Source organism: Nymphaea colorata, chromosome 1, assembly GCF_008831285.2.
Source record: "Nymphaea colorata isolate Beijing-Zhang1983 chromosome 1, ASM883128v2, whole genome shotgun sequence".
Lineage (NCBI taxonomy): Eukaryota > Viridiplantae > Streptophyta > Magnoliopsida > Nymphaeales > Nymphaeaceae > Nymphaea > Nymphaea colorata.
Window position 1 is genome coordinate 29,393,584 of NC_045138.2, and position 144,179 is coordinate 29,537,762.

A 144,179-nucleotide genomic window follows, 5' to 3' on the forward strand; every position below is an offset into this window, starting at 1 on the left:
AAGATCATAAAATAAAGTGGCTCGCAGATATGGTGTTTCAAATAGGTAATATAGTCATAAATCCTCAATTAAGTCTCAAGTGGTAAGAGTAGAAGGAACAAGAAGCAACGAATAAAAGCGAGACCAATTACCATGACCATCTGCATCTCTAGAAAAAATGACAATTAAGTGATGAAACTTACGCAAATGCAGGCAGCAGAAAATTAGGGCATTTATCTGAGCCATTTTATATAAATGATGCCTTTGGATAATGCTATGAATATTAAAATGCCAAAGCTTCTGTTATATCTACGGTTCTACAGACAAGGGCAAGAATAACCTGGGAAGAACTTTTCTTTCAGTTCTTTTTGTGTGGTAACACTTTTTGCCAGATTTCGAGGCTGATCAACATTTAGTCCTCCCAGAACCGTCAGATAGAGTAGGCCAGTAACTGTCAATAAGATCAAAGCCAAAAAAATGGACCACATGAGTATTTGACCTGCAGGCCAGCCAAAAGTACGATGTACAGCAACAGTAATTCAGCCGCCTTCTCCCATTATTAAACTACTGCCTGGCTAGTTAAGCCATCTCTTTTCTTTTATTATTCCCAAATACCTGGTGCCCTATCTCTCGGCTAAACTGTAACAATAAGAAGCACAGCCTGGAAAAGCAGACCTGCTGCACCTCCCTGATATGCTCAAAGTGACGTACATTTCATAATTGCCACATAAGTCTATTCATTGAGAGCAAGCAAATATAAAAACAGAAGCCAAGATCTATGGCTGTAGTAGCCTGTAGAAGGTGGTTTACTCAGACCTTTACAATGCCAGGGCACTTGACCAGTCCTACAGATAAAAGGGTTGCAGTAAGGCCCACAAATGAACACAGTCCACTGAATCCACCTATTACATATGGGTTCAAACCTGTGGAAAATCATGTAAGATTCAAATAAATAAAACATGAATGAACACATGACGTCCTTATTATGTCTGTCAGGAACTACAGACAAAACCAAGATATCAAAAAGTCAAGAAGGTAAACACTAAGTATTTATTTAAAAGGAAAAAGGGTAAAAAAAAAAGGAACAAAAAAAAAGCTATGGGAAGTGCAGGCTTTATTGCAGCATCTATTTAGTTCCTTGAAATTGAAAATAAAAGACCGATTCAGGAAAAAATGGGTCACTTATTTGAGCTATAATTTACAACTTAATTTACATATGACAAGGACACCTTTATCACAACATATTAAATATGAGCATCTTTTGTTTCAGTTAACATCCAAGCTTTGCTTTTTGCGCTTGTTTAGCACTTTAAGTAATTTTCACATCGTGTTGATTATATAGCAATTTTTCTGTTGTTTTATGCACTTTAACTAATCTTCACATTGTGTTGATTATATGGTAAGGGCACCTGATAAATAAAATAATTATTAAATGTGAACATGTTTTACTTTGCTTAACTGTTAACACAAATACTATGTTCTTTGTGTTCTTTTATGCACTTCAAAGCAATCATCAAATTGTACTATGGTAAGGGCAGTTACCTAGATAATCAAAATGTTTTACTAAGAACTCCTTTTAAGCACCTCTCCCCTCATTTAGTGCACAAGCAGGCATAGCAATTGTCTTAATAGTATACTAAACATGGCACATTGGCACAGACAACATCGTGAGAATGCAAGAAAATAGTTATTAACTTGTTATTTCCTTGCCCTAGAAATGTCAAGCTTATAACCTATCTTTTCTTCAAAAATGTGTAGAGACCGTGTTTGCATGTACCTTCTCAAACAGATATACACAATCTTCATTATCTTCAAACCAACCCTCATCCAGTCAATGCCATCTTGAGTATTGTCCTGCAACAACATAAAATGTTAAACAACTGACCAAAAAGCCCAAACATTTGCAAAAATTATTCAAAGTTGAAAAGTATAAGATCACCACTATCTATTGAATATGTACCTGTCACTGAGACCTGCAGAAATGTACCATCGATGACCATGGAGACAGGATATTTGAGATTTCTCCACACGAACTCAACTGAAGACTTGCACCCACAGGTTACTAGTAAAGGTAAAAATAGTTTATCTATAGTTAAAGGTGCTATTCCCAAACAACTCCTAGCAGAAACTAAGACATTTCCTTGATGTAAGCAATAGATTGCCACAATTTGCAGCAGATATGCCTACCCCTACTATGCTTTTCCTAGTGAAATCATAAGGCAATTCCACTACTCTCTTCACCACTTTCTTTTTTTTCTTGGTACACGCCTGATTGCTACAAGGAGGTAGCCATTGGTTGATGATCAGGGATCTGATCGCTGCTGATTGTTATGGAGCAGTGAGCAGACTTCTCTAGTTCGTGTTGTTGTTGTCAATGGTCATGGATCACAAATGGATAGCTGCAAAAAGATTTCTAAGCCATGGAAGATCTGAGGTCTTTCAAACACACTCCAAATTGGGTGGGTTGTTCCATAAGTCGTCTAGTGCAGCCCTCACATGTTGTTGACGATGTTAGTTCAGTTTTTTTCAGATCTGAAATTTTCTTCATGAAATAGACGTCAGGTCTAGAGGATTTCTGTTAGTTGTTGCAGTTGACGTCTAATCTGAGTTCTTGTTTGCTGATTGTGGTGATCCTATCATTGGATTTATGATACTGCTAGTTGTGTCACTTGGATATAATATTTAGATCATGGTGTTTATCTGCGTTAAAGACAGAGAACCAGATTTGATTTTATTTGGCCAGATCCTATTTGATCAATGATTGGATCTTCACAACTGATTATTGCTTAAAGTTTGTATGGATGTTAATTGTTGGAGTTACCTGATGGTTGTTGATTGTTGGAATTTCTTGGTCATGCATCCCTAGCTGCAGGATATTGTTTTGGCGACTAAAAATTTTTTTTAACTGCCATGGCTGAGGAAAAGGGTCAGAAGAGTCAGTCCACATTTGATCATGTGGCTGAGTATAAGGCATTTGCTAATCCTTTCTCTTAGGGGTCGTCTATCAAACTTGACAACAACAACAACAATGAAAGGTGGTCAAGAAGTCTTATGATGTCATTGATAGGGCATCGGAGAGAATATTTTTTCAAAATCTAAACCCAAGGAGAAGATTGAAAAGTATGCCACATGGCGAGATAATAAAAGTATTGTCATGTATTGGACTATGAACAGTATTCAAACAAATCACAGTTACCCTAGTTTACCAAACTATAGCAAAACAAACGTGCGATTCATTGTGGGACACATACTCTTAGGGGGCGTTTGATGCGCCGGAAAAGAACTGTTCATCGAGAAAAATAATTCAAAAATTTGAAAATTTTCCGTCGTATCAAACATGGAAATATATTTTCGACCGTTGAAGTCGAATTCCGGAAATTTTTTTCCAGAAAAAATTTCCGTCTGGAGAGACGGAAATTTTTTTCTGGAATTTTATTTTTGCCCGTTAGGGCACGCGAGCGCGTCTTCGCGTCTTCTTCTTTTCCTTCTTGCCGCAGCAGCTCCCTCTTCCTTCTCGTCGACGCACCCGCAGAAAACTCCCTCGCGTGCCTCCTCTCTACGAAACAAAACCCCATCTTCCCTCTTCTCAAAACCCCATCTTCCCTCTTCTCTTGGCCTGAACCTTTCCTTTCGATCTCCCTCTCGCAGTTTTAGGGCTCCAAGGACTCGAGGTAAGGCAGTCTTCTTCTTCCTTCCTCTCTCTTTCTTTTTCTCTTGCTGTGCTCGTCTTTTCCTTCGTTGGTTTGCTTGTTGGTTGGTTCTTCCTGCTGGTTCTGTAGGTATCTATTCTGTCATGTGTCTGTGTGTATGTTTTTTCTCCGCTTTTTGTTTGGGAATTTGGGGGTTGTGCACTAATAGCTTTTTGCTGTTGAAGAGATCTTAGCATCGATTTCTCCGTTTCCGTTTGTTATTATTGTAGAGATACGAACAAGAAGAAGAGGAAGAGAAGCAATGATCACGATGTAACGTGGAAAACCCTCAACACGAGGGAGAAAAAACCACGAATGAGGAGTAGTTGGTGCCCACTAGCAGCCAGACTCTCTCTCTCTTAAGATTATCATTAACACATAAGGATTAGGGTTACATGACTTAAGTAGAGCCCAAAAACGGGCTACAAGGCGGGTCGGGTATGGATCCGGACCCGAACCACACAATCTGTCAACACTCCCCCTCAAGTTGAGCATACATATCAAACATGCCCAACTTGGATACATTCCTCTCAAATGAAGCTGAAGGAAGAGCCTTCGTCAAAACATCAGCAGTTTGGTCTTCAGACTTCATGTAAGGTAAGATAAACTCTTTCGCATCAATTCTTTCCCGAATGAAGTGACGATCAATTTCAACATGTTTTGTTCTGTCGTGAAGAACAGGATTGTTGGCTAAGTTGATTGCAGACTTGTTATCACAGTACATCTTCATAGGTCCTTCAATCTCTATTCCAATGTCAGTCAACAATATCAACTCTGACACTCCCATAGCAATTGCCCTATACTCTGCCTCTGCACTGGATCTAGAGCAAACATCCTGTCTCTTGCTCCTCCATACAACAAGGTTTCCTCCCAAGTAGACACAATACCCTGTAGTGGATCGTCTGGTATCACCACAACCTGCCCAATCCGCATCAGAGTAGCCCTCGATTTCCACAGTCTCTTGTTTCACATACAGGAGTCCCTTGCCAGGATTTTTCTTCAGGTAGCATAACACTCTGTCCACAGCCTTCAGATGTGCATCGGTTGGCGCATGCATGAATTGGCTCAAAACATTCACCGCAAATGTGATATCAGGTCTCGTGAGGGTAAGATAAATTAGCTTCCCAACCAAACGTTGATATCTTCCCTTGTCTTCTTCACAGAGAGGCTCTCCATCTCTAAGACTCAACTTGTGCCCAGTGTCAAAAGGGGTAGGTGTAGGTCTACATCCCAATTTACCAGTTTCTTCCAGCAGATCTAAAGTATATTTCCTTTGGTTTAGTACAAGACCAGTACTAGACCTAGCAACCTCCATACCAAGAAAATACCTTAGCTTGCCAAGATCTTTGAGGTCGAATTCTGTAGCCAGTAACCCTTTTAGCTTGATAATCTCCTCCTCATCATCTCCAGTAACAATCATGTCATCTACGTAGACGAGCAGGATAGTAACCCTGCTCTCCTTCTTCGTCACAAACAGAGTGTGATCTCCATTTCCTTGTTTGTATCCATGACGTAGCATTACTCTTCTCAGTCGTTCAAACCATGCTCTGGGCGATTGCTTAAGGCCATACAAGGCTTTTTTCAGCTTACAACATTTTTCTGGTTCTTCATATCCTGGAGGCATATGCATATATACTTCTTCTTCGAGGTCACCATTTAGGAATGCATTTTTAACATCCAATTGATACATCTTCCATTCCTTCATCACAGCAAGGGATATAACCACCCTCACAGTCTTCATTTTTGCAACAGGAGCAAATGTTTCCAAGTAATCAATTCCATATTTCTGGCTAAACCCCTTGGCCACAAGTCGAGCTTTATATCTTTCAACACTCCCATCTGGTTTGTACTTGATGGTATACACCCATTTGGATCCAACTAAGTGAGCGGCTTCAGGAATCTTCACCACTTCCCATGTCAAGTTTCTTCTTAGGGCATCTATTTCTTCTTTCATTGCATCAGCCCACTTGGAGTCACTTTGAGCTTCAGCGACAGTCCTGGGAATCACAGCCAAAGAAATAGTAGAAACAAAACACTTGTAATCTTTCCCAAGTCTGGAATAAGAAACAAAATTACCAATGGGGTGTTGAGTACATGACCTGACACCCTTTCTCAGGGCAATGGGAAGATCGTCATTCTTCTTTTCAACCTCATCATGAGTCTCCACGGTAGGACTTGGTTCATCCAGGGAAGGAGTGGCATTGGGATTGGAAGTAGATCTAGCATCACAAGTCATCATCTCTGTCCGAGTACCTCGTCTAGAGTAGAACTGTCCAAACAACTGAGGGCCTTCCTTCTCAAGGCTATTGTCACACCTTTCCTCCTTCTCAGGCACATCAACATTATTAAGTGATTCTGCTTTCTTGTAGTCCAAAAAATCTATAAACTGAAGTTCCTGTCTCTGAGAATACTCTTCCCTGCCCACAGACTGCTCCCCCTGAAGAGGATTCGCACCAAAGTAAGAGGCATGTTCCAAGAAGGTAACATCTCTCGTAACATAGGCTCGACCAGTAATAGGATCAATACATTTGTATCCTTTTTGCGTAGGGGAGTATCCAACAAAGACACCTTTGATAGACCTAGGATCAAGTTTCTTGACATTTGGACTGTGATCATGGATAAAACATACACAACCAAAAACACGAGGAGGAAGAGGAAATGGTGGACGACTGCCAGGAAGCAACGAGTGGGGAGGCTTACCATTCAAAACACGACTTGGCATGCGGTTAATAAGATAGGCACTAGTAAGAACGGCATCACCCCAATAGTGTTTAGGAAGATTCCTTTGAAACAAAAGAGCCCTGGTGACATTAAGAAGTTGACGATTTTTCCTTTCAGCTACCCCATTTTGAGGGGGGGTATAACTACAGGATGTCTCGTGAACAATCCCCCGTTGTCTAAGAAACTCCTCAACAGGCTGACACATGTACTCACAGGCATTATCGGACCTGAAAGTTTTAACATTCGCACCATACTGGGTATGCACAAGAAGAATAAAGGTTTCGATGATGCGAGGAACCTCGCTGCGGTCTTTTAACAAGTATATAAATGTAGCACGAGAGAAATCATCAATGAAAGTGATAAAATACTGGAAACCTTGACGGGTATGAATGCCCGAAGGTCCCCATACATCAGAGTGAATCAGGGAAAAAGCTTCATTAGCACAACTAGAAGAAAGAGGGTACGACGCCCTCACATGTTTGGCAAACTGACACACATCACAAGAAATGGAAGACACATCAAAGGAGGAACACAAGTCTGGAAACAAATGTTTCAAAATCCCAAAAGGTAAATGCCCAAAACGTTCATGCCAGTACATAAAAGACTGAAGACAATCTTCTCTTCTCTTATCTGTCTTGCGGATCGCTGTCAACAGAGCAGTAGCCACACGTATGGGAAGACGATATAATCCATCAGAAGCTAAACCAATCCCAATCCTCTTCCCTGTCACCAAGTCCTGCAAAACACAACGATCGGCAGAGAATATAAGTTCACAATTCAATTCTTTAGTAAGTCTACTGACTGATAAAAGATTTAAAGGAAACTGAGGAACATGTAAAGCGCCCTGCACATGAAATTTGTCCAACAAGGACAGAGTGCCTTCGCCTGCCACACAGGTAGAGGAACCATCTGCAAGAGAAACACGTTCCCTTCCCGAGGACAACTTATACTCATGAAACAATTTTGGATTACCTGTCATGTGATGAGTAGCACCACTATCGACAATCCATTCCCCCACAGAAGAGTTACCTTGATTGCCAATAACTGCAAGAGCATGATTAGCTGTAGTTCCCTCCGAGGTCTCAGTCTTGTTGACATCGATCCTGCCCAAATAAGCCCTTAGTTCACGAAGCTGGTCAGCAGAAATGGAGACTTTTTCTCCACTAGAGGCTTGCACCTCAGACACAGGCGTTCTCCCAGTCAAAGGTCTCCCTCTGTTTCCTTTCTTTTCTGGATGAAGATCCCAGCAATAATCCACAGTGTGACCTGTCTTCTTGCAGTGAGTGCACCGGCAAAGAGATCTAGATGGGCCGCCAGGACCACGACTTACGAGAGCAGATCTCTCGTTATAGGGTACAAGTTCCCTCTTCCCTTCTTTTGTAACAAGCCTTCTCTGTTCTTTCGCTTCAACACAGGAATACACATCCTCAATACTGGACACCTCCCCTGAATTCAGAATCTGGCTTCGAACACCTTCAAACTCATCATTTAAACCTGCTAAAAATAGGAACAACCTATTTTCCCATTCATGAGCAACATAGAGCGCCTGATCATGGGGACAATGCCAAGGAATATCAGAATGATAGTCAAGCTCTTCCCACTTGGCTTTCAAAGCCCCATAGTACTCTGCAACAGTCGAGTTCCCTTGTCGAATGCCATAGACTGTCTTCATAACTTGGTAAGTACGAATTGCCGTTTTCTTTTGGCCATACATTTGCTCGAGGACCACCCACATGTCTCTAGCAGTCTTCTTCCGAAGGATAAGGGGCTGAATATCGGCAGAAACGGAGTTGACAATCCAAGTTTTCACTTGATTATCCTCAAGAAACCAAGTATGCCACACATCACTTGTTCTTGCTGGTTCGGGGTTGCTCCCATCAATATAGGCCATGCGACCACGGCCAGCAATCCCCATAGTCATAGCAGGTGACCACGAGAAATAGTTTTCCTTGGTGAGGCGAAGAGTGATGACCTGCATGGGAACATTCTCAGTTCTAGAAGCCCCTATTTCAGTCGGATTGGTGTTGACGGTGGACGAGGAAGAGGCTGCCATAATCACAGACCAGTAGGCAGCAAGGGCAGCAGGAAGCAATCACACGATACAACACCAAAAAACGGACAGAGAGCAGGAAACGGAACCAGGCAAAGCGGCGCGGCGCTGGGCGGAAACAGACCAGGCAGAGCGGCACGGCGCCGGAAAAGGACACGGCGTTGGGCGGAAAAAGACCGCCGCTGGACAGGTCGTCGTTTGGGTAGGCCGACGCTGGGCGGAAGCGGCTGAACGGGAACGCCGCTGGGCAGGGCGTCGCTGGGCGGAAGTAGCGGATTCCTGAGCGGAAGTAGCGGATTCCTGAGCGGCGCTAATCAGGGCGTCGCTGGGCCGGTTGTCGCTAGGCGGAGACGGCGGAATCCTGAGCGGTGCTGATCAGGGCGGCGCTGGGCGGAGACGGCGGCGGGACGACAGACGACGCTCGGGCACGAGCGTCGGGCACGGGCGAGACGATGAACAGTGCCGGGCGATTCTCCTCTAACACGGGCAAAAGACAACCAGAAACGCCGGAACTTCACGGCTCTGATACCATGTAGAGATACGAACAAGAAGAAGAGGAAGAGAAGCAATGATCACGATGTAACGTGGAAAACCCTCAACACGAGGGAGAAAAAACCACGAATGAGGAGTAGTTGGTGCCCACTAGCAGCCAGACTCTCTCTCTCTTAAGATTATCATTAACACATAAGGATTAGGGTTACATGACTTAAGTAGAGCCCAAAAACGGGCTACAAGGCGGGTCGGGTATGGATCCGGACCCGAACCACACAATCTGTCAACAATTATTAATTTTTTTTAACGGCTAGGCCTTTCTGAGCATCTGGGTTGTGGTAGTTTTGGGGCTTGCTTTTGGTGTTCTGTCAATGGTTGATGTGCTCAATTGGGTGGTCTTCTTTCGGTGCTCTTTGTTTTGGTTTCTGGATGCTGCTTTAGTGGACAATGCAGAGGTGCTTCTTGTGTTTCATTTGTTTTCAGTCGCGTGCTGTTTATTGATTATTTTGTGTGTCTGAAACTTCTGAGCCTGCAGTCTTATTTTTACTGTCATTGCTCATTGGAGTGTTCATTCTACCGTGGAAGAAGCATTCATTATTTCCATGACTTTTTGGGCATGATTGCGTGAACTATCAAGGTCTTCGATCATGATAGTTTTTCAGCATTCCAACTGGTTGGTGTTTTGTGGGTTCTTTCTTGTTTGAAAAGCTCTGATGTCTGCACGCATGTTTTACTTTGCCTTGCTTCCCCGTCTTTCAGCATTCCAACTAAGTCTACCTTTGTAAATTATAACTTGGGAATTCATAACTTCATGGGACTAGTAGTAATAAGTTCTCAGAAGTAATGGTAGGGAAATATACAAGTTAAATATGCGTGTGTGAGTGAAATAACTTTTTCAAATGCAGCTTATGCTGTAGGGTTCTATGATCTATCAAACAGCAGGCGTACTGTTTCATGTATCTTCTCTAAGATTGCTGCAGATATATGAAACATTGTAACAACCCAATAAAAGCATTGTTCCTTTATGAACCAAGCATTTTCTCCTTTTGCTTACTATGTCTTCTCATCAATTTTTTTTTTTTTTTGAACAGAAAAAGTAAAAGAGACTTGAACCTCCCCAGTTGTCACATTGAAAGTCTAAAACTTAGTTTCATATGAACTTCCTCAAAAACATTTCATATTCACTCCTTTTCATCGTCAAGCTTTTGCAATGAGATCTAGGGATTTTAACCCCCTCCTTTGGCCTCAAACACACTTCTCTTAAACTGCACTTTTGAAACTGCCTTTGTTCTATCTTTTGTATTCATAATTATCTATTATCTTTTGTATTCATAATTATCTATATACTTTATTTGAGGGGAGTTGAGCTTCTTGATTATAAAACTATCTTTGGATCTGATTCTCAATTGATTAAACAACAATTTAATTCATCTCCTGCTATGGTGGTCATCTCGTCTAATTTCTTTTTCGCATTTTTCTGACTGGTCATACCAAACGTTCTAATTCGTGAGTTTAGCTTCCAATTTCTATTGTGGGACTGGTATTTGAGGCGCATGTTGTGTTTCTCTCTAACATGGAAATATTCATTCATTTCATTGCTCTTGTTTTAAGATGGAAGGGAATGAACAATTGTTTCATTAAGTTGACTTCGTATTTGCTATGGTATACATTTTCTTATGCAGGTTCTTCATTTGTCTTCGTGTCCTTATTTTCTTATGCTTGTTCTTCATTTGTTTTGGTGCTTCAACTTAAATAATTATTGCTTCACAAGAAGCTGATCAGCTCTTTGAGTTGCTCTACTATTTCTGCTGCTAGCTATTGTTTTTTGTTCCTATCTTGGGGTTTACATTTACTTGATGTTTTTTCCTAAACTGTAGTACCTATGGAAGGTTCAAGCTCAAGAAATGATAGTCTTGTCTGGAGTGACGCTCAACTAGATCATCTTATAGAACTTCTAGTTGAGCAATCAAGACTCCCTGGCATGAAGTCAGGTGCTAATTTAAAGCCAAAAGCGTTTAAGGTCATTGAACGACAAATGATAGAAATGTTTGGCCCACAATTCAAAGTCGAAAAAATTAAAAACAAATTGAAGAGTACGAAAGCAGACTACAATGTGTGCAGACAAATTTTGGCAACAAGTGGGTTTGGTTGGGACCCGATAAACCAGTGCGTAGATGTTGAAAATGAAGTTTGGGCGGAGTACATTCAGGTAAGGCAGGGACCATTTAGTGGAAATTAACCATCATGTCTATTACATTATACAACATATGTGACTGTAATTGTGTTTGCAGAAATTCCCTGATCGGCGCAAGTTTAAAGGGGGGCAAAAATGGAAACATTATCAACAACTAGACGAAGTGTTTGGCCAGTCCATTGCAAATGGTATTTGTAGTTTTACTTGTTCTTCATTGAATAGATCTAATGACTTACAAACTGATCAACCATCCGAGACCCCTACAACACATAACCCTGATTTGGGTTACAATGTTCATGAAAATGTATCCTTTACACAAATGTTGAACGAGGATTCTCCTGTGCCATCACCGACGCAGGTTGAACAAGATTCACAACAAACTGGATTTGAAAGTAGGACAACAAACTCATCAAATAAAAGAGCAAGAGTAAGTGCGAATCACGAGGGATATGAAACAATATTGCAGGAAATAGCTGATACTTTTCGTACAATGATAGACACATCCTCATATAGCTGCTTGAACAAATGTTTAGAGCTATTGCAAGAAATGCTCGAGTTGGGAGAGATAGATGCTGGCATGCACTTAAAAGCCACGATGCTAATGGAGAAGCCAAACAAGCCAGTCGTCTTCCTCAAACTTCTGCCGACCCAACGTGTGCCTTGGTTGTTGGCTAATGTAAATCATCCATAGTAAGTAGTGTGTGTTCTGTTACATCTTTATAATTCAATGATGTGCTTCTTTTAATTTATATGCAATTGAATGGATGCTATTGATATTGCTTTATACTTGATTGCGTAACATGTTTGTTTTTATGGCGGTTAACTCCTTTCCCCTTTCCATATTAGAATGTTTTATTTGTACATTCACATGTCAAACATGAAACAAGTTGTTTTTCTCCTTCTGCTACCTAGTGCTGCAGTCATGTTGTCAGATGAAGAAGAAAGAAATCTTGTGATAGGAAGACTCATGTTTGCCGTGGCAATCATAATTTCTAGACTTCTTACTCAACCTAGACGAATCGTTCACCCTTTTAGAAATGCTGGTTCGAGATTTGTTGATAATATCATCAATGGTCATCCAAGGAATTGCTTGGACTTAATGCGCATGGATCGCCTCTCGTTTATTACATTATGTAATATCTTGAAAGAGAAAAATTTAGTAGAAGATGGTCGGGAAATCAGTGTAGAAGAGCAAGTTGCTATCTTTCTACTTACTGTTGGTCATAACGAGCGCAACCGTGCGTGTCAGAACACGTTTCAACACTCAGGTCAAACAATTAGTAAGTACGTCAACATCATCTTACGAGCCCTATGTCAATTGGGTGAACAATACATCAGTCGACCAAACGATGACACTCCATCAAAAATCCGATTCAATCCTCGTTTCAATGCATATTTTCAGGTAAGGTAGTTCAACAAACTCACACAGTACATTGTACCAAATAATGTTTCACTAACATTTTTCATTGTACATAGGATTGTCTAGGAGCTATAGATGGCACTCACATACCAGTATGGGTACATACATCAGAACAATCGAGGTTTCGAAATAGAAAAGGAACTCTCTCACAAAATGTACTGGCTGTAGTTGGTTTCGACATGCGATTCCACTATGTTTTGGCGGGCTGGGAAGGTAGTGCGACAGATTCAAGAGTATTGTACAGTGCACTAGACAACGATGTCGATCCTCTTCTCATACCTACAGGTTAGGTTGTGAATCTACTATATTGGTACTTTTTAGGTTACAGTTGCATTTAATGTCGAACTCATAATAACTGTATTGTGTAGGGAAATACTACCTTGGTGATGGAGGATATCCAAACATACGTGGTTTACTAACTCCACATCGAGGTCATCGATACCATCTCTCTGAATTTAATACACCTGGGGCACGACGTGTTACATGTGCAGAGGAACTATTTAATCATCGTCATTCATCGTTAAGAACAACTGTGGAACGAACTTTTGGTTTATTAAAAGGACGGTTCCCTATACTAAAAACACAAGTGTCGTACCCTTACCATACACAAGTTGCGATTGTCTTAGCCACGTGTGTTCTACACAATTTCATTTTAGACCATAATCTTGAAGCAGAGCAGTTTGATGTTGATGAAAGTGCATTTGACGATGCAAATGAGAGCACATCGTTTGTAAACGAGGATGAAAGTAGGACACAAAGTGTTCGTCGAGGATCGAATAATGATCTGCGCAGTACAATAACATCTCAAATGTTTACAGATTTTCAAATTCGTAGGTGCGGATTAACTTATCACACACATAAACAATTCTGTCGCAGTACAATAACAATTTCATTTCATCGCTTTTTATCTTCATAATCTCTTCGGAAATGTGATGTCTTTGTTTATGTTTTCAGGACTGATGGAAGATGAAGGACTGACATAATTGTGACGAATGTTCGAAGGTCGTGGAAGGGGAAAATTTGATTCTGTTTGTGTTTTTTGTTTTTTTATGGTGCAGAGACACTGCATATGTATTTGCTTTTATGGATGCTCGACACATGCACTTGGCTTTCTATTGAACGTTGAAGCTCTTCTGAATAGTGAACACTGATGGGAATATGTAAATATTTTATCACTGAAGGGACAATGTATGTGGTTTGATGCGCATTTTATCATTGATGGGACTATGTATGTTGTGTTGACGTTGCGCCTTGTTGTTGAATTGTATGGTATGTTTGATAGTCTATTGACGTGTTGTTGAATTTTGGAAATTTTATGGCTTTCATGTTTGTTATATGTTCCTTATCATTGAGTTGTTGCATCCACGTAATGGAGCGTGAAATGCATTTGGGCAACAATTCAGTACTTCGTAATGAATATCTCAATTTAGAATGTTGAAATTGTGATTTTGTTTTCATGCAATCGATTGGTATACCAAAAGGAAAAATATTTATTATAAAGCCCAAGGTTAGATCCCTGATTTGCCAGCTGCTAATATGTTTCTATTTTTGTTTAATTCTAAATGATCTTCTCATGTTGAATTTGAGCAGGGTGAAGTGGCCATTGATAATTGCGTTGATTGAAGGTCATATTGTTCTTTGCATACGCTAGTGAATGATATATTCCCCCCAACGTCTCCAGAGCAGGTTTGTTTCTCTCCACTTTTCCTTTTCTTTGCCCTGTTTTGGGTTATGTGCTTGCTTTTTGGCTGCCTATAAACAGTGGAATCGATGGTCAGATTAGTGTTGATAAAGTTGTTAATGATAATGATTCGTTGTTGGATTAATGTTGAATGATCTTATCCATTATATCATGTTGAACTTGGTTTTTCTTGTATATTTCTTAATGAGCGTGCTCTGTATATTTCTTAGCGGAAACAACTTTCATGTATATTTCTTAATTAGCGTGCTTGTATAGTTTTTCTTGTTAGATCATGTTGAACTTGGTACCCCTTCCTTGTGTACGTGGTTTTACTGTTCCTCTCTTGTAAATCTAGAAAAATATTTCCTTATTATCAAACCAAGAATTAATTTTTTGAAAATCTGGAAATATATTTCTTTTTCATCAAACATAGAAATATATTTCTGAAAACATATTTCCAAATCATCACACACACATCAAAATTGGAATCGGAAAACTTTTTCCCATTCCATTTTTCCATTTCCTATATTTCCGGAAATATATTTCCAGAAATATATTTCTGGGCCATCAAACGGCCCCTTAAGGATAAAATTGTTAGCTAGATTCTATAGGTTCAACACGAGATCTGTCAACTTCAACGGGATGATTACACCTCATTTATTTCTCATCCCCATCCTTTTGTACCAATAATGAGACGATTACACCACATCTAACTTTTATCTCTTGAATGCCTTTGAAGTTACATGTCATACTTTCTTGCCAAGATGATGAGACATAAAAAATAGTCCCAAATAAAGTATAATTTTTTTTTTATCGCTTTTCATTATGAATATGATCCCACATGCAGCATCCACTACTTGTGTATGACAACCAATCAGCCTATTATTTTAATACCACTTAATTACCATTTTTAATGGTGGGGATGTTGCTTCATCAAGATCCATAAATAGTTCTCAGGTGTCAAGAGACTGCTTCGGCTGTTGTTGAACGGGATCCATCATAGCCATTCTATCCTATTTCAATTTACCTACATAGAAATCCTTTTTCCAAAAACTCTTTTTGCATCTCCACTCATTTACTTATTTTACAAACGCCCAACAATTTCAACCCGTGTTTTCTCTTATCTTTTGTTGAAAAGGAACAAACATATCTTAAGGGCATCGTCACCATAATTGTTGATATGCACTTTATATCATATTTCAAGAAAAAATTCATCATGAAGATGATAAAGGTCTTCATGACTTTTTTCATAAAAAGAGAGTAGCATTTTTTGCCACTAAAAATTGAGCAGCTCCCCCACTTGGTCTCAAATGTAGGAAGCTGCATGATATTTCTGTAGGAAAAAATAGACCTTAACTAGTCGAATATGTAGTTAACCATTCTCACCATGTACTCAGCTACTCCCACTTTTCTAGTATTGTCTACTTTTCATTGTCATCCATTTTGTCTCACACATAACCACATAAAACTGAACATTATAACGATGCATCTAGTTGGTCATGCATTAGTTGTGTTTATGAGAAACTATGCCGTTATAATTCTCTAACGTTTCTAGCAAAGGAACAAAAACAACATGAACATCGGCCACTGATTTCAACCAATATTTTGTCTTATCTTTCATTGTAAAGGAAACAAACATATGTCAAGGACATCATATCCTAAATTCTTGACATGCACCTTATATCATATTTCGAGAAGAAATTCATTAAGATGACGACAAGGCCGTCATGACCCTTTTCATAAAAAGATTGTAGTACTTTTCATCAGTCAAAATAGAGCAGCTGCCCCATCTGATCTCAAAATGCAGGAGGCGGCATGATGTTTGTATTGTGAAAAAATACACCTTAAGTACTCTAATATTTAGTTAACTATCCTCATCATGCCCTCGCTCTTTTATAGTATTGCATGCTTTTCATAGTCAATACTTTTGTCTCACACGTAACCTCTTAACTGACCATTATGATGATGCATCTAGTTGGCCATGCATTGGTTGAGTCTTAAGTCAGCCATGTACTTCAATTGAATTTGATTGACATTCTAAACTTGATGGTGGAGATGTTGCTTCATCAAGATCGTTTAGCAATTCCCAGGTCTTACGGGACTGCTTCTTCTCTGGTTGTATGGGCTTCATCGTAACTTTTCCGCCCATAATGCGACGATCACACATCATTCACGTCTCATCCCTTGAGTGCTCCATAAGTTATAAATGTCGCTCTCTCAGGCCAAGACGATGAGGCAAGATGCACAAGATTGTCAATAATAATCCCAAACAAAGTCTATGTCGGTTCATCTCTATTCGTCAAGAATATGCTCCCACATGCAACATTCGATAGTTTACCACGACAAACACTTGGCCATTTATTCTAATTCCAATAACTGACATTTTGAACTTGATGGTAGGAACGTTGCCTCATTAAGATCCTTGTGCGGTTCTCAACTCTCACAGGACTGCTTCTGCTCATGTATTACGAGGTTCATCGTATCTTTTCAACTCTACTTTTTTCATATTCAATACTTTTGTTTCACACATAACCTCCCAAAACAGGATATTTTGCCGATGAATCTAGTTGGCCATGCATTGGTCGTGTCATCAGCCGACCATTTATTTCAGTTGCAATTGATTGACATTTCTAACTCGATGGTGGGGACGTTGCTTAATCAAAATAATGAGATGATCACACATCATTCACATCTCATCCCATGAGTGCTCCATAAGTTATATAAGTGCGCACTCTCTTGCCAAGACGATGAGGCGAGATGCATGAGATTATCAATAATATCCGAAACAAAATCTATGTTCATTCATCGCTATTTGTCAAAAATGTGCTCCCACATGCAACATCTGCTACATTACCATGGTAACCTGTCAGCCATTTATTTTAATTGCACATAACTGACATTTTGAATTTGATGGTGGGGACGTTGCCTGATCAAGATTCTTATGTGGTTCCCAGGTCTCACGGAACTGCTTTCCCCTCTTGTTGTACGGGGTTCATAGTATCTTTTCTACACTAGTTCGATGTAATCAAATGGAAATATTATTGTTTTCAATAGCCTTTTTGCATCTCCTCTCATTTACTAATTTGGACATCGGCCACTGATTTCAACCAATATTTTGTCTTATCTTTCATTGTCAAGGAAACAAACATATGTCAAGGACATCATAACCTAAATTCATGACATGCACCTTATATCATATTTCGAGATGAAATTCATCAAGATGACGACAAGGATCGTTATGACCCTTTTCATAAAAACATTGTAGTACTTTTCATCAGTCAAAATAGAGCAGCTGCCCCATCTGATCTGAAAATGCAGGAGGCGGCATGATGTTCATATTGTGAAAAAATACACCATAAGTAATCTAACATTTAGTTAACTATCCTCATCATGCCCTCGCACTTTTATAGTATTGCATGCTTTTCATAGTCAATACTTTTGTCTCACACGCAACCTCCTAAAACTGACCATTATGATGATGCATCTAGTTGGCCATTAAGATTGTAGTACATTTCATCAGTCAAAATAGAGCAGCTGCACCATTTGATCTCAAAATGCAGGAGGCGACATGATGTTCATATTGTAAAAAAAATACACCCTAAGTAATCTAACATTTAGTTAACTATCCTCATCATGCCCTCACACTTTTATAGTATTGCATGCTTTTCATAGTCAATACTTTTGTCTCACACGTAACCTACTAAAACAGACCAGTAACCGGATGCATCTAGTTGGCCATGCATTGGTTGTGTCTTTAGTCAGCCATGTATTTCAATTGAATTTGATTGACATTTTGAGCTTGACGGTAGGGACACAGCCATGTATTTCAATTGAGTTATAACTGTCGCTCTCTCTCGCCAAGACGATGAGGCGAGATGCACAAGATTGTCAATAATAATCTCAAACAAAGTCTATGTTTGTTCATCTCAATTCGTCAACAATGTGCTCGTAGATGCAACCTCCGCTTACTTTACCATGGCAATCATACAACCATTTATTTTAATTTCACATAATAGACATTTTGAACTCGATGGTAGGGACGTTGCCTCATCAAGTTCCATATGCAGTTCCCATGTCTCACGGGACTGCTTCCCCTCTTGTTGCACGAAGTTCATCGTATCTTTCCTACCCACTTTTTTTTCATAGTCAACAGTTTTGACTCACACATAACCTCCAAAAACTGACCATTATCCGGATGAATCTAGTGGGACATGCATCGGCTGTCTTCAGTCAACCATTCATTTCAAGTGAATTTGATTGACATTTTGAGCTTGATGGTAGGGATGTTGCCTCATCAAAATCCATATGAAGTTCCCATGTCTCAAGGGACTGTTTTCCATCTCGTTGTACGGGGTTCATCGTATCTTTCCTACCCTAGTCCTTTCATAGTCAATACTTTTGTCTCACACATAACCTCCTAAAACTGACCATTATGCCAATGCATCTAGTTGGCCATGCATCGACTGTCTTCAGTCAGCCATTTATTACAAAAGTGCATTTGATTGACATTTTGAACTTGATGGTAAGGATGTTGCCTCATCATGATCCATATGCAATTCCCATGTCTCACGGGACTACTTCCCCTCTTATTGTCCGGGGTTTATCGTATCTTTCCTACCCTAGTTTTTTCATAGTTAATACCTTTGTCTCACACATAACCTCCTAAAACTGACCATTATGCCCATGCATGGCCATGTCTTCAGTCAGCCATCTATTTCAAATGCATTTGATTGACATTTTGAATTTGATGGTAGGAACGTTGCCGCATCAAGATACATATGCAGTTCTCATGTCTCACGAGACTGTTTCCCCTCTTGCTATACGGGGTTCATCGTATTTTCTTTATCCTTGTTTTCTCATAGTTAATACTTTTGTATCACACATGACCTGCTAAAACTGACCCTTATGCCAATGCATCTAATTGGCCATGCATCGACTATGCCTTCTGTTAGCCATGTATTTCAAGTGCATTTGATTGATATTTTGAAATTGATGGTAGGGACGTTGCCTCATCAAGATCCAGATTCAGATGCCATGTCTCATGGGACTACTTTCCTTTTTATTGTATGGGGTTTATTGCATATTTCCTACCCTAGTTTGTTTCGTAGTAAATACTTTTGTCTCACATATAACCTCCTAAAACTAACCATTATGCTGATGCATCTAGTTGGCCATGCATCGGTTATGTCTTCATTCCGCCATTTATTTCAAGTGCATGTGATTGACATTTTTAACTTGATGGTAGATACGTTGCCTCATCAACATTCATATGAAATTCGCATGTCTCATGGGACTGCATCCCCACTTGTTGTATAGGGTGCATCGTATGTTTCCAACCCTAGTTTTTTCATAGTCAATACTTTTGTCTCAAACATAACCTCCTAAAACTGACCATTATGCCGATGCATTTAGTTGGCCATGCATCGACTATGTCTTCAGTCTGCCATTTATTTCGGGCACATATGATTGACATTTTTAACTTGATGGTAAGGACGTTGTCTCATCAATATCCATATCCAGATCAATGTCTCACGGGACTGCTTCCCCTCTTGTTATACGGGGTTCATCGTATCTTTCCTACCCTAGTTTTTTTATAGTCAATACCTTTGTCTCACACATAACCTCCTAAAACTGACCATTGTGCCGATGCATCTAGTTGGCCATGCATCGGCCATGTCTGCAATCAGCCATTCATTTTAAGTGCATTTGATTGACATTTTAAACTCGATGATAGGGACGTTGCCTCATCAAGATACATATGCAGGTCCCATGACTCACGAGACTGCTTCACATCTTGTTGTACGGGGTTCATCGTATCTTTCCTATCCTTGTTTTTTTATAGTCAATACTTTTGTATGACACATGACCTCCTAAAACTCACCTTTATGCCGATGCATCTAGTTGGTCATCCATCGGCTATGTCTTCAGTCAGCCATTTATTTTAAGTGCATTTGATTGACATTTTGAACTTGATGGTAGAGACGTTTCCTCATCAAGATCCAGATGCAGTTCATATGTCTCACGGGACTGCTTCCCCTTCTGTTGTACTGGGTCCATCGCATCTTTCCTACCCTAGTTTTTTTCATAGTGAATACTTTTGTCTCACACATGACCTCCTAAAGCTGACCATTATGCCGATGCATCTAGTTGGCCATGCATCGGCCATGTCTTCAGTCGTCCATTTATTTCAAGTGTATTTGATGGACATTTTGAACTTGATGGTAGGGACGTTGCCTCATCAAGAACCATATGCATTTCTATTGTCTCACGAGATTGCTTCCCCTCTTGTTGCACGGGGTTCATCGTATCCTTCATATCCTAGCTTTTTCATAGTAAATACTTTTGTCTCACACACGACCTCCATAAACTGACCATTATGCCGATGCATCTAGTAGGCCATGCATCGGCTATGTCGTTAGTCAGTCATTTATTTCAAGTGCATTTGATTGACATTTTGAACAAGACGGTAGGGACGTTGCCACATCAAGATCCATATGTTGTTCCCATGCCTCGTGAGACTGCTTCCCCTCTTGTTGTACGGGGTTCATCATGTCTTTCCTACCCATGTTTTTTCATAGTCAACACTTTTGTCTCATCCAAAAACTGACCATTATGCTGATGCATCTAGTTGGCCGTACACCGGCTATGCTGATCCATATGTCGTTCATCTCTATTCGTCAAGAATGTGCTCGCAGATTCAACATTCACTTACTTTACCACGACACTCAGCCAGCCATTTATTTTAATTTCACATAACGGATATTGTGAACTAGATGGTAGGGACGTTGCCTCATCAAGATCTATATGCAGTTCCCATGTCTCACGGCATTGCTTCCCCTTCTGTTGCACGGGGTTCATTGCGTCTTTCCTACCCTTGTTTTCTCATAGTAAATACTTTTGTCTCACACACAATCTCCATAAACTGACCATTATGCCGATGCATCTAGTTGGCCATGCATCAGATATGTATTCAGTCAGTATTTATTTCAAGAGCATTTAATTGACAATTTCAACTTGATGGTAGGACGCTGCCACATCAAGATCCATACGCAGTTCCGATGTCTCACGGGACTGCTTCCCTTTTTGTTGCACGGGGTTCATCGCAACATTTCTACCCCAATTTTTTCATAGTCAACACCTTTGTCCAACACATAACATCCTAAAACTGATCATTATGCCGATGTATCTAGTTGGCCATATATCGGCTATGTCTTCAGTCAGCCATGTATTTCAAAAGTGCATTTGATTGACATTTTGAACTTAACCGTAAGGATGTTGCCTCATCAAGATCCATACGCAGTTCCCACGTCTCACAGGACTGCTTTCCCTCTTGTTGTACGGGGTTCATCGTATCTTTTCTTACGCTAGTCTTTGCATAGTTAATATTTTGTCTCACACATAACCTCCTAAAACTGGCCATTATGCCGATGCATCTAGTTGGCCATGCATCGGCCATGTCTTCAGTCGTCCATTTATTTCAAGTGTATTTGATGGACATTTTGAACTTGATGGTAGGGACGTTGCCTCATCAAGAACCATATGCATTTCTATTGTCTCACGAGATTGCTTCCCCTCTTGTTGCACGGGGTTCATCGTATCCTTCATATCCTAGCTTTTTCATAGTAAATACTTTTGTCTCACACACGACCTCCATAAACTGACCATTATGCCGATGCATCTAGTAGGCCATGCATCGGCTATGTCGTTAGTCAGTCATTTATTTCAAGTGCATTTGATTGACATTTTGAACAAGACGGTAGGGACGTTGCCACATCAAGATCCATATGTTGTTCCCATGTCTCGTGAGACTGCTTCCCCTCTTGTTGTACGGGGTTCATCATGTCTTTCCTACCCATATTTTTTCATAGTCAATACTTTTGTCTCATCCAAAAACTGACCATTATACTGATGCATCTAGTTGGCCGTACACCGGCTATGTCTTCAGTCAGCCATTTATTTCTAGTGCATTTGATTGACTTTTTAAACTTGATGGTAGGGACGTTGCCTCATCAAGATCCATATGCTGTTCACAGATCTCACGGGAATGCTTCTCCTCTGGTTGTACGAGTTTCATCGCATCAATTGCACCCATAATGAGACAACCACACATCATTAAGAACTCATCTCTTGAGAGCTCCTTAAGTTACAATCGTGGCTCTCTCTTGCCAAGATGATGAGGCGAGATGCACAAGATTGTCAATAATAATACCAAACAAAGAATATGTTTGTTCATCTCTATTCATCAAGAATGTGCTCGCAGATTCAACATTCACTTACTTTACCACGACACTCAGCCAGCCATTTATTTTAATTTCACATAACGGATATTTTGAACTAGATGGTAGGGACGATGCCTCATCAAGATCCGTATGCAGTTCCCATGTCTCACGGCACTGCTTCCCCTTCTGTTGCACGAGATTCATCGCATCTTTCCTACCCTTGTTTTCTCATAGTAAATACTTTTGTCTCACACACAACCTCCATAAACTGACCATTATGCCGATGCATTTAGTTGGCCATGCATCGGATATGTCTTCAGTCAGTATTCATTTCAAGTGCATTTAATTGACAATTTCAACTTGATGGAAGGGACGCTGCCACATCAAGATCCATACGCAGTTCCGATGTCTCACGGGACTGCTTCCCTTTTTGTTGCATGGGGTTCATCGCAACATTTCTACCCTAATTTTTTCATAGTCAACACCTTTGTCCAACACATAACATCCTAAAACTGACCATTATGGCGATGTATCTTGTTGGCCATATATCGGCTATGTCTTCAGTCGGCCATATATCGGCTATGTGTTCAGTCAGCCATGTATTTCAAAAGTGCATTTGATTGACATTTTGAACTTAACCGTAAGGACGTTGCCTCATAAAGATCCATATACAGTTCCCATGTCTCACAAAACTGCTTCCCCTCTTGTTGTACGGGGTTCATCGTATCTTTTCATACCCTAGTCTTTGCATAGTTAATACTTTGTCTCACACATAACCTCCTAAAATTGGCAATTATGCCGATGCATCTAGTTGGCCATGCATCGGTCATGTCTTCAGTCGTCCATTTATTTAAAGTGTATTTGATGGACATTTTGAACTTGATTGTAGGGACGTTAACTCATTAAGATCCATATGCATTTCTATTGTCTCACGAGATTGCTTCCCCTCTTGTTGCACAGGGTTCATCGTATCCTTCATATCCCAGCTTTTTCATAGTAAATACTTTTGTCTCACACATGACCTCCATAAACTGACCATTATGCCGATGCATCTAGTTGGCCATGCATCGGCTATGTCGTTAGTCAGCATTTATTTCAAGTGCATTTGATTGACATTTTGAACAAGACGGTAGGGACGTTGCCACATCAAGATCCATATGTTGTTCCCATGTCTCACGAGACTGCTTCCCCTCTTGTTGTACGGGGTTCATCATGTCTTTCCTACCCATGTTTTTTCATAGTCAATACTTTTGTCTCATCCAAAAACTGACCATTATGCTGATGCATCTAGTTGGCCGTGCACCGGCCATGTCTTCAGCCAGCCATTTATTTCTAGTGCATTTGATTGACTTTTTAAACTTCATGGTAGGGACGTTGCCTCATCAAGATGCATATGCACTTCCCATGTCTCACGGGAATGCTTCTCCTCTGGTTGTACGAGTTTCATCGCATTAATTGCACCCATAATGAGACAACCACACATCATTAAGAACTCATCTCTTGAGAGCTCCTTAAGTTACAATCGTTGCTCTCTTGCCAAGATGATGAGGCGAGATGCACAAGATTGTCAATAATAATACCAAAAAAAGAATATGTTCGTTCATCTCTATTCGTCAAGAATGTGCTCGCAGGTTCAACATTCACTTACTTTACCACGACACTCAGCCAGCCATTTATTTTAATTTCACATAACGGATATTTTGAACTAGATGGTAGGGACGTTGCCTCATCAAGATCCGTATGCAGTTACCATGTCTCACGACACTGCTTCCCCTTCTGTTGCACAGGATTCATCTCCTCTTTCCTACCCTGGTTTTCTCATAGTAAATACTTTTGTCTCACACACAACCTCCATAAACTGACCATTATGCCGATGCATCTAGTTGGCCATGCATCGGATATGTCTTCAGTCAGTATTTATTTCAAGTGCATTTAATTGACAAATTCAACTTGATGGTAGGGACGCTGCCACATCAAGATCCATACGCAGTTCCGATGTCTCACGGGACTGCTTCCCTTTTTGTTGCACGGGGTTCATCGCAACATTTCTACCCTAATTTTTTCATAGTCAACACCTTTGTCCAACACATAATATCCTAAAACTGACCATTATGCCGATGTATCAAGTTGGCCATATATCGGCTATGTCTTCAGTCAGCCATGTGTTTCAAAAGTGCATTTGATTGACATTTTGAACTTAACCGTAAGGATGTTGCCTCATCAAGATCCATATGAAGTTCCCATCTCTCACAGGACTGCTTCCCCTCTTGTCGTCATCGTATCTTTCTTACCCTAATCTTTGCATAGTTAATACTTTGTCTCACACATAACCTCCAAAAACTGACCATTATGCCGATGCATCTAGTTGGCCATGCATCGGCCATGTCTTCAGTCGTCTATTTATTTCAAGTGTATTTCATGGACATTTTGAACTTGATGGTAGGGACGTTGCCTCATCAAGATCCATATGCATTTCTATTGTCTCACGAGATTGCTTCCCCTCATGTTGCACGGGGTTCATCGTATCCTTCATATCCTAGTTTTTTCATAGTAAATACTTTTGTCTCACACACGACCTCCATAAACTGACCATTATGCCGATGCATGTAGTTGGCCATGCATCAGCTATGTCGTTAGTCAGTCATTTATTTCAAGTGCATTTGATTGACATTTTTAACAAGACGGTAGGGACGTTGCCACATCAAGATCCATATGTTGTTCCCATGTCTCACGAGACTGCTACCCCTCTTGTTGTACGGGGTTCATCGTGCCTTTCCTACCCATGTTTTTTCATAGTCAATACTTTTGTCTCATCCAAAAACTGACCATTATGTTGATGCATCTAGTTGGCCGTGCACCGGCTACGTCTTCAATCAGCCACTTATTTCTAGTGCATTTGATTGACTTTTTAAACTTGATGGTAGGGACGTTGCTTCATCAAGATCCATATGCAGTTCCCAGATCTCACGGGAATGCTTCTCCTCTGGTTGTACGAGTTTCATCGGATCAATTGCACCCATAATGAGACAACCACACATCATTAAGAACTCATCTCTTGAGAGCTCCTTAAGTTACAATTATTCCTCTCTCTTACCAAGATGATGAGGCGAGATGCACAAGATTGTCAATAATACTACCAAACAAAGAATATGTTCGTTCATCTCTATTCGTCAAGAATGTGCTCGCAGATTCAACATTCACCTACTTTACCATGACACTCAGCCAGCCATTTATTTTACTTTCACATAACGAATATTTTGAACTAGATGGTGGGGACGTTGCCTCATCAAGATCCATACGCAGTTCCGATGTCTCACGGGACTGCTTCCCTTTTTGTTGCACGGGGTTCATCGCAACATTTCTACCCTAATTTTTTCATAGTCAACACCTTTGTCCAACACATAATATCCTAAAACTGACCATTATGCCGATGTATCAAGTTGGCCATATATCGGCTATGTCTTCAGTCAGCCATGTATTTCAAAAGTGCATTTGATTGACATTTTGAACTTAACCGTAAGGATGTTGCCTCATCAAGATCCATATGAAGTTCCCATCTCTCACAGGACTGCTTCCCCTCTTGTCGTCATCGTATCTTTCTTACCCTAATCTTTGCATAGTTAATACTTTGTCTCACACATAACCTCCAGAAACTGACCATTATGCCGATGCATCTAGTTGGCCATGCATCGGCCATGTCTTCAGTCGTCTATTTATTTCAAGTGTATTTCATGGACATTTTGAACTTGATGGTAGGGACGTTGCCTCATCAAGATCCATATGCATTTCTATTGTCTCACGAGATTGCTTCCCCTCATGTTGCACGGGGTTCATCGTATCCTTCATATCCTAGTTTTTTCATAGTAAATACTTTTGTCTCACACACGACCTCCATAAACTGACCATTATGCCGATGCATGTAGTTGGCCATGCATCAGCTATGTCGTTAGTCAGTCATTTATTTCAAGTGCATTTGATTGACATTTTTAACAAGACGGTAGGGACGTTGCCACATCAAGATCCATATGTTGTTCCCATGTCTCACGAGACTGCTACCCCTCTTGTTGTACGGGGTTCATCGTGCCTTTCCTACCCATGTTTTTTCATAGTCAATACTTTTGTCTCATCCAAAAACTGACAATTATGTTGATGCATCTAGTTGGCCGTGCACCGGCTACGTCTTCAATCAGCCACTTATTTCTAGTGCATTTGATTGACTTTTTAAACTTGATGGTAGGGACGTTGCTTCATCAAGATCCATATGCAGTTCCCAGATCTCACGGGAATGCTTCTCCTCTGGTTGTACGAGTTTCATCGGATCAATTGCACCCATAATGAGACAACCACACATCATTAAGAACTCATCTCTTGAGAGCTCCTTAAGTTACAATTATTCCTCTCTCTTACCAAGATGATGAGGCGAGATGCACAAGATTGTCAATAATACTACCAAACAAAGAATATGTTCGTTCATCTCTATTCGTCAAGAATGTGCTCGCAGATTCAACATTCACCTACTTTACCATGACACTCAGCCAGCCATTTATTTTACTTTCACATAACAAATATTTTGAACTAGATGGTGGGGACGTTGCCTCATCAAGATCCGTATGCAGTTCCCATGTCTCACGGCACTGCTTCCCCTTCTGTTGCACGGGGTTCACCGCATCTTTCCTACCCTTGTTTTCCCATAGTAAATACTTTTGTCTCACACACAATCTCCATAAACTGACCATTATGCCGATGCATCTAGTTGGCAATGCATCGAATATGTCTTCAGTCAGTATTTATTTCAAGTGCATTTAATTGACAAGTTCAACTTGATGGTAGGGACGCTGCCAAATCAAGATCCATACGCAGTTCCGCTGTCTCACAGGACTGCTTCCTTTTTTGTTGCACGGGGTTCATCACAACATTTCTACCCTAGTATTTTCATAGTCAACACCTTTGTCCAACACATAACATCCTAAAACTGACCATTATGTCGATGTATCTAGTTGGCCATATATCGGCTATGTCTTCAGTCAGCCATGTATTTCAAAAGTGCATTTGATTGACATTTTGAACTTCACCGTAAGGACGTTGCATCATCAAGATCCATACGCAGTTCCCATGACTCACAGGACTGCTTCCCCTCTTGTTGTACGGGGTTCATCGTATCTTTCTTACCATAGTTTTTGCATAGTTAATACTTTTTGTCTCACACATAACCTCCTAAAACTGGCAATTATGCCGATGCATCTAGTTGGCCATGCATCGGCCATGTCTTCAGTCATCCATTTATTTCAAGTGTATTTGATGGACGTTTTGAACTTGATGGTAGGGACGTTGCCTCATCAAGATCCATACGCATTTCTCTTGTCTCACGAGATTGCTTCCCCTCTTGTGGCACGGGGTTCATCGTATCCTTCATATCCTAGTTTTTTCATAGTAAAAGCTTTTGTCTCACACACAACCTCCATAAACTGACCAGTATGCCGATGCATCTGGTTGGCCATGCATCGGCTATGTCGTCAGTCAGTCATTTATTTCAAGTAAATTTGATTGACATTTAAAACTAGACGGTAGGGACGTTGCTACATCAAGATCCATATGTTGTTCCCATGTCTCACGAGACTGCTTCCCCTCTTGTTGTACGGGGTTCATCGTGTCTTTCCTACCCATGTTTTTTCATAGTCAATACTTTTGTCTCATCCAAAAACTGACCATTATGTTGATGCATCTAGTTGGGCGTGCACCGCCTATGTCTTCAGTCAGCCATTTATTTCTAGTGCATTTGATTGACTTTTTAAACTTGATGGTAGGGACGTTTCCACATCAAGATCCATATGCAGTTCCCCGATCTCACAGGAATGCTTCTCCTCTGGTTGTACGAGTTTCATCGCATCAACTGCACCCACAATGAGACAACCACACATCATTAAGAACTCATCTCTTGAGAGCTCCTTAAGTTACAATTGTTGCTCTCTCTTGCCAAGATGATGAGGCGAGATGCACAAGATTGTCAATAATAATACCAAACAAAGAATATGTTTGTTCATCTCTATTCGTCAAGAATGTGCTCGCAGATTCAACATTCACTTACTTTACCACGACACTCAGCCAGCCATTTATTTTAATTTAACATAACGGATTTTGTGAACTAGATGGTAGGGACGTTGCTTCATCAAGATCCATATGCAGTTCCCATGTCTCACGGCACTGCTTCCCTTCTGTTGCACGGGGTTCATCGCATCTTTCCTACCCTTGTTTTCTCATAGTAAATACTTTTGTCTCACACACAACCTCCATAAACTGACCATTATGCCGATGCATCTAGTTGGCCATGCATCGGATACGTATTGAGTGAGTATTTATTTCAAGAGCATTTAATTGACAATTTCAACTTGATGGTAGGACGCTGCCACATCAAGATCCATACGCAGTTCCGATGTCTCACGTGACTGCTTCCCTTTTTGTTGCATGGGGTTCATCGCAACATTTCTACCCTAATTTTTTCATAGTCAACACCTTTGTCCAACACATAACATCCTAAAACAGATCATTATGTCGATGTATCTAGTTGGCCACATATCGGCTATGTCTTCAGTCAGCCATGTATTTCAAAAGGGCATTTTATTGACATTTTGAACTTAACCGTAAGGACGTTGCCTCATCAAGATCCATACGCAGTTCCCACGTCTCACAGGACTGCTTCCCCTCTTGTTGTACGGGATTCATCGTATCTTTCTTACCCTAGTTTTTGCATAGTTAATACTTTTTGTCTCACACATAACCTCCTAAAACTGGCAATTATGCCGATGCATCTAGTTGGCCATGCATCGGCCATGTCTTCAGTCATCCATTTATTTCAAGTGTATTTGATGGACGTTTTGAACTTGATGGTAGGGACGTTGCCTCATCAAGATCCATATGCATTTCTCTTGTCTCACGAGATTGCTTCCCCTCTTGTTGCACGGGGTTCATCGTATCCTTCATATCCTAGCTTTTTTATAGTAAATACTTTTGTCTCACACACAACCTACATAAACTGACCATTATGCCGATGCATCTGGTTGGCCATGCATCGGCTATGTCGTCAGTCAATCATTTATTTCAAGTGCATTTGATTGACATTTTGAAATAGACGGTAGGGACGTTGCCACATCAAGATCCATATGTTGTTCCCATGTCTCACGTGACTGCTTCCCATCTTGTTGTACGGGGTTCATCGTGTCTTTCTTACCCATGTTTTTTCATAGTCAATACCTTTGTCTCATCCAAAAACAGACCATTATGCTGATGCATCTAATTGGCCGTGCACCGGCTACGTCCTCAGTCAGCCATTTATTTCCAGTGCATTTGATTGACTTTTTAAACTTGATGATAGGGACGTTGCCTCATCAAGATCCATATGCAGTTCCCAGATCTCACGGGAATGCTTCTCTCTCTGGTCGTACGAGTTTCATCGCATCAATTGCACCCACAATGAGACAACCACACATCATTAAGAACTCATCTCTTGAGAGCTCCTTAAGTTACAATTGTTGCTCAATCTTGCCAAGATGATGAGGCGAAATGCACAAGATTGTCAACAATAATACCAAACAAAGAATATGTTCGTTCATCTCTATTCGTCAAGAATGTGCACGCAGATTCAACATTCACTTACATTACCACGACACTCAGCCAGCCATTTATTTTAATTTAACATAACGGATATTGTGAAGTAGATGGTAGGGACGTTGCTTCATCAAGATCCATATCTAGTTACCATGTCTCACGGCACTGCTTCCCCTTCTGTTGCACGGGGTCATCGCATCTTTCCTACCCTTGTTTTCCCATAGTAAATACTTTTGTCTCACACCCAACCTCCATAAACTGACCATTATGCCGATGCATCTAGTTAGCCATGCATCGGATATGTATTCAGTTAGTATTTATTTCAAGAGCATTTAATTCACAATTTCAACTTGATGGTAGGACGCTGCCACATCAAGATCCATACGCAGTTCCGATGTCTCACGGGACTGCTTCCCTTTTTGTTGCACGGGGTTCATCGCAACATTTCTACCCTAATTTTTTCATAGTCAACACCTTTGTCCAACACATAACATCCTAAAACTGATCATTATGCTGATGTATCTAGTTGGCCATATATCGGCTATGTCTTCAGTCAGCCATGTATTTCAAAAGTGCATTTGATTGACATTTTGAACTTAACCGTAAGGACGTTGCCTCATCAAGATCCATACGCAGTTCCCACGTCTCACGGGACTGCTTCCCCTCTTGTTGTACGGGGTTCGTCGTATCTTTCTTACCCAAGTTTTTGTATAGTTAATACTTTTTGTCTCACACATAACCTCCTAAAACTTGCAATTATGCCGATGCATCTAGTGTATTTGATGGACGTTTTGAACTTGATGGTAGGGACGTTGCCTCATCAAGATCCATATGCATTTCTCTTGTATCACGAGATTGCTTCCCCTCTTGTTGCACGGGGTTCATCGTATCCTTCATATCCTAGTTTTTTCATAGTAAATACTTTAGTCTCACACACAACCTCCATAAACTGACCAGTATGCCGATGCATCTGGTTGGCCATGTATCGGCTATGTCGTCAGTCAATCATTTATTTCAAGTGCATTTGATTGACATTTAAAACTAGACGGTAGGGACGTTGCCACATCAAGATCCATATGTTGTTCCCATGTCTCACGAGACTGCTTCCCCTCTTGTTGTACGGGGTTCATCGTGTCTTTCCTACCCATGTTTTTTCATAGTCAATACCTTTGTCTCATCCAAAAACGGACCATTATGTTGATGCATCTAATCGGCCGTGCCCCGGCTACGTCTTCAGTCAGCCATTTATTTCCAGTGCATTTGATTGACTTTTTAAACTTGATGGTAGGGACGTTGCCTCATCAAGATCCATATGCAGTTCCCAGATCTCATGGGAATGCTTCTCCTCTGGTTGTACGAGTTTCATCACATCAACCGCACCCACAATGAGACAACCACACATCATTAAGAACTCAACTCTTGAGAACTCCTTAAGTTACAATCGTTGCTCTCTTGCCAAGATGAAGAGGCGAGAAGCACAAGATTGTCAATAATAATACAAAACAAAGAATATGTTCGTTCATCTCTATTCGTCAAGAATGTGCTCGCAGATTCAACATTCACTTACTTTACCACGACACTCAGCCAGCCATTTATTTTAATTTCACATAACGGACATTGTGAACTAGATGGTAGGGACGTTGCCTCATCGAGATCTATATGCAGTTCCCATGTCTCACGGCACTGCTTCCCCTTCTGTTGCATGGGGTTGATCGCGTCCTTCCTACCCTTGTTTTCTCATAGTAAATACTTTTGTCTCACACACAACCTCCATAAACTGACCATGATGCCGATGCATCTAGTTGGCCATGCATCGGATATGTCTTCAGTCAGTATTTATTTCAAGTGCATTAAATTGACAATTTCAACTTGATGGTAAGGACGCTGCCACATCAAGATCCATACGCAGTTCCGATGTCTCACGGGACTGCTTCCCTTTTGTTGCACGGGGTTCATCACAAAATTTCTACCCTAGTTTTTTCATAGTCAACAACTTTGTCCAACACATAACATCCTAAAACTGACCATTATGCCGATGTATCTAGTTGACCATATATCGGCTATGTCTTCAGTCAGCCATGTATTTCCAAAGTGCATTTGATTGGCATTTTGAACTTAACCGTAAGGACGTTGCCTCATCAAGATCCATACGCAGTTCCCATGTCTCACAGGATTGCTTCCCCTCTTGTTGTATGGGGTTCATCGTATCTTTGTTACCATAGTTTTTGCATAGTTAATACTTTTTGTCTCACACATAACCTCCTAAAACTGGCAATTGTGCCGATGCATCTAGTTGGCCATGCATCGGCCATGTCTTCAGTCATCCATTTATTGCAAATGTATTTGATGGACGTCTTGATCTTGAAGGTAGGGACGTTGCCTCATCAATATCCATATGCATTTCTCCTGTCCCACGAGATTGCTTCCCCTCTTGTTGCACGGGGTTCATCGTATCATTCATATCCTAGTTTTTTCATAGTAAATACTTTTGTCTCACACACAACCTCCATAAACTGACCATTATGCCGATGCATGACTGTGATCATGCATCGGCTATGTCGTCAGTCAGTCATTTACTTCAAGTGCATTTGATTGATATTTTGAACTAGACGGTAGGGACGTTGCCACATCAAGATCCATATGTTGTTCCGATGTCTCACGAGACTGCTTCCCCTCTTGTTATACGGGGTTCATCGTGTCTTTCCTACCCATGTTTTTTCATAGTCAATACTTTTGTCTCATCCAAAAACTGACCATTATGCTGATGCATCTAGTTGGCCGTGCACCGGCTACGTCTTCAGTCAGCCATTTATTTCTAGTGCATTTGATTGACTTTTTAAACTTGCTGGTAGGGACGTTGCCTCATCAAGATCCATATGCAGTTCACAGATCTCACGGGAATGCCTCTACTCTGGTTGTACGAGTTTCATCGCATCAACTGCACTCATAATGAGACAACCACACATCATTAAGAACTCATCTCTTCAGAGCTCCCTAAGTTACAATTGTTGGTCTCTCTTGTCAAGATGATGAGGCGAGATGCACAAGATTGTCAATAATAATACCAAACAAAGAATATGTTCGTTCATCTCTGTTCGTCAAGAATGTGCTCGCAGATTCAACATTCACTTACTTTACCACGACACTCAGCCAACCATTTATTTTAATTTCTCATAACGGATATTGTGAACTAGATGGTAGGGACGTTGCCTCATCAAGATCTATATGCAGTTCCCATGTCTCACGGCATTGCTTCCCCTTCTGTTGCACGGGGTTCATTGCGTCTTTCCTACCCTTGTTTTCTCATAGTAAATACTTTTGTCTCACACACAACCTCCATAAACTGACCATGATGCCGATGCATCTAGTTGGCCATGCATCGGATATGTCTTCAATCAGTATTTATTTCAAGGGCATTTAATTGACAATTTCAACTTGATGGTAGGGACGCTGCCACATCAAGATCCATACGCAGTTCCAATGTCTCACGGGACTGCTTCCCTTCTTGTTGCACGGGGTTCATCGCAACATTTCTACCCTAGTTTTTTCATACTCAACACCTTTGCCCAGCACATAACATCCTAAAACTAACCATTATGCCGATGTATCTAGTTGGCCATATATCGGCTATGTCTTCAGTCAGTCATGTATTTCAAAAGTTCATTTGATTGACATTTTGAACTTAACCGTAAGGACGTTGCCTCATCAAGATCCATACGCAGTTCCCAAGTCTCACAGGACTGCTTCCCCTCTTGTTGTACGGGGTTCATCGTATCTTTCATACCCTAGTTTTTGCAAAGATAACACTTTTTGTCTCACACATAACCTCCGAAAACTGGCAATTGCGCCGATGCATCTAGTTGGCCATGCATCGGCCATGTCTTCAGTCATCCATTTATTGCAAGTGTATTTGATGGACGTCTTGATCTTGAAGGTAGGGATGTTGCCTCATCAATATCCATATGCATTTCTCCTGTCCCACGAGATTGCTTCCCCTCTTGTTGCAAGGGGTTCATCGTATCCTTCATATCCTAGTTTTTTCATAGTAAATACTTTTGTCTCACACACAACCTCCATAAACTGACCATTATGCCGATGCATCTTGTTAGCAATGCATCGGCTATGTCGTCAGTCAGTCATTTACTTCAAGTGCATTTGATTGACATTTTGAACTAGACGGTAGGGACGTTGCCACATCAAGTTGCATATGTTGTTCCCATGTCTCACGAGACTCCTTCCACTCTTGTTGTACGGGGTTCATCGTGTCTTTCCTACCCATGTTTTTTCATAGTCAATACTTTTGCCTTATCCAAAAACTGAACATTATGCTGATGCATCTAGTTGGCCGTGCACCGGCTACGTCTTCAGTCAGCCATTTATTTCTAGTGCATTAGATTGACTTTTTAAACTTGATGGTAGGGACGTTGCCTCATCAAGATCCATATGCAGTTCCCAGATCTCACGGGAATGATTCTCCTCTGGTTGTACGAGTTTCATTGCATCAACTGCACCCATAATGAGACAACAACACATCATTAAGAACTCATCTCTTCAGAGCTCCTTAAGTTACAATTGTTGATCTATCTTGCCAAGATGATGCGGCGAGATGCACAAGATTGTCAATAATAATACCAAACAAAGAATATGTTCGTTCATCTCTATTTGTCAAGAATGTGCTCGCAGATTCAACATTCACTTACTTTACCACGACACTCAGCCAGCCATTTATTTTAATTTCACATAACGGATATTGTGAACTAGATGGTAGGGACGTTGCCTCATCAAGATCCATATGCAGTTCCCATGTCTCACGGCACTGCTTCCCTTCTGTTGCACGGGGTTCATCGCATCTTTCCTACCCTTGTTTTCTCATAGTAAATACTTTTGTCTCACACACAACCTCCATAAACTGACCATTATGCTGATGCATCTAGTTGGCCATGCATCGGATATGTCTTCAGTGAGTACTTATTTCAAGTGCATTTAATTGACAATTTCAACTTGATGGTAGGGACGCTGCCACATCAAGATCCATACGCAGTTCCGATGTCTCACGGGACTGCTTCCCTTTTTGTTGCACGGGGTTCATCGCAACATTTCTACCCAAGTTTTTTCATAGTCAATACCTTTGTCCAGCACATAACATCCTAAAACTGACCATTATGCCGATGTATCTAGTTGCCCATATATCGGCTATGTCTTCAGTCAGCCATGTATTTCAAAAGTGCATTTGATTGACATTTGGAACTTAACCGTAAGGACGTTGCATAATCAAGATACATACGCAGTTCCCATGTCTCACAGGACTGCTTCCCCTCTTGTTGTATGGGGTTCATCGTATCTTTCTTATCCTAGTTTTTGCATAGTTAATACTTTTTGTCTCACAAATAACCTCCTAAAACTGGCAATTATGGCGATGCATCTCGTTGGCCATGCATCGGCCATGTCTTCAGTCATCCATCTATTTCAAGTGTATTTCATGGACGTTTTGAACTTGATGGTAGGGACGTTGCTTCATCAAGATCCATATGCATTTCTCTTGTCTCACGAGATTGCTTCCCCTCTTGTTGCACGGGGTTCATCGTATCCTTCATATCCTAGTTTTTTCATCGTCAATACTTTTGTCTCACACACAACCTCCATAAACTGACCAGTATGCCGATGCATCTGGTTGGCCATGCATCGGCTATGTCGTCAGTCAGTCATTTATTTCAAGTGCATTTGATTGACATTTAGAACTAGACGGTAGGGACGTTGCCACATCAAGATGCATATGTTGTTCGCATGTCTCACGAGACTGCTTCCCCTCTTGTTGTACGGGGTTCATCGTGTCTTTCCTACCCATGTTTTTTCATAGTCAATACCTATCTCATGCAAAAACGGACCATTATGTTGATGCATCTAATTGGCCATGCACCGGCTACGTCTTCAGTCAGCCATTTATTTCCAGTGCATTTGATTGACTTTTTAAACTTGATGGTAGGGACGTTGCCTCATCAAGATCCATATGCAGTTCCCAGATCTCACGGGAATGATTCTCCTCTGGTTGTACGAGTTTCATTGCATCAACTGCACCCATAATGAGACAACAACACATCATTAAGAACTCATCTCTTCAGAGCTCCTTAAGTTACAATTGTTGATCTATCTTGCCAAGATGATGCGGCGAGATGCACAAGATTGTCAATAATAATACCAAACAAAGAATATGTTCGTTCATCTCTATTTGTCAAGAATGTGCTCGCAGATTCAACATTCACTTACTTTACCACGACACTCAGCCAGCCATTTATTTTAATTTCACATAACGGATATTGTGAACTAGATGGTAGGGACGTTGCCTCATCAAGATCCATATGCAGTTCCCATGTCTCACGGCACTGCTTTCCCTTCTGTTGCACGGGGTTCATCGCATCTTTCCTACCCTTGTTTTCTCATAGTAAATACTTTTGTCTCACACACAACCTCCATAAACTGACCATTATGCTGATGCATCTAGTTGGCCATGCATCGGATATGTCTTCAGTGAGTACTTATTTCAAGTGCATTTAATTGACAATTTCAACTTGATGGTAGGGACGCTGCCACATCAAGATCCATACGCAGTTCCGATGTCTCACGGGACTGCTTCCCTTTTTGTTGCACGGGGTTCATCGCAACATTTCTACCCAAGTTTTTTCATAGTCAATACCTTTGTCCAGCACATAACATCCTAAAACTGACCATTATGCCGATGTATCTAGTTGCCCATATATCGGCTATGTCTTCAGTCAGCCATGTATTTCAAAAGTGCATTTGATTGACATTTGGAACTTAACCGTAAGGACGTTGCATAATCAAGATACATACGCAGTTCCCATGTCTCACAGGACTGCTTCCCCTCTTGTTGTATGGGGTTCATCGTATCTTTCTTATCCTAGTTTTTGCATAGTTAATACTTTTTGTCTCACAAATAACCTCCTAAAACTGGCAATTATGGCGATGCATCTCGTTGGCCATGCATCGGCCATGTCTTCAGTCATCCATCTATTTCAAGTGTATTTCATGGACGTTTTGAACTTGATGGTAGGGACGTTGCTTCATCAAGATCCATATGCATTTCTCTTGTCTCACGAGATTGCTTCCCCTCTTGTTGCACGGGGTTCATCGTATCCTTCATATCCTAGTTTTTTCATCGTCAATACTTTTGTCTCACACACAACCTCCATAAACTGACCAGTATGCCGATGCATCTGGTTGGCCATGCATCGGCTATGTCGTCAGTCAGTCATTTATTTCAAGTGCATTTGATTGACATTTAGAACTAGACGGTAGGGACGTTGCCACATCAAGATGCATATGTTGTTCGCATGTCTCACGAGACTGCTTCCCCTCTTGTTGTACGGGGTTCATCGTGTCTTTCCTACCCATGTTTTTTCATAGTCAATACCTATCTCATGCAAAAACGGACCATTATGTTGATGCATCTAATTGGCCATGCACCGGCTACGTCTTCAGTCAGCCATTTATTTCCAGTGCATTTGATTGACTTTTTAAACTTGATGGTAGGGACGTTGCCTCATCAAGATCCATATGCAGTTCCCAGATCTCACGGGAATGATTCTCCTCTGGTTGTACGAGTTTCATTGCATCAACTGCACCCATAATGAGACAACAACACATCATTAAGAACTCATCTCTTCAGAGCTCCTTAAGTTACAATTGTTGATCTATCTTGCCAAGATGATGCGGCGAGATGCACAAGATTGTCAATAATAATACCAAACAAAGAATATGTTCGTTCATCTCTATTTGTCAAGAATGTGCTCGCAGATTCAACATTCACTTACTTTACCACGACACTCAGCCAGCCATTTATTTTAATTTCACATAACGGATATTGTGAACTAGATGGTAGGGACGTTGCCTCATCAAGATCCATATGCAGTTCCCATGTCTCACGGCACTGCTTTCCCTTCTGTTGCACGGGGTTCATCGCATCTTTCCTACCCTTGTTTTCTCATAGTAAATACTTTTGTCTCACACACAACCTCCATAAACTGACCATTATGCTGATGCATCTAGTTGGCCATGCATCGGATATGTCTTCAGTGAGTACTTATTTCAAGTGCATTTAATTGACAATTTCAACTTGATGGTAGGGACGCTGCCACATCAAGATCCATACGCAGTTCCGATGTCTCACGGGACTGCTTCCCTTTTTGTTGCACGGGGTTCATCGCAACATTTCTACCCAAGTTTTTTCATAGTCAATACCTTTGTCCAGCACATAACATCCTAAAACTGACCATTATGCCGATGTATCTAGTTGCCCATATATCGGCTATGTCTTCAGTCAGCCATGTATTTCAAAAGTGCATTTGATTGACATTTGGAACTTAACCGTAAGGACGTTGCATAATCAAGATACATACGCAGTTCCCATGTCTCACAGGACTGCTTCCCCTCTTGTTGTATGGGGTTCATCGTATCTTTCTTATCCTAGTTTTTGCATAGTTAATACTTTTTGTCTCACAAATAACCTCCTAAAACTGGCAATTATGGCGATGCATCTCGTTGGCCATGCATCGGCCATGTCTTCAGTCATCCATCTATTTCAAGTGTATTTCATGGACGTTTTGAACTTGATGGTAGGGACGTTGCTTCATCAAGATCCATATGCATTTCTCTTGTCTCACGAGATTGCTTCCCCTCTTGTTGCACGGGGTTCATCGTATCCTTCATATCCTAGTTTTTTCATCGTCAATACTTTTGTCTCACACACAACCTCCATAAACTGACCAGTATGCCGATGCATCTGGTTGGCCATGCATCGGCTATGTCGTCAGTCAGTCATTTATTTCAAGTGCATTTGATTGACATTTAGAACTAGACGGTAGGGACGTTGCCACATCAAGATGCATATGTTGTTCGCATGTCTCACGAGACTGCTTCCCCTCTTGTTGTACGGGGTTCATCGTGTCTTTCCTACCCATGTTTTTTCATAGTCAATACCTATCTCATGCAAAAACGGACCATTATGTTGATGCATCTAATTGGCCATGCACCGGCTACGTCTTCAGTCAGCCATTTATTTCCAGTGCATTTGATTGACTTTTTAAACTTGATGGTAGGGACGTTGCCTCATCAAGATCCATATGCAGTTCCCAGATCTCACGGGAATGATTCTCCTCTGGTTGTACGAGTTTCATTGCATCAACTGCACCCATAATGAGACAACAACACATCATTAAGAACTCATCTCTTCAGAGCTCCTTAAGTTACAATTGTTGATCTATCTTGCCAAGATGATGCGGCGAGATGCACAAGATTGTCAATAATAATACCAAACAAAGAATATGTTCGTTCATCTCTATTTGTCAAGAATGTGCTCGCAGATTCAACATTCACTTACTTTACCACGACACTCAGCCAGCCATTTATTTTAATTTCACATAACGGATATTGTGAACTAGATGGTAGGGACGTTGCCTCATCAAGATCCATATGCAGTTCCCATGTCTCACGGCACTGCTTTCCCTTCTGTTGCACGGGGTTCATCGCATCTTTCCTACCCTTGTTTTCTCATAGTAAATACTTTTGTCTCACACACAACCTCCATAAACTGACCATTATGCTGATGCATCTAGTTGGCCATGCATCGGATATGTCTTCAGTGAGTACTTATTTCAAGTGCATTTAATTGACAATTTCAACTTGATGGTAGGGACGCTGCCACATCAAGATCCATACGCAGTTCCGATGTCTCACGGGACTGCTTCCCTTTTTGTTGCACGGGGTTCATCGCAACATTTCTACCCAAGTTTTTTCATAGTCAATACCTTTGTCCAGCACATAACATCCTAAAACTGACCATTATGCCGATGTATCTAGTTGCCCATATATCGGCTATGTCTTCAGTCAGCCATGTATTTCAAAAGTGCATTTGATTGACATTTGGAACTTAACCGTAAGGACGTTGCATAATCAAGATACATACGCAGTTCCCATGTCTCACAGGACTGCTTCCCCTCTTGTTGTATGGGGTTCATCGTATCTTTCTTATCCTAGTTTTTGCATAGTTAATACTTTTTGTCTCACAAATAACCTCCTAAAACTGGCAATTATGGCGATGCATCTCGTTGGCCATGCATCGGCCATGTCTTCAGTCATCCATCTATTTCAAGTGTATTTCATGGACGTTTTGAACTTGATGGTAGGGACGTTGCTTCATCAAGATCCATATGCATTTCTCTTGTCTCACGAGATTGCTTCCCCTCTTGTTGCACGGGGTTCATCGTATCCTTCATATCCTAGTTTTTTCATCGTCAATACTTTTGTCTCACACACAACCTCCATAAACTGACCAGTATGCCGATGCATCTGGTTGGCCATGCATCGGCTATGTCGTCAGTCAGTCATTTATTTCAAGTGCATTTGATTGACATTTAGAACTAGACGGTAGGGACGTTGCCACATCAAGATGCATATGTTGTTCGCATGTCTCACGAGACTGCTTCCCCTCTTGTTGTACGGGGTTCATCGTGTCTTTCCTACCCATGTTTTTTCATAGTCAATACCTATCTCATGCAAAAACGGACCATTATGTTGATGCATCTAATTGGCCATGCACCGGCTACGTCTTCAGTCAGCCATTTATTTCCAGTGCATTTGATTGACTTTTTAAACTTGATGGTAGGGACGTTGCCTCATCAAGATCCATATGCAGTTCCCAGATCTCACGGGAATGATTCTCCTCTGGTTGTACGAGTTTCATTGCATCAACTGCACCCATAATGAGACAACAACACATCATTAAGAACTCATCTCTTCAGAGCTCCTTAAGTTACAATTGTTGATCTATCTTGCCAAGATGATGCGGCGAGATGCACAAGATTGTCAATAATAATACCAAACAAAGAATATGTTCGTTCATCTCTATTTGTCAAGAATGTGCTCGCAGATTCAACATTCACTTACTTTACCACGACACTCAGCCAGCCATTTATTTTAATTTCACATAACGGATATTGTGAACTAGATGGTAGGGACGTTGCCTCATCAAGATCCATATGCAGTTCCCATGTCTCACGGCACTGCTTTCCCTTCTGTTGCACGGGGTTCATCGCATCTTTCCTACCCTTGTTTTCTCATAGTAAATACTTTTGTCTCACACACAACCTCCATAAACTGACCATTATGCTGATGCATCTAGTTGGCCATGCATCGGATATGTCTTCAGTGAGTACTTATTTCAAGTGCATTTAATTGACAATTTCAACTTGATGGTAGGGACGCTGCCACATCAAGATCCATACGCAGTTCCGATGTCTCACGGGACTGCTTCCCTTTTTGTTGCACGGGGTTCATCGCAACATTTCTACCCAAGTTTTTTCATAGTCAATACCTTTGTCCAGCACATAACATCCTAAAACTGACCATTATGCCGATGTATCTAGTTGCCCATATATCGGCTATGTCTTCAGTCAGCCATGTATTTCAAAAGTGCATTTGATTGACATTTGGAACTTAACCGTAAGGACGTTGCATAATCAAGATACATACGCAGTTCCCATGTCTCACAGGACTGCTTCCCCTCTTGTTGTATGGGGTTCATCGTATCTTTCTTATCCTAGTTTTTGCATAGTTAATACTTTTTGTCTCACAAATAACCTCCTAAAACTGGCAATTATGGCGATGCATCTCGTTGGCCATGCATCGGCCATGTCTTCAGTCATCCATCTATTTCAAGTGTATTTCATGGACGTTTTGAACTTGATGGTAGGGACGTTGCTTCATCAAGATCCATATGCATTTCTCTTGTCTCACGAGATTGCTTCCCCTCTTGTTGCACGGGGTTCATCGTATCCTTCATATCCTAGTTTTTTCATCGTCAATACTTTTGTCTCACACACAACCTCCATAAACTGACCAGTATGCCGATGCATCTGGTTGGCCATGCATCGGCTATGTCGTCAGTCAGTCATTTATTTCAAGTGCATTTGATTGACATTTAGAACTAGACGGTAGGGACGTTGCCACATCAAGATGCATATGTTGTTCGCATGTCTCACGAGACTGCTTCCCCTCTTGTTGTACGGGGTTCATCGTGTCTTTCCTACCCATGTTTTTTCATAGTCAATACCTATCTCATGCAAAAACGGACCATTATGTTGATGCATCTAATTGGCCATGCACCGGCTACGTCTTCAGTCAGCCATTTATTTCCAGTGCATTTGATTGACTTTTTAAACTTGATGGTAGGGACGTTGCCTCATCAAGATCCATATGCAGTTCCCAGATCTCACGGGAATGATTCTCCTCTGGTTGTACGAGTTTCATTGCATCAACTGCACCCATAATGAGACAACAACACATCATTAAGAACTCATCTCTTCAGAGCTCCTTAAGTTACAATTGTTGATCTATCTTGCCAAGATGATGCGGCGAGATGCACAAGATTGTCAATAATAATACCAAACAAAGAATATGTTCGTTCATCTCTATTTGTCAAGAATGTGCTCGCAGATTCAACATTCACTTACTTTACCACGACACTCAGCCAGCCATTTATTTTAATTTCACATAACGGATATTGTGAACTAGATGGTAGGGACGTTGCCTCATCAAGATCCATATGCAGTTCCCATGTCTCACGGCACTGCTTTCCCTTCTGTTGCACGGGGTTCATCGCATCTTTCCTACCCTTGTTTTCTCATAGTAAATACTTTTGTCTCACACACAACCTCCATAAACTGACCATTATGCTGATGCATCTAGTTGGCCATGCATCGGATATGTCTTCAGTGAGTACTTATTTCAAGTGCATTTAATTGACAATTTCAACTTGATGGTAGGGACGCTGCCACATCAAGATCCATACGCAGTTCCGATGTCTCACGGGACTGCTTCCCTTTTTGTTGCACGGGGTTCATCGCAACATTTCTACCCAAGTTTTTTCATAGTCAATACCTTTGTCCAGCACATAACATCCTAAAACTGACCATTATGCCGATGTATCTAGTTGCCCATATATCGGCTATGTCTTCAGTCAGCCATGTATTTCAAAAGTGCATTTGATTGACATTTGGAACTTAACCGTAAGGACGTTGCATAATCAAGATACATACGCAGTTCCCATGTCTCACAGGACTGCTTCCCCTCTTGTTGTATGGGGTTCATCGTATCTTTCTTATCCTAGTTTTTGCATAGTTAATACTTTTTGTCTCACAAATAACCTCCTAAAACTGGCAATTATGGCGATGCATCTCGTTGGCCATGCATCGGCCATGTCTTCAGTCATCCATCTATTTCAAGTGTATTTCATGGACGTTTTGAACTTGATGGTAGGGACGTTGCTTCATCAAGATCCATATGCATTTCTCTTGTCTCACGAGATTGCTTCCCCTCTTGTTGCACGGGGTTCATCGTATCCTTCATATCCTAGTTTTTTCATCGTCAATACTTTTGTCTCACACACAACCTCCATAAACTGACCAGTATGCCGATGCATCTGGTTGGCCATGCATCGGCTATGTCGTCAGTCAGTCATTTATTTCAAGTGCATTTGATTGACAATTTGAACTAGACTGTAGGGACGTTGCCACATCAAGATCCATATGTTGTTCCCATGTCTCACGAGACTGCTTCCCCTCTTGTTGTACGGGGTTCATCGTGTCTTTCCTACCCATGTTTTTTCATAGTCAATACTTTTGTCTCATCCAAAAACTGACCATTATGCTGATGCATCTAGTTGGCCGTGCACCGGCTAGGTCTTCAGTCAGCCATTTATTTCTAGTGCATTTGATTGACTTTTTAAACTTGATGGTAGGGACGTTGCCTCATCAAGATCCATATGCAGTTCCCAGATCTCACGGGAATGCTTCAACTCTAGTAGTACGAGTTTCATCGCATCAACTGCACCCATAATGAGACAACCACACATCATTAAGAACTCATCTCTTTAGAGCTCCGTAAGTTACAATTGTTGCTCTCTCTTGCCAAGATGATGAGGCGAAAAGCACAAGATTGTCAATAATAATACCCAACAAAGAATATGTTCGTTCATCTCTATTTGTCAAGAATGTGCTCGCAGATTCAACATTCACTTACTTTACCACGACACTCAGCCAGCCATTTATTTTAATTTCACATAACGGATATTGTGAACTAGATGGTAGGGACGTTGCCTCATCAAGATCTATATGCAGTTCTCATGTCTCACGGCACTGCTTCCCCTTCTGTTGCACGGGGTTTATCGCGCCTTTCCTACCCTTGTTTTCTCATAGTAAAAACTTTTGTCTCACACACAACCTCCATACACTGACCATGATGCCGATGCATCTAGTTGGCCATGCATCGTATATGTCTTCAGTCAGTATTTATTTCAAGTGCATTTAATTGACAATTTCAACTTGATGGTAGGGACGCTGCCACATCAAGATCCATACGCAGTTGCAATGTCTCACGGGACTGCTTCCATTTTTGTTGCACGGGGTTCATCGTAACATTTCTACCCTAGTTTTTTCATAGTCAACACCTTTGTCCAGCACATAACATCCTAAAACTGACCATTATGCCGATGTATCTAGTTGGCCATATATCGGCTATGTCTTCAGTCGGCCATGTATTTCAAAAGTGCATTTGATTGACATTTGGAACTTAACCGTAAGGACGTTGCATCATCAAGATACATACGCAGTTCCCATGTCTCACAGGACTGCTTCCCCTCTTGTTGTACGGGGTTCATCGTATCTTTCTCACCCTTCTTTTTGCATAGTTAATACTTTTTGTCTCACACATAACCTCCTAAAACTGGTAATTATGGCGATGCATCTAGTTGGCTATGCATCGGCCATGTCTTAAGTCAACCATCTATTTCAAGTGTATTTCATGAACGTTTTGAACTTGATGGTAGGGACGTTGCCTCATCAAGATCCATCTGCATTTCTCTTGTCTCACAAGATTGCTTCCCCTATTGTTGCACGGGGTTCATCGTATCCTTCATATCTTAGTTTTTTCATAGTAAATACTTTTGTCTCACACACAACCTCCATAAACTGACCAGTATGCCGATGCATCTGGTTGGCCATGCATCGGCTATGTCGTCAGTCAGTCATTTATTTCAAGTGCATTTGATTGACATTTTGAACTAGACGATAGGAGCTTTGCCACATCAAGATCCATATGTTGTTCCCATGTCTCACGAGACTGCTTCCCCTCTTGTTGTACGGGGTTCATCATGTCTTTCCTACTCATGTTTTTTCATAGTCAATACTTTTGTCTCATCCAAAAACTGACCATTATGCTGATGCATCTAGTTGGCCGTGCACCGGCTACGTCTTCAATCAGCCACTTATTTCTAGTCCTTTTGATTGACTTTTTAAACTTGATGGTAGGGACGTTGCCTCATCAAGATCCATATGCAGTTCCCAGATCTCACGGGAATGCTTCTACTCTTGTTGTACGAGTTTCATCGCATCAATTGCACCCATAATGAGACAACCACACATCATTAAGAACTCATCTCTTGAGAGCTCCGTAAGGTACAATTGTTGCTCTCTCTTGCCAAGATGATGAGGCGTGATGCACAAGATTGTCAATAATAATACCAAACAAAGAATATGTTCGTTCATCTCTATTCGTCAAGAATGTGCTCGCAGATTCAACATTCACTTACTTTACCACGACACTCAGCCAGCCATCTATTTTAATTTCACATAACGGATATTTTGAACTAGACGGTAGGGACGTTGCCTCATCAAGATCCATATGCAGTTCCCATGTCTCACGACACTGCTTCCCCTTCTGCTGCACGGGGTTCATCGCATCTTTCCTACCCTTGTTTTCTGATAGTAAATACTTTTGTCTCACACACAACCTCCATAAACTGACCATTATGCCGATGCATCTAGTTGGCCATGCATCGAATATGTCTTCAGTCAGTATTTATTTCAAGTGCCTTTAATTGACAATTTCAACTTGATGGTAGGGACGCTGCCACATCAAGATCCATACGCAGTTCCGATGTCTCACGGGACTGCTTCCCTTTTTGTTGCACGGGATTCATTGCAACATTTCTACCCTAGTTTTTTCATAGTCAACACCTTTGTCAAGCACATAACATCCTAAAACTGACCATTATGCCGATGTATCTAGTTGGCCATATATCGGCTATGTCTTCAGTCAGCCATGTATTTCAAAAGTGCATTTGATTGACATTTTGAATTTAACCGTAAGGACGTTGCCTCATCAAGATCCATATGCAGTTCCCATGTCTCACAGGACTTCTTCCCCAATTGTTGTACAGGGTTCATCGTATCATTCTTACCATACTTTTTGCATAGTTAATACTTTTTGTCTCACACATAACCTCCTAAAACTGGCAATTATGCCGATGCATCTATTTGGCCATGCATCGACCATGTCTTCAATCATCCATTTATTTCAAGTGTATTTGATGGACGTTTTGAACTTGATGGTAGGGACGTTGCATCATAAAGATCCATATGCATTTCTCTTGTCTCACGAGATTGCTTCCCCTCTTGTTGCACGGGGTTCATCGTATCCTTCATACCCTAGTTTTTTCATAGTAAATACTATTGTCCCACACACAACCTCCATAAACTGACCATTAGGCCGATGCATCTAGTTGGCCATCCATCGACTATGTCGTTAGTCAGTCATTTACTTCAAGTGTATTTGATTGACATTTTGAACTAGACGGTAGGGACGTTGCCACATCAATATCCATATGTTGTTCCCATGTCTCACGAGACTGCTTCCCCTCTTGTTGTACGGGGTTCATCGTTTCTTTCCTACCCATGTTTTTTCATAGTCAATACTTTTGTCTCATCCAAAAACTGACCATTATGCTGATGCATCTAGTTGGTCGTGCACCGGCTACATCTTCAGTCAGCCATTTATTTCTAGTGCATTTGATTGACTTTTTAAACTTGATGGTAGGGACGTTGCCTCATCAAGATCGATATGAAGTTCCCAGATCTCACGGGAATGCTTCTACTCTGGTTGTACGAGTTTCATCGCATCAACTGCACCCATAATGAGACAACAACACATCATTAAGAACTCATCTCTTCAGAGCTCCTTAAGTTACAATTGTTGGTCTATTTTGCCAAGATGATGAGGTGAGATGCGCAAGATTGTCAATAATAATACCAAACAAAGAATATGTTCGTTCATCTCTACTCGTGAAAAATGTGCTCGCAGATTCAACATTCACTTACTTTACCACGTCACTCAGCCAGCCATCTTTTTTAATATCACATAACGGATATTTTGAACTAGATGGTAGGGACGTTGCCTGATCAAGATCCATATGCAGTTACCATGTCTCACGGCACTGCATCCCCTTCTGTTGCACGGGGTTCATCGCATCTTTCCTACCCTTGTTTTCTCATAGTAAATACTTTTGTCTCACACACAACCTCCATAAACTGACCATTATGCCGATGCATCTAGTTGGCCATGCATCGGATATGTCTTCAGTCAGTATTTATTTCAAGTGCATTTAATTGACAATTTCAACTTGATGGTAGGGACGCTGCAACATCAAGATCCATACGCAGTTCCGATGTCTGATAGGACTGCTTCCCTTTTTGTTGCACGGGGTTCATCGCAACATTTCTACCCTAGTTTTTTCATAGTCAACAACTTTGTCCAACACATAACATCCCAAAACTGACCATTATGCCGATGTATCTAGTTGGCCATATATCGGCTATGTCTTCAGTCAGCCATGTATTTCAAAAGTGCATTTGATTGACATTTTGAACTTAACCATAAGGACGTTGCATCATCAAGATCCATACGCAGTTCCCATGTCTCACAGGACTGCTTCCCCTCTCGTTATACGGGGTTCATCGTATCTTTCTTACCCTAGTTTTTGCATAGTTAATACTTTTTGTCTCACACATAACCTCCTAAAACTGGCAATTATGCCGATGCATCTAGTTGGCCATGCATCGGTCATGTCTTCAATCATCCATTTATTTCAAGTGTATTTGATGGACGTTTTGAACTTGATGGTAGGGACGTTGCATCATCAAGATCCATATGCATTTCTCTTGTCTCACGAGATTGCTTCCCCTCTTGTTGCACGGGGTTCATCGTATCCTTCATATCCTAGTATTTTCATAGTAAATACTTTTGTCTCACACACAACCTCCATAAACTGACCATTATGCTGATGCATCTAGTTGGCCATGCATCGGCTATGTCGTCAGTCAGTCATTTACTTCAAGTGCATTTGATTGACATTTTGAACTAGACGGTAGGGACGTTGCCACATCAAGATCCATATGTTGTTCTCATGTCTCACGAGACTGCTTCCCCTCTTGTTGTACAGGGTTCATCGTGTCTTTCCTACCCATGTTTTTTCATAGTCAATACTTTTGTCTGATCCAAAAACTGACCATTATGCTGATGCATCTAGTTGGTCGTGCACTGGCTACGTCTTCAGTCAGCCATTTATTTCTAGTGCATTTGATTGACTTTTTAAACTTGATGGTAGCGACGTTGCCTCATCAAGATCCATATGCAGTTCCCAGATCTCACGGGAATGCTTCTACTCTGGTTGTACGAGTTTCATCGCATCAATTGCACCCATAATGAGACAACCACACATCATTAAGAACTCATCTCTTGAGAGCTCCGTAAGTTACAATTGTTGCTCTCTCTTGCCAAGATTATGAGGCGAGATGCACAAGATTGTCAATAATAATACCAAACAAAGAATATGTTTGATCATCTCTATTCGTCAAGAATGTAATCGCAGATTCAACATTCACTTACTTTACCACGACACTTAGCCAGCCCTCTATTTCAATATCACATAACGGATATTTTGAACTAGATGGTAGGGACGTTGCCTCATCAAGATCTATATGCAGTTCTCATGTCTCACGGCACTGCTTCCCCTTCTGTTGCACGGCGTTCATCGCATCTTTCCTACCCTTGTTTTCTCATAGTAAATACTTTTGTCTCACACACAACTTCCATAAACTGACCATTATGCCGATGCATCTAGTTGGCCATGCATCGGATATGTCTTCAGTCAGTATTTATTTCAAGTGCATTTAATTGACAATTTCAACTTCATGGTAGGCACGCTGCCACATCAAGATCCATACGCAGTTCCGATGTCTCACGGGACTGCTTCCCTTTTTGTTGCACGGGGTTCATCGCAACATTTCTACCCTAGTTTTTTCATAGTCAACACCTTTGTCCAGCACATAACATCCTAAAACTGACCATTATGCCGATGTATCTAGTTGGCCATATATCGGCTATGTCTTCAGTCAGCCATGTATTTCAAAAGTGCATTTGATTGACATTTGGAACTTAACCGTAAGGACGTTGCATAATCAAGATACATACGCAGTTCCCATGTCTCACAGGACTGCTTCCCCTCTTGTTGTATGGGGTTCATCGTATCTTTCTTATCCTAGTTTTTGCATAGTTAATACTTTTTGTCTCACAAATAACCTCCTAAAACTGGCAATTATGGCGATGCATCTCGTTGGCCATGCATCGGCCATGTCTTCAGTCATCCATCTATTTCAAGTGTATTTCATGGACGTTTTGAACTTGATGGTAGGGACGTTGCCTCATCAAGATCGATATGCATTTCTCTTGTCTCACGAGATTGCTTCCCCTCTTGTTGCACGGGGTTCATCGTATCCTTCATATCCTAGTTTTTTCATCGACAATACTTTTGTCTCACACACAACCTCCATAAACTGACCAGTATGCCGATGCATCTGGTTGGCCATGCATCGGCTATGTCGTCAGTCAGTCATTTATTTCAAGTGCATTTGATTGACATTTAGAACTAGACGGTAGGGACGTTGCCACATCAAGATGCATATGTTGTTCCCATGTCTCACGAGACTGCTTCCCCTCTTGTTGTACGGGGTTCATCGTGTCTTTCCTACCCATGTTTTTTCATAGTCAATACTTTTGTCTCATCCAAAAACTGACCATTATGCTGATGCATCTAGTTGGTCGTGCACCGGCTACGTATTCAGTCAGCCATTTATTTCTAGTGCATTTGATTGTCTTTTCAAACTTGATGGTAGGGACGTTGCCTCATCAAGATCTATATGCAGTTCTCATGTCTCACGGCACTGCTTCCCCTTCTGTTGCACGGCGTTCATCGCATCTTTCCTACCCTGGTTTTCTCATAGTAAATACTTTTGTCTCACACACAACCTCCATAAACTGACCATTATGCCGATGCATCTAGTTGGCCATGCATCGGATATGGCTTCAGTCAGTATTTATTTCAAGTGCATTTAATTGACAATTTCAACTTCATGGTAGGCACGCTGCCACATCAAGATCCATACGCAGTTCCGATGTCTCACGGGACTGCTTCCCTTTTTGTTGCACGGGGTTCATTGCAACATTTCTACCCTAGTTTTTTCATAGTCAACAACTTTGTCCAGCACATAACATCCTAAAACTGACCATTATGCCGATGTATCTAGTTGGCCATATATCGGCTATGTCTTCAGTCAGCCATGTATTCAAAAGTGCATTTGATTGACATTTTGAACTTAACCATAAGGACGTTGCCTCATCAAGATCCATACGCAGTTCTCATTCTCACAGGACTGCTTCCCCTCTTGTTGTACGGGGTTCATCGTATCTTTCTTACCCTAGTTTTTGCATAGTTAATACTTTTTGTCTCATACGTAACCTCATAAAACTGGCAATTATGCCGATGCATCTAGTTGGCCATGCATTGGTCATGTCTTCAGTCATCCATTTATTTCAAGTGTATTTAATGGACGTTTTGAACTTGATGGTAGGGACGTTGCATCATCAAGATCCATATGCATTTCTCTTGTCTCACGAGATTGCTTTCCCTCTTGTTGCACGGGGTTCATCGTATCCTTCATATCCTAGTTTTTTCATAGTAAATACTTTTGTATCATACATGACCTCTTAAAACTGACCATTATGCCGATGCATCTAGTTGGCCATGCATCGGCTATGTCATCAGTCAGTCATTTATTTCAAGTTCATTTGATTGACATTTTGAACTAGACGGTAGGGACGTTGCCACATCAAGATCCATATGTAGTTGTCATGTCTCACGGGACTGCTTCCATTGTTGTTGTACGAGTTTTATCGCATCTTTCCTACCCTAGTTTGTTTCACAGTAAATACTTTTGTCTCACACATAACCTTTTAAAACTGATCATTATGCCGATGCATCTAGTTGGCCATGCATCCGTTATGTCTTCACTACGCCATTTATTTCAAGTGCATGTGATTGACATTTTTAACTTGATGGTAGGGATGTTGCCAAATCAATATCCATATGCAATTTGCATGTCTCAAGGGACTGCTTCCCCACTTGTTGTACGGGGTTCATCGTATATTTTCTACCCCAGTTTTTTCATTGTCAATACTTTTGTCTCACACATAACCTCCCAAAACTAACCATTATGCCCATGCATCTAGTTGGCCATGCATCGGCTATGTCTTGAGTCCGCCATTTAATTCGAGTGCAGGTCATTGACATTTTGAATTTGATGGTAGGAACGTTGCCTCATCAATATCCATATCCAGTTCCCATATCTCACGGGACTGCTTCCCCTCTTGTTGTACGAGATTCATCGCATCTTTCCTACCTTAGTTTTTTTATAGTCAATACTTTTGTCTCATACATAGCCTCTTAAAACTGATCAATATGTCGATGCATCTAGTTGGCTATGCATCGGCTATGTCCTCAGTCAGCCATTTATTTCAAAAGCATTTCATTAACATTGTCAATTTCATGGTAAGGACGTTGCCTCATCAAGATCTATATGCAGTTCCCATGTCTCACGGGACTGCTTCCCCTCTTGCTGTACGAGGTTCATCGTATCTTTCCTACCCAAATTTTTTCATAGTCAATACTTTTGTTTCACAAATAACCTCCTAAAACTAACCATCATGCCGATGCATTTAGTTGGCCATGCATCGGCCATGTCTTCAATCAGCCATGTTTTTCAAGTGCATTCGATTGACATTTTGAAATTGATGGTACGGACGTTGCCTCATCAAGATCCATATGGAGTTCCCATGTCTCAAGGGACTGCTTCCCCCTTTGTTGCACGGGGTTCATCGCAACCTTCCTACCCTAATTTTTTCATGGTCAGGGGGTTCATCGCAACCTTCCTACCCTAATTTTTTCATAGTCAACACTTTTGTCTTGCACATAACCTCCTAAAATAGACCATTATGCCGCTAGTTGGCCATGTATCGACTATGTCTTCAGTCAGCCATCTATTTCAAAAGTGCATTTGATTGACATTTTGAACTTGATGGTAGGAACGTTGCCTTATCAAGATCCACATGCAGTTCCAATGTCTCACGCCACTGCTTCCCCACTTGTTGTACGGGGTTCATCGTATCTTTCCTACCCTAGTTTTTCCATAGTCAATACCTTTGTCTCACACATAACCTCCTAAAACTGACCATTAAGCCGATGCATCTAGTTGGCCATGCATCGACCATGTCTTCAGTCATCCATTCATTTCAAGTGTATTTGATTGACATTTTGAACTTGATGGTAGGGACGTTGCGTGATCAAGATACATAAGTAGTTCCCATGTCATACGAGACTGCTTCCCCTCTTGTTGTACGGGGTTCTTCGTTATCTTACCTATCCTTGTTTTTTCATAGTCAATACTTTTGTTTCACACATGACCTCCTAAAACTCACATTTATGTCGATGCATCTAGTTGGCCGAAGTCTTCAGTCAGCCATTTATTTTAAGTGCATTTGATTGACAATTTGAACTTGATGGTAGGGACGTTTCCTCATCAAGATTCAGATGCAGTTCATATGTCTCACAGGACGGCTTCCCCTTTTGTTGTACGGGGTTCATCGCATCTTTCCTACCCTAGTTTTTTTCACAGTGAATACTTTTGTCTCACACATAACCTCCTAAAAGTGACCATTATGTTGATGCATCTAGTTGGTCATCCATCGGCTATGTCTTGAGTCTGCCATTTATTTCATTCAATCTGTCATTTATTTCAAGTGCATGTGACTGACATTTTTAACATGATGGTAGGGACATTGACTCATTAATATCCATATGTAGTTCACATGTCTCACGAGACTACTTCCCCACTTGTTGTACGGGGTTCATCGTATCATTTGTGCCAATAATAAGACGATCACACATCATTAACAACTCATCTCTTGAGTGCTTCTTAAGTTATAAGTGTCGCTCTTTCTGGCCAAGACGATGAGGCGAGATGCACAAGATTGTCAACAATAATCCCAAACAAAGTCTATGTTCGTTTATCTCTATTCATCAAGAATGCTCTCGTAGAGGCAACATTCCCTTACTTTACCACGACAATCAACCACCCATTTATTTTAATTTCACATATCTGACGTTTTGAACTTGATGGTAGGGACGTTGCCTCATGAAGATCCATATGCAGTTCTCATGTCTCACGAGACTGGTTCCCCTTTTGTTGTACGGGGTTCATCGCATCTTTCCTACCCTAGTTTTTTCATAGTCAATACTTGTCTTATACATAACCTCCTAAAACTGACCATTATGCCGATGCATCTAGTTGGCTATGCATTGGCTATGTCTTCAGTCTGCCATTTTTTTCAAGTGTATGTGATTGACATTTTTAATTTGATGGTAGGGACGTTGCCTCATCAATATTCATATGCAATTCGCATGTCTCATGGGACTGCATTCCCTCTTGTTGTACGGGATCCATCGTATCTTTCCTACCCTAGTTGTTTCATAGTCAATACTATTATCTCACACATAATCTCCTAAAACTGACCATTTTGCCGATGTATCCAGTTGGCCATGCATTGGTTGTGTCTTCAGTCTGCCATTTATTTTAATTGCATTTGATTGACATTTTTAACTTGATGGTGGAGATGTTGCTTCATCAACATCGTTTAGCAGTTCCCAGGTCTCACGCAATAGCTTTTCCTCTGGTTGTAGAGGTTTCATCGTATCTTTTGCGCCCATAATGAGACGTTCACACATCATTCACATCTCATCCCTTGAGTAATCCTTCAATTATAAGTGTCGCTCTCTCTTGCCAAGACGATGAGGAGAGATGTTAATCCCAAACAAAGTTTATGTTCATTCGTCTCTATTTGTCAAGATTGTGCTCCCACATGCAATATCTGCTACTTTACCTCGACAACTAACCAGCCATTTATTTTAATTGCACATAACTGACACTTTGAACTTGATGGTAGGGACTTTGCCTCATCAGGATCCATATGCCAATAGTATTGCATGTCCTCGCACTTATATAATATTGCATGTTTTTCATAGTCAATACTTTTGTCTCACGCATGACCTCCTAAAACTAACCATTATGCTGATGCATCTAGTTGGCCACGCATTGGTTGTGTCATCAGTTAGTCATTTATTTCAATTGCATTTGATTGACATTTTTGACTTGATGGTGGGGACGTCGCTTCATCAACATCCTTAGCAGTTCCCAGGTCTCATGGGACTGCTTCTCTTCTTGTTGTACGGGGTTCAGCGTATCTTTGCGTCATAATGAGACAACACATCTCATCTCTTGAGTGCTCCTTATGTTATATATGTCGCTCTCTCTTGGCAAGACGATGAGGCGAGATGCGAAAAAATTGTCAATAATAGCCCCAAACAAAGCATATGTTTGTTCATCACTATTCGCCAAGAATGTCCCCCATCTGGTCTCAAAATGCAGGAGGCGGCATGATGTTTCGACAATGAAAAATACGCCTTAAGTAGAAGAACATTTAGTTAACTGTTTTTATTATGCCCTCGGACTTTTCTAGTATTGCGTGTTTTTCATTGTCATTACTTTTGTTTCACACATAACTTCCTAAAACTGACCATTATGCTGATACATCTAGTTGGCCATGCATTGGCTGAGTCATTAGTCAACCATTTATTTGCATCTAATTGACATTTTTAACTTTATGATAGGGACGTTGCTTCATCAACATCCTTGAGCAGTTCACAGGTCTCATGGGACTGCTTCCCCTCTTGTTGTATGGGGTTCATCGTATCATTTGCACTCATAATGAGGCAAATCACACACCATTCACATCTCATACCTTGAGTGCACCTTAATTTATAAGTGACGTTGTCTCTTGCCAAGACGATGAAGCAAGATGCACAAGATTGTCAATAATAATCGCAAACAAAGTCTATGTTTATTCATCACTGTTCGTGAATATATTACTAAGGTTTGTATCATATATGTGTATGCATTGTTATGCACATCGTGTAATATATCAATCTTATAATGAACGAAAATTATTATTTTATACACAGGAACATATGATTTATCCGAGAAACAAAGTTGTCAAAACCAGGCTGAATGACTGAGTCAACCCAACAAGTCACAGACTCACAAATCAATTCACCACGAGTCGAATCCCGAGTCACTGGGTTTTAAAACCTTGTGTTTGACATCATATTCCTTTCGACTCCTCGAGCCTGTTACTGCTTTATCACGCATTTAATTTACATCTACCATGTGCAAACCACCTCTAACAGTATCTCCACATCTAGGATTGACTTGGGAGCCTTCCCTCTTTCCTCCTTGCTAATACGTCTGACCTACATCCTTAATATCGAGAGAAACTAGGTGTGAAAATTAACTATTCTCATCATGTTTTTACACTTTCCCAGCCTTGCGCAGTTTCCATTGTCATTTTTGGAGTCTCATGTCTAAGCTCCTGAATGGCTTTTGTACTGATGCTTGTAGTTGGCCATGTGAGAAACTCGGCATTGGAACCCTCCAACCTACTATTGTTGGTAATGAAGAGGTGCAACAATTTCTAGATTTCACCACAAAAGGTTAGAGTGATTATGCTATCTGGGGTTGTAGGTGTTGCATTAGGAATCATAGCCCGCCTACCAAACCCTTTTCTATGCTTGTACTGGTTTCTCACAATACTTTTAGAACTGCAATGCATAAGACACTGAGTTTCCACATGAGTATGTCCCATTCACTGTTTGAATGAGTGTCAATATTTGCTCCAACTAATCTCCAATTTTATCCATCCTTTTGCACCAATAACGGAATGATAATACCTCACATATTCCTCATCTCTTGAGTGCTCCCAAAGACATCTATGGCACTCTCTCTTGCATAGATGATGAGGCAGGATGCGTAGAATTGTCATTAAGTCTCAAAGAAAGCTGATGCTTCTTCATTGCTTTTCATCATGAATGTAACCCCAAATGCTGCATCTGCCATTTGTCTATGCTTACGAGTTAACTTATCATAAAAATATTGCACCAACTGCTATTTTGGATTTTGATTGTGGGGACATTGCCACATAAGATCCTTGAGTAGTTCCCACATCTCAGGGGATTACGCCCCAGTCCCCCTCTTCTTGTACATAATTGGTTATAGTTTTTCCATATTGGTTCATTTTACCAATGGAAAAATTTTGTTTCAAAAACTGTTTATGCATCTAGTAATTCAAACATTACCCAAGGATTTCTTACTCGTGTGCTGCTTTAAACAAGAACATAAATATGAATGCTGATGATAGAGGGATATTCATAAAGGCAACAAATGTTACAGCTGAGTAATATATCTGAAAATTAAAAAAGCCATTTATAGGATGTAAAAATATTGTCATATGGATGGCAGTACAGAATTTTACAACAATCAACAGTACTTTCAAGCATGGAATAGAGATAACTGCTAGAGCAGTAACAAACAAGCCACAACTACACAAAACATTTGCAAATGAAAGGAGGCAGTCTAAGATGATCATCAATCAGATGAATGACAACATGGTTCTCCAAACAAAGCACAGAAAAAACACAGGATAAATGTGAAGGACCTTCAGCAGCCTATTATAGAATATTACTTCACTTTGGAAAAGAAAACCTCATGTAGCACGTGTACCTTTTCAAACCTCTCAGGAATGATAGATATATCCCCCTTTTCCAGTGCACTAAGGCCCCATGACTACAAACCACTGCTTACCGACGAGTGGCTCTATGACCTATTATATACAGGTGCTCCATTTAATTTGACTAGACTGTTTTGCAAAAAACCAATTATGTTATGATATATATAGAGAGAAAATTCCTAACCTCCCCACCACACTGTGATCTTGGTAGTCTTGATGTAGAAGATTCCTTCTTCACAGCAAGACCAGCCTCTTCGAGATCTGCCCACAATTTGTTGAAAGCTTCAAACAGATCAAGTCCACTGAAATAACAAAGTAGGAGACTCAGGCATCCGTAAGATCAATTCCATCCTTTTTAATGACATTAAGTATTGGGATGCCCAGTTTTCTTACAAGAACATAATCATTATGATCATGTACAGGGTTTATCTTTAGCAGTCCAGTTCCAAATTATTTGTCAACATACTGCCTCAGAGGATTTCAGCAAATTAATTTTTCATGTATATTAACCAATTTAAAGGCAAACTATCCTGCAAAAGTAGGATGTAGATGCACAGGTAACAAACAGCTATATGATATGCAATAAGAGCAATAAATGCATATATCTACCTCAGAATCGTCCAATCCTTACTAAAAGAACAAAAACTAATTTGAAGGGGTACCATTGAATCCCTTGACTGCCGCTTGGATGACATCCTTCGTGTGACGCTCATAAACGCTCAAGTTCGTGCAAGTCTCGTCGAACACGTGATCTGCACAGTCAGACCAAGAGCCCCGTTCAGCGTTTTTGCACTGTAAGAGGGAACCGCACAGAAGAGAAGAACCTGCAGGACGGGAGGGCAAAAGGAGTTTACCCAAAGCGAAGGAGACGGACCGATCGATCGATCACTAAATAGTGAAATCGCGAATCGATGGATCGACGAGCGAGGGACGAGGTCGAACGAACTCTTCTCCACTTCGCTACTCTGTCTCTCGACCTTTTAGATGCCCCCCCTTCCCTTCTAAGCAATGATCATAGCGATCGACCTGCATTGGTCTTGTGGGTCAAGATTTTTCTCAAGCCCTAATGAGAGAGCAGAAAAGCTGAAAGAGCGAGGGAGACGGAAGGAAACTTACCAGCGGAAGGATAAGGGATAGGAGCTCCTGCTCGTAATTTGGAAGGATGAACTGCGGCAACCCACCGACGAAATCTGCATCCTCCTCCATCGTCGCGCCATCGAGGATCCAGCCTCCTCCCATCGAGAGAGAAGGAGAGGGTGCTTTCCTTCCCGGGAACTCGGCGGGAAAAAGAAAGCCCTCCTAACAGAATAGCCGTTGAGAGGTGTTTCTTGAACTTCTTGATTTATTGTGACCCCTTTTCATTCTAACTCTGAAAAAATTACAAATAGGCGCCACAGCCGCTCAACTTTTCAAACATCACAATGATAACCCCAACTTTTGCACGAAGTCTCAAACAACCGCTTACTCATAAAAACAATTAAAATAGCAGAGAACATGATAAAAATGCCACTTATCATTTAAAAAAAAAAATTAACATAAAAAATGAGAAGGTGATATTTTTTTTTTAATTTAATTTTTCATTTCGAATGTTGTATGATATTTCATGTCCATCAAACGTGCCCTCAAGTTATTGCTAGTAATCCTTGTTGGTTGAATCAGTGTGTATCAACTGATTCCCTCCATTTTTTATTTTTAAATCAGTTTGAAATATTCTAAACTATTTTTTAATTCAAATAAATAGTTAGTTCCTATTGTATTTTATAACTTAAATAAGAAATTATATTTGATTTTGTGTATGATTTATAAACTTTGTTATATTAAATGAATTATTATATTCATTTAAATTTTAAAAAAATAAATTTTAGAATATTTGGCAATTAGAGTCAGAAAAGCGAAGCCACCTACCCATCTTGTATATTGTTGAGACTTTATTGATTTGTAAATATATTTTAAATTTTTATTTAACTATTTTTATTTTTTAATATTTTTAATCAATTCACAGCCAATCAATGGACCGGCGGCCTGGCCGGCCAATTTGGTGTACAAGGCGGCAGGAAGGAATAATAAGAGCTGTGTGACTCATCATTCATAAAACAAATTAAAGACGGTTGCACAAGGAATTTAATGAAAACAAATTACAATAGTAAATAGTAAATGAATTGTGTTGAAGCTTTTACTTCGAAGCAAGGGGTTCAATATGACCACTGTTTGCATAGCAACTTTAGGTGAATGTCATTTTGTGAAAAGATCACATTCTCGTTGTGAATTATTTCGTCTAATCTCGACATTCAACTCTAGAGATGGATGTATGTCGGTTCATGGAAAAAATGCATACACTCTTGAAGAGAAGAGAAGTTTATCATGAGCATTTTTTACATCAATTGAGACATTATAAAAGTTTTTTTTTTTTTTCTATTTCAAGTGTTACTGGAGCAAATCCGAATCCAAGTCCAGATCTACTTAGCTGGTCCGCACCTAAACCACTCTTAGCGTTAACTTTAGGAGCGTCTGATGCTCCAACCTTAATCCGATAACAATCAACACAAACGAAATCCAATTACGGCTCCGACTACTTGAATTTGGGTTCAAGCTCAATCTGGATTACATATGAACCATTGATATCTCTAGACAAACGCTGAATAGCAATCAAAGTGACCAGATAATCGTTATCTTCGTTCGTATCCATGTCGTTTTACATTGTCCAGTATTAATGTCTACCAAAAAGAAAGTAAGAAAGGAAAGGCAAGTTTATTCTAGTGTTTCGGTTATTGTCTAGAGATATCAATGTACCAAGACAGGACATAATCGGTTCGTGTCATGCAGAGTTCTTTTCTGCAAATGTACTAACCAAATTTGTCTTAATTAAGAGACTATTTAATAAGAATGCTACGCTTTTGTTGCGTGATTATGGATATTATTTTGTAACCCAACAATCAAAGCTTAGCTATAATCGTTATATATTTTCTGAAACAATAAGCCGTGTTCTTTTTTGACTCCGTGGGTCCGAGATGCAGACTCCGTTGAAGCACGCATGGAGACTGAGAATTTTTTGACCGGATCGAATATGGGTCCGGCTGACCAGGTCAGGCTCGGGCAAAACTTCTTTGTCCCCTCTTCGGTCAAACTTGCTGCTCAACAGAGGACCCTAAAATTTTGACCACGTTCATGGCTAAGAGAGGAAAGAAGCCTCTGGTGAGAGTCAACCTCACCGAGTTCGAAGAATTCCAAGGCTATCCAATCTGAATTCCAAGGCTATCCAATCTGCCTTTTTTAAAATTTAAATTTACATGTAAATTTTAAAATTTTTTACTTATTTTATATCAAAATTTTGAAAAAATAATATTTCGATCTTAATCAAAATTTAAAAGCTTTAATTCGGCCCTCATAAACAATTTCTGGAACTGTCGATTCTCATTTCTGAAAAAATAAATATTTCGATCTTATAACATGGCTTCTCTTTTCCTTGGAACTGTCGATTCTCATTTTGATAATTATTTGGACCTCTTCCTCAATAATCTTGTTGCTGCCCATAATTGTTCTTCGGAACAAAGTTTGCAATGAGGGCTATAGAATCTACGGCTTCTTCATTTTCCTCAAGGTTAGACTTTTGCATAAAAGAAAAGACCCTGCAATACATTTAAAGTGATAGTTCCTTCCTAGTCTCAATACTGATTTTGGATGCAAGTACTCAGGCGGTAGCCATTTGAATATGTGATGGACCAAATCATCTTCGTCCACTGGTTTAAACGTAATACGTAATGGCTAGCTGGTGTGCTAAACTCTTGGCTTTATGAATATTAGCATCCATGTTCATTGACCGCCTTTGGAGGTCTTGAAGCGGAGACTTTAATTTCATGATCCTCGATCTACAATGGGGGCTGCATACAAGTTCTTTAAATATTTTCAAATTTCAGCAGCTGTATTTAATCCTACAAGTTGGGTATGGATGTTCTCTGAGACTGATGATTTAATCTAGCCCATTAAGAGCTGATCTTGATGCAGCCAATGCAAATAGTCTTGGTTTATAGCTTTGGTTTGAGGATCAAACTTCAGGCTTAGTGCCATCAATGAAGCTAAGGTCATAGGAGATTGATAGATGGGTAAAATGAGATTCACAAATCATGTAGTTTTCATTCTTAAGTTTGATACACAAAAGATGCTGCTGATTGTCTGGATGCATGAACCGTACCAGTATTTCGATTGCCTGCAGGAACTGAGCTGCCGAAGGGATTGGAGGATGAAGCCATGATCTTTGAAACAAAGGATGAAGATTTCTAAAAGATTGCCACGATTTAGGAACTAGAATGTTGAAGACGTCTGCTGACAATCTCCCTTGATCTCGAATGCCATAATAAAATTGAAGAGACACAGACTTTGCTAAAGTTCAGTCAGTGTGTTCTACATCTAAGAAGTTTTTCACTTTCATTATTTTTCTCTCGTCATCAAATCACACGCTATTACATAGGAAGTTTTAACACACTTTGCTAAAGAGCCTTTGCCATTAGATCCTCCATTTCTTTCTTTCCTTGAGCAGAATGTATGTTGAATCTTCTTGCATTTTCTTCTTCAATGTTATTTCCTTCAAATGCTTTGTTTCTCCTCTGAGTTGACGTGCTTTTTCTTCAATGGTATTATTTCTTTTGTCAGCCAGAGCATCCTTTTTACCAAGTGGTGACTGCTGTCATAATTTATTTCAAGTGGTGGTTGCTGCTCAGCATCATTTTTGCCAAATGGTGGCTGTTGAACATGATTTATGCCAAGTGGTGTCTGCTGCTTGTTAACAGGCCTATCATACCCAATAGAGTCAGAGGAGTAGAAGGGAAGAACAGAGCCATATTGCTGGCTATCTAAAATAATCAGTCGTTCAACAACTGGCCTCTCCCCCCTTGAAGTTTCTCATAACGAAGAAAAGAACCAGTTGATCTTAATATATATATATATATATATTATTTCATCGGAATCTTATAAGCACATTGTCCACCTTATTCGATGACGACCAATGCTTTATGAAATCCGCAGGCCTCATCATTCATCATGGATAACCTCCACATCTGTACAGAATTCAAATGGCACTCGCAGGTGCAAGAAATTTTCTTCTTTCACTGTGAGCAAATTACCCCAACGAGTCTGTAGAAAAGAGACAAACAGAAAGATAGGGATAAAAGCAGCTACCATTATGGCTTCTTGCGAGATACAGATCGGTTCGATCTGCTATGAAGGATTTGGGGGTTGGAGGGATCACTACTGGCTGTGACGAGAAGAATTTTTTAAATCCAAGCATCTAGCGTTATGTTTGCTGCAAATAGGAATCAGTGGAGACTCCAACTCCTTAACCTTTGCCCCCCTTTGTAATCGAAAACGGATTCCTCAGCAAATTTTAATCCTCTACCCTTCTCTCTGGTTGCCCCAATGACCCCTTAGCCTCCTTCACCTGCATCTGTGAACCCGTTATACTCATCGACTTAGCCATCTTCTTAATCTTCGGCGACTGGATGCTTTTAACACTGTTCTCCTGTTTGCCCCTCTTGGCTTCTAAAGTCATTTCTCCTCCAGTATGTCAACTTGATTGGCCTGAGAAATAGAAATATCCTCCATATTTGTTTGTTGAACTTTCTGTTTCACGCTCTCACTGGCCTTAGCGTCTCCACTCCCCTCCGTCTATTTGGGAACCTTAAGCAACGGGCATTTTTCTGGAGAGTGAAAGTTCACCTCACAGCATCTACAAAACCTCAGATGGTTATAAACCACCTGTGCTTGAACAAAACATCAAACCCCAATATCAACTTCCACTTCAGGCTTCAATTTAGCCTTCTATATATCAAGCCTATGTCTTATTCACTTTCATTTTTGAAATTTTTATTAATTTGTACAAACTCATCAACGAGACTTCAGTTACCGTACAAGATTAAATTGTCTTTACATTGAGTTTTTAATTTATCGCACTTAGAAGATACGTGCATGGCGTCGATCCTCATCGCTCCACCTGATCGACTGACCCCTTTTTTGCGTAAAATTTGTCGATATCAATACCGAATTCAAGCAATTCTCTAGTACTTATTTTTTTAATATGTGTCATCCACATCGAATAATACATAGGCCGTACTTGCAGCTTTGCCGCTTGCCATGCGTCCCAAGACCTGCCAGATTGAAATATATAATGTGTGCAGCAACTAACTACCTAACTCTAGAATTTCTTTTTTCTTTTTTCTCTTGATAGTTGACACCAGCATTATTAATGTTGACTGTAGACTTCACGTACCCAATTCTGGCAGGGGATGATATGTTCTTGGGCGTATAAAGTAAGAAAGGGTAATAGAATTGGTGAGGCCTCGATATCGATAGACTTTATGAGCGAAACGGCACAAGAAATTCAGTAAAATTTGACGTGGAGAGATGGAAAGAGAGCCGGCCATACTGGCTAGCTTGGAACTGCCAACGTTCTAATTCATGGATAGAGAAGGCATCAACAGGAACGACAGCAGCCACACCATCTGGGAGTAGCTGACATCAACCGGCAAGAATTCGGAAGTAACTCTCTCCTCTTTTTCTGGCAGATGGTTTCGTTGAAGAATAGTTCATTACGGATTGAATAGTAACATCGAAGAGTATTCCATAACCGATTTTTCTTGCGGTGTGACTTTCTCTATCGTCCGCTGCCACAAGCATACACAAACCACAGACACGAACACCGGCATCGATAAAGGGGGTTTTCTCTCTTCCATCACGACAGCACATGCTTTGCTTCTACTCTTTCACGAGGACGAGTTCGATAGAACCCGATACCTTCCACTTGGGTCACGCCCCACCACTTTCCTCTGCCTCCAGCCCGCTTTCACTAAATTAATCTCTCTGTTTCGGCGCAGCTCTTCGCTTCCGTCTCCTCTGCCTTTGCTGCTCCTGCCTCCTGCTACGCTTCTTTGTTTCTTTTCTTAACTATTTGTAGAAACTTAAGAGCAAACGGTGAATCTGATAGCACTTAACGTATATGATTTTTCCAGTAATGAATCTCAGTTTTCAAATTTGTCTAATTTATGAAGGATTTTTGTTTGGCGATTTGAATCGCGCTTGACGAATGAGGAGATCAAAGCTTCACCAAACATCCCTCAATGTTTGTTTATTTTTACATTAGTATCTGCAAATATTTGCTTTGTCTTATATGTGAGTGCCCCTTCATATGTGAAAATCTATGAATGGCTGCCCCCTCCAGAAAACTTTTCTAGCTCCGCCACTGCTTCCATGTAGCTGCATCGAACAAGGGACAGGCAGCCACACTAACAATGCATCGTCCAGACACAAATGGCGCGAAAGCAACTGGACCCATTAAGAAAAAATGGTGGTGTGGACTACTAAGACTTGGAGACGGAAAAAGATGAAAGTGAAGCAATTGGGGAAACATAGAGATGATGATGGGCTGGGCGAGAAGCGAGGCGCCATGATGGTTGTGAGTGTGCTGATAGCAACGCTTACTTTACCAGGCCGCCCTCAACCCTCCCGGTGGCTTCTGGCAGGATGACAAATTTGAATCACCAGGCAACAGCACCGCTGCAGCACCCATCGTACCGTCGGCCATTCTTTACGCACCCGCAGGCACTGCAATCAATAGCAAATCTGTTCTCTTTCAATGGTTTCTGATAGCTAACACGGTGGCGTTATTTGCATCTTTGGTCATCATTTTGCTCTTGACCAGCGCCATAACAGTTAGGCGGCGGCGTATGATGTGGGTGTTGATGGCTACTATGTGGATCTCTCTCTTCTCCGTAGCGTTTAGTTTCTTCTGTGGATAATGGTCATGCTGCGGGGAAATTTGACATGCCCAGCAGTCACATATATGGTTGCATTTTTGTTAGGCTTCTTTGCCCTGCTGGTGCTGTTGCACGCTTTGATTGGCTTGAAGGAGCTCTACCGCTGGTTGAAGCAGAAACTAAGATCGCACCGTCGAAACGTTGACTCTGTTCTTCCTCTCTCTCCCTCTCTAATACAACAACTTCATTCCGATGGTGGCTTGGGCTATCTTATCGGCCAAGGCAAGTTGTTGAAGTCGACCGTGGAGCATTATCTCCGAATCTATTGACCCTTGTCAAGATGAGGGAGATACCTCGACAAATCATCCTGCTGGAATTTGGAGTCCTGCAGCATGCTCTCTAGGTTTATTGGAAATATTTTGGAAACCTTCCTCTCTTACGTTATATTGTATTTTACGAAAGATTTCCGTTAGTCTGTATTGTCGTACAAGTATGAACTTGTGATCTGAGTGCCAAATATCATAATTGTGCATATGCTGTCTGTCGCAATTTGTGGTGACAACGGAAAAACCCTTAGCTAGCTATCAAATGGAGAGAGGTTAGAATACTGAACCAAAAGCAGCATTCTAATTTGATCCTACCCAAGCCAGACATTTGAGAAAACAAGAACTGTTCTGTCCTTGTAGGTCTCATACCCTCATTTATTGGAATTCATACAGCTGAAGAAAACCTAATAAGTAACTCTTGTAAATCATTTTTATAATCTATTTACAGTAATCTTTAAACTGTAATTGAAATGAAAACGTCAGATTCTAGTTTTCCTTTGAATTTGACAGTTTGGAATTTGGATTCTAGAATTGAAAATAACGTGTTTGTAAAATAAGAATTAAAATTATAGAATTGATAAATTAAAACCAATCATGACATGTGCCGTAGGTTTAAGAGAATTCCAAAATTTTAGAATCATAATTCATAATTCCCAGCCCCTCGATAGAATCACAATTCTGAATTTTGATTTAGGAATGAGCATTTGATTCTGGAATCAAAATCATTTGTTTGATAAATACAATTTTCATTTCAACAAAAATGATAATTTTACTTTTAGAATTCCACAATTCTGACCTCTACAAACACCCCCTTAGTGTAGAGGGTATTTTCATATCTTTCTTGAAAGGAAAATCTTTTCGTTCTTGTCCTTGAAGGGGTTGTTTCTTTTTCTATCATGAAGAGCATCTTCAATAATTTTATCATCAAACACCCTTCTTATACTATGGGCTCTTTCTCTCTCTCTCTCTCTTTCTCTTTCTTTGTACATAGGGGACCTTTTGTCTCCAAATTTTGTTATATATTCTCATTTTATCGGCTCTTTCTTCCTCTCTTTCTTTCTCTCTCTCTCTCTCTCTCTCTCTCTCTCTCTCTATATATATATATATATATATATATATATATATATATAATATAATATATATATATATATATATATATATATAATATATAATATATATATATATATATATATATATATATATATATATATTATATATATATATATATATATATATATATATATATATAATATATATATATATATATATATATATATAATATTCTCTCCTTTCACCAGTTGCGTGAAAGCGTCCGATCCTTTAATTGAATTTTTAAAAACACGAAAAAAGGCCGTCGGGAATATATGGACCAGATACATGGTTTTTAAATGAAAGAATTGTAAGGCTCCTGAACCTGATGGCTTTTGAATAGGGAAAACTTGTAAAACAAGATAACAAGCCTCACGTTGTCTTTATCCCAAAATTTTTTGGAATGAATGTCAATGATTATAGGCTAATCACACTTTGAAACCGCGTGTATAAATTTATTACCAAAGTCATCATCTTTGACAGGATGAAGACCATGCTAGCAAGGGTGATTGAGAGAGAACCGGCAAGAGGTTTTCTACCAGGCAGGTTGATCCAAGATTAACAACAGCTGGCATAGACACCAAGGATAGTCGGTTCTTTCTCAAGCATGGCATTGAGAAAGGCTGTGACAGAATTCATTGGATCTTTTTGAAGAAGGCACTTTGATATATTGATTTCCATCATCAATGAGTGGAAGGGCAATATTTTGATAGCTAAAGCAGCGTACATCAGGGTGACCGATGCCACCATTATTGTTTCTCGTGGCTATGGAAGTTTTATTCCAGGAGGCTGAAGTGGAATTAGTCAATAAGAGAATTAAAACCCCTAGAACTGTTGGTATTTGAAGCCCCTAGTCCTGTTATATGTTTTGCAGATCATGTAGTAATGCTTCGTGCAGCCAATATTTATTCTATCAGAAATATCAAGCGATCCTTGAATGGTTATGGAAGTAGAATGATTATGGAAGTAAAGCAGAAGTCGACAGTTGATTATAATTATAGACTTGTTTAGTTATAAATGAACATGCATGTTATTATTGGGACTGAAAGCAAGAACAACAGACTCTACGTGGGCTGCTGTAGAAGGAAATACTTGAGGGGAAGAAATTTATTGACTTGCAAAAGGAATGAAAAACATTTATGGGCATGGAACGACATGCTGTGCGATTGGGAGGAGACGAGTCACGAAGTGTTATCGAATATTGGCGTCGTGAAGATTTGTAAACTTTGGAATGAGGATCCTCCACCAGCTCATTATCATAATTGAGGATATGGAGAGACCTTGTTTCAGCCAGGACATCACGGTAGTGTATGATTGGTCCTGTGGCTGGAGACGACAAATTGATATGGGGTGATGGGGAGGTTCTGAAGCCGAAATCAAGGACATCTATGCCATAATCAGAGTGAAGGAGATAATTAAGCAAATTGGATATAAATGGGCATGGAGGAATTGCTTTTAAGAGCACTTATGTATATAAACAACTAAATACATAAAATTGTTAATGTGAAAACAAATAAACTTTGAAAGGCAGGTGTGAACAATACCATGTGGCTCTGCCATTGACATTAAATATCCTTCAACCCAATACTAATAATTTCTCTCAATGCCATCATCATAGTAGTATTCTTGAGAAGCAAATGGCCATTGCACGCCACTCTGACCGGCCAGTCAAATACATTCTTGACTACCTGCAACAGTAGGTTGGAATTGCTGGTATTCTTCATGGTTGGAGAAAGTATCAGGGACGATAAGCGGTGAAACCGTTCAACGACTTGGATTTAGCGTCAACTGGCAAGATTTCGTAGGTAACTCTCTCACTTTTAGTTTAATTGATACTGGGCAGTATGTTCAAGCCTCAAACTCAAATTAATGAATTTGCTTTCGTTTTGTTGGTAATCTTCCTCTATTAACAAAAAACAAATTATATATTAAATATATTATCTTTAGTCATGTGTAATTAGAAAACAGTTAATTCAATGGTTAGTAATTGTCAGCATTTAATATTTTAAAGATAATCATTAAAAAATCATATAAACTAAAACAAGAAACATTTACCCTCGGAAATGCGAGGAAATATGTGGCGGGAGGGCATCTGATGGGATTCGAGGGTTTTGTTTCCCTCTTATGCTTTTAATTTTTTTATGATATTGGGGCCGTCCATTTGAACAGGATCGATCGGCACTTAAATTGAAGGACTAATATATATATATAGTTTCAGTCACAGACAAGATTAAATTGTCTTTACATTGATTTTGTAATTATCTCACTAAGTTCGAACATGGATCGTAGTCAAGCTTGGACTGCCATATGAATCGAACAAGTGATGAGACAAAAACTTCAATTGACGTGCCGCCGCATTTTTACATTATTTTTAGGGGTGGGGGCAGGGCCGATCCAGTCCGGCAAGGGCTGGTCCAATCCTGCCCGTTGGGCCGAGTGGGCAGGCCTGGCCCAGCCCAGCCCAGCCCGCCCTCTGACTGCAGCAACGGTGACGGGGGAGAAGGGAGATGGGAGCAGAGAGGGAGAGGGGGAGCGGAGAGGGAGAGGGAAGCAGAAGGGGACGGAGGTAGAGTGGGAAAGAGGGAGTGGAGAGGGGAAGCGGGACAGGGGAGAGGAAGGGGGGCGGGAGTCGGGCCGGGCCGGGCCGGGGGTGGGCCCGACGCCAAGACCTAATTATTTTGCCCAGTAGCGGTGGCCCAGCTTCAATATTTGCTTTTTTTTTTAAGTATGTGTGCCTCTTACGGTACAAAAGTTATCGGAAAAGTGCCTTTCATCAATTTATTTTTTCTGGCTCCGCCGCAAACGGGCGGCTTTCTTCAGTTAAAAAAGATAAAGGACACAAGATGTCGGACGTTTTTGCCGTAGAAAGCTCGCCATCTGATTTTCGAGGTTGAGTTGTGCAGGTATAAATCAAAGGGAAAAAAAGGTTGGAGTATTTTAGATTTTTTTATAAAATAATTATTCATTTTAAACTTTTAATTTTTTTCATAGCTTTTTTATTCATATAAAATGTTTTCTTTTACTTTAATCAAGGGTATTTCGGTTATTATACACACGTGAACAACACAACCCGTTTTCCTGAATTTCTCCTTTCTTGCAATCTGTCACCGAATGCACTAATTATTCATATTATTATTTAAAATGGGAGCAATTTTTTTTTTAATATCCTTCTCTTTTTCATTTCTTTTTTGTTTATTGAGCACCTGAACAATTTAGTTGAATACCCAGAACATTAAATTTCTCTTGCTTTTCATGAAAAAAATTAAAAAAAAATCACATACAACTCCTAATTAAAATAAAATCACGTATGCGGCACCGTTTGAGGAGATTGCAATATGGCCGCTATCTTTGGCCGATAATGCCAAGCGACTGAGTCTTAGTAACTTTTCCAGGAGGGATCTCTTTGCTGAAGTTGGTAATGATATTAGGAAACTTTCCTGTTACTTTCTATTGGCTAGATCTATAGTTCTTTCTTAGTGCCCAGAGGTATCACTGAATCGAGTTCACAGAGTCGTCTATCACTTTTTGCTAGAGCAAGCATACTGGTCCTAGAAATAATTCTGCTGAGATCTTCTTTTGCAAAAGCTGGATACTTTTATTAATTACATTTGAAGTTGGATCGTGAAAAGCAGTGTTGGAAATCTGTGTGAACGTGCAAGTGGGTTGTCAATTACGAACTAAAGTGGTACGTTATATATGTTTATGAGGACACAGCTGTACTGCTTGAGCTTGTAAGGGAAGATGGAGCTCATCTTAGAAAGAGTTCTAGTGGACTGTGAGGACACCCCTCTCCACATAGCAGCCATGCGGGGACATGTTGAATTTGCAAAGTTGGTTCTGCAGTTAATGCCGCGGTTTGCTACCTACAATCATCGATCGGAACGGGCTCTCCCCATTGCACTTGGTCATGCAAGAGGGAAAGCAGAGATAGCTAGAGTATCCTCAGAGTGGAGACCGGCCTTTGCTTTCTCAAAGACAAAGATTGCAAAAATCCTTTACGCGTAGCGGCCATCAAGGGCTTCATACAAGTGGTAGAACAGATCCTAGCGGCCAACCCCAAGTGCCTGCCTGAGGTGACTCCCCAAGAAGGCACGGTCCTGCACTTGACTATCCGCAATAATAGGGTGGAACTACTGAGGTTCTTCTTGGGTAGGGAAGACAGCGGGAAACTTGTGAGCAAAAGGGACTATCATGGCAATACAATCTCGGATTTGGATTCAAAAATCAAAAGGCAACAACTCTGAGGTAGCTGCAGCCTCCCATAGTACATGGTGAGTTTGGTTGGTGTGAACGAGAGACTAGGGGCTTTGAGCTAAGTTAGACATAGCTGGTCTCTGATTTCTCTGGACTTGGATATTTCTTTTTTACAAGATCTGATCTTCATTCAACTTATCTTTGTCATCAAGCAATTCAGTACACAACCCTTCAACACTTTCAACATGTTCCTTATCTTTATCTTCACACTACACTATAAGCCAATTTCCCTGAGATTGAACTTGATTTTGCGAAACTCAATTGTTGGCCCGGAGAGAGCTTTTGTGAGTATCAGTTCGATTCACTGATTTTATGAACGGACTCTCTACTTTTCTGTTTGACAGCCATTTCTTTGACGAAAGCATGCATGAAACACCAGATCACTTTCAGCAAGATATTTACCTCTGTGTAGGATGGAGGATAGAAGATCATCAATTTCAAGATTAGGTATAAGATGAGATCAATAATTCTGTCAGTAATTTGGCCAAGATAAGAAACTTATCAGTTTCTGTCAATTGGTTTTTGCAACATACTAATATTCAGACATGTTGACAAAACAAGCGTCAACAAGTTTTTGCCTTGGGAATCAATTTTTTTGTGTTTGTATTTTCAAATATTTTAGTGGTAGTATATATGAACTATAACTATTGAGAGTCAATTTCAGCTTGATATAATTTAATTAAAACTATTCAAATTTACATGCACGGTTTGCTTGGTTAAATGTTCTGAAATCAGGAAATACAAGCGACTTTTTTTTTTTTTTGAGGAATTGGGTAAAATCCTGGGCCTGTTAATTTTTAACACCATGACAAAAGGTGCTAGGGTCGTAAAGAAAAAAAAGAAAAAAGTATTGAAACAATGGCATTGTGAACTGCGTGTTTTGCTGCTTCTCAGTGTGCCAAAACTGTCTAAGATAATGTCCATGCATGTGTAAATGGAAAAAGTAAAAGAAAACAAAATGAAGAAATGTAACAGTTGAATTGCTTCAAACGGCATGTTTAAGATGATAAGGAGAATTGGAAAGAGGTAAAATAAAGAAGAAAACTTGAGAATAAAAAAAAAAAAAAAAAAAAGCCGACATCGCCCATTCTTTGATGCAGCCATCGACCAAACAACATCAAAGCCACGTACTTCTGAGACCATTCAGATGGGGGTAGGCTCCAAATATTATTGGCACATTAACAAATGACAGAGAATGAGAATAGATCATGAGGTGAAGGACAGAGTCACTCCCTCCCCTTTCAAACCGAAGAGGCTAAGAATAACAATGACGACTCACAGGGCACCGCCTGCAAATAAACGTTGCTTACAAGTCGAAAGCGAACTTGTATACCCCTTTTTCTAACAAAGCCTAATTCTCATCAATCGCTTTCCGCAAGCTTCTGATCCTTTTCCCCACATCACCTAAAAAGCTTTTACGCTAATGAGCAACGGCTCATCTCACACGCTCCAACTTCAAAGAAAGAAACCTGAATCCGGGGACAACCATCACCCGTGTTTCTCTAGGCATCTATAATCGCCACAATACAACATTCCTTCTGACCGGCCGCAATGACTAAAATATCGGAAACAATGAGAAAATTTAGCCTTCCTATTTTGAGCAAAGTGAGCATGGATTAGAAGAGGGCAATGGTCAGACGTAGGTCCTGCTGCATGATCTCCTTAGGTGGGCACTTCAGCTACTTAATGGTCATGCTTTCTTTTTAAAAGCAATGATCTCTCTACACATTAGGGAGGACATTTTAACCCTAACTTTGACGGGTGAGCTGCACCCCACCTTCTCAATGTCTTTCACTAGAATCTTAAATACACGTACGCCCCACCTTCTTATCCGGTGACGACCCAAGGTATCGGACATATGCGCGGTAGAAATCTTGCTTGGCCGCTTTATGAGCCGTCAGAGAAATTCGATAGGGCACCGGCTGGCTTGGAGCTGCCGACTTTCTAATTCATGGAGCTCACGAAGAATAATCGAGTTTAAACTCTAGATTAAACCGAACATCTCAGGTGGCTACGTTATTTTGATATACAGTGATGAGCTGTCTCACTAAGCAAATTCAAAGTCTTCTTCAAATATAATGACATCATGCCAATATAGGAAAGGGCAGAAAGAGGGAGCAGCTTTACACGAGAGAGAAGCAAGCTGCGTCTAGGGCAGCGTGAGAGAGAGTCAAGGACGGCAGGAAAGAGAGTGTGTAAAGATCGAGAGAGGGAGGGAGAGAAAGATGGAAACTTTCTTCTTCTCTTTTGGCGTTAACTTCTCAACATATCATTTTAGTAAAAGAAGGCTAACATTTAAAGAGAATAAAAAAAACTGAAAAACTTAACGAGTAAGTTTAGCAACTCGTAAATCGTGCTTTCTCACTATCCCTCCCCTTCAACTTTTTCAGGTTCTGTCATTTTCACACACTTTCTCTTGTTTCCACTTTTCACTCCTTCACGCACTCACGTTTTTTTTTTTTTTCTCTTTTTTTTCCACGAGCTCCACACGTTCTCACGAGCTCCTCCACTTCAGGAGTTAGAGCAACAATCTCCCCCCTAATCCTGATGTGGCCCGAGCTCTCGAACACCAAGTACGTGTCGCATTGTTGCCAACTTTGTCGCTGGTAATGCCTTTGTCATAAGATCCGCTCGTTGTTCATCTGTGCGTACAAAATCCACAATAATATGTCCTCTTTCGACACATTCTCGAATGAAATGGAACTTTGTATCAATGTGTTTACTACGTCCATGAAAAACTGGGTTCTTCATCAGTGCGATTGCGGACTTGTTGTCCACATACAACTTCACCACTTGCGGCTCTCTCCCAATCAGTTCGGCCAAGAGTCCTCTAAGCCAAAGTGCTTGACATGCTGCCGCAGTTGCTGCCATGAACTCAGCCTCGCATGAAGACAGAGCAACAGTCTTCTGCTTTTGCGAGTTCCATGAGACTAGGCTTTCATTTACATAGAATGCCATGCCTCCGGTGCTTTTCCGATCATCAACGTCGCCCGCCAGGTCACTATCCGTGAACCCGACAATGACTTCTTCTCCTTTTCCTCTGGTGTATACAAGACCGAAGTAGATTGTGCCTTTTAAATAACGCAAAATCTGCTTCACTGCTTTGTGGTGCATCACTGTCGGTCTCTCCATGAATCTACTAGCTACACCGACAGCATACGAAAGATCTGGTCTTGTGTGGAGAAGATACCTTAGACATCCGATGACTCGTCGATACTTAGTTGCATCCATCGGTTGTCCTTCGGGATCCTTGTTCAATTGTGACCTTGGTTCCATAGGAATTTTAGTAGGATTGCAATCAAACATACCAAATTGAATTAGTACCTTTTTGGCATAGGCTGCTTGTTTGATCCAGATACCGTCTTCACCTTGTTCCACCTCAATCCCAAGGTAATAGGTGAGCAGGCCGAGGTTGCTCATCTCGAACTCAACCATCATCTGCTGCTTGAATGATGCGATTGCATCCGAATCCTCCCCTGTTACAATTAGATCATCAACATAAACTCCGACGATGATACCGGTGCGGTCTTTTCCCCTCGTATACATGGCTTGTTCAAGCGCGCACTTTGAGAACCCAAGGTGCTTCAGGCTTCGATCCAGCCGCGTGTTCCAAGCACGAGGTGCTTGTCGGAGGCCGTACAATGCCTTGCTTAGTTTGAGCACCATATGCTCCTTGTTCTTCACCGTGAAACCTTCTGGCTGAGTTACATAAACCTCCTCCTCAAGTTCGCCATTGAGGAATGCTGATTTGACGTCGAGGTGATGAATTTGCCACCCACGGTTGGCTGCGACGGCAAGGATGACTCGCACGGTGTCGAGCCTGGCGACTGGCGCAAACACCTCATCGAAGTCGATCCCTTGCCGTTGAACATAGCCTTTTGCGACTAATCTGGCCTTGTGCTTGATCACCTCTCCGTCTGAGTTTTTCTTTAATTTGAACACCCATTTGAGTCCGATTGCTTTGGTTCCAACCGGTAGGGTTGTCAGCGTCCAGGTTGAATTTTTTTCAATGGATTCAATCTCCTTGGCCATCGCATCCACCCATGCCGGTTGGCCCATTGCCTCTTGGTAACACGATGGCTCCTCTATTGCCGCAAGCATGGCCTCTTCTTCGACGTCTTCATCATCGAGCTCGACATGCCGAGCGTCTCGCATGATATCGTCGATATGTCTATACCGAACGGGTCCGTCATTACTGTCTTCCATCTCCGAGGTTGCGGCAGTTTCATCCGCCAGCAATCTCTGAGCCGGCGTCACCACCGGCGTTGCTTCGCCACCCATCGGTGTCGATGAAGAAGTAGGGTAGCCTAGATCCATGGATAGCGACCTTCCTGCTTGTTCGCTTGCAACTGAGTTGTCCACTGTTGATTCATCCTCAACAGTGAAATTCGACGAATCACTGCCTCCTGCATCCATGTTCCAATTCCACTTTAATTTTTCTTCAAATTTAACATCACGACTTACATGGATTCTCCCGCGCCGCGGATCGAATAATCGGTGTGCCTTGCAGCCATCCTCGACGCCGAGATACACCATTGGCTGGCTGCGATCATCAAGCTTCTTGAGGTGTGGTGTTGTCACCATGGCATGCGCCGTGCAGCCGAATAATCGAAGATGTGCAAGATTCGGCTTCCTATGACTCCAAGCTTCATACGGGGTGCACTCGCCCATGGCCTTCGTAGGCAAGCGGTTCAACAGGTAGACTGCGTGTCGTACCGCCTCTCCCCAAAATCTTCCCGGCATGCTCATGCTCTTGAGGAGAGATCTTGCCATCGCCATCACTGTCCTGTTCCTCCTCTCCACCACACCGTTTTGTTGTGGTGAGTATGGCGCAGTGAGGTGTCGCGCAATGCCCGCCTGTTCACACACATTGGCGAACTCAAGAGAGAGGAACTCGCCTCCACGATCGGTCCTGAGCGTCTTGACGCGATGCCCGCACGCGTTCTCGGCCAGCGCCTTGATCTTCATAAACGCTGAGCATGCCTGGTCTTTTGTTCTGATCACGCACAACCACATCCAACGAGTGAAGTCATCAACTATTAGTAAGAAATAGCTATTACCGGCAGGGGTGGGTGGCGTGATCGGGCCGCAAAGATCAGCGTGCAAGAGTTCGAGTGGCTCCTTCGCTCGATAGATGGCTGCCGACGGGAACGACTGTCTCGTCTGCTTCACCACCAAACACTCCCGACATAACTGAGCGGGATGAGAGATAGGCGGTACCCCGGTTGCCATCTTCTTGTTTACAAGCATCTTGACGTGGCCAAGACGAGCATGCCACAACCATGCCGGATCTTCGAGGTTTGCCAAGAGACACACTGGCCTTGCAATCTGCAGCTCGATGCGATAGAGACGATTTGGCGTGCGTCTCACCTTCATGATCAACTGCCCTGGATTTTTGACAAATACCTCTAGTTTGTCTTCATCCATAACCACCTTGTGGCCCACCTCAGTGAGTTGCCCGAGACTCACAATGTTGCTGCGAAGCTTTGGAATATAATATACTTCCTGGAGCAGCCATTGATCATCATTTTTGCATTTAAAAAGAATTGAACCCTTACCCATGATCTGCACCGATGAGCCGTCGCCGAACTTCACCTTGCCGGTGATTGCCTCGTTCAACTCCCGAAACTTGACCTTGTCTCCGGTCATGTGGTTGCTGGCACCGTTATCCAAGTATCAGGTGTCGGTAGTTTCTTTACCGTGCTCGGTCCCGTGCAGTTCGGGCCATACTTGCTCTTCATTCAGCAGGACGGCTTCCTGTCGTTTCTGCCATTCTTGTCTCTCAGGTGCCGCGGGCACTGCTTCTTCTAACTCTGCAAGCAACAGAGTTGGTTCGGTGTCGTCAGTTTGTGTGAGATGCGCCTCTTCCTTCTTTTTGGGAGCCTTGCACCGGTTCGCATAATTCCCCAATTCGTTGCAATTGAAGCAACGGATGTGACTCTTGTCACGACCATCGCCTCCAGAGCCACCTACTCTGTCTTTCAGTGGGAAGTCGCCTCGTCCGCCTCTCCCGCGCCCTCTACCGCGCCCGCGACCACCCCGGCTGCGAACTCCTCCTTCCCTGTGACTCGTCTCCCTTCGGGTCAACGACGGGTCGCTGCCGCTTCTCTTCTGCCGTGCCTCCCACTCAGCTTGAGTGAGAAGCAGTTGTGCATCGCCGTTGCCACCGGTACCGAATGCTCGGGGACGAGAGCGTTCTTCGTACGTCTTGAGTCGTCCCATAACCTCTTCAAACAACATTGTGTCGAGGTCGCAAAATTGCTCTATGCCCGCGATTACGCTAAGAAACCTATTTGGAACGGTGTCAAATAGCTTCTTGACTAAGGCGGCATCGCTTAGGGTGCCCTCTAAGTTGGCATACCTGACGGACATTCCGGTGAGCCTGCCCGCATATTGATCCAACGACTCTCCTTCTTGCATCCTCATGGCGTCAAAGTCACTCTTCAACGTCTGCAGGCGTGCATTCCTCACGCGATCTGCCCCGACAAATCTCGTCTTGAGGCAATCCCAAACCTCCTTCGCCGTCGCCTTCTTCGCCACTTGCATTAGGAGATCATCTGGGAGGGCTTGGAGAAGATGCGACCTCGCCTTCTTGTCCTTCCTCGTGTCAACAGCCACACCGGCCATCGGCTCGACTGCCTCCCAGACGCCTTGATCTTCCATCATGGCCTGGACCCTAATCACCCAACTGGTATAGTTGGTCACCGTAAGCAGCGGATATTGGAACGTCCCGCTGGCAATCTCCCGTGCTGCCTCGTTTGTGATGATCGACATCGGCTTGAATCGAGGGAACTTTGGCATACAACCTGGCTCTGATACCAAATGTTGGCGTTCTCCCGCTATTTACACTCAATTCCTCTCTTTTGGCAAAATGAAGAGAGGGGACCGTAGGCTGCAACACACCAACGAGGGAAAGGGCAGAGAGAGGGAGCAGCTTTAGATAGAAGCAAGCTGCGTCTAGGGCAGCGTGAGAGAGAGAAGCAAGCTGCGTCTAGGGCAGCGTGAGAGAGAGTCAAGGACGGCAGGAGAGAGAGTGTGTAAAGAGCGAGAGAGGGAGGGAGAGAAAGATGGAAACTTTCTTCTCCTCTTTTGGCGTTAACTTCTCAACATATCATTTTAGTAAAAGAAGGCTAACATTTAAAGAGAATAAAAAAAAACTGAAAAACTTAACGAGTAAGTTTAGCAACGTTTAGCAACTCGTAAATCGCGCTTTCTCACGATCCCTCCCCTTCAACTTTTTCAGCTTCCGTCATTTTCACACACTTTCTTTTGTTTCCACTTTTCACTCCTTCACGCACTCACGTTTTTTTTTTTTTTTTTTTTTCTCTTTTTTTTTCTCACGACCTCCACACGTTCTCACGAGCTCCTCCACTTCAGGAGTTAGAGCAACATATATTACTACTTTCAATCACAAATTGGTTGGCTTCTTTGGACTTTAATACTCCTCAGTGCCAATATCTCAAAGGACAACCGCATGGTCTTGTCCAGTAAGGGAAAGACAGGTAAGACCCAAGATATCGGATGTTTGCACAGCAGAAATCTTGCATCCCAGCTTTATGAGAGCCGCCCACACTGGCCAGCTTGAAACTGCATCCCGACGTTCTAATTCATGGGCTCCACCATGAATAATTTAGTTCAAAACCTAGATTAGGCCGAATAATTGGATGAAAGAATGTGAATCTTAATACATGCTGAAAGAATATGAACTTAATGTAGACCTAAAAGAGACTCAGGTGTGCCAATGCTCAGTCTTTATATTAGCATTGTCAGAGAAGTCTCATAATCTCATTTACTATTTTTCTACATCCCTCATCAAAAAATTCCAAAAAAACTGGTGATTTCATTGTTGACCGCGTGCTTCTCTATCAATAGCAGCGGTGGACTCCGACAGCGGCTTTCCGGTGGACCCCGACAGCGGCTTAAAGGAAAAGTGGGACGGGATGATGGGACACATGGTTCCACTCCAATAATAATTTCGAGGATCAAAGGTAAACTTGGGTTGTCCTCGCCTCTTTGGACTGAAGCGACTTATATATGCCACTAATGTGCGCCAAATTTTCTTTCGAAAGATGTTCTTGGTTAACAGAAAAAAGACAACCTAGCTGAAGTCATCTTGCGGCAAATGCTGCTCACTCAAAGTGAAGGTGGAAAAAAAAAGAAGGAGCTGCCACGGAAAAAGGAAAAAAGAAAGTGTGGGGAATGGTATGTCAAGTGGTGGAAACCAAATGAGGAAGGAAAGACCATTCCACAAAAATGTGGTGTCGTGATTCTGTATAAAGAGGCAAAGAGGATACTGGTCTTACGGTACTAGTATAAAGAGGCAAAGAGGATTCTGTATAAAGAGCTAATGTGATCATCAAAAAATGAGTTAGCAGGTGGATCTCAAGGTACTAGAGCTGATTCAAGGAGCTTATGTGATCATCAAAGAATGAGCCAAGTAAAAACATGACACAATGAAAAGGATCAGAGAACCAAAGGAAATGACGGAATAGCCATATAAATATCTATGTTTCTGAGATTTATGGTTAGATCCGTATCTCTAGAGATCCTACGATATGGATAGCTATGCCCCACCGTCGGCCGTCTGGTTCCTCTGATGAAGCTGGGAAACGAATGTCTTGAGAAAGGAGCTTTATGCACGTCTCTTTTGGAACGGATATATTTGTAATGACGTGTTTCATTTTCCAGTTTTTTATTTTATGTTGGCAGTTATGTTGGACGAGAAAATCATGTGCTGTTTTGTGTGTGGAGTCTGAACAGGCCGAACCACGTTAATCCCTTATTTCAACAGACTCCTTGCGGATGACAGAGTCAAAAGTTTTGGTTGGCCCCTTGCTAGTCGATGCCATTTGTGCCAGAAAGAAACTGAAGACGCCAATCATATCATATGTTCCTAACCTGTATTTTTGCTAAGAGGGTATGGAGATTTTGGGAGGAGAAGGTCGACAGAAAGTTCCCTGATGCCAATGAAATCGAGGATTTCACTAAGAAATAGGTGACCTATTCGTTTAAGAGAGGTTGGCTATCTAAGATCTAGATTACGGGGCTCTCTCTAATCATTAGTTTCTCGTGGAAGAGTAGAAACGGAGCTTTCCACGAATGCCTCAAGCCAAAGCCATACGACATCTGTACAAAGATCTGGGAAGGCACTCAGTTAATCCATGTGTCTAGAAGTCAATTCCAAAAACACGCAGCGGAAACCAAGATGTGGCTGATTACATCTATGAACCCCGACCTGTGGCCTCCTCCCACTACGACGAAGCACGACCTCCATCTTCCAGTGTGTAAATTCCACACCGGTTTCAAGGTGGCTTTTGGTCTCGGTAGCACAATCGTGGGTTTCATCTGTACATGATGACACAAATCAATTTTGTCTGCTCGTCGGCAAGACTTTTGGCCAATTTTGGACAGTATTGCCTCTGTGGTGCCTATGCTATCAGACTCTTGGTTGGTAACATGTCTTGGAGGAGAAGAATTAGACAATGGAACTACTTTATGGCTTCGTCTGAAATGCACAGGCTGAAGAATTTTCTTTCCATTAGTAACTGTTTCCTATATCTCATGTGTCGTGGATTATCCTAACTCATGATCTCCTTTTTTGTCTCTCTTTTTGTCTTTTTGTACATCTGTAATTACTTTAATTTGTGGGCAATAAAAGTAGGGGGCTTTTCCCGAGCAGGTTTGCAGCGGAATGAAATAGGAGTGATCTAAGTACGGACATGGTAGAGGGCAAGGATGACTATAGTGGCTAGATGTAGGGATGACTATAGTACAAACATAGACTACTCGAGGTTGAAACACCCCAAGAAAAGAGAGGAAAAACTACCGGAGGTTGAAACACCTCAAGAAAGAGAGAGAAGAAAAAAAAAACATTTCTAGACAATAAGTCATTTAACTATAAAAAAATAGAAAAATCAAATATATAATTTAACACCACAATAATACAAACAAGAAGAGTGGAAAGAAAGTGGGCAAATGGAGTAATAGTAAAAGAAAGACGACATCATAGCTGACGATGAGAATGTGCTCCTCAAGGTATTACCCTCTTCTCAAATGCAGAAAAAAAAAGAAAGAGGTGACCATATTTTATTTTCTTTTCTATGTTATTCATTGTCAATCAGAAACTAGAAACTGAGAGAATCATAGATGGAGCAGACCTAAGGAGTTTTCAAAAATTGAAAGTGTCAATACAAATACTAAACGATAACTGAACTAGAAATAATGAAAATCTAAAAAGTAGAGAAACAAAAGTAAATAGAAAGACAGAGTGCAAAGATTTCTTTCTCATGGTTATGGAGAGAAAGAGATTGAGAGATATCGGGGCTTTTAGGAAAAAAAAAGTAGGACCAGCATTAAAGCGGACTAAAAATGGTCCTCAAGAAAAAGGGGAAATGATGGTTTTGAGCAGTGCACGATCCAGTTGCGTTACCACATAATTGCTCACATTAAACCTCATAAAATTAGTTTAATATATATATTAATGTTATGATATATTTGATTGTTGTATATAAAAATGCTCCATCAAAAAAAATTTCTGAACCCGTGTGCCCCTCATGCTTTTCTTATTCCGATTTTGTTTTTTATTTTTATTTTTATTTTTATTTCTTTGTTAACTTTTTTATGTGATTGTTATTTTTCTTTTGCTCAAATAAATTGGTTACCATTGTCGCAACAAATGCGAATGAGTATTATATGACCAGAAGTTTCTCCGGTATAATACAACAAAGTTTGTATATTTCGACGATAAAACAAAAAAATCTTAAATAAATTTAAAAAAAAATTAAAACATTTAAAAAGTCTTAAAAATTAAAAAAAATCATTATAAATATAAAAAAAATGTAAAAGAATATGTATAATACGAACTTTTTTACGTTTTTTATTTTCTAATATTTTTTTAAAAAATATGTTTTGTACAAATATTAATCGGCAAACTATGTTTTGACGTAACCGTTTTTTTTGTGTTGGTTACGCATCGTCACCAACTTTTGTTTTTATTTTTAACGAACTTTCAATTTATTCTCTCCCCATTATTTTTTATGTTGTCCTCTCTCTCTCTCTCTCTCTTAAAATGTACGGGGGTCTTTCATGTGCCCACTCAAACCCAGTAAAATTTCAAAGAAAGCATGAAAGCTTCTCAACCCTCACGTTCCCTATTTAAGAAAGGACGATGAAACGACGGAACCATCCGGCTGGAAATCCGAGTTATCAGAACGAGGGAACCATCTGGGAGTTGGCATCAGCCGGCAGCAAATCGATTTGGAGGTAACTCTCCCATCTATCGGTTGGTTTGGCCAAATATGGCTTGCGGAATCCTCCTTCTCTGGCAACCACCCGTTGCCTCTTTTCTTCTCTTCTCTCATATTGCAGGCACTGTATCTTCCTTCCCTGCGGTTTAGCAAGAGAAAAATGAGGGCCGTTTAGGAGTGGACTTACAACTAAGTCAGTAAAATACTTGCATACGGCCACCACGGGAACACCGGCACCGGAAAAGGTGATTTTTCCCCGCCCAGCAAGCGGGGTTACTCTCGCTTTTCGTTCTGCCATCCGTCAGATCTGATTAGTGTACGTTCACCATATCTTATAACATCTGTATGTCCGCCGAATCTGACAGCGTCGTCGGCGTCGATTGCTTGCGAGTGTCGCCATTATTTATAGTTATAATACTTTTTTTTTTTTGAGGCGCTTATGTGTTAATTTGGGGTTGAGTTTTAATAACTTTAAATCCAAGACCGTATAAAAAAGTGTGTTTTAGTAGATGTTCAAATTAAACAAATTGAAGATCTTAATAACATGGGTTTTAAATACATGTTGCATGTTAAAAACGAGAGATTTAAAGTTATGAAAGGTGATTGGATCATAAATCCATGAATTTAAAGATCTTAGAATCTTAAATCATTGCAGATCAACACAGCCTTAAGGTTATTTTTGGTATATGGTCATGCATCAATTCTCACAAGGGCTTCTCAACAGTGGCGGCATAGTCACATGTGGACTGGTGTGGGTAGGTGCCGGTTCTTTAAAACTCCTTTATTTTTATAGTGAGAAATTTAATATTTACTTTCATACATATACAAGTGTCCTTTTAAATATAAATGTTTATAAATAGGTCACTCTCCCTAAGCCAGCTCTTTAAAACTACTTTATTTTCACATTGAGAAATTCAATATTTACTTCTATACATATACAAGTGCCCTTCTAGATATAAATGTTTATAAATAAGTGTCGCTCCAATTAATTTTTTTTGACTCCCCACCACTTCTCAATCTTGTTACCTGTGATTTCACTCTGCTCTATCTCTTATATACTGTTGCACTATAAGATCGTGAATAGCCTATTCGGTACCATACGGTCGACACACTAAAAACACAGTTGGTTTTAAACTAACTTTTAAAAAAATTAATTTTTTTGATCATTTTTAAACGATTGGTTTATGTGTTTGAATAAGAAGATGAAAATATACTTTTTTATAAATAACCTAGGAGTTGTAGGTCATTCACTTCCTTTTAAAAAACAATTTTATCTAAATGACTTCGACAAAACTCCCTTTTTATCATCTGAACGTGTTTGATGTGTAAAGCAAATTCACTTTTTACCTCGGCTGCTTCCCATCTTGCAATCCGTATTGAACTCATTCGTGAAAAAAGCTTGTCTGGAATGCTCACGGGTGGAAAGCTTGACAAAACCCGACCATTCATCATTATTATTAAATTTTTTTCATCATTATTATTAAATTATTTTCATGATGAAGGTATTCTTTTTTCTAAATGTGTCAGACTATTTCACAATTTGCTTGCCAGCTTTAAAGTCATTTTGGTGATGAGCAGGAAAACTAAAAATTTTATTTGTGAGGGTCAAATTATAGTTTCAAAATTATAATATGTCAAAATAATATTTTTTTTTAAATTTTAATGGAAAACAACAATCTTTTTGAATTTAACATGTAAAATAAAAAAGTTAAAGGAGTGGGAGGAGGGTAAAGGTAGGGCCACTGCCGGCTCCTTCCGTGGTCCAATCGCTGGTGATGAGTGAATTAAGCACATTAACTTTTAGTTTAATACCTTAAAACAATAAGATTGAGTTTTGATTCTTTGTGGATTTGAGATATGCCTTATTTTGATATCCACTATTCGATTTTAAACGTATATTAACATGTAGCATGAATTTCAAATCAGTGTATTGAGATCTTAAGGTTGTTAAAACACATCTTTTTTGCGTAGTCCGAGGCTATTAAACGCAATCTAATTCATGGTGAATCTCTTTCCCAAAAACAAATGGTTTTGTTGATTGGTGACGCCTTGTCACAATTTGTTTTCAATGGATTTTCATTTTGTCAGCGTTCTTTAACAAAAAGAAAAGCGTGAAATAGCGTATGAAAAATGCTTGGAGCAAAACAGAAAACTTAAAAAATCAATTTCGATCCAGGTGGATGACCGTGTGCGGCACCCTCAAGAGAGAAAGGTTTGATCATGCAATATGGCTTTTAAGTTGGCAGATTATGGGAAGCACCACTGTTTGCTTGATAGTTAATCTCGAGGTAGAAGTGAATCAAGTTGACATGGACTCTTCTACCACTTTTTGCGTGAGGAAGCACCACCATTAAAAAAAAAAATGCAGACACAGCGGCACAAGCCCAAGATGCATTTCCACAATAGTTGATCTTTATAAACATGAGCTGCTCTTGGAAATAATTCTGATCGAGATCCTTTTTTTGTCAAAGCAGGGAAGTTAAAGAGAGAGAGAGAGAGATTTGCACCCATGGATAGTTTGAAACAATGTACTCTTAAGGGTGACATAAAAACTCTGCAAGACCTAGTAAACGAAGATGGACAAATTTTAGACAGAGTTCTGGAGGACTGGGAGGAAACCCCTCTCCACATAGCAGCCAGGATGGGACATGTTGAATTTGCAAGGTTGGTGCTGCAGCTAAAGCCGGAATTTTCTGCAGTCAAAGACCAGAACGGGCTCTACCCGCTGCACGTGGCCTCTGCACACGGCGATGCAGAGATTGCTAGAGAGATCCTCCGGAAAGTTGGAGAGAACCGCATGACAATGGATGTCAACAGCCTATGCCTTCTCAAAGACAAAGATGGCAAAAATCCTCTACATATAGCAGCTCTCAGGGGCTCGAGAGAAGTGGCGGAGGTGATCCTAGCCGCCAACCCCAGCTGCCTGCAGGATGTGACTACCCAAGAAGAGACGGTCTTGCACTTGACTGTCTGCAATAATAGGGTGGAACTGCTGAAGTACTTCTTGGGTAAGAAAGATATAAGAAGCCTTGTTAACCGAAAGGACTGTCACGCAAATTGGAGGAGATCAAGGGAGGAGATCAAGAACCGTTGAGGAGAACGTTGGAATTGAGGAGAACGTTGAAATTATATAAGGAAATAATATTTTAAGAAAGACCCAAATCTGCCTTCATCTTCTTTGTACCGTTGCCTCAACGAGTGACTATGGAACGCTTCCTATTATATTGTAATCTCATATAAAGAGCAAGTGTACCTTGAACAAAAACGATATAATGAAAAACAGAGCTCCTCCTTCTTCTACGGTGGATGTAGGCATCTAAGCCGAACCACGTAAATTCTGTTGTGATCTTTTTCTCTTTGGCTCAACTTATTATGGTATCAGAGCATTATTCGTGATCTTGGCATCCAGTCGTCTCCACCATGGCCGAATCACAAATCAATAGGGATCAAGGCAGCAATTCAAGTGATGGTATAAGGAAGTCTACGGCTGATCAAAATAACACCTTGAAGATCACAACAATGCTTCTAAATGGATCAAATTATCTAGGATGGGCGAAAGCAGCAATACTCTTTCTTAGTGGGCGATCAAAATTTGGCTACGTTACTGGTTGATCCAAAATTTGATGAATGGCAATCTGAAAATGATTTAGTCATGTCTTGGTTAATAAATTTCATGGAGCCTAGTGTTTCAAATATGCTTGTTTATCATGAAACGGCTAAGGATATATGAGATACTTTAAAGGAAGTATATGGGGAACAAAACAGTTTGGCTAGAGTTTATCAAATTCAATTAGAACTTGCTCATCTCTCAATGGGAGACAAGTCGATACAATCTTATCTCAGCCAATACCGTAGTCTATGGGAGGAACTAATGCAATATCGCCCTGCTACAACTGACCCAAATGTTTATAGACAACATTTGGAAGAAGATAAAATTTTTCGTTTCCTTGGTGGACTCGGAATAGAGTTTGAGAGTGTTAGAAGTCAAATACTCATGACAAATCCATTGCCAAATTTTAATCAAGTTTGTCAAAGCATACAAAGAGAGGTTGCTCGCCGGAAAGTTATGAATCCGGAAAAGAAAAGTGAGGCTGCTGAAGATACTAGTGAAAAACTAGCGTATCAAACTCGTTCAGAACCACGGCCCAACAATTTCAGATCTGATATCAAAGGCGGTGAAAATGTGACCATCATGCATAAAGGAAGAAATCGGTTAAAATGTTCATACTGCAAAAAGACTGGACACATTAGAGAAATGTGTTGGGAGCTAAATGGAAAGCCATCTTCAAAAGAGAAGTCACTTTCATCCAACAGCCCCAACACAGCCAACTTCATCACCCGTGAAGAGTTAGAAAAATTTTTCCAGCATTTTTCTAAGACAAATCTGGTTTCTACTCAGCCTATTGGAAATTCGTCTGAAGGTACGCACCATGCCTTCATTACTCATTCAAAAAATCTTGGATGGATCATTGATTCCGGGGCCACCGATCACATGACCGGTGACCCCTCTAAAATAGTTAATTTAACTCTTGAAAAAAATCGGCATGTATTCACGGCCGATGGCACACCCATTCCTATAGAAGGCATTGGGGAATCTTGTTTCTTAAAATCAAATAAAAGTTCTTGTGTGCTTTATATTCCTAAACTTTCTGCCAATCTTATATCTATAAGTAAGATAACTAAAGATTATGACTGCTTAGCTATTTTCTCTCCAAAGAATGTGATTTTTCAGGACAAGAAGTCGAGGAAGGAGATTGGTAGAGGGTATGAGCACAACGGTCTATATGTCTTAGACAACATTGAGGTTGGTCTTCTTGCTCGTGCGGAAAAGATATCTGATTACAAATTGTGGCACTCTTGGCTTGGTCATATTTCAGATAGGTCGCTGAAAATTCTTGTTCCTAACGTCAAACCTGATGGGCATTCTTGTGATGCATGTGAATTCTCAAAATCGACTAGATTACCTTTTCAAAACCCTGGAAAAAGGTTTGTAGAAAACTTTGATTTAATTCATTCTGATGTTTGGGGCCCAGCCCCAGTTGAGTCTCATTCTAGATATAGATACTATGTTTCTTTTATTGATGATAAAACTCGCATGACTTGGCTTTATTTTCTAAAAAATAAGAGTGATGTTGCTAAAACTTTTGAGGAATATTATGAGCTTGTATACACGCAATATGAGACCAAAATAAAAAAATTACGGTCGGACAATGGAGGTGAATATGTCAATAAAATTCTTGATGATTTCATGAAAAAGAAAGGCATATGTCCCCAACTCACTTGTGCCGGTACTCCCCAACAAAATGGGGTTGCCGAACGCAAGAACCGACAATTGCTTAGTATTGCTAGGTCCCTTATGATGAACATGAATGTTCCCATCCGTTTTTGGTCTGAAGCAATAGGAACTGCTTGCTATATAGCAAATAGAATACCTAATTCGAGCATTAACGGTCAAATTCCAATTCAATTACTTCTAAACAAATCAGTTTCTATTAATCATTTTAAAGTTTTTGGATGCAAATGTTTTGTTCATATTCAAGAAAAATTTAAGAATAAATTAGAAAAAAGAGCTATGAAATGCATTTTTCTTGGATATGCAAGTAAAAAGAAAGGGTTCAAATGTTATGAACCTCATTTAAAAAAATTCTTTGTGACTCGTGACGTAAAGTTTTTTGAGCAAGAACTGTTTTATGAGAATGACGTTCAGGGGGAGACAAAAACATAAACAACTTGTTGACATTAGTCTCCCACAACCTTTGGTAAGCATAAGTAAGTATTCCAATGCAAATCAACTTCTTGGGAACCAAAATCAAAGTGACGACAATCAACATCCTCAGTCTAATGAAGCTGATCGTACTATTGTTCCTCAAGACAATGAAATATCTCCAAGGCCAACCCAAAAAGCCGTGACTGAGCAACTATTACGGAGATCGTCTAGATCCACCAAACCACCAACCAGGCTAAGTGATTTCTATACATACTTATCTTTTGACAAAATTCATTCCATTGATGATTATCTGACTTTTGAAAATTTGTCAAAATCATATCGAGATTATGTATTGAATACTTACCACCATGAAGAGCCTAAGAATTTCTTGCAGGCAAACAAGGACCCAAGATGAAGAGACGCCATGAAAGAAGAACTAAAAGCACTATAAAGAAACCACACTTGGGAAATGGTGCCTCTACTAGAAGGAAAAAAGGTTGTTGGGTGCAAGTGGGTGTACAAAATAAAATATAGGAGTGATGGATCTGTCGAGAGGTTCAAGGCAAGGTTGGTTGCAAAAGGATATACTCAAACCGAAGGGATCGATTATAATGAAACATTTGCTCCAGTTGCAAAAATGAGCTCTCTCAGAATACTACTATCAGTAGCTTCAAACAAAAGGTGGGAACTTATGCAGTTGGATGTAAAAAATGCATTCTTGCATGGTGACTTAAATGAAGAAGTCTTCATGGAAACTCCAGAAGGCATCAAAAGTGAAAAGGGATATGTGTGTAAACTGAAGAAGGCCCTATATGGTTTAAAACAATCTCCCCGGACATGGTTCTCTTGACTCAGGCTCTTGTGAAAATTGGTTTTTCCAAAAGCACGTCTGACTATACCATGTTTATCTACAATCGTGCTTCTAAGGTCACCATATTGCTGGTTTATGTAGATGATATTATAATAACAGGAGACGACATTCAAAACATGACACGAGTAAAAGAGTATCTCAATAAAGAATTTGAGATAAAAGACCTAGGAAGATGGAGATACTTTCTTGGCATTGAAGTGGCACAATCGGATAAAGGAGTGTTTATTTGTCAAAGAAAATACACTCTAGATCTCTTCAAAGAAACTGGTTACTTGGGGACTAAGTGTGCTGATACTCCCATGAAAATCAATTGCAAGCTAAGAAATGAAGAAGGGGAACCAGTTGAAAATGTTCAAAGTTTTCAAAGACTTATTGGAAAGCTTATCTATCTTACTGTGACTAGATCAGACATCACATACGCAGCCAATCTTGTGAGTCAGTTCATGCATAAGCCTATGTCAACTCATGTAGAAGCTGCACATCGAATTCTAAAATGTTTGAAGGGGACTCTGGGGAGAGGAATCTTAATGAGAAGAAACGATTGTCTCAATGTCATTGGATATACAGATGCTGATTGGGTAGGAAATCCAAACGATAGAAGATCAACTTCAGGATATTGTACTTTTGTGGGTGGAAATCTAGTATCATGGAAAAGCAAAAAAAAATCTGTAGTAGCTCGATCAAGTGCAGAAGCAGAATATAGAGCCATGGCTACCTGCACATGCGAGTTGATATGGACTAGAGCCTTATTAAAGGACATGAACATTGAACATAAAGAACCGATGAAATTAATGTGTGACAATATGGCGGCAATTCATATCAGTGCTAATCCCGTCTTTCATGAAAGGACAAAACACATAGAAGTGGATTGCCACTTTGTTAGAGAAAAAATCCATAGTGGAATTATTGAAACACCTCATGTCAGAAGCGAACATCAGTTGGCTGATATTTTCACAAAAGCTCTCAGCAAAGAAAGACATCACACTATTGCAAACAAGTTGGGACATATTGATATATGTGCACCAACTTGAGGGGGATACTGTCACGCAAATTGGAGGAGATCAAGAACCGTTGAGGAGAACGTTGGAATTGAGGAGAACGTTGGAATTATATAAGGAAATAATATTTTAAGAAAGACCCAAATCTGCCTTCCTCTTCTTTGTACCGTTGCCTCAACGAGTGACTATGGAACGCTTCCTATTATATTGTAATCTCATATAAAGAGCAAGTGTACCTTGAACAAAAACGATATAATGAAAAACAGAGCTCCTCCTTCTTCTACCGTGGATGTAGGCATCTAAGCCGAACCACGTAAATTCTGTTGTGATCTTTTTCTCTTTGGCTCAACTTATTAAGGACCTCAATGATAAGAGTGTCTTTAATTTGGCATCAGACTCCAACAACTTCGAGGTAACAACTCCCACCCACTTAATTTAGTTCAGGCTGAGTTTGGTTGGTTTGATTGAGGGGCCAAGGGCTTTGAGCTAGGTTTGACACAGTTGGACTGGCTCTAAGTCAAGTCCAGATAATTCTCTAAGATCCCGTGGCCTCTCCACTGAAATTCATGATTTTCATAAGTCTAACTATGGAACATGACTTGAATATCTAGAAGATATCGACTGAAAAATACAAAATCAAAAATTTTCGGATGTGAATAGAAGGGACGACCATGGTGACACCATTTTTGGGTTTGCCATCAATCGGTAACAATTCTGAGGCAACAAGTTGAGTAACTCTAACTTAAGAGTTGGGCTCGATCGAGCTCATACTTTGAGCGTGGAATATGAAATGATCATTCAAGCTCAAGCTGCTAACTGGCGCTCCGTCGTCTGTTTTTGTCTATGCTGATAAAAAAACCTCACAGAAGGCAGAAGCAAATAATCCAACAGGTGCACTCTATCCACTTGACTCTGCGATTGGACTTAAAAAGATTCAAACTTGGGGAACTCGACTACAGTCACTTAAAAGAGGGGGTCTGAACTAGGCAGACCACCAAATATTTGATAAGTTGAGCACTGATCAGTCCAATTTGGTACTAACTGGTCGGGTTGGCCATGATCAATTTGCTAGCTAGCTCAGATATTTAGGGTTAGTTTCTCCCCGAAGGGGTCTTAAAATGAGCAGAACCAAGCACTTTCCAGTTGCATTTAGGCCTGTGTGGTGGCATACAATAACCGTCGGAGTCGGTTCTGATAAGGACTAAAATTAAGGATTCATACTGGTTCTTGGGTTTAATATATGTGGATGAATGGCCTAATTTGGACTAGATCTACCACAATTTTTTTTTATCAAATTTCACTTAAGCAGTTCTCAAATTGTACATATGAGACTCTATGTTGAATGCTTAGTAAAAGGTCATGTACATGTTTATACAGGTAAAGGAAGCTGTTCGTTCGATTGAACATCTGCGGCAGGCTGGAAGCGCTGTGGATACGGAGGCCCAAAATCCTCCAGCTGTGCCATCTAGTGAAGGAGTAACCGATCGTTCCGCAGGGAACCATTCGAAGAAGCCTTTTTGGAGAAGAGCAAAACATTGTTGTTGGGGAACAAAATGAAATTAGGATGAGTGAGACGAGAGGCGCCATGATGGTCGTTAGTGTACCGATAGCTACTCCGCCCTTTAATATTTACTCGTATGTGGACGAAGATGCATATTACTAGAGCGCAGGCACTGCAGTTGTGTTTGTGATAGCTTACGCAGTGGGATTGTTTGCATCGTTGATCATCATAACCATTAGAAGGCAATTCATGATTTGGGTGTTGATGGTCATTATGTGGGTCTCCGTCTCCTACGTTGCGATTAGTTTCTCATTCGGATTGCATATCATAATGAGAGAGACAAACTTAAAATATGTAAGTGTGTCTTTGTTTTCCTGCATGGGGTTGTTTGCTTTGTTGCTCATATTGCACAAAGTGATTTGCTTGAGAATAACATGTGTGTATGCTGTCTAAATATGAGTGTAGCTAGGTTGTTCAACTGAGCGCTTAGCAAGATATATGTACTGCTCGTTCTTGTGCTCAAAATACAATATTATTGATGTGTTACCTATAAATCGGAAATGTTTGTACATAAAGAGTACACATGCCTAAAATAGAGAATATGTTAGATGCTTGCTCAAGGCGGACCATGGAGTACTTTCGAGACATTAAATGGTTGGCACCTTCACAAGCCTCTGAGAAGCCACCACATAGGCATCTGAATAGCAATTTTGTCTTTTTCCTAAAAAGATGACAGTTTTTTTTTTAAAAGGGTATTTTCTCGCTTTACCTATAGGAGGTTGCTAATTTTTGTTATCAAAGGCATTCTCATCATTTTAGCAAGAGGTTATTTTGTCATTAGTTCAGTTACCATGCTATAAATGATTAGGATTGATCATGTAATTCCTTCGAGGCTTTTGGTAATAGGAATGCAGCATTACTTGAACCACGTGCAGTATGGTATAAATACTGAAGTTCGTTTTGTAAAAGCGGACAAACAGAACAGAACAGAACATAAGGCACATTCGACCTTCTGCACCTTCTCCATCTCTCTCTGTTTTCTGCTTAGTTTTCTTCGTTCTCTGCTAATTCTTGTGCTCCGTTCGACATATTTGGCTCTTTAATTCATAGTATCATGCTTCAAATTAGGCTAGGAAGAAAGAAGTGAGATATGTTTATATATATATATATATATATATATATATATATATATATATATATGGAAAACAGAATTGTTGTTCTTAAGAACTTGTGCATGCAGAAAGGTTATGGACTCTAAGCCTATAAAAGGCACAGGTCTGCAACAAAACTATCCTAATTACGGCCATCCTCTGATCCTCAGGTTCGGGGGCACTTATTGGAAAATAACTATACATACCAACCCACCACAAGTACTACTCTTTGGGGAACAACTATATATGAACTATATTTCAGATTTATAGTAGTAGAAAAAAACCATGGAAACCAAAAGTGTGAATTAGAGTCCGTAACTACATATGTGATTGTGCATTCAACAATGACATATAATAAGCGGTCACAATAAATATATTTCAAAAGGAGTATTCGATAATTGTTTGTAGGTTGATTGTTTTTGTGAATGTCGAAAATCTCATGGAAGAACTACAACATTTGGAATTGCTCATTGTGCATTTTATGAGAGAAAAAAATAAAATTAAATTAATTTTACCACCTAAAGTGCATCATTCTGCCTAAATAACCAAAATTTAATGGTTCAATGTTTATCTTTAGACACCTATCTGTAGTTTAATGCCTCAAGCTTTTCGGAAGAAGAGAGAGATGAAATCCTAAGCTGGAAGGATCCAAGGGGATATGAATCTGGATCTTGGTGGAAGAGGGGTTTGGTTGAGGGGATCCGCATAGGATATGGATTTGAGGTCAACTCTTCAACTTCCTCAATATTGATCTGGTCAATTGAAAGCCTTTTGTGATGCTTGTTTCACTGACCTGGTCAAGATCCATATTTAATTAATTAGTTCTGAGCAGTCAGCAATGCATTTAATGAAGTGTACATCATGTGATCAATTGGCATACTTATGCATATATTTTTCTAATGACGGGGGCGCGCCAGCGACTGGGGACATCGATTATAAAAATTAAGTGCGTCATGTGTTTTCATTTTGAATATTCTTACCACCTTTATTTAATCATCCAAAATCAACTCTATCATATTGGGCCGTGTATATATATATATAGTTAACAGGAGTTTGAGCTCGATCAACCCCTCCCCACATCCTCCTCATTCACTTTAACATTCATTGGACTTTTTTAATGCTCGCTTTTAATATTTCAAAGGACAAGGGCATTAGTTTTGTGCTGTTCATTTTTAAGGAAAAGATGGGCTCATGATAGCTGGCCTTCATTGTAATGGGATGATGAGACACATGGTTCCACTCCAACAATTCTGTTGATCAAAGCAAATTTGGCTTGCAGTCACGACTTGTATATGCCATTAATTTATCCGGAATTTTCTTGCGTCAATATAGTCATCACTAAAAGATATTCTTAATAAAGAGAAAGAAACAATTTTTCTGTAGGGACAAAAAAAAATGGCCAATATGGTCATCACTAAAGATATTCTTAGTTATGAGAAAAAGACATTTTTTTGTAAGGAAAAAAATTGAAAAAAATAAAGTTTTAAGATTCAATAAATCTCAAATGAAATGATTGTGTCATTTCCTATATGTAGATTGTTATAACCAGTGTATTTCTCTGAGTTGGCATTTTTGTTTTTTTTTTTGTCATGTTCATATTGTTATTTCATACTCATGTCACCATTTCATCTCCATTATTTTATATCTCTGTCATTATATCATATTTATTATTTTATATATTTATTATTATCTCATGTCATGTCATTATCTCATATCTTTCTTATTATCTTATGCTACTTTTTGTCATTATGAAAATGAGATAATGACAAAAATATTAGTATATATTCGTTGTGTATGTGCAATGTTAAAACATTGAAGTAAACGTAATAAGATGTGCGCTGGTTGTGTACAGTGGCGTAGCGTACATAAGTTGATCTACCTTTGAATTATAAATACTCTTCAATGCCAATATCTCAAAAGAGAAACACATGGTTTTGTTTAAGTTGGGAGAGATTAGAGATAAGACCCAAGAAATGGAAGGAGGAGTCTGAGCTCGATCGTTTCCCATCCCCACCCCCGAATCCTCATCATTCAGCTTAACATTCATTGGACTTTTCTAATCACCTCGTTTAATATTCCAAAGGACGATCGCATTACTTTTGTGTTGCTCATCTTAAAGGAAAAGATGGAAATATGATAGCTGGATTTGATTGGGATGGGACACATGGTTCCACTCTCATGATCAAAGTTCAACTTAGGCGTGTGGTCCCCTTCTTTGACTGAGTCTAAAGAGGTCGGAAGACTCTCCCTTGTTCTTGTTTATGGAGTTGAGTTATGTGGGTATCAACCAGTGCCTTGCTCTATGTTCCTTGAATTGTCTCCTTTTGTTCATAAATGCTTTACTTTCAACCGTAACGCTAACGACGGGTGACATGTGCAGCGAATTTTCTTTTGCGTAGTCATCACTAAAGATGTTCTTGGTTAAGAGGTCTTCCTTCCAGTCGTAACGTTGACGTCGGTTGACTGAAATTTTTTCAGCGTCATACGAAATATGTTCTTGGTTAAGAGAAAAACGTGTCGTCCTGTTTCTTGTTTCTTGAGTCATGATGTTATTGGTTAGGAGAAAAACGTGTAGCCTTGTTCAACGCGTGGTTGTGTTCAGTGGTGGAAATCTTGCGTTTCCTGTTTTATAAGAGCTGGAACGGGTTATGTGCACCGAGAGAGAAAGAGCTGAGCCGGTCAGACTGGCTTGCTTGGAACTGCCGACGGCAGCCACACTATCTGGGAGCAGTTGACACAAATTCGGAGGTAACTCTCTCCTCTTTAGTTGGCAGCTGGTTTGGTTGAAGAATAGTTGATTACGGTTGAATGGTAACGTCAAAGAGTATTCCATACTCAACTGCTTTGATCTATATCCACATTGCTGGGGCAACTCTAAGTCAAGACTGTAAGCGGGTACTGTTTCCAAGTTTTTTAGTCGGTTTTGAAAATGTGGTCTCTTTGTTTAGGACCTTAGGTGGCACATATAAAACCTCGTTTTTCATAAATAACCAAAAGAGAGGTAAAGTTTATCACTCCCTTTTATAAAACCAGGATTTCTCAAACTCAAAATTTCCTCAAATGTCCTATTTTGGTGGCACTCAACCTCCCTGACAGTCTGGTATCAAATCCAGGTTTTGGGTTTTGCCTCCAACCGTCCATTTTATCGATTATGATAAAGGATGAAAATTATGGATCGATAAGGATTCTTTCGTTTAGTGTATATATATGTATGACATAAATGGCCTAACTTGGGTTGAATCCACTGGCGCAGCCAAGTGTAGGCAGTCGGACCTAAACCTGCTGGAAGCCGGCCGTAGTTCCTCCAGTGGTGTTGCACCTGTTGACAGTCGAAGAAGGTCAATGGATGTGGAGGCCCAACATCCTGCTGTGCCAGTGCCACCACGTGAAGGACTAGAAGCTCAAATGAGGCTGAGCGAGAAGAGAGGAGCGATGATGATTGTGAGCGTGCTGATAGCAACGCTGACTTACCAGGCCACCCTCAACCCTCCTGGTGGCTTCTGGCAGGATGACAAGCTGCGGAACGCATCCAATACCACCTTATCAGTACAACCCTTTGCAGATGACCACTTCGCAGGCATAGCAATCAATGCTCGATACGAAGGCTCCTACAACAACTTTGTGAAATGTAATGCGGTGGGATTATTTGCATCGCTGGCCACCATCTTGCTGTTGACAAGCGCCACAACCATTGAGCGGCCGATCATGATCTGGGGGTTGATGCTTGTAATGTGGGTCTCCGTCTTCTCCGTTGCATTTAGCTTCGTCTTCGGAGTACGCTTGATCGCGGCTGGAACGATGACAAAAACTCTAGCAGTGCTTTTGTTATCCTTTATCTCGCTCCTTGGCATACTGCTTGTAGTGCACACATCGATAGGCGTGAGGGAGCTTCGAAGCTGGCTAAAGAATAAAATGTCATGCCGTGGAGCTGCTTAATTGATTTGTGTGCTGTCTCAGTTGTTCGGACTAAGGTGCGGATGTGGTCATATTTGATATTATTCAGATATGTGACTCATAATATAGAGATGCATATATGTCTAAATAAGTATACGAGTTGTTCCAACAAGCGTTTAGGATAGGCGCTACCTAATAAATGAGCTAAAACAAATCATCGCTTTTTCCAAGGTTTACATATTAATATATTTATATAAATAAAAAAAGGCAAACATTTTTGAATCCGAAATCTGATTTCATAATCAGATTCTAATCTTTGAATTCACATCTGAACCTGAATCCCCATTTCAAACTGAATCTGGCTGACTTTCAAAATATATAAACATTGAATATATGATATTTATTTAAAACTAAATCTGATCTAAAACTGAAAGCGAATTTCACCACATATTTATGTATATCTTATCTGAATCCAAATCGGATCCGATATCATGTCTGAAATGCAAGTTCGATTTGATTTGTTAATTGGATTTTTTTTTGAAACAATTCATCGTCTATTAGATCTAAAACAGATATTTAACATCCCTACCAAAAAACGTAAAACTAGACGTGCTATTTGCTCGTTTAACAAGTAGCTCTTGTGATTTGTTTATTTGGTACTATATACGTGGTCATATTTCATAAACTCTTCTTGTCCTTTAAGACATAACTTTAGTCATGATGTGGAGTTAGAGATCTCTTCCTCTCTCAGTTCTTCATTCAAAACACTGTTGCATTATGTATATATATAGTCACCCAGCTCATTCATTCATGAAAGTCATCCGATCCATCACAATAGATATTAAAACAAAAAGAAAAAAGTGAATAAATACTCTATAATGAAAATATCCGTATCTTTTTTTTCATACGATATGGACCGGACAACCCTCATCAGTAGTTGGGCCCAGAATTATTATTATTATTATTAGTATTATTATATATATATATATATATATATGTATATATATTATATATGTCTCTCTGTGTGTGTATTCCCACTTCAAGCTAAAAAAAAATGATCTGTATAGCTCATCACAAATCCATGTTTCTGCCTTTTCTGTTTAGTTATACGATCGCTTTCTAAGCGTTCATTAGTTGCATTCAATAAATTTCTGAACTAGATGTTCCAATTCTTAAGGGAACTCAAAAAAATTGAACTAATAACACCGAGTTCCTATTCTTCAGTTTCCTTTAATCACAAACCAAACCTACACATGAACGAGTCTTACTATCATAATGCATACCGTTACTCAGACATTCTCGTACTGAGCAGGGGGCTTCAAAATTCCCAGATGTATAACCATCAGGAAGATAGGGGGTGATTCTCATGTCTTTCATTTGGGATAGTGGTTCTGATAGTAAGCTTCATTCTCCCATTGGAGTAATATTTTCATGCCTTACCAAGAGGGTGGTATCAATGTTAATGACTTCACATACTAGAACAGGGTATGCGCTTAGGAATGCAAAGTACAGCGATGGTTTAGCTGGAAAAGGCTCTATATTTTCATTATTCGAGTGGTGGCCTTATGTGTACAATCCGGTTACAAATCTACGTTATAGATGATAAATTTAGAGAAATACTTATATACATATTTTTACACTTTTGTACATACTAACAGGCCATCTCTCAAACTACCCTGTCCAATAGTCATCCTGGAATTCAAGTCCTGCAATGAGCAACCATTGGAATAAAAAATAACTTGACAATTAGTAATTGATTCAATATCGAACTGAAATTTTCAAATGTAATAAACATTTTTTACTAATACCATGTTTGATGGGGCATGGTGACTTTAAGAGCTTCATCTTTAGACAAAAAATTGAGAGACAATGACATGTGGTCTAAGACACCACTGTCAATCATCCAAGCACCCTGTTTGTGAACATATCATACCCGCACAATTTGACTGAGCGTTGGGCAGTAGTGTGTGCATTGTATTCATCCATAGTAGGGACAGGGGCTCCATCCTTACTTGGAATAGGTGAAACGTCAGACTATTAAAGCATTGAAATGCATTTTGTCTTCATATGTGGCATTTGCATTATCAGCTTTTTGTTTTCCTGCTTTGAAATTTGGAGGGTATCCATTTTGCTTGAAGTATCCAGCTATTTGGCAGGAACAAAAAAAGTGAGATATGTTTATATATAAGTTACTGTCTCTTTCATATATATTTTCGAAAACAGAATTCTTGTTTTCAAGAACTTGTGAGTGCCGAAAGGTTATGGGCTCTAAGCCTATAAAAGACACAGTCTGCAATAAAACGATCCTAATTACGGCCATCCTCAGGTCCAGAGAAACTTATTGGAAAATAACAATACATATAAGAGCCATATTTTAGATTCTCTATACCAACCCAACGCAGGTAGTACTATTTGGGGAATAACTTTGTATGAACTATATTTCAGATTTATAATAGCGAAAAAAAAAACCATGAAAATCAAAAGTATGAATCAGAGTCTATATGTGATTGTCCATTCGACAATCACATGTAACCAAAGAGGGATCCCCTTTCAAAACTCAGATTTGGCCAACCAGAAAGCATTGATGCACATACATGATCATGAATGTGGGCTGTAGAAGCAGATAAAAACAGACAAGACTAAACAGTCTCAACCTGACTGTCTTTGAGTGATAGTCATATAAACGTGAAAGCGGACAGACTTTAGTTTTTTCTATTCGTGAATGTGTTAAATATGATAAGAAAGCTCTTCTCTGGACTTGGTTATTTCTGTACAAGATCTGATCTTCATTGAACTTATCCTCATCATCAAGAGATTGAGTACACAACCCTTGAACTCTTTCAGCATGTATCTCATTTTTTATGTTCAAGAATCCACTACATGCCAACTTCTTTGAGATTGAACTCGATTTTGAGAAACCCAATTTTTGGCCCAGAGAGAGCTTCTTGTGAGTATGCAGTTCGATTCACTGATTTTATGAAGGGAACCTCTATTTTTCTGTTTGACGGCCATTTCTTTGACGGAAGCATGAAACACCAGATTTTCGGCAAGATATGTATCTCTAAGGAGGATGTTGGGGTGAACATCAAGATAATGTAAAAGCATATTTAACCACGTCAATTCTGAAACAGCACTTGCTAAAGGTTCTTATTCTGCCTCTACAGAAGATCTGGAAAGAGGGCGTCGTTTATTTGATGTAGCAGTTGACCAAACTCTGTTCAAAAACTCCACGTATATGTGATGTGTTCGTAGAAATACCTCCAATAAGTTCGAAAGCAAGAAAGCTAAATGCTATTGGCCCTTGATCCGGACTGGCACGACGGTAGGAGTAGGAAGTTTTCATTTGTTACCAAGAAAACGTTTCCTCAAGTGCATAAGACGGAATCATTCTGTCGCAAATTTGGAAAGCTAGATGATGAGAACGTTGGATTCTGTCAATTGGTTTTTGTAACATGCTAGTATTCATACATGTTGATATGAGCGGGAACCATAATCCTATGTTTGTACTTGTACATTTTAGTGGTAGTATATGTGAACTGCAACTATCGACAATCGACTTCAGCATGAGATGAGTTAGTTGAAACCATTCAAATTTACATGCACGGTTAGTTTGCATGGTTAAGTGTTCTGAAATCGGGAATTAAAAGTAACTTTTTTTTATTAGAAATTGGGAAATAATCACTTAATTCATTGACTAAAATCTTGGGCGCTGACTCTATTGTATAACTTTTAATTCACTTTTAGCAGCATGATAAAAAGTGATAGGTCCTAAAGTAGCAAGTGACAGAACCAGTGGTAGAGACTATCCCATCTGGTAGATCAGGAAAGTTCATCTAAATAAAGGAACTATTGTAAGTATAAACGTTTACGTTTATTAACACTGTGGGACAATGAGTTAATATATAACTTTAGCGGGTGAGAACAAGAGGTACGCTTTAAATAGGTTTGACATGGCCAGGGGTTAGTGGGGCAAAGAATACTGCAAAATCTCTATTAAAATAAGGATGCAACATTCGTCACATATTACGCAAGCAAAAATGTTACCATCATATGAAGATTGAACGAATTACGAATTGAAAACCAATCACTCACAACTTGCAGAGTCAAATGTTACTTTATAGACTCATTAACAACAATTCACCAAGGTTTCCACGATTAAGTTGGGTGACATGGCTATGCAATTATCGAATCCCACTGAGACACTCTAGAAGTCATGATAGACTCCAATAAATTGTGTTCCGTATCAAATGACTCAGGCTCTCCTTAGATGAAGGATTGCCAAGATTGAGCTGTAATAAAAATAACAGCGGGAGTCTGAACAAGGCTGCCTTTATTCACTGTTTGATCTCGATTCCCGTCCCCCCACCCCCATCATCTCCATCAACTTTTAAACATTCATCGGACTTTTCCAATCCTCGCTTTTAATATTTCCAAGGACAAACGCATTAATTTTTAACTTGGGTTGAATCCGCCTTGTGGGTTTTGTGGGAGTCTAGAGAATGACATACAAAATAAAGTTAATCACTTGAACAGGTTTGTCTGAGCAAAGTAGTTCACGCTTTTGCTAGGAGAGGCCACGGAATCACAATACTTTTCATTTCTAAGTTGCACAGGCAGAAATATTTACACGGCCAAAGATTAGTAGTTACAAAAGGAAGTGTAACATTTGTCGCAGCACACAAGAAAAAAAGTTGTGGGGATCCGCTGGTGAAGATTAAATGAACTATGAACCGAAAAACAATCCCTAACAACTTGCAGGATCAAAGCTTATATTATGCTAAGCATAAATCTCATTCGTCAGTATGAGAATACATTTCCAGCTGATTTGGATCTTTCTCCGGACTATTATAACAGTTGGAGAGCGACATTTCATGTGTTATGTAGGGGGGAAAACATTTCCCCAGTTATATAAAACGGGATCGCTCTCATTCATTTTGGAAACATTTATACAATTCATACGGCGTGTAGTGAGAACCAAGTGTTGTCTTGGCATCGAATTTAATGTTTGTAGCAAACATTTGACTGCGTCTGTAGATCCGTTCTTTCGACTATTATCGATCAGGAACGACTATAGACTTGGTCCAAATAAAAATTTTGGTAAATAAAAATCGTGGTTGATGAGCTCGCAACGTTATCAAAAAGATAGGTGACTTGGTCCCTGATCACTCGTGCAAGGTCTGGACAAATTCTTCAACTTGACCTTAGAAATAAGAAAAGGCAGACAGACTTTTCTCTCGCAAGTTCCAAATATTCAACGTTATTGTCATAGCATTCAAATGCTTGTTTATTATTATATGGTACACAATTTTGTTTGTTTGGATCGATAGATTTTTAGTTGTTCTATACGTTTCCAGGGATATATTGCCCATCGATCCATCCCAATGAGCCGCCTGTCGAATCAGGAGCCATCATGCTTCCAAGCAAGTAAAATTCTGCATGACAGGGGTATATTGTATTGCTCTCCTTTCTCTTCAGCACTCCCGGGATCCATCTTACCGGATCTAGGAACCAGCCTTTATTGAAGAAGCAAAAGAGTCCATTACCAAAAGTCAAGAGCAAGCCAACCGGCTCCTTCCGACAACGCGCCTCTGATCCTTCCTCTCCTTTCAAGCCAATACATCTTTACATTGGAAGAGCAAGTCCATTACTACGTTTGTCTCAACTTATCGCATATCTTAAACATTGGGCGGAGTCTAGGCACAGCTTCATTTATTATTTGTCAGACTGATCTCAATCGTTTCCCGTCCCCATCCCCATGATCCTCATCATTCAGCTTAAACATTCATTGGACTTTTCTAATCCTCACTTTAAATATTTTCAATTCATTGGACTTTTCTAATCCTCTCTCTTAATATTTTCAAGGAGCAAGTCACAAATTTTGAGTTGTCCGGAAAAGATGGGGCCATGATTGTTGGACTTGATTGGGATGGGGTGACGGGACACATCTTCCTCATCCGTCAAGTAAATGGACTTGATTGAGATGGGATGATAGGACACAGAACCCCTGTCTAAAATGCAGTGACCAGACCAGTCGAGTCAACGATATCCGCCTTCTGGGTGCGAGAGTTAGGAATTTTGCAGTAGAACTAAACTACAGTATCTAGATTCTAACCAAAGCTTAAACATAATTTTTTGAAATTTTTATATAGGTTTTTTTTTTCTAAGTTACATGTACTTCTTTTTTAAATTTGAAAGGGAGGAGGAGGGGGGGTTTGCCGTTTGCTTTTCCCACAAAACTATAAGATGGACGGCAGCCTATAGTTGGTACGGCGGGGCGGGTGGCCCACGCGAGTCCCTTGGCTTTTGGGTTTTGGTGGCACTCGACCTTCTAAAAAGACTTGTTTAAATCTTGGGTTCTTGCAAAATTAAGTCATCGAAATGTCTACATCGCCTGCTTATAGATCTAGCGTTTAGGATTTCCAGTCTACAAGCATTCTCTGTGATTTTTGTATGTAACATGTATTGATTTGCGGGAATAACGGGAATGGCTTTTGCCGTTGTAAAATCCGTGACAAATATGATGGTTTTTTTTTTTTTTATTTCTAAATGTACCTGTCTGAATATTCAAGTGATTCATTTAGGCAGCTTTTCTTTGCTAAAAAGTTGAAAAAAAAAATGCTAGATAGTACCAAACAGATGTTAGTAAGTGGAGAGAGAGAGCCTCAGATAGGTGTATTACTAATGAGCGGTCCATTGTATTGATACTAGAGGTATCGGAACCTGATATAAAGAAGGTAGAAGCCTGTACAACAAATGCTCTACCCACTTGACTCTGTCATTGGATCACTTTGGTGAGGGTGGTAATGATGTTGGGGGACTTATTACTTTTCAGTCAATTCTCAACTTGATTTGGGGCTTACGAGTTACTCCAGATAAAGATATATTCTCGAATTAATTAAGTCAGAGTACGTTACGTAAAAGAATAATCCTCATCATTCAGCCTTAACATTCATTGGACTTTTCTAAATAATCCTCATTATTGAATTGCTTCAAACGTCATGTTGGCGATGATAAAAAGAAAGGAAAGGGGTCCGTTCCATAAAACTCGTGGGGTCCGGGCGCACACCTAGCCTTAAGTGAGGAAACAACAACGCGGACCTCTTTAATGGTCACATGCTGCAATAAACGAGCATTCTCAGTATCACTAACTCTTGGGCCTACCTTAAGGGCTCCTGGTAACTCGCCTGAGCCCTCTTCTATTTTCAAAACATCTTTATAGAAGTTTTCACATATTTGTCTAATAGTACCTGCATCTTCAGTTTCCTGGTCATTATGAAGTAACGCATGAATATAATCCTTAGACCTTCTCCCTCTAACCTGAGCCTGTTAATATGCAGTATTAGGGTCATTCTCAACCATCCATGTTTTCCATGACTTCAGCCTCCATGAGCTCTCCTTCTTTGCAAAAGAGGCTACCAGCTCGTCCTTTAGGACCCTATCATGCGCATTCGCTTCATGCACCCCTTTTACTAACAAAGCCTGGTTCTCATCGATCGCTTTCCTCAAGCTTCAGTGCCTTTCCCCTGCATCACCAAAAAGATGTCATGCTAATGACCATGGGCTCATCTCGTGCTCTACAATTTCAAAGATACCTGAACCCAGGGACTTCCATCATCTGTATCTCTCCAGGCATCTATAATCACCACAACACAACCTTCCTTCTGATCCCAATGACTAAAATATCGGAAAGAATGAGAGAATTTAGCCTCCCTGTTTTGATGAAAGTGAACATGCCGTGAAAGGGGCAATGGTCGGACATAGATCGGGAAAGGAATCGCAGTTTGCTGTCCATTCCACATTTCCCGTTCCATCCTTGATTTATAATACACCAATTGGGCCTGCACCGCAACAGAGCCATTCTTTTCTCCCTGGTTTGCCGAAGTGAAACGCCTACCTGGATCAGAAAGACATTTAAGCTTGCAGTTTAAAATGAATTTACAACAGACATGACAAGAAATAATCAGCCGTTCAACAACTGACCGCTCCCCACTTGAAGTTTCTCATAATGAAGAAAAGAACCAGCTGAATAATTAAAAAAAGAAAGTAACTTTCACTGGATTCTTAAATGCACATATCCACCTCCTTATCGGTGACAACCATTGCTTTATGACGTCAGAAGGCCTCAATCATTCACCAACCTTCACAGCTGTACAGAATTCCAACGGACACTCGCAGGCGCTTGAAATTTTCTTCTTTTCACTGTGAGCAAACCACAAACAGTCTGTTGAAAAGAGGAAAAAAAAAAAAAAAGGATAAAGATAGAAGCAGCTACCATCATGGCTTCTCGCGAGACAAAGATCGGCTCCATCTGCCGTGAAGGTTTTGAGGGTTGAAGGCATCTTTACCGGTTATGATGAGCAGAACTAGAACTCTTTTCATCCAAATATCTTGAGAATTCCCGTTATACTTGTCAACTTGGTCATGTCACCTGATTATTTAGAGTTATCCAATTATTTAACTAAGGTCATCCATAAATAACTGGGTGACTCTAAAAAAATTAGAGCCACTAGTATTCAATATATATATATATATAGTCAAACGGAAAAACGTGCATTCTGTTCAGTGAAACCCAAGAGTGGTTTTGGTTCAGTGGGACCCACGATCGGGGTGGAAATCTTGCGTTTCCTGATTTATAAGAGCTGGAACGGGTTAACTACCTACACATGGCACAAGGTCACGACAATGCAAGCACATAAAACAAAGAATAATCAACGCAAATGAAAACAGTCATAAGAAAAGATGTAGGGAGAAAAGGCCACCCATTCGTCAGGCCACAGAACACAAAACGCAGAATATAGTCATTTATTCATCAAACAAACGACCGAGAAACACATAAAACAGAACCTACCTAATAATAATAATAATAATAAAAACAACTAACAGCACACAAATAACAGCAAGGTAGGGTGTACATACCAGTAAGAGAGACGTCCTATAGGCGGGCCCTCCAGCAATGCTGCAATCTCACGGCGTGCAGTGTAATGACCGTTGAACTTCAGAGGTATTTGGGATTGAGAATTGGGGGTTTAGGGAGAGAACCGTGGTTAATTAGGACTACTTGACTCTTGAGCTTTTTTTTTTTTCATTTTTATTTAATTTTAATTTGTTTTAATTAAAACAATTAATCTGTCCTTGAGGCGTACGCCTCAAGCACTGAACGTGCCACATATGGAGGCGTACGCCTCAAGCACTTGAGGCGCATGCTTTAGGGATGCGTGCGCCTCACACCATGCCTCAAGACGTTTTTTTAAAAAAATGCCTTGAATCGTTCATGAATTGTAAGCTTCTTACAACATTGCTGCCAACGTTCTAATTTATGGATAGAGAAGGTATCAACAGGAACGGCGGCAGCCAAAAAGCCTCTCGTAGTACTAGTTGACATCAACCGGCAAGAATTCGAAGGTAACTCTCTCTTCTTTAGCTGGGAGATGGTTTCGTTGAAGAATATAGTTCATCACGGAAACATGAAACAGTACTCCATACTCAACTGCTTTTTCTCGCAGCGTGTCTCTCTATATCGTCCGCGACTCCGCTGCCATACGCATGCACCAACACGCCGGTTTTCTCTCTCGCGTTTCAAAAAAGGGTTTGTTTTTTTTTTGGTCGCCCGATAAATTTAAATTTTTCTATGGCTTATGAAAAGGGGTATCTCGGCCATCCGTCAGACCTCATGGGCGTGTGGTCATCGTCTACCAAATCAGACAGGATCGTCCGCCAGATCTGGAATCTCGTCATTATGGTCGCCGTCCGGCGGAATCTGACCACGTCGTCAACATTCATTGCTTGCGGTTGCTGCCGTTGCTTGTTCTTTTTTGCCCACCACGGCTTCTCGCTCATCTTCTGCCGTCGGGCCATCTAAATTTCTACTTTCTTGGAGTTTTGTCATGGAAAAGCATTATTGTTACTATGTTTCAAAATGGGGGCACTTTTCCTTTTTTTTTTTTTTTTTTTTTTCAAAGATGTTTTTCACTTTTTCAATTTTTTTTCAAACGGTTGTTCTTTTTGTAATATGAAAAACACTTTCGTCGCTTGAGTGAAGGCCTTTGTTTAGGTTGTGTTTGATTGTTTCGGATTTTAAATCTAGAGTATAGTTTGGATATGATGTTTTAAAATGTTAGGTTTTAAAAATCTTGGATTGATGCACTTCCTCAGCCTCTTTTTTTTCTTCCCTTCTCCACCTTCATGGGTAGATCTGAAACCCACATCTGAAGCCAAATCCCCCCTTCGATTTGAGATCCATGGATTTTAGCATTCTCACGGTTTTAAGGTCTACAGTTTGATCAACCTCAAATTTGCTCAGCAATTCCGATGCTATCGAACACAACTTTATTGAGCACCTGAACATTCAACGTTTAGTTGAATACCCAAAACATTAAATTTCTCTTGCCTTTTACGACAAGAATAAAGACAAAAACGCATGCATCTCTTAATTAAACTAAAATATAAGCGTTTGATTAAGCAATATGGCCGTTAACTTTGGCGGGTTATGCCAGGCGACTGAACCTTAGTACCTTTTCTTGGAGGGATCTCCTTGGTGAAGGTGGTAATGATATTGGGATACTTTCTTCTTACTTTTTGTTGGCCAGGTCTATAGGTCTTTCCTTAGTAAACTGAATTGAGTTCACGCAGTCTCGTCTAACATTTTTTGCTTGAGCAAGCATACTGGTCTTAGAAATAATTCTGATGGAGATTTTTTTTTGCAAAAGCAGGTACTTTTATTTATTATATTTGAAGTTGGAAAGTGAAAAGGGATGTTGAAAATCTGTGTGAACGTGTAAGTGGGGTTGTCAATTACGAACTGAAATAGTACGTTGTATATATATATATATATATATATATATATATATATATCTAGAGAGAGAGAGAGAGAGAGAGAGAGAGAGATCTGTATCCATGGATAGAAGGGTGTACAGGTGTGCTGTTGATGGGGACACAGCTGCACTGGTTGAGCTTGTAAGGGAATACGAACTCATCTTAGAAAGAGTTCTAGTGGACTGTGAGGATCCTAGCGGCCGAACCCAGGTGTCTGCAGGAGGTGACTGCCCAAGGAGAGACGGCCCTGCACTTGACTGTCCGGAATAACAGGGTGGAACTACTGAGGTACTTCTTGGATAGGGAAGACATCGGGGGCCTTGTGAGCAAAAGGGACTGTCATGGCAATACCATCTCGGATTTGTCTTCAAAAGGCAACAACTATGAGGTAACTGCCTCCCACTTAATTTTGTTCAGGATGAGTTTGCTTGGTTTGAATGAGATACTAGGGGATTTGAGCTACGTTCGACATAGCTGGGGCGGCTTAAGTCAAATCAAATGAAAGCTTGAAGGGGGCTTTTTGATGGCACTTCATCTATTCAGGTTTTCTGAAAGACATCTTTTATCATTTTTGAAAACATGGTCTGTTTGTATAGGTGATACACCAAAAAAACCTGGTTTTTTGGATGGATAGATTTTTTCACTCCCTTGTCCTATTAAAAGTCACTTTTTCTCAATTGTCCAATTTTTGTGGCACCCGATCTCCTCAAAAACCAAGTTTTTGCAGCACCCAATCTCTTCAAAAATCTGGTTTAAAAACTTGGTTTTGAGCTTCACCACCAAAACTTAGTTTTGGGATGTCATCCAAATGGCCCACTAAGACATGGCCTGCCTGATCAGATGTGGCGTCTAGGTAAACCAAGGCTATTCCATTAACTGCATAAAAATTGGAATGGTAGCATGGATCGTAAGCGAATTTTCGGCTTAATGTGCATATATATATATATATATATATATATATATATATATATATATATATATATATATATATATATATATATATAGAGGCCTAATTTGAGTTGAATCCATTGACGCATCCAAGCGTAGGCACTGACCGGGACTGTTTGCGTATTAGTGCCATTCAGCCATTTTATTATATATTTATTTTCTCAACCGGAAGTTTTTTAATTTACTTAATACGTATAATTAGTACTCTTCAGTACAAAATTTTCCGCTGGGCCTCTGGTTGGATCTAGCATTTTTTTGGCCAAATTTCACTTGAGCGAATCTCAGATTGTATATATTAGACGCTTGATTGCTGATCACGAGGCCAAAGGGTTCTCTTATTTACTCTCTCTTTCTCATTATATATTATATTATGCATGCAGATAATGGACGCTCTTGAATCGAACCCAAACCTGCTGGAAGGCGGCTGGAGTTTCAGTGGTGTTGCACCTTTTCACAGTTCAAGGTCGCTGGATGTGGAGAGCCGACATTGTTGTGCTGTTTCGCCTGGTGAAGGAGTGCAAATCGAAGCTAGGCTGAGCGAGAAGAGAGGGGCGATGATGATTGTGAGCGTGCTGATAGCAACGCTGAGTTACCAGGCCGCCCTCAACCCTCCTGGTGGCTCCTGGCCGGATAACAAATCTGACTCCGCATCCACTGCCGCCTTACTAGCACCCTTCCCCCCTGCGGTTGTCGTTGGAGATGAACACACTGCAGGCACAGCAATCAATGCTACACGCTTCCCCTACGCAGCCTTTGTTGTGTCTAATGCGGTGGGGTTATTTGCATCACTGGCCACCATCTTGCTCTTGACAACCGCCAGAACCATTAAGCGGCCGATCATGATGTGGGGGTTGATCTTTATTATATGGGTCTCCGTCTTCTCAGTTGCGTTGAGTTTCGTCTTCGGATTAATGTTGATCGCACATGACATGCCGTTGATTGTATCTCAGATTTTTTTGTCGTGCATGGGGCTATTTGCCATACTGCTCATATTGCCGACGGCGATATGCGTGAGGAAGCTTATAGGATGGGTAAGGAAACAACTGTCATGCCGTAAAACAGTTTAATTGACTTGTGTGCTGCCCCGGAGTGTTTGGAATATGATGAACTCTTTTGATATGTGACTTATAACATGGGGATGCATATATAATTGCGAGTATGTCTAAGAGTTGTTCAAACAAGCGTTTAGAAAGGCTGCCACTTCCATACAAAAAACTATTCAAGTCAGATGTATTTTTATTGCTATCCACTTTTTCGAATGTTTGTATATTTAGACTCTAATATGAATAAAGAAAAGTCACCACACGGCATTAGGTACATGGTTACCCTACGCTCGTCGAATGTTGCAGCGGAGAGGACTTCTCCTCCCCCTGCACATTTCACAGCAAATTTAAATGTTCGTTTTCCTTTTTTTTAAAAAAATCATGCAAGAGGAGCGTACCTTACACCAGAGGTTAGTGGGGCCAAGAATTCTGCATAGGAAGTAATTTTGACAATCGGATGAAGATTAAATAAATTATGAACTGAAAAAGAATCACTAACAACTTGCCGGGTCAAAGCTTATATTATGGAAAGCACAAATGACATTCGTCAACATGAGAATTTACTTCCACCCGATTTAAATCTTGCTCCGGACTGGCATAACAGTTGGATTTGTTACATAAGAGGGAAAACATTTCCCCAGTTGTACAAAACCGGACCACTCTCATTCATTTTGGACAATGTAAGGGCATTGAATTCTGTGAAACGGGTTCTGCAACATACTACCATTCATACGTGTTGTCAGAACAACAAATGAATCAAACATTTTAGTGCTTCTATAGATCCGATCTCTCGAGTATTCTCATCAGGAAAAGACTATAGACTATTGGTCTAAAAAAAGTTTTGGTAAATAAAAATCGTGGTAGATGAGCACTATGGAATTTTTTTTTCTCCATTTGCTTTCTATTTTAACTCTCATTTTATCTCCACGGACTCACACAGGCAGCATCAGTTTATGTCTTAGAGAATATTTAGGGCCTGTTTAGGAAAGGGAACAGTTTGACACGGTTTCATGAATATGTTCCAAGTATTGAATTGACGCCCAATTAATGGAATTTGTAAGTTATCAATATGAACGCCGAACCTATAAAATGACAAGGTTGAGATCGATGTGGGCTAAGGTTTTTAACTGAATTAGCATTTGCAGGTGTTGATCCTGTTTTAGGTCTCGTTATTTCAATATATAGGTAACAAGGATTAAAAACTGTTAAAAAATCGTACTTTTATTCCAAATTAGAAGTTGATATGGAGAATGGTTTCTAAACAAAATAGAAACTGTAATCATTAGTCGATCTATATCGTTAAGTAAATGTTTCTCTATTTTTTTTTTCTTCCCAAACTGCGGGCATGACAATATACTAAAACTTAGAGAGAGAACACCATTCAGTGTGTTTATATGAATCCAAAAATGTGCGTCTTCGTTCAATGTGCCTCTATATTATTCATTTAACCATTCCAATCCGATCGAAGGCACTCGAAGGAAGCAGCTGGTGGTATACCAAGTTCGTCTCAACTCGGTTTAACGATTAACGAGTTGTGTTTAGGTGAGTTTCTAATTATAATTAAATCCCACGTAGAAACTTACTCATGTTGGACAATGAATTGCCCAAGTTAACGAATCAAGTTCAAGCTAGCCAGGCGTGCCGTGTAAATCCTCCATGCCTGTGCACTATAAATTCAATAAAATTTGACGTGGAGAGATAGAAAGAGAGCCGGCCAAGGAACTGCCAAGATTCTAGTTCATGGATAGAGAAGGTATCAACAGGAACGACGGCAGCCTAAAAGCCTCTCGCAGTACTCGTTGAGATCAACCGGCAATAATTCGGAGGTAACTCTCTCTTCTTGCGGAAACATCAAACAGTATTCCATACTCAACTGCTTTTTCTTGCAGCGTCACTTTCTCTATCGTCCGCTGCGATACGCATAGCTTTTTTTTATTTTGGTCCCCCGATAGATTTAAATTTATGGCTTATGAAGAGGGGTTTCTCGGCCTTCCGTCAGACCTCATGGGCGTGTGGTCATTGTCTACCAGATCTGACAGCATCGTCGGCTTGCCGCCCGCCGGATCTGGAATCTCGTCATCATGGTCGCCGGGCCGCGGAATCTGACAACGTCGTCGACATCCATTGCTTGCGGGTGCCGCCGTTGCTTGTTCTTTTTTGCCCACCACGGCTTCTCGCTCATCTTCTGCCGTCGGACCTTTCTTTCACGTATCACATGCTCGCCATCTAAATTTCTCCTTTCTTGGAGTTTTGTCGTGGAAAAGCATTATTCTTACTATGTTTCAAAATGCGGGCATTTTTCCTTTTTTTTTTTAATTTTCAAAGATGTCATTCACTTTTTCAATTTTTTTTCAAATGGTTGTTATTTTTGTAATATGAAAAACACTTTCGTCGCTTGAGTGAAGCTTTTGTGTTTCAAACGGTTGTTATTTTTTGTAATGACATCGGGAGACTTTCTTGCTACTTTCTGTTGGCTAGGTCTATAGTTCTACATTAGAAATAATTCTGATGGATTAGTGGTTAGTGGGGCCAAGCATTCTGCAAAAGTTTGTAAAAAAGAAAAAAGTGCATCATTGTTCCCAAAGCAGAGGAAAAAATTTTGACAATCGGATGAAGATTAAATTAATTATGAACGATATTTAAGATTAAATAAATCTTGGGCCCTGACTCTGTTGTTTTAATTGATTTTTAGGAGCATGAAAAAAAGTGATAGGGCCCCAAAGTAAAAGGTGACTGAACCAGAGCTAGAAGCTATCCAATCTGGTAGATAAGGAAAGTTCATCTGAGTAAGTGACATCATATTTCTAATAGAGTAGCCTAATTTGTGTCATTGACCTCCATTTTCCGCAGATGCAAGTTTCCTACATATAAATCAATCTACTTATAGACGTTTATGTTTATTAATAATGTGGAAGAATGAGTTGAGATATAACTTTACGCATAGAACGCAAGAACAAAGTGCTACAATCATATGAAGATTAAATAAATTATGAAGCACAATCACTAACAAATTGCCAGGTCAAATATTATACTTGCAAGGTTTCGTGCTCGTGTTTATGTTTGTGATTTTTTTTTTCTTAAGAAATGGGCTCAAAAGAGACAAAATACTCAGCGACAGGCTTTAAATAATTGCTTCTTTTGTTTAGCTTTTTTTTTTTTTTTCATAAGGTGATTTGTAAGAGGAAAAACCTTGGGCAGGGCGAGAAATTTTAATTACAAACTTCCAATTAAATTAAGTTGTTGACAAATAAATAAGCATCTTGTTAGTTACTTTTAGTAATTAAAGTGCATCTTTCTCTGAGACTAAATAAATATAATGTCTATGAGATCCATTACCTTCAGTCGTAATAAGCTGTCACAGTAAGTATCTCTCAAAAGTGGCACTCGATAATTGATTGTAGTTTGATTGTTGTTGTGAATGTCGAAAATCTCAGGAAAGAACTACACCATTTGGAATTACTTATTCTGCATTTTATGAGAGAAAAAAATAAAATTAATTTAATTTTACAAGGGAAAGGGTTTTCCATGAACTAAACGAGAACTGGAAAAAGGAAAAAATCGTCCATGACGTGAATTGTGTTATGTAGTTGTATTGTACGAAATTATACATAGCCAAAAGAGGCTTATGAGTTAAGCCTCCAAAAGGAAGTAAAAGCTTCTCCCTCACTTTTTTTTTTTTTCAGAGCTTGTAGGGTAACCATGTTATTCGAATATTAATGTATGGTTTCAAAAAGGGGTGTTCGATCGCTTGGTCTAAAATCCTCAAGGATTTGAGTACCGTAGATTTAAAGATCAGTTCTTCCCTCTTCCGATATTAAATCCCACCTTTCCTGAATTCAAAAAGGTAAAATAAGAGTTTTGATGAACCATAGACTTTATTGTGGTTCTTTGGCCATATCAGCAAAAGCATGTCATATCAGGTCCTCGTAAGACAAGTAGGTTTTAAATTGTAAGTAATCAAACGCACCTTAAAGGGCTGATACGAGCCTTAGTCCGAGTAGGCCTAACCAAGGCCAAAGGCACGGCCACAGTGAGAGATCACGGCTCAATGGAATTAAACTTCGAGCCTAGAGCAAATGCAGTGGGAGGTGCGGGAGGATATGCAACGGCTCTAGGACATGAATGAACTAGGTGAAGACCAGCAATTGGGGGAATCCGCGAGTTAGGATACTAGATCCATAGGACTTCTTTGGTATAGGCCATGGTCCATTCTTGAGTCGTATCGAAACCCAAGTCTCTAGAGTCGGTCTAGGACGAGTCTAGGGAGGTCTCTTGGCTGAATTGAGCTCAGCTCAATGAGGTTAAGGGATGTGTCAAGTCCGAAGTTTGGGCGGCAACCCGGACGAGGTCCCCACCTTGAGCTCACAAGGCTCAAGGGGCGTCTAGCTAGGACTTAGCCGTTTTTCACTTCTTGATTTGCTTTATTTGAGTTTGCGCCAATTCGGTTTTGGATTCAAACTTACCAAGGCGGGTTGTGCCTTGGATCCGTTTTGCTTTAGCATGTTCTGGATTTGGATTTGGGCTGGTTCCATGCATGGGAACCAGATTTATGTACTCATGTATATAAGGTTTTGATTCATGTGTAAATGGAGGGAATTTTGGGAAATCAAGGTCATTTGCTTCTTTGCTCTCTCTCTCTCCTCACTTCTCTCTCTCTCTTCTCGTGTCTCTCTCTCTCTCTCTCTCACGTTCCCTCCAATCTCTTCTCCCAAGACCAGCATGCTGGCCCTCTACTTCCCCTTCCCCCTCACGTCTTCCTCTCCTCTCCTTCCCAACTCCTCACTATCTCCCCTCTCTTTCATTTACATCAATTCTCGTTGAAGAAGAAGGTGAGGGCTTTCTCTTGGGTGAGCCACGGCCCTAGGAGTTATCATCGTCTTCATCTTCGCATCTACCCAGCCACGTCTTGGGTGCAATATCTCTGCTACATCAGAGATATTGGAGGCCTAAGTTGAACAAGGAGGCTGCGTCTTCATCCAAGGAAGGACAGCAAACCCACGGTTTCCTCATACAAGGTTAGTTCTTGGATTCCTAAGGTGAAAGCTAAGCAACTACGTTGGTTTGGTTTGATCCAAGGTTTGACTTACAAGAAGAGGAGAAGTCTCGAGTCACAGCCGAGATTCCCTTCTTTTCCACGGTTGAAACTTGATTTAAACTAAGTTTTACGTGTCTTAGAAGATCCTAGGCATTGAGGCTTTCCTAGTTGAGAAATCACTCAAGGAAACGGCACAAGAAGAGTCGATCGATTCTAGTTTTCATCCGCGGTCCATCTCTGGAATTTCGCCGGCAAAATCAGAATCCCATCCTCAAGAAATCACGGTGAGACCATCTTGGACATGGGAATGGACCATATAAGGTGATTCCACGCAAAGAAAGAAGAAGATACACATTGGTTTCGCGAAGAACGGCCTAGGCGATAGCAAGCACCAAGTCACCGGGAACTTCTGGTTTTCCGGCGACCTCTGCCATAATTCCGGCCACATTTGGGGGATTCTGGTCATCATCACCCAAGGACCAAAGTGCCCTTCCTTGCCACGAAGTGGGACCATCATTTCCAAGGGTAAGTCCGTCCAAAAGTACTCCAAGGAGATATCGCATGGAGAGGAGATTTTCTAGGCGAGAATTAAGGGGAAACTCCTACATTCTAGCTTCAAAAAGTGGTACGAGCTTCATCCTTACCCATCTAAGTCTCTCCTAGCCCTTCATCCAGATCCTTAGGAGAAGATCCGACCCTTGATTTGCACGTGATTTGGAAGAGAATCCCCACATTTGGAATCATCATTCCACAAGGCGCCACCTCGCCACATTTGACTACATTGGAGGAGCCGGCGCCACTAGTGCCCACATTTGGAGGGATTTGCTCTTTAGTTTAGGTGATTCAATCATTAACCATCCCTAGATCCCAGCCACATCACATCCCACTTACCACCTTTGAATTTTCAGCCTTAGATCTAGAGGATTATCCTAGGTTCAAGTGTAGGAGTCCACCTTTTGATCCCACGTCAAACTCACTCACGTGATCCCTAACCCTCCTTAGTTCCTCATTAGCTCTCTCATTTAAACCCAAGCCACTCGTTCAATCATCCTTGAACCTAACCACCAATTCCTAATCAACATCCCACATTCCCTTGTCTTAAGCCACCTCATTCTAGACCTCACACCCTTAGATCATCTTCCCTTACACCGTAGCCGAAGCCGTCCAAGCCCCTATCGCTCCTAACCGGCCCTAAGCCAGCCACACTTAGGATCATTACCAAGCTCTACGGCCGAGCTTTCCTCTATTGACTGTAGTTAGGTAATTCCTCAGCTAAGACCAAGCTGAATCCACCCATCCCCAGCCACGACTACAGCATTTGGTGTGCACCCTTGGGCATTTCATCCACTCGCCCAAGCGAATTGAGGTTGCTATCACCAAGCAACCGGATCCCGTGTGCTACCACGGCACTCAGCCAGGTGGGCTGAGCTAAGAGGCTCTCTCTCAGCTATATCTAGAGCCTACTGCCACACCCGGAGCAGCAGCATTTGTATCAGCTCCGTCAAAACCAGCAGCAGCAACCGAGTTGAAGAGAAGACATCAAAGACTTTACCAGCGATCTTCTCCAACTTGGCGTCTTACTTGGCGTTGCAGCACCTTCCACCTTGGTGTCCCGATTTTCTCAGCTACAACCTGACGTCTGGAATTCATCCTCAACAGCACCTACAGCAGATCATCAAAGAATTCCAGAAGATTCATCAAATGAACCCCGAGCAAGCCTTGGGGAGGTACTTCATTTAGACTAGTTAGATTTGCTATTTTCCTTGCATAGTTTTGAATCGCTTCCGCATTTGTCCAGTATTCCTGTAGTTTTTCGGTGGCCTAGAGCCTAAGATCCGGCTACAAGGAGTGTGTTTGGTCTGAGTCTAGCCTTAGTTTCCTCTTTGAGTTGTGTTGGTTCAATCTTTAGGCGTCTTTCGACCCGTGTGGACCCTCTACGAGGATCTTGGGTGTAGGATCGACTCTAGGACTGGGCTGTCGCCTATACCGGAGTTAGGTCCTACCAATTTGGTATCAGAGCCAACGTGGAGGATTCCGTTGCTTGTTTACATCTTGTGAATTCAAATTCTAGAGTTTATGTTGCTCATAAGTGCAAGAAAGATCGATTTTGGTCAAAGCGGGTGAAAGTTGGAAAGGAGAGTTCCAAACTTATCCGGCTGATACCAAACCTATCAGTTTGGTATCAGAGCCATCTTGAGAGGCCGCCGCACTCAGTTTTCAGATTCCAGCAGTGTTAGTTTGGTTTGATGGTAGCATAGCAGAAACTCATCCTCTTCAGCCTGCATTTTTTTCAGTTTCTGAAAAACCAGAAACTACGCCGGATTCCGGTGGCCGGCGCTGTCAGATCCGGCATCAGAATTGGTCAAGGTTAGGCTCGTTGGAAGCGCCTACGTCTCAGGAATCTCCAGTCCAAATTTCAGATTTTTTTGAGTTACGGGTGAAAAGTTATGATTTTTTGAGTGGACCCCTATCACTGGGGGAGTCCTGCGCGGTTGAAGAGCAAGCCTAGGCGTGACTTTCAGAAGAACGAGTGCTTTCCTGGAGCAGAGTTAGAGCTTGATCTTGGTGGCGTTGGATTCCTTATCGTGTCTAGTATTTTGCTACCAAGTTTCGTGATTTTTGGACATCGAGTTAGAGAGTTACAGAATTTATAAGTGTCGTGGTTTTCAGCTTTTAGTAGTTCAGTTTGGTGTTTGAAATAGATAGCTTAGAAAGTTTTTAAGCATTTGTTTTGATTTAAGAGAAGGCAAGAATGATGGAAGAAGGTGCGTATCCCAGAAGTTTAGATGTTGATTTAGTGTTTAGCACCTATTCTTACGGAAAACTCGTGGAAGAGAAGATTTTAGTTCACAGAGAAGATTGGAGTTACGGCCCACAGTTCATCAGTTTCTTGATTGGACAAAACCCGAGATGCGACATCATCCTACGAGATGTCAGTGTAATGGGTTATCATTGTGTGATTGAAGTGGACAAGGGGACCTGTAACATTAGGATCACCAATAGGACCTTAGTGGGTCGACTTAGGGTTGCAGGAAGAGTAGTCAACCTGGGTGAGCTTTTACAAGTTTATCCAGGAGAAGTGATACAAATAGGAGACATGAGTCATAAGTTTGTGTTGGAAGAAATCCCAGCACCCAAACCCGTCAAACAAGTAGGGAAACCTGGAAATAGTAACCCAGGAAAGTCATCTCCTAACATTGAAGAGATGATACGACAAGCGCTCTCAAAGATGGATGAGATATTGGACAACGTGAAACAAGAGAAGCCTCACGTGGAGTTAAGGAGCAACACGTCCAAGGGCATGGTTCCGACCAACATGAAGAGCAAAGAGCTACTCGGACCAGCTACTCCGCCACCTCGCACGGAGCACATGAGCAAAGGCAACGGAAGCAAGAACCAAGGCATCATGAGTGCGGTGTCACAACCACCTCCAAAGAAAACTGACAACACTAAAGCCTACCGCAAGGCCTACTCAACTAAAGGCCTTACTCAAAAATCCGAGGTCCCTCAGACCAATTATCAACCTAAGAAAAGGGACGAAGTAAGCAGGAACAAGAGAGATGAAATGCACCAAGCGGTAGAGACAATCAAATGTGAAGTGCCGAACAATAGCCTCAAGGGCAAGGGTGTTCATGATCAAGCTATAGTTGAGGAGCCATCCAACAACTCAAGTGATGGCGAATCATTGAAGACATGGACTACCAATGAGTTATTGGCTGAAATAGAAAGCAAGTGTCAAGAGTGCGAATCTATTGAAGAGACACTTCCAAGTGAAGATTCTTTAGGATCACATGAAGAAAGAGCTTCAATCTCTACAAACTCAATGCACGCGTCTAGTCCCAACCAAGCATTAGATACGTACAAAGAAGAATCTTTAGTGTGTACAGCTCTAGCTTCACCCAACATGATGGAAGTGGAAGAATCAAGCGAGCTTCAACCTCTTGAGATCATACAGCCAGAAGACAAGGTGGAGCTAATCCGTTGTCAAATGCCAGAAGATCTTAACCTTGAAGATCAAAGGAATGATGTAGAAAAGGCAAGCAGCATGGACTCTAATGATCCCATGGAAATAGAAGGAGATGAAGAGTCCAGCCAGCGAAGCGAGGATCATCCATCATATCCTTCCACAATAGAAGATAAGGCAGATCATAAGGAGGGTGGAGCGGATTCAACTGACTGCTCACAGATTGTGGAAGAGTTACAACTACAAGCAACCCAAGAGTTAGCTTTCCACATGACGTGCTCACACCAAGACCAAGGTAGCGGACCACGGGTGGAGCAACTTGAAGGAATACCCTCTTGTCAGAATCATCCACAGAGCGAGGATACGTGGTTAGCCCCTATTGAGATGAGTGAAAGTGATCAACATGCTAAGCTTCGTTGCATCCAAAAGTGGCAAGAGGAAGTGCAAGAGGAATTAGTAGGATTCTTTCTGAGTTTGAAGATGATTTCTTGTGCAGTTCTGATGATGATCACACTATTACTTTGGAGCCAAGACCATCATTCAACCAATATAAGGCTCCTCAAGAAGATCCACGAGTGAATCGTGAAGGCCCAATGGCTAAGAGTGGGCACATTGAATCGTATGAGAACAAGGAAAGATCTTTGTCCACCCATTCTCTATTACAACAACAGATGATACATCCTAAGGAGGGTGGACAACAACAAAATGAAGAGGTGATTCACAGAGATAAGAATGAAAAACTCTACCCAAAAAGATGGAGAGCATTCCAGTACTCAGAGTCACCAAATTGCAATGAAGAGATGTGGAACCCCTCGAGTTCATGTGAGGATTACAAGTCGGAGTCACCAACATCAATTGACTCCAACGACATGAGCGCAACTGAGGTGCAATGGGCAGTACAGAGTAATTGTAAACAGAAAGACTACATCATCAACCAACAAGTACTACAAGCAGGTGGGCGCCTATGGCAAGCCCACGACAGAGGGAAGGCCCTCGCACATCAGGAGGGCACTATTGAGCAGCTACAAGGGCTGCAAAAGAGGGCTATAGGGCAACTCCCAAGGGATTATAGTCCTAAACAAGTGCAAAAACCACTACAACATGGTGGTAGAAAGTGGCAACCACATGACCGTGGTAAAGCCATGTCAACGAATGAGATCCAGAATGATGAAAGGCTGCTTGGGCAACCAATGAAGCGAATTGGACAGTTACCTCGAGACTATGGTCCAGACACATTGACCATAGCTAAACTCAGAGTTAAAAGGGCCATGTTCAAGGTTTATTCAAGAGGCCCAAGAAGATGTTTCCTCCATCTTAGGAACTCAGTGAAGGTGTTACCCAGAGACTATGGACCAGGGAGGAAACACAAGGTGAAAGATGACTGCGTGCGTCAGAGCCACCAAGAAACAAGTTCATAATGAGCTTGGGGACAAGCTCGATTTAAGGAGGGTGGATCTGATACGAGCCTTAGTCCGAGTAGGCCTAACCAAGGCCAAAGGCACGGCCACAGTGAGAGATCACGGCTCAATGGAATTAAACTTCGAGCCTAGAGCAAATGCAGTGGGAGGTGCGGGAGGATATGCAACGGCTCTAGGACATGAATGAACTAGGTGAAGACCAGCAATTGGGGGAATCCGCGAGTTAGGATACTAGATCCATAGGACTTCTTTGGTATAGGCCATGGTCCATTCTTGAGTCGTATCGAAACCCAAGTCTCTAGAGTCGGTCTAGGACGAGTCTAGGGAGGTCTCTTGGCTGAATTGAGCTCAGCTCAATGAGGTTAAGGGATGTGTCAAGTCCGAAGTTTGGGCGGCAACCCGGACGAGGTCCCCACCTTGAGCTCACAAGGCTCAAGGGGCGTCTAGCTAGGACTTAGCCGTTTTTCACTTCTTGATTTGCTTTATTTGAGTTTGCGCCAATTCGGTTTTGGATTCAAACTTACCAAGGCGGGTTGTGCCTTGGATCCGTTTTGCTTTAGCATGTTCTGGATTTGGATTTGGGCTGGTTCCATGCATGGGAACCAGATTTATGTACTCATGTATATAAGGTTTTGATTCATGTGTAAATGGAGGGAATTTTGGGAAATCAAGGTCATTTGCTTCTTTGCTCTCTCTCTCTCCTCACTTCTCTCTCTCTCTTCTCGTGTCTCTCTCTCTCTCTCTCTCACGTTCCCTCCAATCTCTTCTCCCAAGACCAGCATGCTGGCCCTCTACTTCCCCTTCCCCCTCACGTCTTCCTCTCCTCTCCTTCCCAACTCCTCACTATCTCCCCTCTCTTTCATTTACATCAATTCTCGTTGAAGAAGAAGGTGAGGGCTTTCTCTTGGGTGAGCCACGGCCCTAGGAGTTATCATCGTCTTCATCTTCGCATCTACCCAGCCACGTCTTGGGTGCAATATCTCTGCTACATCAGAGATATTGGAGGCCTAAGTTGAACAAGGAGGCTGCGTCTTCATCCAAGGAAGGACAGCAAACCCACGGTTTCCTCATACAAGGTTAGTTCTTGGATTCCTAAGGTGAAAGCTAAGCAACTACGTTGGTTTGGTTTGATCCAAGGTTTGACTTACAAGAAGAGGAGAAGTCTCGAGTCACAGCCGAGATTCCCTTCTTTTCCACGGTTGAAACTTGATTTAAACTAAGTTTTACGTGTCTTAGAAGATCCTAGGCATTGAGGCTTTCCTAGTTGAGAAATCACTCAAGGAAACGGCACAAGAAGAGTCGATCGATTCTAGTTTTCATCCGCGGTCCATCTCTGGAATTTCGCCGGCAAAATCAGAATCCCATCCTCAAGAAATCACGGTGAGACCATCTTGGACATGGGAATGGACCATATAAGGTGATTCCACGCAAAGAAAGAAGAAGATACACATTGGTTTCGCGAAGAACGGCCTAGGCGATAGCAAGCACCAAGTCACCGGGAACTTCTGGTTTTCCGGCGACCTCTGCCATAATTCCGGCCACATTTGGGGGATTCTGGTCATCATCACCCAAGGACCAAAGTGCCCTTCCTTGCCACGAAGTGGGACCATCATTTCCAAGGGTAAGTCCGTCCAAAAGTACTCCAAGGAGATATCGCATGGAGAGGAGATTTTCTAGGCGAGAATTAAGGGGAAACTCCTACATTCTAGCTTCAAAAAGTGGTACGAGCTTCATCCTTACCCATCTAAGTCTCTCCTAGCCCTTCATCCAGATCCTTAGGAGAAGATCCGACCCTTGATTTGCACGTGATTTGGAAGAGAATCCCCACATTTGGAATCATCATTCCACAAGGCGCCACCTCGCCACATTTGACTACATTGGAGGAGCCGGCGCCACTAGTGCCCACATTTGGAGGGATTTGCTCTTTAGTTTAGGTGATTCAATCATTAACCATCCCTAGATCCCAGCCACATCACATCCCACTTACCACCTTTGAATTTTCAGCCTTAGATCTAGAGGATTATCCTAGGTTCAAGTGTAGGAGTCCACCTTTTGATCCCACGTCAAACTCACTCACGTGATCCCTAACCCTCCTTAGTTCCTCATTAGCTCTCTCATTTAAACCCAAGCCACTCGTTCAATCATCCTTGAACCTAACCACCAATTCCTAATCAACATCCCACATTCCCTTGTCTTAAGCCACCTCATTCTAGACCTCACACCCTTAGATCATCTTCCCTTACACCGTAGCCGAAGCCGTCCAAGCCCCTATCGCTCCTAACCGGCCCTAAGCCAGCCACACTTAGGATCATTACCAAGCTCTACGGCCGAGCTTTCCTCTATTGACTGTAGTTAGGTAATTCCTCAGCTAAGACCAAGCTGAATCCACCCATCCCCAGCCACGACTACAGCATTTGGTGTGCACCCTTGGGCATTTCATCCACTCGCCCAAGCGAATTGAGGTTGCTATCACCAAGCAACCGGATCCCGTGTGCTACCACGGCACTCAACCAGGTGGGCTGAGCTAAGAGGCTCTCTCTTAGCTATATCTAGAGCCTACTGCCACACCCGGAGCAGCAGCATTTGTATCAGCTCCGTCAAAACCAGCAGCAGCAACCGAGTTGAAGAGAAGACATCAAAGACTTTACCAGCGATCTTCTCCAACTTGGCGTCTTACTTGGCGTTGCAGCACCTTCCACCTTGGTGTCCCGATTTTCTCAGCTACAACCTGACGTCTGGAATTCATCCTCAACAGCACCTACAGCAGATCATCAAAGAATTCCAGAAGATTCATCAAATGAACCCCGAGCAAGCCTTGGGGAGGTACTTCATTTAGACTAGTTAGATTTGCTATTTTCCTTGCATAGTTTTGAATCGCTTCCGCATTTGTCCAGTATTCCTGTAGTTTTTCGGTGGCCTAGAGCCTAAGATCCGGCTACAAGGAGTGTGTTTGGTCTGAGTCTAGCCTTAGTTTCCTCTTTGAGTTGTGTTGGTTCAATCTTTAGGCGTCTTTCGACCCGTGTGGACCCTCTACGAGGATCTTGGGTGTAGGATCGACTCTAGGACTGGGCTGTCGCCTATACCGGAGTTAGGTCCTACCAAGGGCATCATATCTGCCTAAATAAACAAAAATTAATGGTTCAATGGCTATCTTTAGACACCCATCTGTAGTTCAATGCCTCGAGCTTTTCGGGAGAAAAGAGAAGAATTCCTAAAGCTGGAAGGATTCAAGGGGATATGAATCTGAATCTTGGTGGGCGATTGAGGTGATCCTCACAGGATATGGATTCGAGCTCAACTCTTCAACTACATCTTTCCTCAATATAGATCTGCAATTGGTTCACCAAAATGAAACGCTTTTGGGATGGTTATTTCGCTGACCATGTCATGATCCATATTTAAGTTAAATTAATTGGTTCCTAGAAAAGCCTGTATTTTAATGCAGCGTACATCATATAAACGATTGGCGTATATACATTTTTCTCATGACGATGGAGGGCTAGCGTCTTCAATTTTGAAAATTAAGACTCCTGTGTTTTGATTGGAAGATTGAGGATATACGCATACTAAAATTAAATTAAAATCAGTAGACTGCATCAGGAACCACATGCATCTTATACATCATTTTAACTATTCCAACCACCTTACTTTATCTAATTTAATAATTCAAAAGTCAACTCCATTTAAGGCTCAGAATTGAATCAAGCAGCTCCTGTTTCAATCCCTTCAGCCCCTATACCACGTTCGTCTCCACTTATAGCACATCGATAGATATATATATATATATATAGCCGCACTTGAATGGACATTTGTGGACTGGAAATCTCGGGTCCTCGCCTTTATTAGCTTCAACTTGGCACATTTGCACTAATCCAGCAAATTTTGAGGAGAGAAAGCGAGAGATTGTGCAACGATTTGGTTGATTACACACTTGATCACTACCTGCAACTGTAGAGTTCTGGTTAGCTTCGAACTGCTGATGTTCTGATTGATGGATAGACAAGGTATGGACAGGAACGACAGCAGCAAAACCATCTTGGAGTTGACATCAGCTGGCAAGAATTCTGAGGTAACTCTCTCATCTTTAGTCCAGCATGCAGGCATAAGCTTTGGTAGTCAAGTTCTGGAGGAGCTCAGGTCAGCCTCTCGGCACCGACTCAGGTTCATGACCGGCGTCTCATGAGACCCGACTTGCATGTAGTATTAAAGTGTAATGAATCATTAGGAGGACAGAAACCTCGAAATTTGAGTCGTTGAACCCGTCAAACAGATTTCCTTTTATTTCCAACCTCAAACATCATCAATTCAATAATTTTCCATATGTACATAATTTATATTGATCATTAGAACTTTTCAGAGAAAAAAACTGAAATATTTTGTGTTCTCTTTATATTACATTGCACCTTAAGTACAGATGCATCCAAAAGTTTAGACCATGGTAATATGATTTCAGAATTAGATTATGCCAACTTTTTAATAGTATAACACTCAACCAACTCTAAACCATTGGATGATGGAGATATGTGACTTACACGCTAAAAATGGTACCTTTCTTTGATATATATATATATATATATATATATATATATATATATATAAATCATAAACTTGCATCTACTCTTCTGCTGAAAGTTACTTATTAACACACAAGGCACACCTAGATATTTGACTGAGACCAATTAGGAATTAGGTTACAGACAAAAACATGACCTCTTAAATTTTGTTAAAAAATATTCAGAAAAAATATGAACTTTCTAATTTGGTTTACAAAGGCTAACATAATATATATCATATTTTTGTTCATGTTGTTGCGAAAAATATAAATTTTGTGCCATTAAAATTTTGATTTTATAAGAGCCATTATTATTTGATTATTAAAAAAATCATTAAACTCAAAAAGTGATTAACCTAGTATATGATTCCAATTGAATAACTATTAAGGTCATAGTTATTAAAAATGTTGGATTACATAAAATGTACTTAATCAACATTAGGGTCTAGTTTTTGTCTCTCGCCTAATCACTTAAGTAGTATGGGATAACCAATTCTTTTATGTATGTGTGTGTATAGTGAATTATGACCCTAATTATCTAAAGTCACCCGATGATTTAACAAGAGTTGTCTATTTGAAGCAGATTGATAGTTGAGAGTAAAAAAAAAAAAAGTGAATTGACATTAGATTAAAAAAATGTTCATCTCCTTTCTCTCCATGTTTTTATCTGAAGTGTCCATCATGATGGATCAAACAATCCTGATTAGGTAACTAGATAACATTGAAAAACTAGGTCAACACACACACATATATATATAAACATGAGTATTGTCATATGTTCATGACAAATGACTTAATTAGAAAAAAGCACATGCAAATAAACATTTCCAGTTGGATGGCAATTATTGCCCGATTTTATGTCCAGCCTTCTAGCATTTTCGATGATATTTTCACGTTCAACTATGTAATTGAAATCCCACATCTAAAAGATAATAAATTCAAAAAGGAAAAGTTCTTGAACTTTGGGATGTATATGTCGTCCTTGTAAGGTGAAGCATTAATTTCAGGTCATGAAAGCCATTACACAACTCAAGACTTCCTTTGTCTACTTTAATGCTTTTGGGTATTGATTCAAATCTAGTTACCTGATTAAGTTTTTTGAGGAGAGTTAAAAATGAAATTTAGCTTACCAAACAGCTTATATTTAAGCGGCAGTGCGAGAAATTAAAGCTCCTCAAGTTTGGGAGTCCTATTAAAAAGGCGTAGCCAGCCATATGGCTCCGCCCTAATTCAAAGTTAGTAGTAAACGGTGTTTAGTTAATAGAAAACCATAAATGAAGACAATTTTTTCTCTTTAACCTTTTGGGCACCTTCAGATGAAGGAGATAAGGATGATGAAATGGAGATACTCCAGCATATATAGATTGTTAATCTCCTTACGAATGGTCATTGGATAAATCTTTTTGTGCATATGTACAGATAACGGAAGTTCTTCCATCTACAGCTAACGAGGTGGAGCGAGACAGTTCCATTAGTCTTGGACTAGCAGTCGATGGCCAGAGATCTTCCCAGGACGTGCAGGTCCAATCTCTTCCCTCATCTGGAGAACAAGAAGGTAAGTACATCCCTGACTCGTTACGAGGACAGAAAATATGGTCTTCATCAAGACTGTTGAGAAGACGTTCAAAGAAGAAGGTGAAGCGATTAGAAGAACAAACTAAAAATGGGGTAAAGGAGAAGCGAGGCGCTATGATGATTGTGAGTGTGCTGATAGCAACACTCACATACCAGGCCTCCCTCAACCCTCCCGGTGGCTTCTGGCAGGATGACAAATTTGAATCAGCAGGCAACAGCACCGCTGCAGCACCGGTCGAACAGTCCGCCAATGTTTCCCGACCCGCGGGCACTGCAATCAATAGCAACTTTCGTAGCTTCCAGTGGTTTCTGATGTCTAACACGGTGGGGTTATTTGCATCTTTGGTCGTCATCTTGCTCTTGACCAGCGCCATCACAGTTGGAGTTGGCTCATGATGTGGGCTTTGATGATCATTATGTGGATCTCCGTCTTCTCCGTAGCGTTTAGTTTCTTCTGTGGAGTGCTGATCATCTTGCGGGGAGATTTCTCATACCCAGCGGTTAAATACTTAATTGTGTTTGGCTTATGCTGCATGGGGCTCTTTGGCCTACTGGTGCTGTTGCACGCTTTCATTGGCTTGAAGGAGATCTATCGCCGGGTGATGCCGAAACTAAGATTGCACAGTCAAAACGTTGACCCCGCTTCTTCCTCTCTCCCTCTCTAATAAAACAACTTAATTCCGGCGGTGGCTTAGTTCTTGTCGGCCAAGGCAAGTTGTTGAAGTGGACCGTGGAGCACTATCTCTGAATCTATTGACTCTTGCCGAGATGAGGGAGATATCTCCACAGATAATCTTGCTGGAATTTGGAGTCTTGCTGCATGCTCTTTTGGTATATTGGAAACCTTCCTCTCATAAGCGTTCACCATATACAATAGTATATTGTATTTTACGAAATATTTCCGTTGTATGTATTGTCGTATAAATCTGAACTAAGACTTTGTTGGTTTACTCCTTGGCTTGTGTCTTTAAAATTTTCTAGTGATATCAATGCCAGATGTCAGACAACCTCTGAATTTGTGCATATACTGTCTGTCGCAATTGGTTCTGACAAGGTAAGCACCCTGAGCTATCAAATGGACGGAGGTTAGAGTACTCGAACCTTTAACAAAATGCAGCATTCTAATTTGGTCCTGCCCTAAGACAAACACTTGAGAAAAACTCAAAACCACAGAAGAAAACCACAGAAGAACTCAAACCACAGAAGAAAACCTAATAAGTAACTCTTATAAATCAGTTTTTAAAATCTAGGAGCAGTGATCTTTAGATTGTTATAGAAAATTAATTGCATATACAAGGCATAATCTCAAAATAAATGAGTAAGTTTTCGAACAAAAACTTGCAGCAACATATTTAGGTTTGTGTCAAGAAAGATCCAATTCCTGATAGACGTTAGTCAAAAGCCCAAAACATTAGCTAAATTTTCTCCTTTTTCTTAATAAAGAATTGAAACACAATTTTGTACCTTACAAGGCATAGACGAAGCACCAATGGAAAGGCAGAGTGTCTCAATACATGGTTCCAATAGTGGGAGACTGTCAACGTATTGGACAGGGGATAGGTGCTTGGGCCCGAATGCCCGCCAGCTGCCGTGTTCTGCTCCTCATTCTTAATTTGGTGTCAAAAGAATGAACTAACCTCCTAGCTATTCTTCAAGGGTCCTCTAATCACAAACCAAACCTACATTCGGAGTACTATCATAATGCATACCTGATCCCTTACTCAGATATTCTAGTATATCTGAGTAAGTGTGCAATTTGAAAAGTGTGCAACGCCCTTTGAGGTGATAAGCGTTTGATTATGCAATTTGATGGATTATGCCAAAGCGACTGGGTCTTAGTACCTTTTTCAGGACGGATCTCTTTGGTGAAGGTGGTGATGATATTGGTGTTAGGAATAACACACAATAAACTCTCTTTTCGCACTCTCAAGAGGGGGTTAGAAGCAACAAGGAAGAAGACAACGATTTACGTGGTTCAAAACAATAATCTCCTACGTCCACGGTCGCACAGATCTCTTGTATTCTCTCTCTTCTATGAACACACAGAACAGACACTCACCAGCGGCGGCCATCCTCAAAACATAAGGATTAGAGCAAACCCGCATTTGTACAAAATGACATATATGCCTTTACATAAAGAAAGGGGGCGCTGCCCCCTGCAACCCCCAATCAACTTACCGCGAAGTTGGATCCGCAGTATTGCAAATGAGTGTCTAATATGAATCAACTTCCATACACCAACAATTGAGAGACTTTCTTCTTACCTTCTAATGGCTAGATCCATAGTTCTTTCCGTAGTATAAAAAAGAATAACTGAATCGAGTTCACACAGTCTCGTCTATCACTTTTTGTCTATCACTTTTTTGCTTGAGCAGACATACTGGTCTTAGAAGTAAATAGCATTAGATACATGGTTACCCTACGCCCGTCGAATGTTGCAGCGGAGAGGACTTCTCCTCCCCCTGCACAGTTCACAGCAAATTTATTACCAACGCTTCTTTAGGCGTCACTGTTGCTTGGAAAGGAATCGATGGCCTCCCTCTCTGCCAAATGCAAATGGTTCGCTCCCTTTTTTTTATTTTTTATTTTTTTAAATCATGCAAGAGGAGCGTTTTATCGAGCGTACCTTACTCCAGAGGTTAGTGGGGCCATGAATTCTGCATAGGAAAAAATTTTGACAATCGGATGAAGATTAAATAAATTATGAACTGAAAAACAATCTTTTAACTACTTCCCGGGTGGAAAGCTTATATTATGGTAAGCACAAATGACATTCTTCAATATGAGAATTTATTTCCACCTGATTTAAATCTTGCTCCGAACTGGCATAACAGTTGGATTTGTTATATAAGAGGGAAAACATTTCCCCAGTTGTATATAACCGGGCCACTCTCATTCATTTTGGATAACGTAAGGGGATTGGACTCTGCCAAACGGGTTCTGTAACATACTGCCATTCATGCGTCATGACAGAGCAAGTGAATCAAACATTTTAGTGCGTCTAGAGATCCGATGTCTCGAGTATTCATCAGGAGAAGACTATAGACTATCGGTTCCAAAAAAAGGTTTTGGTAAATAAAAATCCTGGTAGATGAGCTCTTAATGTCGTCCACAAGCTAGGTGACTTGGTCCTGAGCACTCGTGCTAGATCTAGACAAACTCTTCAACTTGACCTCAGAAATGACAAAATGCAAACAATAAAAATCACATTGCGTGCATTTAAAAAGTAAAAAGTAAATAGCGCTGTGAAAAAATATATTGTGTATGTTGTGTGTGTGTGCGTATATTGATTAGCCATGTTATTAGTAGTGTCATTCAATATTAGTGCTCACTTTTTACCCTTCATTAAGCCGCAATATACTTCTCCCATTTCAATTTTGCTATGGCTTTCTGTGGTGTTCTCAAGGTCATGAATCAGTCAAACATTTCCTAGCATGCTGATGTGGGCCCATGCCCAACCACACAGTAAGTCAGTAGACCAGCCCACATCCGGGTACAGGCACGCCTTCTTCAGCCATGCCCACCGTCAGATAGAGCCATCGGAGCCAGCCAGCCTCTGCAACCCACTTATAAGACCCAGAGAGCCACGCTGCACCAGCCAGCTTGTTCAAAGACTGCCTGGCCCTATCTCAGCAGAATTGCTAAGGGAAGTGGCAAGGGTGTCTTGAGGGCTTGGACAGAGGTTGCGTTCGGCTAAAGAAATTGGTGGTGGGCCGGAAAGGGCTTGGCCGATCAAACAAGGTCCTTGCCTAGCCAATGGAACCTTTTAATAGGGAAGACTCTAGGCGAGTCCTAATGAGCATAGCATATTTTATAAGGGCAATACTCATTAGTACATCGCACGGAGAGGCAGAAAATTTTATCAGAGGGGCGCAAACTTCCGATGTAACAGAGTCATTAACAAATAAATTCATAACATGCATGTTTAATCTCGTATTGTCATACATTAAATATGTTTCATGAAAATTTCATGTTTACAAGAAAGAAAAAAAAGCACGGCAGTAACGTATAAATATTGAAATGCCATGAGAACACTTTTCTTGAAACGGAATTTTCAAAATTCTTTTTATTTTCAATAAAAAACAGTAATTTTATAATTCAGAACAATTAAATGAGAAAGGCTTAATGGACATTTTAAGAAATTGTAAATTATATATAGATTTTGGAAAGTTAATAACAGATTTTTATGTATTTTTGGCAACTGGAAAACATTCAGAAGCTCCCTAAATGCTAATTAATTATTTGTCTATTGCCTAAGTATATTGACCTGAAACTAAACTATTCAAGGCCGCTAGTACTTAAGTGAACTATAAGCGAATGTAAACCTAAAAACTTTAATGCTACTATTCCTTCAAAAAAAATAAAATGGGCCACACGTGTATTGTATTTTCGATAATTAGTTTGAGTTAATTCTTCATTTTTTGAAAGAAAAAAGAAAGAAAAAAAGAAGAGAAAGCAATTGATTGCTCAAGGGTTAACATATAAAACTAGAAGCGCGGACACTATAATTAAAGAAGCAATTAGAAACGAACCGTAACAACTATGTTCCAATTAATGGAATTTGCAAGTTATCAATATGAATTTCGAACCTATAAACTGACAAGGTTGAGATCGATGAGGGCTAGGGCCTTTAACTGAATTAGCATTTGTAGGTGTTGATCCCGTTTCAGGTCACGTTATTTTTCAATAGGTAAAAAGGATTAAAAACCGTTAAAAAATTAATACTTTTATCACAAATTAGAAGATGATATGGAGAATGGCTTCTAAACAAAATAGAAACTGCAATCATTAGTCGATCTATATCGATAAGTAAATGTTTCTCTCATTTTTTTTCTTCCCAAACTGCGGACATGAAAATATACTAAAACTTAGAGAGAGAACACCATCCAGTGTGTTTATATGAATCCAAAAATGTGCGTCTTCGTTCAATGTGTCCCTTTATTATTCATTTGACTATTCCAATCCGATCGAAGGCTCATGCAGCTGGTGGTATACCAAGTTCGTCGTTGTAATTATAATTAAATCCCACGTAAAAACTTACTCGTGTTGGCCAATGAATTGCCCAAGTTAACGAATCAGGTTCGAGCTATCTAGAAGTGCCATGTAAATCCTCCATGTCTTGAGAACCTGGGAGAGGGGAGTGGGTTGCCTCAGACGAACATGAGCCAAGTTCGTTGTTGAGCTCATTTAGCGGTTGTTGGTTGGATTGACAGATTTATTTTTATGGGTGTTATTCATTTGAAAAATATAAAGGATGGATACATGCTATCTTAATTAATTGACAGGTGTATTGTTTTCTACGAACAACAGGAGAAAAAGAAGGAACTATCACATCTTCCCAGTATTTTTCCTCCCCCACCTTCCGCTGTCTCTAATGTCATTATTCAACTTAATTAAACATTAATTGGACTATTCTACTCTTTAGTGTCAATACTTCCAAGGTAGGCACACTTTTGTTTTGTCGATCCGACTGTGGAAGTAATTGTGAAAGGGAGAGACGGGGGACTTGATTGCACATTTGTGGATCCCAAGCAATCTTGTACCTGATTTAGCAGATAAGAGGAAATTCATGTCCAAGGCAATATGTAGCGTCGCCTTTAGCCATCACATCATTTGATGTGGAAACGGTTTTGCAAGTTAGTTTTAAGTTGACACATTTGTACAGACCAGCAAGATGACAGAGAGGGAGGGTGGGAGGTTGAGCAGCAAGATTTCAGAGAGAGAGAGAGAGAGAGAGAGGTAGAAAGAGAAAGAGAAAGATAGTCCATGTTCTGTAAGTACATATATAAAAGAATGTGCAGGTCCCATCTAGATCCAGATTATAAATATTCATTAGACTATCATAGTCTCTCAAGATAGCTTTGGATAAAAAAAAAAGAAAACAAGATTGCTCAAGGGTCAACATATAAAACTAAACAAAAAGAAAACAAGGTTGTTCAAGGGTCAACATATAAAACTAAACGGCGGCTATAATCAATGAAGTAATTAGAAACGAATCATACCAACTATTTTCCAATTAATAGATTTTATAAGTTATCAAAGTGAATGCCGAACCTACAAAATAACAAGGTTGAGACCGATGTGGGCTAGGGTCTTTTTAACTTAATTAGCATCTCGCACCCTCTTCCCACGTGTTGGTCCTGTTTTAGGTCACGTTATTTCAATAGGTAACAAAGATTAAAAGCTGTTAAAAAGTCATACTTTTATTCAAATTTCTAAGATGATATGGCGAATGGTTTCTAAACAGTAGTCGTTCTATCTCGTTAAGATAAAGGAATGTTTCAAACTTTTCTTTTTTATTATTATTCTTCCCAAACTAGGGGCATGACAATATTCTAAAACTTAAAGAGAACACCATTCAGTGTGTGTACATGAATCCACAAATGTGTGTGATCTCTATTCAGTATGTCTCTATAGTATTCAATAAGGCTCCCGAAGCAAGCAGCTGGTGGTATACCATGTTCTTCTCAACTCGGTCTAACGATTAACGAGCTGAACATATGAACATGGGCTATAGCTAGCTCGTTACGACCAGTGAGCGTGAGTGTGGGTGTTCATTTATATCGACTGGATCGTTGACAAATATTTGCTTAGATTTCCAAGATTAATGTGTTTAGGTGACTTTGTAATTATAATTAAACCTCACATAGAAACTTACTGAAATTCGTCAATGAATCGAGTTCAAGCTAGCTACAATTCATGAGACAAAGTACTCCAATGAACTACGCTGTTTATCAAGCAACCCGGGGTTGCCTCAGATGAAGAAGACCCGAGTTTGAACCATGACCCCAAATTTAATGAAAGGATGCAAGTTGCAGCGTTATCTGAGCTCATTAAATATAGCTGGTTGGATTGGCAGACCATTGAAAAATCTCAGCATTAAGTCATTTCTCAAAAAGTGAGTTATTATTCTGGATTGTAAATGGTGGATATGAACACTGAGGCGTTCCACTTTCCATAAGACGTCTTCGACCCTTAGACCTGAGGGAGAAGCGAAAAAGGAAGAGGCCTCGGCGGCTTGAGTGTATCTTCCTATCATTCTCATGTTTTCAACCTAACTAAACATTCATCAGACTATTCTACTCCAGTGTCAATATTTCCAAGGACAAACACCCTTTCCTTCTTGTCGATCTAACTGTGAAACTAATATGAAAGGGAAAGATGGGACTGAAGGAACGCATAGCTGGACTTGATTGCACATCTGTGGATCCCAAGCAACGTTGGACCTGATTAAGCAGATAAGAGGAGATTCATGTCCAAGCAATATCGAGCGTCGACTTTAGCCATCACGTCATTTGATGTGGGGATGTTGAGTCCACGCCTTTGCTAGTTAGTTTTAAGTTGACACATTTGTAGAGCCCAGCAAGATTCTAGAGAGAGAGAGAGAGAGTGAGTGAATCAGAACCCTTAATTTGGCTTTCCTTGAAAAGTTTCTATCTCCGCCCACCCCTGTATACAATGAATCTAATACGTGATAGATAGCATATGACAGGAAATTCATGTCCAAGCAATATGTGAAAATATATAAGTGAAAGCATATAAGAGAAAATTCATGTCCAAGGCAATATGGAGCGTCGACTTTAGCCATCACATCATTTGATGTGGAAATGTTGAGTCCACGCCTTTGCTAGTTAGTTTTAAGTTGACACATTTGTACAGACCAGCAAGATTACACAGAGGGAGGGAAGGACATTGAGCAATAAGATTCAGAGAGAGAGAGAGAGAGAGAGAGAGAGAGAGAGCCAATGGTTTGAAAGTATATATATATATATATATATATACATGAAAGAATGTGCAGGTCCCATCTAGATCCAGATTATAAATATTCATTAGACTATCATAGTCTCTCAAGATAACTATACAAAAGCTATATTTCCAATCACCAACTCAGGGAGAGAGAGAGGGAGACCCGTAGCTATGGACAGAAGGCTCTTGCTTAGGAACCCTTTAAGGGGAAAGACTCTTTGCGTGTCCTAATTACCATAATATATTTTCTGAGGATATATCTTACTACTGTAGTTTTGAAACTACTTATTTGAATTTGTTATTATAAACTTTGTAATAATTTATAAAGATGCTGATATATTTAATTTCAAAAATTATTTCTCGTGAAAATTGAAATGCCACAGGAAGATTTTTCTTGAAATGAAATTTTCAAGATATTTTTTTATTTTCAACAAAAGAACAGTAATTTTATAATTCTAAGAACAAATAATGACAAAGGCAATTGCTTTTTTCGAGCTTAATGGTCATTGTAAGAAATTATAGATTGTGTATAGATTTTTCAAAGTCAATAGATTTTTATGTATTTTTGTCAACTATAAGAGAGTCAGAAGCTCCTTAAATACTAATTACTTGTTTGTTGCTTAAGATATAGAGCTGAAATTAGAATATTCAAGGCCGCTAGTAATTAAGTGAATTATAAGCAAACCTAAACCTAAAAATTTTAGTGGTGCATTTTCTTCAGATAAACAAAATGGGATACATGCACGTATATTCTATTTTCATTAATTAATTTGAGTTAATTCTTCATTTTTGAAAATCCCCCCCCCCCCCAAAAAAAAAGGAAAAAAAGAAACCAAGATTGCTCAAGGGTCAACATATAAACTAAACGGCCACTATAATTAATGAAGAAATTAGAAACGAATCATAACAACTGTTTTCCAATTAATAGATTTTATAAGTTATCAATGTGAATGCTGAATCTACAAAATGACAAGGTTGAGACCGACGTGGGCTAAGGACTTTTAAACTTAATTAGCATCTCGCACCCTCTTCCCACGTGTTGGTCCTGTTTTAGGTCACGTTATTTCAATAGGTGACAAAGATTAAAAGCTGTTAAAAAGTCATACTTTTATTCCAATTTCGAAGATGAAATGGAGAATGGATTCTAAATAGTAATCGTTAATCGTTCTGTATCGATAAGATAAATGAATGTTTCAAACTTTTTTTTTTTTTATTTCTTCCCAAACTAGGGGCACGACAATATTCTAAAACTTAAAGAGAACACCATTCAGTGTGTCTATATGAATCCACAAATGTGTGTGATCTCTATTCAATATGTCTCTCTATTATTCATCTGACTATTCCTATCCGATCTAAGGATCCCGAAGCAAGCAGCTGGTGGTATACCATGTTCATCTCCACTCGGTTTAACGATTAATGAGCTGAACATATGAACAAGGGATATAGCTAGCTCGTTACGAAAAGTGAGCATGAGTGTGGGTGTTCATTTATGTCGACTGGATCGTTGACAAATATTTGCTTAGATTTCCAGGATTGAAATGTGTTTAGGTGACTTTGTAATTATAATTAAATCTCACATAGAAACTTTACTCAAATTCCTCAATGAATCGAGTTCAAGCTAGCTAAAATTCTTGAGACAAAGTACTCCAATGACCTACGTTGTTTATCAAACAACCCGGGGTTGCCTCAGATGAAGAAGAGCCGAGTTTGAGCCACTAAACTCATATTTAATGGAAGGATGCAAGCTGCAGCGTTCTCTCAGTTGTTGAGCTCATTAAGCTGGTTCAATTGGCAGACCATTGAAAAATCTGAGCATTAATTCATTTCTCATGAGTGCTATTATTTTGGATTGTAAATGATGGATATGTAACACTGCAGTTTACGGGTGTTCCGCTGTCCATCCTAAACCTGAAGCAGTCTTCGACCCTTGGACCTGAGGAGAAGAGGAAGAGGCTCCCACGGCATCAGTGTATCCACCCATCCTTTGTGGCCTCGTTCTCATTTTTCAACCTCACTAAACATTCATTAGACTATTCTACTCCTGGTTCAATATTTCCAAGGACAAACAGGCTTTCCTTCTTGTCGATCTTACTGTGAAACTGATTCTGAAAAGGAAAAGATGGGACTGATGGTACATGTAGCCGGACTTGATTGCACATCTGTGGATCCCATGCAACCTTATAGCTGATTTAGCAGGTGATTCATGTCCAACCAATACGGAGCGTCGACTTTAGCCATCACATCATTTGATGTGGAAATGTTGAGTCCACGCCTTTGCAAGTTAGTTTTAAGTTGACATCAAGATTCTAGAGAGAGAGAGAGAGAGAGAGAGAGAGTCCGAACCCTGCGGTTGATCTATTTAAGGAAAGATGGTTTAACTCCTTGACTACGTGCAACACTGGTTGGAACTGGAGACGTTCTTCATGGATACACAAGGTATGGTCAGAAGCGAAAGGAATGACGGCAACAATACCATTATAGAGTTGGCGTCAACTGGCGGGAATACTTCAGAGGTAACACTCTCACTTTTAGTTTAAATGAAAGCATAAGGTTTGGTAATTTGAAGAAGAATAGTTCAACAACTGAGTGGAGGAGACGTTCCCTTTAAAGGCTTTCTTGTTCTTGAAAGAGTAAAGAAAAATCCGTTCTTGACGTTACTTTAGAAATTATGAAACTGCATGCTTTAGACTATCGAGCTAGCGGTGGTCTAAATCTTTGTGAAGGGAATCAGGGATCGCGCTACTCACCACCGAATCATGGGGTTACGTTAACGTAAGGAATTGTCTCTTTCTTTTTCTTTTTCCTTTTCCCGACTCTTAATTCCTTCATTAATTTCCACATAAATTTTTATCTGTGATTCGCCTTCGAGTGAGCGAGAGGAGAGACATGCTTGTCATTTTCCAATCAAGAATTGGGCACTTTAGTCATTTTCCAATCAAAGTTTCAAAATCATTGTTTCTCGTGAAAATTGAAATGATGGAAGATTTTGCTTGAAATGGATTTTGAAGATATTTTTATTTTCAATAAAAAACTGCAATTTTACAATTCTAAGAACAATTAAATGAGAAAGGCAATTGCTTTTTTCAAACCTAATGGACATTTTTTAAGGAATTATAAATTATATATAGATTTTTATAAGTTAATAATAGATTTTTCTTTTTTTTGTATTTTTGGCAACTGTAAGACATTCAGAAGCTCCTTAAATGCTAATTACTTGTTTATTGGCTAAGATATTCAGCAGAAACCAAAATATTTGAGGCCGCTAGTAATTAAGTGAACTATAAGCAAATGTAAACCTAAAAATTTTATTGCTACAAGGATTAACGAACAACTTTGGGTTGTTACATTTTCTTCCTAAAATCAAAATGGGACACACGTATATTCTTATTTCATTGATTAGTTTGAGTTAAATGTTCATTTCTGAAAAAAAAAAACCAAAAAAGAAAAGATTGCTCAAGGGTCAACAAATAATCATAACAACTATTTTCCAATTAATAGAATCATAAGTTATCCAAGTGAATGCTGAACCTAAAAAATGACAAAGTTGAGATCGATGTGGGCTAAGGTCTTTAATTTAATTCGTATTTTCAGGTTTTTGATCCTGTTTTAGCTCACGTTATTTCAATATATAGGTAACAAGGATTAAAAACTGTTAAAAAAATCGTACTTTTTTTTTTTTTTCCAAATTAGAAGTGGTTTCTAGACACAATAGAAACTGTAACCATTGGTAGATCTATGTACGCCGTTAAGTTAAATAAATGTTTAAAACTTTTTTTTTTTCTTCTTCTTCCCAAACTAGGGCCATGAGAATATGCTAGAACTTGGAGAGAACGCCGTTCAATATGTCAATATGAATCCACAAATCAATAGTCAAAATTTAGAACTAATTCGGCCCTTTATAAAAAGCTTTCTATTTCCACCCCTTCATATGTGCCTGTGAAACACGTTCCACTCCTTGGGACGCGATGTGTGCACAATCCATTGGATGTGAAATTTGTGGAACGTGCCCATTATGTTTTATATAACAACCATGAAAACTCGCAACCAAACAAAAAGAACCAACATCAAGAGAGAGGCAGAGACAGATTTTGAAAAAAATAAAATAAAATAAAAAAAAAAGAAAGAGAAGCAGAGAGGGGCTGCTCTCTGCTTCAACCAACCATGGCTGACAGAGAGAGAAGAGAGGGCGAGCGTTAGGTATTTTGTATTCAATTAGATGTTGTTAATTGTAAAGGAGCCATGTCCGTCCAAAAAAACGTCTGGGGCTCGTCGGTTCTCATCAAATGCCGGCATCGGGTCTGAGATGTTTTCAGATGCCCTCGGACCTGGATCCATGGGTCGCCAGACCCGAACCCTTATGCCATTTGACTTGAACACGTCTTCTTTTTTGTGGATGCGCCTGCAGCAGCAGATCGGGGAGGTTCTTCCATCGAGCTCCGTCCAGCAGGGGACAGGCAGCCCCACTAACAATGCATCGTCCACACCCAAACGGCGCGACAGCGACTCGACCCTTTATTCTTCGGCAGGAGGCCAGAAAAAACGGTGTTGTGGGCTACTAAGACCTGGGGGACGAAAAAAGAGTAAGGAGGTACAATTGGGGAAACAAAGAGATGATGATGGGCTGACCAAGAAGCGAGAAGCCATGATGCTTGTGAGCGTGCTGATAGCAACGCTCACTTACCAGGCCGCCCTCAACCCTCCCGGTGGCTTCTGGCAGGATGCTAAACCTGGATCGGCAGGCTCCAGCACTGCTGCGGCACCCGAAGATCAGGATGCTCCTGGACCTGCAGGCACTGCAATCAATCGCGACTTTAATGGCTTCCAGTGGTTTCTGATAGCTAACACGGTGGCATTATTTGCATCTTTGGTCAACATCTTGTTCTTGACCAGCGCCAAAACGCTTAGGTGGCGGTGTATGATGTGGCTGTTGATGGCCCTGATGTGGATCTCCGTCTTCTCCGTAGCGTTTAGTTTCTTTTGGGGAGTGCTAATCATCCTGAGAGATCTATCATACCCAGCGGTTAATTACTTAATTTATTTCGGCTTAGGCTGCATGGTGCTCTTTGCCCTACTGGTGCTGTTGCACGCTTTCATTGGCTTGAAGAAGGTTTACCGCTGGTTGAAGCCGAAACAAAGGGCTTCTCCCTCTCTCTCTAATAAAACAACTTAATTCCGATGGTGGCTTGCTTCTTATCGGCCAAGGCAAGTTGTTGAAGTCGACCGTGGAGCATTATCTCCGAATCTACTGACTCTTGCCGAGATGAAGAAGATATCTCCACGGATAATCTTGCTGGAATTTGGAGTCTTGCTGCATGCTCTGTAGGTTTATTGGAAATATTTTGGAAACCTTCCTCTCTTACGTGTTTGCCGTCTACAATAGTATATTGTATTTATCGAAAGATTTCCGTTGTCTGTGTTGTCGTATAAGTATGAAATTACAAAAATAAAAAGACCCAAATTGCTGGTGTGTTGTGATATCAGTGCCAAATATCATACGACCTCTGAAATTTGTGCATATGTTGTCTGTCGGAGTTTGTGGTGACAACGGCAGCACCCTTGGCTAGCTACCAAGTGGAAGGAGGTTACTGAACCTTTATGAAACGCAGCATTGCAATTTGGTCCTACCCAAGGCAAACACTTGAGGAAACATGAACTCTTCTGCCCTCGTAGATCTCATACTGCAGAAGAAAAAAACGTATTAAGTAACTCTGGTACACCATCTCTTACAATCTAGTAACAGTAATTTTTAAGTTGCATTAGAAAATCACTTGCACATACAAGGCATAATCTCAAAATCGATGGAGTAAGTTTTCGGACAACTTGCAACAGCAGATCTACTTTACGTGAAGAAAGATTCAATTCCTCATAGACGTCAGTCGAAAGCCCAAAAGATTCGCGAAAATAAGGAATGGAAACACAATTTTGTAACTTACAAGGCATAGATGAATTGAAGCACCTACGAAAAGGCAGAGTGTGTGGATATATATATATATATAGTTCCAATACTGGCAGACCGTCAATGTATTGGAGAGGGCATAGGTGTTCGGGCCCGAATGCCCGCTGCCGTGTTCTGCTCCACATGCTTAATTTGGTGTCGAAGGTATTTCCATCTTTCTGGGGAAAAAAAAGAAAAAAAACTTTTCGTTTTCGTCCTTGAAAGGCGGCCTTTCTTTTCTATCATGAGGGGCATTACTTCGTAACTGCGTGTGTATGTGACAGGATGAAGCCTATGCTAGCAAGGGTGATAATGAAGGGCATTACTTCGATAGCTAAAGGGCCAAATGCCAGGGTGACCCGATGTCACCATTATTAATGTTCAAGTGAGAAGTTAAACAACAGAGAATTAAAATCCCTAGAACAGTTCTTTTCTTTTTTTTTTTTTGAAGCCCTCTGTCCTGTAATATGTCAGTAATATCAAGCAATCCTTGAATCTATTAATTGCATATCTTTCTCGGGTGCCGCTTGGTTTCTCCATTCTGGAGATTTGTGGGTACGAATTTATGCAGGGATCTATTCTGGAGGCTTTTTGAAATGATTGTGGAGTAAATAAATGGACCAGAAAGTGTTGGAAGAATGGTTTTCCCTGTGATCGTTTGGCATATTTGGAAATTTCGCAATCATTCTTTACCATGATGGTGGGGTTGAATGGAAAGGGTTGAGATTGCAACTATGAAATGTTATGAAGAATTTGGTAATGGCAGCAGAATGGAGAAGAAATACAGGGAAGAGACCTCTTTATAGTTAGGACATGGATTTGGTGTCAACCAGCAAGACTTCTCAGGTAATTTTCTCTCTTTTAGTTTAAATGCAGACGTATAGCTAGGCTAGACAGTGTGTTCAAGCCTCAAACTCAAATTAATTAATTAATTTGCTTTGGTTCTTTTTGGTGATCTTGCTCTAATTAACAAAAAAAAAAAAAAAACACATTACATATTAAATCCATTCTTTTTAGTCCTGCGTAATTATGAATAAATTCAATGGCTAGTAATTATCAGCATTTAATATTTTAAAGATAATTATCAAAAAATCATATAAACTAAAAAAGAGAAACCGATCGAAGTTGGATATATTAACTTCTAGAAGTATATATTAATCCTGTTAACCAAGTCTCGACCATGGGATGACGGAGATGTGCGGCTTACATGCTTTAAAAAAAGTCAGCTTTTCTTTTTTATTCATTTTTTTGTCTTCATCAATGAACTTTTATTTCACAACCTTGTCTTTTATTGGGAAACTGGCAAACAATTAGATGACTTAGAAACAGAAACATGTAAAACGATTGCGTTTTGAAAAAGTCAGATGACAACTGCCTACTTTTATTTCCAAGCTATCAGCAATATTCTCTACGATATTTTCTTCTCCAACTGTACAATGGATTTTGCACATCCGAAAGGCATACAATCGAAAGAAATGAAGCCACTAATATTGAATGAGGAAAAAGGAGATATCCCTTAACTTTGTTCACTAATTAAGAAATTCTAGACAGTAAGACCACCCGAAATGATAGAACATAAAATTTTCTCACGCCTTGGAAGTGACAAATCTAAGGAATTATTATTGGCTTCCTCGGGCCCTCGACAAATGAAATTTTTTGTCTCCGGTGTCTGCTATTTTACCATTAAAAAAACATCTAATTTATGGAATTAATTAGAGGAGTAGTCTAGTAGACCTAAGCAAATTCGTTAGTTGTTATAATAATGATATAGATCCTGCAACATTTCTTTCCGAACAAGTTTAATCTTCTATTAAAGATTCTTTTAAGTTTTTTTCAAGGATTTATAAGTGGGTTAACTACATAGTTAGTTGTTCTGGTTCTTACCCTTATTTTAGAAGAAGAACTGAAGCTCGTGTTTGTTTTTAGCTCTGGTTTCTATCAATCTCTCTCTCTCTCTCTCTCTCTCTCTCTCAATAAAGACCATAAGGTGTGGTCATATACAGAAACCGGACACTTAATTTTGATGTTTAATGTTTTTTTTTTTTGAAATCTAACTTTATTGACATCGAATAGGTTAATACAAAACGTATATTAAATTGATCATTTTTGGACTTTAATATTATTTTTATAATAAGTAGAAATGAATGACCTTTCTAGTGTACATCAAAATTTTGATAATAGAAAACTCCTAATTTTTATCCCTGGTCTGGTTTCTATCAATCTCTCTCTGGACGGACTTGTTGACTTTCAACTGCACCACTTTGAACCATTGTGGAGTTGACGTCAACTGGCGGGAATACTTCAGAGGTAACACTCTCGTTTTTAGTTTAAATGAAAGCATAAGGTTTGGTAATCTGAAGAATAATAGTTCAACAACTGAGTGGAAGACGTTTCCTTTAAAGGGTTTCTTGTTCTTCTTCTTGAAAGAGCAAAGAACAATCCGTTCTCAACGTTACTTTAGAAATTATGCAACTCCACGCTTTAGACTGTCGAGCTAGCGGTGGTCTAATTCTATAGAGCATTGTAATTTGGTCCTACCCAAGCCAAACACAAGAGGAGACCTGAACCGTTCTGCCCTTGTAGATCTCATACCCTTGATATTTGTTGGAATTCGTACGGCAGAAGAGAAAAACCTAATAACTAACTCTCTCATGTAAATTATTTCTTACAATCTAGTAATGGTAATTTTTAAATTGCAATAGAAAATTACTTTCACATACAAGGTATAACCTCAAAATCGATTAGTAAGTTTTCGGGCAAAAACTTGCAGCAGCAGATCTAGTTTTTGTCAAGAAAGATTCAATTCCTGATAAACGTCAGTGGAAAGCCCGAAAGGTTCGGAACTTTCGCCTTGTTCTTAATAACGAATGGAACACAATTTTGTAACTTGCAAGGCATAGACGAATTGAAATCACCTATGCAAAGGCAGAATGTGACAATATATGGTTCCAAGTGTCAGTGTATTGGACAGGGGATAGGTGTTCGCGCCCGCTGCCGTGTCCTCTTCCTCATGAAAAAAAATCCTTTCGTTTTGGTCCTTGAAAAGAGCCTTTATTTTCAATCATGAAGGCATTACTTCGTAACTGCGTGTGTACTATGACACGGAAAGGAAGGGCAATAGTTCGATAGCTATGAGAAGTTAAACAGAAGTGAGTACTCTTCAGTAAAAAAGAAAAAATCCGCAGGACCTCTGGTTGGGTCTAGCATTTTTTTGGCCAAATTTTTTTTACCGCCGGTGACGCTTCTTTAAGCGTCACTGGTACCGCGGAAAAGAATCGATGGCCTCCCTCTCTGGCAAATGCAAATTGTTCGCTCATTTTTTTATTTCTTAATTTTTTTTAAATCATGCAAGAGGAGCGTTTTATCGAGCGTCGTCAGAGTTAGTGGAGCCAAGAATTCTGCAAAAGTTTGTAAAGAAAAAAAAAGTGTATCGTTTGTCCCAAAGCATAGGAAAAAATTTTGACAATTGGATGAAGATTAAATAAATTATGAATGATATTGAAGATTAAATAAATAAACCTTGGGCCCTGACTCTGTTGTTTTAATTGATTTTTAGGAGCATGATAAAAAGGGATCGGTTCCTAAAGTAAAAGTGACTGAACCAGAGTTAGAAGCTATCCAATCTGGTAGATAAGGAAAGTTCATCTGATTAAGTGACATCATATTTCTAACAGAGTAGCCTAATTTATGTCATTGTACTCCATTTTCCGCAGATGCAAGTTTCCTATATATAAATCAATCTACTTATAGACGTTTATGTTTATTAATAATGTGATAGAATGAGTTAAGATATAACTTTAGCAGGTTGTGCCAAGAGGTGCGCTTTAACTAGCCTTTAGGTCTTAATTAGGCTTTACACGACCAGAGGCTTGTGGGGCCAAGAATACTGCAAAACTTTTATGAAGAGAAAAAATAACATTTTACGCTTAGCACGCAAGCAAAAAGTGTTCCAATCATATGAAGATTAAATAAATTATGAAGAACAATTACTAGCAACTGGCCAGGTCAAATATTATATTATACTCGCAAGGTTTCGTGCTCGTGTGTTTTTTCTTTTTCTTTCTTGATGGCCTGGATTTTTTTGAAGGAGAATTTTTTCAAGAAAAAATCTCCACGGTAAATTGAAAAGGGGGTAAATTTTCCTTTTTCTTGTTTGGGTAAAAAATGCATAGTTTGATAGACAAGAAAATTTTTTCATGGAAAAATTTGAAACCCAAACATCCTGCTTATTCATTCATCTTCTGGGTTAAGCAGCAACATACTTTCTGCAGCATAATACCTTCCAATTTTTCCAAATTCTGCAGCATCTCCCAGAGAAAGGAAGAATTTAACCAAAAAATCAAGAACGCCGATTACAAAGTCCATCATTCCTATTGGAACTTTCAGAAACTTGGGTTCCTTGCCCAAAAGTTTGAACAACAATTCTCCCTGCTCAAGTGGCGTTAATGCCTTTCCTGGTCCACCAATTGGGAGAATCTTGTTAATTTTATCTTCACAAGAGATGCAGTCAGCAATGAAAGAGGCCAAATCCTCTTCGCTGATGGGTTTACAGGCGCATAGTTTGCCATCTCCGAACATTACATATGGCTTCCCATCCTTTACCAACTCAACATGCCCACCTAAACTCATGAAGAAAGCCGTCGGCCTCACAATGCTGTAGGTGAAATCCCCATTTTCTGCTTCCTGCTGCAATTCTGCCTCAAACTTCAGCTTCGCTCTTTGAAATTCAAGGAGGGGCTTCTGAACACATATTGCAGGCAACAGAACAAAATGAACAGCCCCGAATTTTTTACCCGCAACGAGACTATTTTTTGTCGCTTCATAGTCGATCTTCCATGAGTCCTTAACACCACCAGATCGACTGGCAAAGCACGAGACGACTACATCGATTCTGGTGTCCAAGCCCTCCAGAGATCTTTGAAGAGCACTCAATTCAGTTACATCCGAAAAGCAAACGTTGGATCCCCTCAGCTGAGCAGTGAAGGGCGACGGTGGTGGCGACAACGCCAGCGAGTGGCGATGGCAGCAGCAGCCGCAAGCAGTCAAGGAACCATTGAATCAGGGGAGGGCAGAGGCAGCACCGACTAGTGGCGACGACAGTGATGGGTCGGCAGGCAAGAGGCGAGAGCTTCGGCAGCAACGAAGGGCGACATTTGCCTGTGTCGAAGCGGTGGCGAGGGAGAGGAGCGCTGGAAGAAGCCCTAACGGGCAAAAAAATTATCTCCAAAAAAAAGTCGGACCCTCACGGGTCTGACTTTTTTCCAGGGTAAATTTACCCTGGAAACGAGTTTTGAGCGGGGGGATTTTTGCGCCGTTTGATGGCGCTCGTTGAAATCGGTTGAAACCGTACAAAAAAGAAAAAAAAAACCTGGATAAACAGTATTTTTCCTGACCATCAAACGTGACAGG

General features: G+C 40.4%; 7 protein-coding genes and 1 long non-coding RNA gene across 14 annotated transcripts; 5 read left to right on the forward strand and 3 right to left on the reverse strand.

Moving 5' to 3' along the window:
* Positions 1 to 1,775: 1,775 nt before the first annotated feature.
* LOC116268216 (uncharacterized) lies at positions 1,776 to 57,983 on the reverse strand. Its single transcript, XR_004175794.2, has 4 exons — positions 57,818 to 57,983; positions 57,148 to 57,715; positions 56,957 to 57,056; positions 1,776 to 1,833 (listed from the first exon to the last, which is right to left on the reverse strand). It is a non-coding gene; the product is annotated as an uncharacterized LOC116268216 (long non-coding RNA).
* An 18,067-nt stretch (positions 57,984 to 76,050) lies between these two features.
* On the reverse strand, positions 76,051 to 77,148 carry LOC116245983 (uncharacterized). The gene has a single exon (XM_031617642.1). It carries the CDS (start codon positions 77,146 to 77,148, stop codon positions 76,051 to 76,053), a length of 1,098 nt encoding a protein of 365 aa, XP_031473502.1.
* A 4,308-nt stretch (positions 77,149 to 81,456) lies between these two features.
* LOC116247527 (ankyrin repeat-containing protein BDA1-like) lies at positions 81,457 to 84,920 on the forward strand. 5 transcript variants are annotated; one of them, XM_050076183.1, is made up of 4 exons: positions 81,476 to 81,636; positions 81,742 to 81,865; positions 82,276 to 82,375; positions 84,095 to 84,920. In XM_050076183.1, the coding sequence occupies exons 3-4, from the start codon at positions 82,360 to 82,362 to the stop codon at positions 84,712 to 84,714; spliced, it is 636 nt and encodes a 211-aa protein (XP_049932140.1). In that variant the 5' UTR covers positions 81,476 to 81,636; positions 81,742 to 81,865; positions 82,276 to 82,359; the 3' UTR covers positions 84,715 to 84,920. The 5 variants fall into 5 exon arrangements, 3 of the variants coding, with proteins under 3 accessions (XP_049932140.1, XP_049932145.1, XP_031475570.1); XR_007572549.1 differs by lacking the exon at positions 84,095 to 84,920 and adding an exon at positions 83,797 to 84,088 and having other exon boundaries at positions 81,463 to 81,865; XR_004170855.1 differs by lacking the exons at positions 82,276 to 82,375; positions 84,095 to 84,920 and adding an exon at positions 83,797 to 84,088 and having other exon boundaries at positions 81,457 to 81,865.
* Positions 84,921 to 94,440: 9,520 nt separating this feature from the next.
* LOC116245989 (uncharacterized) lies at positions 94,441 to 95,872 on the forward strand. The gene is made up of 2 exons (XM_031617655.2): positions 94,441 to 94,596; positions 95,102 to 95,872. The coding sequence occupies exon 2, from the start codon at positions 95,191 to 95,193 to the stop codon at positions 95,782 to 95,784; it is 594 nt and encodes a 197-aa protein (XP_031473515.1). The 5' UTR covers positions 94,441 to 94,596; positions 95,102 to 95,190; the 3' UTR covers positions 95,785 to 95,872.
* A 10,401-nt stretch (positions 95,873 to 106,273) lies between these two features.
* Positions 106,274 to 108,686, forward strand: LOC116245998 (uncharacterized). The gene is made up of 2 exons (XM_050076182.1): positions 106,274 to 106,942; positions 107,883 to 108,686. The coding sequence occupies exon 2, from the start codon at positions 107,886 to 107,888 to the stop codon at positions 108,567 to 108,569; it is 684 nt and encodes a 227-aa protein (XP_049932139.1). The 5' UTR covers positions 106,274 to 106,942; positions 107,883 to 107,885; the 3' UTR covers positions 108,570 to 108,686.
* Positions 108,687 to 122,968: 14,282 nt separating this feature from the next.
* Positions 122,969 to 125,485, forward strand: LOC116246007 (uncharacterized). The gene is made up of 2 exons (XM_031617678.1): positions 122,969 to 123,031; positions 124,934 to 125,485. Exons 1-2 carry the CDS (start codon positions 122,969 to 122,971, stop codon positions 125,483 to 125,485), a joined length of 615 nt encoding a protein of 204 aa, XP_031473538.1.
* A 9,757-nt stretch (positions 125,486 to 135,242) lies between these two features.
* On the forward strand, positions 135,243 to 138,312 carry LOC116247522 (uncharacterized). 3 transcript variants are annotated; one of them, XM_031619696.2, is made up of 2 exons: positions 135,243 to 135,348; positions 137,241 to 138,312. In XM_031619696.2, exons 1-2 carry the CDS (start codon positions 135,259 to 135,261, stop codon positions 138,003 to 138,005), a joined length of 855 nt encoding a protein of 284 aa, XP_031475556.1. In that variant the 5' UTR covers positions 135,243 to 135,258; the 3' UTR covers positions 138,006 to 138,312. The 3 variants fall into 3 exon arrangements, with proteins under 3 accessions (XP_031475556.1, XP_049931521.1, XP_049931520.1); XM_050075564.1 differs by having other exon boundaries at positions 135,245 to 135,348; positions 137,247 to 138,312; XM_050075563.1 differs by having other exon boundaries at positions 135,246 to 135,348; positions 137,244 to 138,312.
* Positions 138,313 to 143,000: 4,688 nt separating this feature from the next.
* LOC116246015 (divinyl chlorophyllide a 8-vinyl-reductase, chloroplastic-like) lies at positions 143,001 to 143,828 on the reverse strand (the record flags this gene model as incomplete). The annotated part of the gene is made up of 1 exon (XM_031617689.2): positions 143,001 to 143,828. A coding segment is annotated over one exon (828 nt), but the record flags the coding sequence as incomplete, so codon positions are not given.
* Positions 143,829 to 144,179: the final 351 nt, after the last annotated feature.

What these genes read in the sequence shown, in the direction of transcription:
- LOC116245998 (XM_050076182.1), top strand. Translation starts at nt 107,886, where the DNA reads ATGGACGCTCTTGAATCGAACCCAAACCTGCTGGAAGGCGGCTGGAGT.
- LOC116247522 (XM_031619696.2), top strand. Translation starts at nt 135,259, where the DNA reads ATGGATACACAAGGTATGGTCAGAAGCGAAAGGAATGACGGCAACAAT. An exon ending in CTGGCGGGAATACTTCAGAG is followed by an intron (nt 135,349 to 137,240) that starts GTAACACTCTCA and finishes ATGCGCCTGCAG; the next exon opens with CAGCAGATCGGGGAGGTTCT.
- LOC116245989 (XM_031617655.2), top strand. Translation starts at nt 95,191, where the DNA reads ATGGATGTGGAGGCCCAACATCCTGCTGTGCCAGTGCCACCACGTGAA.
- LOC116245983 (XM_031617642.1), bottom strand. Translation starts at nt 77,148, where the DNA reads ATGTCGATCATCACAAACGAGGCAGCACGGGAGATTGCCAGCGGGACG.
- LOC116246007 (XM_031617678.1), top strand. Translation starts at nt 122,969, where the DNA reads ATGGACAGGAACGACAGCAGCAAAACCATCTTGGAGTTGACATCAGCT. An exon ending in CAGCTGGCAAGAATTCTGAG is followed by an intron (nt 123,032 to 124,933) that starts GTAACTCTCTCA and finishes GCATATGTACAG; the next exon opens with ATAACGGAAGTTCTTCCATC.